Raw genomic sequence first — 144179 nt, forward strand, 5'->3', positions numbered from 1 at the left:
GAAGAAACATGATCTGATATTAGTATTTTCGTAACTGTTAGGATTATGTGTGTCATTGCTAGTAGTGTCTGTATCACTGTTAAGAGGAGACATGATCTGATATTAGTATTTTTGTAACTGTTAGAAATATATGTGTCACTGCTAGTAGTGCCTGTATCACTGTTAAGAGGAGATAACTTATGTTATTATTTTCGTAACTGTTAGGAGTATGTGTGTCACTGCTAGTAGTGTCTGTATCATTGTTAAGAGAAGACATGATCTGATATTAGTATTTTCGTAACTGTTAGGAGTATGTGTGTCACTGCTAGTAGTGTCTGTATTACTGTTAAGAGGAGACATGATCTGATATTAGTATTTTTGTAACTGTTAGAAGTATATGTGTCACTGTTAGTAGTGCCTGTATCACTGTTAAGAGGAGAAAACTTATGTTAGTATTTTCGTAACTGTTAGGAGTATATGTGTCACTGCTAGTAGTGCCTGTATCAGTGTTAAGAGGAGATAACTTATGTTAGTATTTTCGTAACAGTTAGGAGTATGTATGTCAGTGCTAGTAGTATTTGTATCACTGTTAAAGGAAGACATGATCTGATATTTAACAGTGTATTTTATAGTACATTGTGATATTTCACAGGCTACAATATATGAATATAGATATAAACAATCTGTTGCATCAGAACTATGAATCACTATTGGCGTGGAATCACATATCATTTTTGCGCCATAAATGTTCGTTTTTGTTCATTTTATCGAAAACTACGCATCAGAATTTACCCTGAAGAATGTTATTTTGTTAAGATCTATGTGTTCTAGACTGATATATGTCTGGTCTTTGGACAATATTTTAGTTAAATAGAAATGAAAGTTTAATTAATCTTAATTTTGGAGTATATCTCATTAACTATACTACTTATTCTCTGTTATCTGTTAGTGTTATAATAAAGAGCTTCATGAAGGTATACTTGAGAATAAGTCACTACTTGGTAGCATGGTTTTCGTTCAGCGTAATTTTTAGGTTTAGAAAATATTTTTTTTTTTTCAAATTTCTCGATTTCTACGCATGATATTTTACAATGAGACATATTTTATTCTATTCAGTGCGATCTATCGATTGGTATATCTTTGATAATTGGATATTTTTTTCTTTAAACGATAATAATTTTGCAGAATATAAACCAAAGGAAAATTTGAGTAGGGTTTGTAAATATGGAAAAATAATGTAATACAATTACTATTCTTAATTTGGAACTCATTATATCATATGTTACTTACGATAAAGGGGGCTCGCAAGAGGCATTAGCCCTCCTTTCGCTTCTTGTAGCAAATTTCGTGTTTGTTGTGACATCGTTGCTTTGGTGATTTACTAAAAAATAATAAAGAATCAAACGCTGTAATAATAGAGAATAGAATAAAAGAGAATATCAGAATTAAACGCTTTAAGATTATATAATTCTAAATAATAGTGCTATAACCTCCAAAATTTTTATATTATATTCTTTATTATTTTTATTTTGTGTTATTATTACTTTTATTATGTACTTATTTATTGCCAACACAACAGGCTATAACCCAATTACAGTCTTGAAAATTTCATAATTACATATTTGTGACTCTTGATAATGGCATTTCTAAATTCCTTAGGCAACATATCACATATATTCAATTCATTGTTATTGACACATATTATATTATACAAAACTGTTGTTCTCCAGATTGGTGATTTCATCAATATATTAGTTTCTGATTTTTTACTGTAATAGAGACCAGTGTTTTCACGTGTTTTTAATGAAGGAACATGAAAATTCAGTGAAGAAACTAAGTCAGGACAGTCCAAAATATTTTCAGTTACTTTCTGAATAAATAATAAATCAATCATATGACGCCTTTGTTCTAGTGTTGGAAGGGGAAATTTCTCAAGGATGGTTTTAAAGCTATCGTAAGTAGGATAAATGTGGGTCTTTTGTAGGTTAGAAATTTCAAAAATTTTTCCTGTGTTCTTTCTAATTGCTTACGATTTTTTGAGACGGATTGCAAACAGTAGTCGCATACTCTAACTTTATTATTATTATTATTATTATTATTATTATTATTATTATTATTATTATTATTATTATTATTATTATTATTATTATTATTATTATTATTATTATTGTAATGTACCATTACAGTTGAAAGTAATGGCAATTTTTTTTTACGCACCCTGTACCTAGTAATTTTTTTTTTATTCAATTTCGGTTTAGCTACACAATTTATTTACTCCCTTTACTTCGAATTAAATATAATGAATCGAAAGGTTTCATTAATAACCATATTTCCCACTGTATAATATATTTATTTATATTTTGATTAAGTGTAAATCCCATTTTCTGATATATAAGTTGAAAAGTTTCCAGGTTTACCATTCTGACGTCATACCGAAACATAGTTCTGTCATTGGATATAAATTTTCTTAATTTCAGACCAATGTAGAATTTAGTCAGGTACCTAACCTTTTCCCTCACCCCCTCTCAGTAGTCCTTAGTCACTTTCAGATCCGGTTATATCTGGATTTACCAAATTTCCATTCGCTTTGTAATTTCCGCGGCTAAAGTTTTCTTTCTGATTGGAGGAATTCTCCTACCTCTGGCTTTTTCGGCGCAATGTTATCGGAATAATCAAGAACGACTCTACGAGCACAGCCGTGGAAATCAACTACGCTATACTGGCTGGTAAAGACGTGGATTTCGAGTGTAAAACAGGTAAAATTTAGACTAAATGTCATCGTAAACGTCGTGTGATCAATCAGGAGCCAGGAAACCCATATTTTTGTTGAAAGAACTGCAAAACCAGGGGAAAATATCTGATTCAGGATTTCGGTTTGCAGGAAGCCATGTTTGCTGCCCAGCTATAACAGCAAAAGTGAAAGAGTGACTTTACTTTTTTTTCTTGTTATTCCAAATTCAATTAGGGATTAGGGAAATTACGACCTGATTAGTGCATGTTGGTCGTGTATTAAGTAAATGTGAATTATTATTATTTATTTCGTAATTGCATGTATGTAGTAGGTTTAATAGTACTGTAAATAATCATAATGGCAGCTTAAGTTAGTTCAAAAGGGCTCCTATCCCCTTTTCTGAATTGAACCGGTTCTAGCGGGGGAATGGGTTAGTTATTGTTCGTTTTAGGGCCTTTTCCCCTTTCAGGGGAAGGGTCCCTACATAAACCTCCTTAAGGTGCCCCCCGGGCATCAACTTTTGGTAGTCATTATGTAAACAATTGGTCAGGTCAATTGGACCTAGTGTTTACCTTTCTCATTTTGCCCCCTCTAAATTTAATAGAGCCGACGGTATATATCAGAAGGGAGTATTTATTTTGTCAACATGCATGTAACTAAATGGTGCATGTTTGGTTTAGTTAGTTGTTTTATGTATAGTATTAGCAGTGGTGTATGTAGTTAGTAGTTTTGTGTGAGTGTGTGAATTTTCGATTTGGACAGTGTATAAATATGTGTTAATTTAGTACCATTTTCCTAACAGAAATAAACCAGAGTAAATATTAAATTTCTGATTAATGAGTACAAGTATACATTTCAGTACACGGTAAATTATGCCTCCACTACAGCGCCACAGCGTCCGGTTTCGGTACTCAATTGTTTGTTGACAATACGACATCGCATAACTTAGTGATCTAGGTTGTTGGATTTTAGTCATTTATTCAAAAATTACTTTCATTGGACATGGATTTCGGGTCAGATGAGTATACCTTCGTATAAAATAGCATGAGATCTTACTGTACTGAAAATTTCAGCTTGCTAGGGTCAGTAGAAATTGAAATATCCGCCGAAATAAAGAATACCTATTTTCTTAATAGAAGTAAAGCCCATATGCTGTTACTGTTTGGTTCAAAATGTAGTATTAAATTCTTTCTTCCCGTGGCTGTCGAAAATTCCATTGTTGCTTCAGTTTTATCAACAAATCAGAAATAGATTAATCATTGACAATTTAACTTTCCGTAAATACATGTATGATTTTTTTTCTTTTAAACCTGCAAGGTAAATACAATTTGGGTGCTTCGAAATAAAGAGTACGTGGTTCGATGAATGTGATCGTGTGGTGGTTTGAGCGTGATAGATTGTGATAGTTATATATATATATATATATTTATTACTGCGTAATGTAGATATGTGTATGGCCTGCGTGTAAAATGTACGAAATAGGGTGTTTATAAAATATTACTTCGTGCGAAAATTAGTGGATAATGAATGAACGTAATGATATGTTAATAATATGATATATAATATGAACGAGATGACGACCCCTATATTTAAATGGATAGGCCTAGTGAATTTTATATAGTGAAAATATGAATATGTTTACGAAAAAAAAAAAAAAAAATCTCTCGCGTTTTGACTTCCACACCAGTGCATTCATCCAACCGAGTTTGCTACTTGAATGTAAATTATAGTTGGGAATTGTGTGTTACTTTGCATTTATGTACCTCATAATAACAGCCCCAGATCTTAAGCCTTTCAATAGATAGAGTAGTATCATGTGGGAATTACTTCTAAAGGATGACAGAAATGATAATTAAGAAAACCAACTGCTATATCCTGTGATCATCGAAAAGTACAGGTTTCGGTCATTTGTATCTTTAGCATTCATAGCCTCTCCGAGATTTTTTTTTTTGTTTTTGTTGCTTACCTTATTTATTTATTGTGCAGTGTTCATATAACTCAGTTCGGACTATCCGATTAAATTAACTGCTACTAAATGTAGCGTACCCGGACGTCGACCCCTAGTCCCCTTAAGTATTTTCATGTCTTTTCTTAGTTTAATTAGATGAGGGAAATTAACGACGTCCCAGACGGTGGCATGTCTGCGCTGGGTAGCCATCGGTGATGTTTCGGTAATTGAAATCACCGATCCAAAATTCAGTTTATTTAATTTTTTTTTATTTTGGCAAATTCTAATTAGGGATACCTTAGCTATTACTCTAATTTCATCCCTATTCTGGAATCTTCTAGTTTCCAAGAGGTCGGATGATTTTTTTTTTTTTCTTGAAATTCTAAATTAGCGCCTTCTCTAACCTTCCGGACGATTTCCGGGAACCTGCTGGTTTGGGCCGGATACGGGGATCGGATTTCAATCTTACAACCAAATTCTTGTGGGATTGGGATCTGATGGACACAGAACTTGCATCCTTGGCAGCAGGGCGTTCCTTGAGTCTACGTATTTGAGTAGACCACCCTTTTGGCATGTTAAGAATATTTTGGCTATGGATTTGTTGAGATAGAAATTCGACTTTTGTCTTTGTAGCGTTAGTTATTTCTCACTTAAGTCTTTGGCGCCACTATTCTTCGTCTTTCTTTTCTATCTCTCTCTCTGTCTTCATTACTTAGAGATTTTTTTTTTTAAATTTTTCAACCTTGCCCCCCCCCCCCCCGATTTCTGAAACTCATGAAAATGTACAATATTCCATATCACTTATTTCGATCGTATGTACTAACTGAGACATCGAGGGATGCAATTCGTGGAGGTATTGCAGCACATCTCGGGACCATTTTCGCGATATTCAATCCACCACTGGAGAAATTGATGGGAAGGTACACTATGCTTTCGGATTCCTAGAAACATTTGTTATTCATGGATCATACAAATTATATCCATTGACAACTGATTTCTGGTTTTTTATTTCTATTGATTGGTCATATAGTGTGTATGTATTAGTAGTCTGGGCCCACTAGTTTCCAATAACATTGATTTTTTTTTTTTTATATACATCTATATATGTGCTTACATAGTTTTAAAAGTTACGTGCCTGCTCAATTTGTTACATTTCCACCTCTTATGTCACTAAATAACACCAACTATTTTTTATATATATATATGCGGATCTTTAGTAAATTGAAAATGATTATTGATTATCGGGTTTATACATAGAAAGTACAATGTTGCAACCTTATGAGAGAAAAAAGTGAATTTTGATAGTCAGGGTTTTTGTTTTGTCTTTGAGCCAATAAAATATAAACATTTATAAAATATGAATACTTGTCGAATATGAACGGTTATGTAGAATTTAAACGTCGACAAAATACTACGATGGATATTAAAGTGAAATTTATTGTATTGAATAATATGAATATATATATATACGAGTATGTATGTAATGGGCTCGGTATTTACCCTGGTTTTGTTTAGGTTGCCAAAGGTTTTTGACACCCGACCTTTACCAACTATTTGTGACATATAGTGTTACCGCGTATATTGTAATAAATTACATTTTGTTGAGTGGTTACTGATGTCTGTAACTATTAAAGTTGAATATAATGTTAAATACCGCATGTAAGTAAAACGAGTAGCAGGTCGTAAGATAAGTAAAATAACCCTAATCCTCATCCAAATTTATTTGCAAGATCAAAGTGAAATTAATAACCTACGAAACAGTGTGCCCCACCAACGAATCTTCTATCAGTAAACTCTGAAACAAATCCTTCCCCTACGATCAGAAATTTAACTATTCAGTGACTAGAATCTTTTGACTACAAGATCTATACTATAAAGAAAATTACTGGTCTTAAATTTAATGAAGAGAAATTTAGTTGATAACTTAATGTGAATACCGGAATATGGAAATATGTTCTCAATATCTGTGACTGGATTCAAAATTTTTTTAACCTTGATAAACTTTGAAATTTTATATTGAGTGCGTCGAGTGACGAAATGAGAAATATAAATATATATGTGATATGAAGCGACTATTTGTCTATAGCTAAAACAAAAACAATTAAACACTCTCATGGACACAAACCACAGTGCGAAAAGAGAGTTGGAAAAAGGAGCTATTATCGATGTGAGAACAAAGACTCATAAAATCGTCGAAATGTCTCCTCTTGGGACAGAGACCTAATAAAATGTTACTAAAGTGTTTTTTTTTTTTAAGGATGATTAACCAATTATATTTTTTTTTCTTCTTTCTTTTCCGCAACGATATATATATAGATTCATTACACTGAATCCTAAATGTATTGATCTTTGAATTTTTTTTATTTTTTGTCTTTCATTTTTTTTCCTTTTTTTTTTTTTGTCAAATTCTCTTTTATGTAATTCAACCTTTAATATATATATAGGAAGAGAAATGTGTTATTTGGTCTTGATAAAATTAGCGAATTTCTATGCATGTTAATGAAACATTCTTTCCATGTATTAAATTTTTCCCTGTTATGTCCAACTAATTTTTCTTTTATTGAAATGTAATAAATGTATATAGTAATGTAGTTAGGTTAGTTTAATTTAACTAAATACAACCCGAAGTATACATTGTCCTGTATGAATGTGTGTGTGAGTGAAATGTAGGTTTAGTATTAAGTGCATCCATTATTTTGACATATATGTGTGATTTATTATAATTAATGGTAGTTATCAATTAAACTCATTGAATGTTAATACTAACTTAAGTTGGCTCTATGAAGGAAGTAAAAAGGACTGAAGTAGCCTGAACGAATGATCAGCATGGGAGAACTGTGAGAGTCAAAATCTTCTACGAATATGTAATACTCTGATTTTTTTTTTCTTTGTGGTCGATTCTAACATGCCATCAACTTCGTCGTTTATTTTTCAAATATTGGATATTAGTGGAAATATTGAATAAACTGTAGAATTAAACTTTCTCATCTATCTCAGATCTAGATCGGGATAATTTGGTAGTTAGGGTTAAATGGATCTAGATCGGGGATGTATGGGTTAACATGTGTCTACCCTTGATCACCTTAATACCAAATATTAACCCAATAGCTATTGGAATTCGATAATTATTCACTTTTCTTTACCATATTTTTTCAAAATATTCAGTAACAGCTTCCTCTTTATCACCTTCTTACTTTACCTCTTTCCTTTTCTATTTTCCTTTTCCTTTCTTCATCTTCTTCTTCTATTTTTTAATAAAACTGAAAAGGGGGTCGTGACTGGGAATCCTAGATGTAATAAACACGGTCATGTATTTAGTTATTTTATTTCATTCTCTTTAGAAGTCCGATAAAAAGTTTTCTCGTTTCAATCGAATCTAGTATGTTCAAAATTAAGAAACGGTGGTTTCTATGGCAACGACGACTTTCCCTTTTACAGTTTTAAATTGGCGACACGTGACAAGACTGTTGCTATGGTAACCATGTTTACTGTGGTAACGGATCTGAAAATGCTTATTGAATAATACCAGTTATCATGCCAATCAGTTTGAGTTGGTGAACCGCGATAAGAATGGTTGTTATGGCAACGTTTGTTTCCATGGCAACGGATCTCAGTTTAAATGGCGACCGATAGATTTGAAATTTTTGTTAAGAATGTCAAAGAGTGAGGTTGAAGGCATGTTGAATTGATTATAACATTGAAATTAATAAGAGAAATTTTATAGTCAAATGAAATAAGTAGAGTCGTTGGCTACTTTGTCATTTTTGTTTCCTTTTCTAAGGGGGAAAAAGAGAAGGAGTGTCAAAATTTTTTCTAAAATTAGAATTAAACGCTAGAAGGGTTTCAAGGAAGGAAAGAGAATGGGAGTCCTTTAAGTCATGAATAATACTTGTCTGGATAGTGAATAAGTATTTTATAGTATATGTGTATTTTTGATATATATCCTGTCTTTTGTAAAGTGTAAAGTGTCTCAAAGCTATGGCAACAAAAAAGGTTGTGGTGTCACAGGGCGAGTGTGAAGTCACGTGCACTCAATGCACATTAGATGAAAGAGAGAAAAGATCTCGCGCCCCGCGAAGATTAATTAGATGCACCGGTTGTGGACTAAAATGGATCCACTTTGCTTGTTCCAATTTAGATGATACTGCGGAAAATGCAGAAAAGGTGCAAACCGGCGAAATAGAAAAATATTGTGAGGATTGTGAAAAGGACCGAGGCCAAATATCTCCAGCGGAGATATCTGACCTCGACGATGAGGAAAAAAATGAAAATCACAGTGATTCTCGGGATCAGACGGCAAACCCGAAGGAAGGAATGTCATCTGGAGGGTCTGACACGTCTGCATTAATTCGCCAGATGATGGAAATGATGCATGAAAAATTTTCTAACATGGAACAAAATAATACAGAAATGAGGCGTGAGATAAATCAGAAAATAGATCAGAATAGTGAAAACTTAAGGCGTGAGATAAATCAGAAAATAGATCAGAATAGTGAAAACTTAAGGCGTGAGATAAATGAGAAGTTTGATACCTCGAAACGAGAGACCGACGCTCGATTCGAGGTATTAAACAACAAATTTGACCAGATTTGTTTAGACTTTGCTTCTTCGATTAGTAAATTGAAAGAACAAACGTCTACTGAACTGGAGCAGGTTAGATACCAGGCCCAACAGTCTACCGAGCAGCTCAGAGACGAAACAAATGAGAAATTAAACGAAATAGATGTAAGGTTTGAGGGTACAAACAAAAGATTTGGTGACATCGAACGAAAGGTTGAACAGCAGCAGGCTGAAATAAGTAAATTGAATGTTGTAATATCCGACCTATCAATAGAAACTAAACTAGAGTCGGTTGATCAAAGAATTAGTCGAATTCAAACTGAGGTAGACAGTATTAAGGGGAAGATTACTAAACTGGAAATCGTCAAGTCTGACATCTCCTATCCTTTTCCTGATAGCGATTCTATAGGGAAAAATTTCCCCGAAACGAGTAACGTCCTCCCGGGAAAGAGTCAAGTGTTGCCTGATGCACGGGACACAACCATGTATTGTCCCCCGCATCAGCCAACCTCGAAATCATGGTTGAGTAATTTCGATGTACCGATGCAGTCGAGTGTTGTGACTACAACAGTCACTAGCGTAAATGCTCACTCTACCTTTGGAATGGTACAATCTTACAGCGTGCTGCCAGGAGGGGAAAGGAGATGTGCCGGACCGTCAGTTACTGCAGTGGTGGGTCCTAAATTCGAACCTTACATGGTCAATACTAATTATAAAACCTCTCTTGGTCATATGGGAGCGTTCAGTTCAGTGACCACTCCGTCGGTGGCAAATCCGGTGACATCCCCAACTGCTCAGGATAACGCGTTGATTCCACTGGATTCTTTTCCTGCCCCGTATAGTATGAGCTCTAAAGTTTCCCTCCGGGATATTGAACGTTTTCCCACGTTTGATGGGAACATTGCGAACTGGTTGCCTCGTGTTTTCCTGCTACCTAAAAGGTGAACTCGCAATCTTCAAGATCTTAAGCTTTTCAACTGTACTAAGGATAAAAAACGGGAACTTCTATCTCAATACCCCAAGTAGATATAATATACTGTCCTAGTGTCACTGGTAATGTTTGAATGAGATGAATGAGTGTGTTAATTTAACAAGCATCAGTAGTTAGTATTCCCAATTAGCAAAATTTTGTTATTCTAACAAAATTTTGTTAATGGGCCGGGGAAAACTGTAATGTACCATTACAGTTGAAAGTAATGGCAATTTTTTTTTACGCACCCTGTACCTAGTAATTTTTTTTTTATTCAATTTCGGTTTAGCTACACAATTTATTTACTCCCTTTACTTCGAATTAAATATAATGAATCGAAAGGTTTCATTAATAACCATATTTCCCACTGTATAATATATTTATTTATATTTTGATTAAGTGTAAATCCCATTTTCTGATATATAAGTTGAAAAGTTTCCAGGTTTACCATTCTGACGTCATACCGAAACATAGTTCTGTCATTGGATATAAATTTTCTTAATTTCAGACCAATGTAGAATTTAGTCAGGTACCTAACCTTTTCCCTCACCCCCTCTCAGTAGTCCTTAGTCACTTTCAGATCCGGTTATATCTGGATTTACCAAATTTCCATTCGCTTTGTAATTTCCGCGGCTAAAGTTTTCTTTCTGATTGGAGGAATTCTCCTACCTCTGGCTTTTTCGGCGCAATGTTATCGGAATAATCAAGAACGACTCTACGAGCACAGCCGTGGAAATCAACTACGCTATACTGGCTGGTAAAGACGTGGATTTCGAGTGTAAAACAGGTAAAATTTAGACTAAATGTCATCGTAAACGTCGTGTGATCAATCAGGAGCCAGGAAACCCATATTTTTGTTGAAAGAACTGCAAAACCAGGGGAAAATATCTGATTCAGGATTTCGGTTTGCAGGAAGCCATGTTTGCTGCCCAGCTATAACAGCAAAAGTGAAAGAGTGACTTTACTTTTTTTTCTTGTTATTCCAAATTCAATTAGGGATTAGGGAAATTACGACCTGATTAGTGCATGTTGGTCGTGTATTAAGTAAATGTGAATTATTATTATTTATTTCGTAATTGCATGTATGTAGTAGGTTTAATAGTACTGTAAATAATCATAATGGCAGCTTAAGTTAGTTCAAAAGGGCTCCTATCCCCTTTTCTGAATTGAACCGGTTCTAGCGGGGGAATGGGTTAGTTATTGTTAGTTTTAGGGCCTTTTCCCCTTTCAGGGGAAGGGTCCCTACATAAACCTCCTTAAGGTGCCCCCCGGGCATCAACTTTTGGTAGTCATTATGTAAACAATTGGTCAGGTCAATTGGACCTAGTGTTTACCTTTCTCATTTTGCCCCCTCTAAATTTAATAGAGCCGACGGTATATATCAGAAGGGAGTATTTATTTTGTCAACATGCATGTAACTAAATGGTGCATGTTTGGTTTAGTTAGTTGTTTTATGTATAGTATTAGCAGTGGTGTATGTAGTTAGTAGTTTTGTGTGAGTGTGTGAATTTTCGATTTGGACAGTGTATAAATATGTGTTAATTTAGTACCATTTTCCTAACAGAAATAAACCAGAGTAAATATTAAATTTCTGATTAATGAGTACAAGTATACATTTCAGTACACGGTAAATTATGCCTCCACTACAGCGCCACAGCGTCCGGTTTCGGTACTCAATTGTTTGTTGACAATACGACATCGCATAACTTAGTGATCTAGGTTGTTGGATTTTAGTCATTTATTCAAAAATTACTTTCATTGGACATGGATTTCGGGTCAGATGAGTATACCTTCGTATAAAATAGCATGAGATCTTACTGTACTGAAAATTTCAGCTTGCTAGGGTCAGTAGAAATTGAAATATCCGCCGAAATAAAGAATACCTATTTTCTTAATAGAAGTAAAGCCCATATGCTGTTACTGTTTGGTTCAAAATGTAGTATTAAATTCTTTCTTCCCGTGGCTGTCGAAAATTCCATTGTTGCTTCAGTTTTATCAACAAATCAGAAATAGATTAATCATTGACAATTTAACTTTCCGTAAATACATGTATGATTTTTTTTCTTTTAAACCTGCAAGGTAAATACAATTTGGGTGCTTCGAAATAAAGAGTACGTGGTTCGATGAATGTGATCGTGTGGTGGTTTGAGCGTGATAGATTGTGATAGTTATATATATATATATATATATATATTTATTACTGCGTAATGTAGATATGTGTATGGCCTGCGTGTAAAATGTACGAAATAGGGTGTTTATAAAATATTACTTCGTGCGAAAATTAGTAGATAATGAATGAACGTAATGATATGTTAATAATATGATATATAATATGAACGAGATGACGACCCCTATATTTAAATGGATAGGCCTAGTGAATTTTATATAGTGAAAATATGAATATGTTTACGAAAAAAAAAAAATCTCTCGCGTTTTGACTTCCACACCAGTGCATTCATCCAACCGAGTTTGCTACTTGAATGTAAATTATAGTTGGGAATTGTGTGTTACTTTGCATTTATGTACCTCATAATAACAGCCCCAGATCTTAAGCCTTTCAATAGATAGAGTAGTATCATGTGGGAATTACTTCTAAAGGATGACAGAAATGATAATTAAGAAAACCAACTGCTATATCCTGTGATCATCGAAAAGTACAGGTTTCGGTCATTTGTATCTTTAGCATTCATAGCCTCTCCGAGATTTTTTTTTTTTGTTTTTGTTGCTTACCTTATTTATTTATTGTGCAGTGTTCATATAACTCAGTTCGGACTATCCGATTAAATTAACTGCTACTAAATGTAGCGTACCCGGACGTCGACCCCTAGTCCCCTTAAGTATTTTCATGTCTTTTCTTAGTTTAATTAGATGAGGGAAATTAACGACGTCCCAGACGGTGGCATGTCTGCGCTGGGTAGCCATCGGTGATGTTTCGGTAATTGAAATCACCGATCCAAAATTCAGTTTATTTAATTTTTTTTATTTTGGCAAATTCTAATTAGGGATACCTTAGCTATTACTCTAATTTCATCCCTATTCTGGAATCTTCTAGTTTCCAAGAGGTCGGATGATTTTTTTTTTTCTTGAAATTCTAAATTAGCGCCTTCTCTAACCTTCCGGACGATTTCCGGGAACCTGCTGGTTTGGGCCGGATACGGGGATCGGATTTCAATCTTACAACCAAATTCTTGTGGGATTGGGATCTGATGGACACAGAACTTGCATCCTTGGCAGCAGGGCGTTCCTTGAGTCTACGTATTTGAGTAGACCACCCTTTTGGCATGTTAAGAATATTTTGGCTATGGATTTGTTGAGATAGAAATTCGACTTTTGTCTTTGTAGCGTTAGTTATTTCTCACTTAAGTCTTTGGCGCCACTATTCTTCGTCTTTCTTTTCTATCTCTCTCTCTGTCTTCATTACTTAGAGATTTTTTTTTTTAAATTTTTCAACCTTGCCCCCCCCCCCCCCGATTTCTGAAACTCATGAAAATGTACAATATTCCATATCACTTATTTCGATCGTATGTACTAACTGAGACATCGAGGGATGCAATTCGTGGAGGTATTGCAGCACATCTCGGGACCATTTTCGCGATATTCAATCCACCACTGGAGAAATTGATGGGAAGGTACACTATGCTTTCGGATTCCTAGAAACATTTGTTATTCATGGATCATACAAATTATATCCATTGACAACTGATTTCTGGTTTTTTATTTCTATTGATTGGTCATATAGTGTGTATGTATTAGTAGTCTGGGCCCACTAGTTTCCAATAACATTGATTTTTTTTTTTTTATATACATCTATATATGTGCTTACATAGTTTTAAAAGTTACGTGCCTGCTCAATTTGTTACATTTCCACCTCTTATGTCACTAAATAACACCAACTATTTTTTATATATATATATGCGGATCTTTAGTAAATTGAAAATGATTATTGATTATCGGGTTTATACATAGAAAGTACAATGTTGCAACCTTATGAGAGAAAAAAGTGAATTTTGATAGTCAGGGTTTTTGTTTTGTCTTTGAGCCAATAAAATATAAACATTTATAAAATATGAATACTTGTCGAATATGAACGGTTATGTAGAATTTAAACGTCGACAAAATACTACGATGGATATTAAAGTGAAATTTATTGTATTGAATAATATGAATATATATATATACGAGTATGTATGTAATGGGCTCGGTATTTACCCTGGTTTTGTTTAGGTTGCCAAAGGTTTTTGACACCCGACCTTTACCAACTATTTGTGACATATAGTGTTACCGCGTATATTGTAATAAATTACATTTTGTTGAGTGGTTACTGATGTCTGTAACTATTAAAGTTGAATATAATGTTAAATACCGCATGTAAGTAAAACGAGTAGCAGGTCGTAAGATAAGTAAAATAACCCTAATCCTCATCCAAATTTATTTGCAAGATCAAAGTGAAATTAATAACCTACGAAACAGTGTGCCCCACCAACGAATCTTCTATCAGTAAACTCTGAAACAAATCCTTCCCCTACGATCAGAAATTTAACTATTCAGTGACTAGAATCTTTTGACTACAAGATCTATACTATAAAGAAAATTACTGGTCTTAAATTTAATGAAGAGAAATTTAGTTGATAACTTAATGTGAATACCGGAATATGGAAATATGTTCTCAATATCTGTGACTGGATTCAAAATTTTTTTAACCTTGATAAACTTTGAAATTTTATATTGAGTGCGTCGAGTGACGAAATGAGAAATATAAATATATATGTGATATGAAGCGACTATTTGTCTATAGCTAAAACAAAAACAATTAAACACTCTCATGGACACAAACCACAGTGCGAAAAGAGAGTTGGAAAAAGGAGCTATTATCGATGTGAGAACAAAGACTCATAAAATCGTCGAAATGTCTCCTCTTGGGACAGAGACCTAATAAAATGTTACTAAAGTGTTTTTTTTTTTTTTTTAAGGATGATTAACCAATTATATTTTTTTTCTTCTTTCTTTTCCGCAACGATATATATATAGATTCATTACACTGAATCCTAAATGTATTGATCTTTGAATTTTTTTTATTTTTTGTCTTTCATTTTTTTTCCTTTTTTTTTGTCAAATTCTCTTTTATGTAATTCAACCTTTAATATATATATAGGAAGAGAAATGTGTTATTTGGTCTTGATAAAATTAGCGAATTTCTATGCATGTTAATGAAACATTCTTTCCATGTATTAAATTTTTTCCCTGTTATGTCCAACTAATTTTTCTTTTATTGAAATGTAATAAATGTATATAGTAATGTAGTTAGGTTAGTTTAATTTAACTAAATACAACCCGAAGTATACATTGTCCTGTATGAATGTGTGTGTGAGTGAAATGTAGGTTTAGTATTAAGTGCATCCATTATTTTGACATATATGTGTGATTTATTATAATTAATGGTAGTTATCAATTAAACTCATTGAATGTTAATACTAACTTAAGTTGGCTCTATGAAGGAAGTAAAAAGGACTGAAGTAGCCTGAACGAATGATCAGCGTGGGAGAACTGTGAGAGTCAAAATCTTCTACGAATATGTAATACTCTGATTTTTTTTTTCTTTGTGGTCGATTCTAACATGCCATCAACTTCGTCGTTTATTTTTCAAATATTGGATATTAGTGGAAATATTGAATAAACTGTAGAATTAAACTTTCTCATCTATCTCAGATCTAGATCGGGATAATTTGGTAGTTAGGGTTAAATGGATCTAGATCGGGGATGTATGGGTTAACATGTGTCTACCCTTGATCACCTTAATACCAAATATTAACCCAATAGCTATTGGAATTCGATAATTATTCACTTTTCTTTACCATATTTTTTCAAAATATTCAGTAACAGCTTCCTCTTTATCACCTTCTTACTTTACCTCTTTCCTTTTCTATTTTCCTTTTCCTTTCTTCATCTTCTTCTTCTATTTTTTAATAAAACTAAAAAGGGGGTCGTGACTGGGAATCCTAGATGTAATAAACACGGTCATGTATTTAGTTATTTTATTTCATTCTCTTTAGAAGTCCGATAAAAAGTTTTCTCGTTTCAATCGAATCTAGTATGTTCAAAATTAAGAAACGGTGGTTTCTATGGCAACGACGACTCTCCCTTTTACATTATTATTATTGAATGGTGATAATAAGCTGTAAACCTCCGATTTAGGAGCCAACTTTATTTCAGAGAAAATTACAATAGATTCATTTTCTTCTTTTATGTAGAGATGAATCTTCACATTCAATACTTTAACGAAACGATAATGTAATTTGTTTTAGGCACATATTTGTTTATTGGTAATTGTGCAGACAAACAATACAAATAACATTTGGTTTTTATAGTAAGATTCTTTAAAAACTACAAGAGCCAAATTGAAAAGTTCTCTAAGCTATAAAATATATGTATATATGACTGTTATCTGTAATTGTTAAGTAATTGGTATGGGATTGCTTTGTTTCTCATTGTGATTTCAGCTTTCGACGCTATTTATGTTTCATCTCAGGACAAAATCGTTTAAAATAGGTTGATTACCAAAATATTCAGCAATAGGTCTTAAGTACTCAGATTCACAAAGCCACAAAATATAGTTTTTAATTCCATGTCGACAACATATCGTCCCTATATTGCAAATTCACTCCTCCTGATCATAATATATAAAACTGGGTTTTAAATTTTAATTCATTCACTAATGATTACTAATGATTCATTAATGATTTTACCCTTTGTAGTTAACCTGCTGAAAATTACCAGTAAAGATAAAGAATAGTTGCGTTAGGATCTACAAATTCCAAGATAATCATGAATTGCATAATAAAAATTTAATTACAAAATTCCTGTAAATTTGTTCTGTTATGATTTCATTGATTCAACAAAAAACAATAACAGGAATTAACGTTGTGATTAGCAGAACAACTTCAAAGGAAGAATATCCATATATATGAATATTATTTATAAGATAGAAGGGAAAATACATTAGTAAAGGAAAGGGACACTATAAGGTCTTTCGCTAAAGTATTCATCAGGTAGTGAAAGAAAGAAATAGGAGAAAAGAAAAGAAAAATTGAAAAATGGAGAAAGTGGTCAGGCGTCCAAGTGAGCGCTATATTGGAATTTAAGGTCACATGGTTACATGATAATGTTGCCATATTAAAAGAAAGTGGAGTTTGGTGAAGGAAAATAAAATTAATGGGGTGGGTAGGCCGTAAAAGTACAGAAGAACGAAAGAATAATAAATAGGAAAAAACTAATATACTGAAAAGAGTTGGAAAACTAAAAACTAAAGAATAAATTTACAACAATAATAAAACAAGAGTATCTTAGCCTATAACACAAATATTCTGGAATATTATGCAATCATTCGTAAGACATGTGTAATTTTGGTTATAGAAAGACAAACGGCACAACGAGAATAACATCTTTATAATAAACGCAAACGTTTCAATGTGTCACGCTAATTCCTAATAGTTAACGGTCACGCTAATAGATGTCACTACACGCGCTATCACTTGACTGTCTGATACTAGTAGATATCGTTATCTTCAACATAGTTGTACATAACGAAACCTTGAATAATTACATAAAAAGTATGGCATGGAGTTTGGTGTAATTAGAGCTTTTAATTAATCACGATTGTAGCCTATAGTATACAATAGGATGAAGGCTTGGACGCAACTAATAATAATTAAAACTGGCAAAGAAAAGATACATAGGAATTGGAATGGGTGTAATGATCTAGGGTATTAGAAACAATAAGACAGATGTCAAGGTAATGTACGTGTCCTATGATCTATTTTTGAAGGACTGGGAAGACTTTCGGTGAAGTTTCTTGATAATATTTAAGTGGAGGTGCGATGAAATGTCCTGCTCTGACGGATCCTGTGCTTTCATTTAAATTGAAAGAGAAGTTAATTTCAGCGTAGAGAATTGGGTGATGGTTGCATTTTAGAGTGAATTGAGTTGGAGGAATCGCGACTATCGGAATGGTAGAAAGTGTGTTTTTACGATGGGTTGCTCGAAGATCAAATTGATATTGAATATAGTAACTTTTACATACTAATTTCTACCGTTTCGTCATTACATGTAATAGAGATTTGGAATCTTCCAAGGGACTAGTTCTTGTAATGACAGGAGAAAGGTTAGAGAGACCTTCATTGAATAATCTTTAGGACGATTTGGGGAAGCCTTTTCTGTTTCGTAGGCAATATTCCACTTTTCTCTGTCAAGAGTGAAGTCTAGGATAGTTTGAGTAAGGAAGTTTGTATAGGTTGTATTGCAAGTGTTGCTAGTTTTGATGTGAACACCAGGCTCGAAACTTTCTTTTTACAGTTTGAGATCCATCCAAGAAGGTGAGTGAATGGTTGGAGGAGACCTAGGTAAATCTGACTATACATTTATTCCTTAATGATTGTAGAATTTCTTTCAGTTCTTGCTGACCGTAGGCCCATGTTAGAAAGTTGTCGTCTATGAATCAGTCAGAAGAATGACTGAAGTAGGAGTGAAGTATTTATACTTACAGGCTTTCCATGAATAAGTTAGTGTATGAGGGGTCACGTAAGTGCCCATGGTAGAACCCTTTAATTTGAAAATAATGATGACAAGTGGTGTGTGTGTCACTTAGGAGAAATCAAATAACAATAGACACAATTTGTTAGTTAATAAAGTATATCTTTCATATACAACAAGAAGAAAACAAGTATCTATTCTAGCATAGCAAAATCGTTCTAACTGTATAAAATTGGCAACAAACAGCATAGTTTGCAGCGCCCTAAAAATACGAATTTGTATATTTTCTCGAAACCTACGCATAAGAGTTAATCCTTATGTACGCCATTCCCTTCAGCTTAATATCGATTGATATAAATTTCATCTCTGGATAATGTTTTATTTCAACAGAAACTAAAGTTTAAGAGTTAATGATAATTTTGGGCTTTATCTCATTAATCATACTATATACTCCCGTCTTGCTAGTGTCATAATAAAGTGATTGATGAGGGTATATTTAAGGTATCCGTTTCACCTTAATTAGTGGCGCGGTTCTTGTACACCGACAGCTTCTTAGGTTTTAAAAAAATTCATTTTTCTTAATTTTCTCGAAACCGGCGCACAGTGGTCGGAAACTTGAGAAAAGAAAACAAAAATAGTTTATTCGGAAACTATCGTTTTATACGTAATTGTCCTTTCTAAATCGATTGCAACTACTCCGAAAGTGATTCGAAGAATCCCTGGTGCAATACGTGCAGTTATATATACAGGGGTGATCCAAAAGTGTGGAAACCCCTCGCATAAATGTTAAATACTGCAAAATATAACCAAAGGAACAATGTAGGGGGGTAATAAAGGTTAGGAGAAATTGTTGAGAACACAAAACAATAAAAGCCGCCATCTTGAAATCTACCATCGTGAATCATACATACAGTTTATAAATTGAAAACATAACATGTTAACGCCTTATGTGAATTGGATATCGCTATCTAGTACGAAGTTATGACAGGTGTTAATATGCACCCAAGAAGCGGTTACAGGTTCAATGTACTCTCCCTTTAATTGTATGTGCAGCTAATAAAAAGACGGTGTAAAACAAATGTGTGTTTGGCCTTAGGATACAAAATTAAAGTTCGCGGTTGTGCACTCGTACTTCTTCGAAGGAACATTTACTGGAATGTAATTTAGTTCAGGATTACGTTGTTTTAGTAAGATTAAAAGATTCAATATAGGATCTTCGTATATACTACTGTACTGACGTGTAATGTACAGCAGCTCCACGTGACTGATAGCTTATCACTGCAATATGTGAGGTTTCCGCTACAACTTTGAGGGACGAAGAGAATTCCAAATTACGTACAAGACAATATGCCCTTTCCCTTTGTAAAGCTCAGATAGCGGATCTCGATTGTGACCACAACAACATTACTCATCATGCATTTGCAGTTAGATAGGGCTGAGTCCTCCAGATGCACTTGGGTGCAGCTATTTCCTATGCTCAACCTTTGTACTACTCATGGACAACTCAATAAACCCTGTTATACAAATAAGCAAGGATAAGCTACTGATTTTTGGCACTTTTATTTGTCCATGTTTAGAAGCAGGAGATGTTTTTATAAAGCAAATATTAATATCGATTTCATAGGAGGATTTAGAAGCAGGAGATATTCTTATAATCAAATATGGTATCAATACCGATTTCATAGGAGGCGAAGTTGAAAAAATCGATTTTTGACCGCTTTTTCTCAGTTTCCGACCACTGTGCGGCGCATGAGGTTTTATACTGACGTATACCATTTCGTTTAGCTCAGTGATATCTATTGAGTAGTATATACTTTGTTTTTGTTCAATTTTTGCCATTAAACGTTGTAGAATTTTTAAGGTTCTTGAACACTGACAACTTTTAGGTTTTAAAAATCATTTTTTCTTGATTTTCTCGAAACCTACGCATGAAGTTCTATGCCGACATATACTATTTTGTCTAGCTCAGTGATATCTATTGACTGATATATGCCCCGTCTTTTTGTTTTTTTAATACTAGAATTTTAGAATGTAAAACTATTCATGGTTAGAACAAACTCTCCTGTTTGGATTACGAATTTTGTGTTGAGGCAGTGATTAAGTGGGATATTGAGGTTTTATGAGGTTGTGTCAACGAAAGCTAGGGTGAAATTGGGAAGTGGAGGTTCAGTGATGGAGGGACTAATAAATAGAAAATAATTTGTATTTTCGAGTTATGATGGGCAAATCTGGACGTAGGATTAAATGTTGAAACTAGAGCTTTATTAGGTGGGACTTCCAATGCTGGAAACAATTGATCTTCCTGAGTCCTTGGGTTTCTAGATTTTAGGGAAGATACAGAATTAGGAGAATTTAGATATTTTTGGAATAAAGTATAAGAAGTTAGTAACGTGGAAAAATCCATGAGTGAATTATCATTGGCTATTTAAAATTGATTTTAAAGAAGTCATGGTAGGGAACATTCTTCAGAGGATATAATAGATGGGGTTCGAGAGATGATATAAGGCTCCTGTCATAACTTCGGTAATCTGAGTACTTCATAATCTTATCTGCGGAACGGGTAACAATGGTGGGGTGAGAGTGTTGCGCGCTCTGAGATTATGATGTACTTGGAGGGTATTTGCAAAATGGGTATCAGCAATTGTTTTTAAATGAAGGATATATGTTTTATCAGGGGACAAATATTGGGAAGGGAATGGAATGTTTACAAAAAGTATTCAGGAATTTCTGAATACTGATATGAACTTAAGTGAGAGGAACATCGTCAGGTCTCTCTGGTGGGATTGGTCAGTACTACTGCCAGCATAGATTGCATACAAAGAAGAAGTAGTTGTGTGGAGTTCAGGTTGATTAATTGTGCAAGAGGGATAAAAGGTCGGGCCATACAGCAAAACTTTGTCTCTGGTTTGGACAAGAAAACCTGAATAGACGTTAAGAACTAGTTCCAATTGTTTGTGTAGTAAAGAGATAAGATTGTCGCGAGGCTGCAGTGTTTTCCTGTAATTTTCAGTTACGACTTAGTTTTATCGGTTCAGTAATGCTGTAAGCTGAAGATAGCGAAAAGAGGCAGATTTCTACTTGTGAGGAAGAAGTAATAGAATAGCGTTAACGAAGGAAAAAGTTCTGAGTCAAGTTTGGGAAAGAGCGGAGGGGAGTTTTTTTGCTGGATTTTACTAAGACATGCGAAGCTTAGTAAATCTCACAATAAACATATGACCCTGAACTTTGTAAATTCACAATAGAGGGTAATTAAAGGAATAGGTATTATTGTATATAGCAATATTGTTCAATAATGGCTATTATTTGTGTAAATAACAATGAAAGTGACTGTGTTTGTGACTTAATAACTCTTGAACAATCCGGCCGATCTCGATCAAATTTTCAATATAGATGAAGTTCGGGCCTGGAATGGATTTTATCATTTCATTTTGATGGTGCAACTTGGGGAAGGTGGAGGTATATAAAAATTATCGAAAATGATCGCTATTACTGTTGCATCTATAGTTTTTAGGGCCACTGAGATGAAGAGTGATACTTCCGATGCTGTTTAAATACAAATTCAGACCCGCAACTTGGGAGAGGAGGAGGGAGACGAAATATAAAAATGACCGAAAATGACCGATATCAAAGAGCGCTTCATTGATAGTAAAAGGTGACTGACTAACGGAACATATTACTATTTTTTCTTATTTTATCCCATCGAAGCGGGGAATTGACGCTAGTACTTACTAAAGATGCAAAAATAATAAAAGCCTTTTCTCAGTAACCTTTGTATTTTTTTTGGGGGGGGGGGTCAATAGGGGTACTGCAAAATTTGCTAGGCATCCTAAAAAACTTGCGACATTTATTGGTGTAATCATAACATTCATCATTGATACCAGTATTATGAATTCGTCATATTAGTAGTAAAAATTACTTAAAAACTGTATCTGGATTTTGAAAGGAGTAAAACTAAGAAAGGGCTTAAAACATACTTAATTTGCAGAAAATTTACTGACTACCTACAGCTATTTTATAGTCATTACAGTTTTTTACAATAGGATTTTACAGTTATTTTTCTGAACAGAGTATGATCGTAGAACATTCGAGATGCGAAGTGTGAAGCGATGTAATGTTATGCAAGCCAGCTGTTGCTAATGCAGATATTTAGGATGAAGATACACATTCTCAGAGAGTAAAATAAGTGTTCTACTGTACAACACTCCTTTACATGTGTGTATAGCTCCACTGAAGCAAGTTTGTTTAGAGTTTGCAAGATGGAATCAGTGAATCCTCATAAAATTCATTTCCAACAAATGACCAATAGAACATCATCAATAATCACGCACTTTAAAAAATGTAATTGGTATTATAACATTAGATACCGGTACCAATAGATGGAAAACACGGACACTCGTGTAATAGTTGGTAGAAAGTTTTCAAATCCACTGTTATAATATGGTAGCTTTTATGGTAGCTCCATTTTCATTAGGTACCGTTGTGTCTGTTTCTTTGTGTGTAGCTTTTAACGGAATAAGAATGTTTTGTAGTACTTAATGTTTCTTCAAGTAAAGTTAACGCTTATTTAACCATTCTTTTCAAAATAGTTATTTATAGAAACGTAAAACAAGAAAGTTAAATTCGAATACCATACTACTTCAAAATTTAGCAAATACGAGTAAAAGAGTGAGAAATATGTGATCGTGATGTTATAAACTAATTAAGTAACAGGAACTATTAAAAACCCTAATGTAATATAACAAGTTGAAGCCTGGAAATTATTATATCATATCATAGACAGATTTTTCGACTATAACAAAAGATCTTAATCCATTATCTTTGTTCAATTTATATTACAGATAACTTCCTTAATTTTGGATTATACTTAATTGTCTTTGCGTTATACACTAAAAGTCACGGAAGTGAAGCGAAATTTCATGAAGATATAAGATTATTCAGAAACATAGCTTATAAATGTTCATTGTTACTGTTTTTGTAATATTTTAAAAACCAACAATTAACTCGTTGCTAAGAGTGGAAATAAAAGATTAATATATGAAGTCAACTAAAATTCCGTGTGCTATAAAGAGACTTTTAGACTTTCTTCAATACTACAAAAAAAGTCGCCAATCATTTAAAATTTCATGAAGAAATCAAATGTAAATGGAAAAGTAAATAAAATAATGAAAGTGTTACTAAGACTTCATGACGTATTAAGAGAAGTTTAAGCTTACTTCATTTTTAGAGATTCAGTGTATTGTCTTCATACATATAATCATGATAAGTGCGTCGATTTTTTGAAGAACGTACTTCAAAGTGAAGAATATAAGTGAAATATTTTAATTTTCATTTAGAAAATTTAGTTTTCTGTCAATGGTGCATCAAAACGCGAAAGAAAGGAACCATGAAGGCAAAAAGAAAGTGATATACGTAACATCGAACTATATTTAAGATTAAGGTATTTTATTTTTGTTTATAACTTATCCTTAATTACCAACCTAAAAGACATCAAAACCAAATCCTTCCTGGTTATAAGCTTAAGGGAAAATGTCAAAAATTCATCAATGCTGAAATTAAGGACGCGAAAGGGAGGTAATGTAAATATTACCTTAAATACCATATGTTTTACTTTCCATGCAACCTATTGCAAGTTTTTTTTTTTTTTTTTTTCATTAACAATAAAACAAATAGATGAATCATACCATTCGATAGGGGTGGATCACACAACATTTGTATATCTATAACCAGGACTTCAATTTAGGCAGAATGCTATTCTGATTTCTTTTAATTTGATGTTGAATCTTCCCGTTACTTTCTTCTAGCAGGCACGTACGCAGGTATTTATTTCGAGAAAAGATCCAAAGCTTTTCACGGTGTCCAAATTCAATATGAGGATAAACTATAATAAAATTTGTAAAATCATTTCTAAAATTAGACTACATTTACAGAAAAGTCGAAGTTTGGGGAGGGAGGTGTGGATCGCCAGGACCCACTACCTCTGTAAATCAATGACTTGCAGTGAAAATAGTTTTGTTACCGGTATAATCATAACAAAAATTAGATACTCACCTAAGCACCCAAATAATATTCACAGCGCAAATGGGCCATCTTCAGTACGTATCCCTTTAAAAAATTACGTTGATTGAACTACATTGCTTGGTCAGTTTCCTTCAAAATAGGTATAATGTATAAAGTCCTTGAAGTATTGCTGTTAAATTTCCTTGTTAATAATCTATGCTATCTCCTCATTATCTCTATACTAGGATGTATAGAAGAAAGAAAAAAAAAAAAAAAAGCTTTTTCAAATGTTAAGGTGGGTAGTGCGGAAAAATGGCCAGTTGTGACCGAAAAGATGCCTTAATTTTTTTTCAGATTTTTTGGAGGTCGTTTAGCTGGCGCGAATAGACCTTGAAATTATGATGCTGATTTGATTATGCAACACACGACAATTTCACAAAAGAAACTGCTGTACTTTTTTCTGCGTTATGGTGGTTATTATTTTGTTTATGACAAATATGTTAAATTCATGTCTCAGGAGTGGTTTTCAATGGTATTTACTTATGTTTTTGATCGAAAATTATAAATTTTAGGCTAAAAATACTTTTTTTTTCTGTTGATGTTTTCCAATCGGTTTTGAGTTTGAGTTTTATTCGAAAGTTTTCCGATGCAAAAAACAAAGTAGAAGATTTGGCTTTCTAATTTTTAACAGTTCCTCAATTACTGTTCAGCGCTTCGCTTATTTTCATAGCTAATTATGCTTTGAAAATAACCCAGAGCTCACCACGAGAAAGTGGCTGGTCTGGTAGGTCCATCCATCACCTATCCCAAATTAGGATGGCAAACATGATTTTACTAAGGGACAGGCAAAGATTTTCTTCTAGTTTTCTCCTTGGGTTTTATAGTTACTTTTTGCTCGAAATGTCGGCACATGTCCTCTAGATTCCAATTTCGCTTAGATGTAGCCATTATGTGCACTGACGCCGAGAATGGATGAAGCAGCCTCTGTGATTATTTCCACAAGTCGTTTCACTCTTTGGGTGTGACAGGGAAAGTCTTGAATTTCCGTTTTATATATATATATATATATATATATATATATATATATATATATAGTCATCTACATTTTTATTTGTAATAGTATTGGTCAACGAAAGTTCGTGGAGAGAGCATGAAGCCCAGTCATTCATGTCATAGTATTGTTCTGCGTTAAAATTGACGGTTGGTGAAACAAAAGTGCGAAATCTTTTGCTTTTCCTCAATCCTCTTGCTTTCTTAATTCCTCGCCAACCAAGATTTTTTTGTTTCTGAGTTGTGATGGGTTATTAAATCTAGCAAGAGATTTTCAGGATGGGCGAAATATGCGTCTTCTTGAATTACCCTATAATTCAGATCTCTCAGTTGGTGTTGGAGAAATCGAGATAATAGGATCATACTCAAGAAGTGTTGTACTCCATCAGTTATCGATGGTCTCTTCTTGATCCCAAATCACACCGGTGCAACCATCTCCATTATGTAGGCTGCATTAAGCTGCAGCTTTTCAGAGGGGTGGGTGTGCTTTACATACAACCGCAGCAGCCGGCATGCCGTTGTTAACCACTTCGACTGAACAAATTGTCCGGGATTTTTGCTCGCTAGACTGTGCAGAAAATCACCGCTCGAAATAGCTGAAGAGATATCCAAAAGATATTGTTGGTCCGTGCTTAGATCTGTTATAAGAAATCCAGTTTTCAAATTCTATCCTGAGTGATCCTTTACTTTCAAAGTTTATCCTCAAACCTAGTAAGCGAATGTTACAATAGTATTTTAAATACATATATCTACTCATAGTGATTTTCCAATGGATTTCCGTAGCCTCATTGGATTTTCTTTTCTTTCTTATTTCATTTTTAATTATTTTCGGTAGAAAAGTAGTTTTCAGCTCAGTCCGTAACTTATTTATAAATTAGTAAGTAGTAAGGAATTGAAGAATCGCCTTGAAGATTGTTTTATAACACATTTTAGACCGTTTATACTGGGTGTATCAATAGTTAAGGATCATAGGTCAACCCTGTTATGAGTAGAGACACGATTTTTTGGTGACACACGAAAACGCGAAATGTATCAGTTTTGTGCGAAAACGTTGTGTTCCTAAAATATATACTTTTTCATCATTTGTTAGGACATATAACGTTCGAGATTAAACGCGAAATTCTGTCGAATTACCGAAATTTCCAACAAGTCCCGATATTCCACGAAAATTACGCAAAAGTGACAATTGTTCGACGCAATGTGATGAAAATTCTAATTTTTGAGAAAACAAACCACGATGAATTATTTGAAATTTTACATGCGAGCTCCAAACGGTATCTGCCTAGGTATTGATGAAGTGGATAGTGGGTGGAAAGAGTGTTGTGAGGTATGTTAAATGAGCATTCAGAAATCGCTGGAAAGTGTCTCCAACTAATGTACCTATCAGTTTCGAATGTTCATGTGGAGAGGGAGCTCTCTCTTTTTACAATGACATACTTATCGAAAAAAGAACCAGAAAACATTGAAATAATGCTTAAATATTATTTGCATAAGTAAACTGTGAACACTAAAGTTTTTTTTTTTTTTCTATTAATGTTCTCTCTGTGTTTTTTCTTAAAATAATACTTTTATTTAACGAGGATGCTTAGTGTTATTTTTTAAAAACTCAAATATTGTTTAATATAGTCATGCATAAGCTATTATCATGATGATTGATGAGTGGAAATCAAGGTAAAATAAAAGGTAACTAATTACAATTGCCAAGAAAAATAGTGTTCTTACATTGAATTTTTATTCACCGATTTTATTCCGCTTTACGTATATTTTTTATAACGAAATTACGAATTCTTATTTATCACAAAATCGTGTCTCTAGTTATCAGTAAAAACAGGAAAAAAAAGAGAAAGGAAAGTTGTTGGAAATTGTGGTTTTCAATCTAAAATTATATAATTTTTTAAAGTGTACCAGCCATTTGGGCTCCACGCTGATTAGGCGCCCTATCTTAAATAAAAAAGTAACATTTCTGGTTCGTCGGGCTGTTCGAACAGAACGGAGCATAAGACCACGCAAAATTCATAAGGAGAACCTACACATTGTTGTGTGATTGAACCTAGAGTACCTCAAATACATTTCTTAACAATGTTGTATTGTTGGTATGATGAGAGCTCAGGAAAACAACTGCTGAACTGCTTTCTTATTTAACAAAGGACGACTTACCAATGTGCAACCCTAACGACTTGTGCAATTAGAAAAATTCCACATTTTAAATTAAAAACCACGTATTTCCAACAACTTTTCTCCCTCTTTTTTTTTTTTTTTTCGTGTGTTTATTCATAACGGAGTTGGCTTATGGCCCCAGACTGTTGATACACCGGTAGAAACCAAACAAATATCTTTTATTACGTAGAATGAATAAAAATATTGTTTAGAAATAAGCTCTTATTTGTTTTGTATGACTGCTAGTATTGAACAGAAAATATTTGTAACGTTGATTATGTTGATAAAGGTTGGTGTATTGATCTTCAACATGACTACAGTCCATTTGATACAACTTGTACTTTCTGACAGTTGCTTTCCTCTGTGTTTTCCTTTCTGCACGTGGCCATAACAATCAGGTGAGAAGAACTGTTTCTATAGCAACAACATGTTCAGCCAGTTATAGTGGCTCATTTCTCTCGCTCTGCAATGGTAAACATTTTAGCCTTTCCGTACGTTGCCAATTTGAACATAAACAAATGCACATTGTTTTAGTCGAATGTCAACTTGAGTAGTGGACCTGCTGGTTATTGAGAACATTCTTTTTAGTTCTCTTTTGTGTCATTTAATTTTATAAAACTGAGATTTATTTGTAGTGAATAATTTCGTGTTTCAATACGCGACACAAAAGTTGGTAACAAAGCATTGAGCATCACGTGCACACGGCGAGCTGTTAGAAAGGATAAGTAGTATCATTTACAGTATAAATTAGAAATTTACAAAAAATTATTCTTATTCTTATTCTTGTTCTTATTATTGTTGTCTCTTTTTTCATTCTATAGTTTTATCTGGTATAAAATACAAGATGTCCCACATAAAACCGGTACGTCTCACGTACTGATTAATCATCTCTAATTAAATCGCTTGTGGGGTGGCAACGCTGTCTCGACAGTTGGCTACACTGCATGTTATCGGGAAGTTGAGTGCAGCAGTGTGTTCGTACGTCAGTTGTTGTGAGAAGCTTGTGTTGTTGAGTTGAGTTGATGTGTTGAAACAGTGCTTGTGGTGACAAGAAACATTTGTGACAAAAATGGAGCAATTTGTATTAGAACAGCGAATTCATATTGTGGAATTTTACATAAAGATAGGCTCCAACAAAAAATGTAAAGAAATGTTTCAAGCGAAGTATCCTGGTAAGAAACTCCCCACAACCTGCACTATTCAATTAGTATTGCTGATAACGTCATCAAACGAAGTCAGCGATGCCTGGATGCCCATGGCCGCCACTTATAAACAGGTAACTGTATAATGTTACTATTATCTATTTATTTTTAGTTAAATCATTGTTGCTGTTAAAGTGTTATTTGATTCTCGTGCGTGAGACGCACCGGTTTTATGTGGAACAATTGTCAGACAATAAATTATTCAGTTCCACGTATAAATGTTGTCAAGTTTAAGCTTCTAAGGACTTTGTAAGTATGTTACATGTATACAGGATGATAGACTTATGTACCAAAGAGCAATTTTTATTTGCACCTATCGCCTGTAAATATTTTAATGTTGATTTTGTAGCTTAACCAGCTACTGAAATGACTAACGGTGTAATTGTGTATTGAGAAGTGGAGGAAACAACGGCCATTTTAATTTATTTACTTTAAGAAATTTCGAGACACAGAGTACGAGACAATTTTATACAAGAATCAACAAATAATAAAAGTAATGGAAAGGAAAGTGGAAGAAAGTCGGCCAGCGTCCAGGTAAGATACCATTGCATCAATCAGTTGTGGGAAAGAAGTCGTGTTTCCGGACTAATGTGCTAATACATTAGCCACTATACAATTCAATCCCTTCCTAGACATCATCTACATAAATCAGAGAGCAGCCAAATTCAATCATCATAGAGTTCATTAATATGTAGACATTTGCGTTGTCCATGCACAACAGGTATCAGTTATGTTATGATGCGTATGTCCTTTTCCTAAAAATTTTCATCTTAATACTTACACGGTTTAGGAAAAACAATCAGCATAAACTATTCTCATAAATTTTTACCAACTGAAAACTACTAAATTCAACAGAACTCCCATTCATATCCTGAATTCCACATAATTTTTGAGCTTCATACTACGACTGTCAATTGGAATATTTTAACGATATTATATAATAGAAGTTGATGTTATAAGCTTAAACATAAAAAAAAAAATTGGAAAACTAGTTAAGGAAAAAATTAAAGTTTAAAACAAAATTGCCTTGAAGCACAAACACATATCAACATTTATCTAATGATACATGGTGGCTGTGTCGGAATTGTCAGGCCAACAACTTACTTTGAAATAGTAGATAATTTGGAAGTAATTATTGTTGATTTTTAAAATTGTCGTTGATATTGTACATGACTAAGTTTCTTGATCTGTGTTAGGGGATGGATATCTAGTTCTGATATAAAGCAATCGATGTGCATTTGCCTCAATTTATAATTATGTTTATAATATTTATCTTGTTATTTTTATGATTCTATTCGAATACAGTTTTAATAAGTCTGTAATTGTAATGCAGTTACTTTTTGCATTCCTAATTGCTTCTTTGATATTTGCACTCTTGACACACACATGTGACTTCGTATATACTTACTGACATTTTTTTCTCCATGAAATAGAAATACGTACTTTTCTTCTTGTTTTTTAAAATTTTGATAGAGATATTTTTGTGCTAACTCGAAGGATTTAAAGAGCGTTGACACTGTGCTGTCGAAAAATATCTTTAAATTTCTGAGAGACAAATGATAATTAGTAGAATTTCTATCCATTTATAGGACATTTTAAATTGTGATTGTTAGTCTGATTTAATTTATTTCTGTATTTCGTTCAATCACGTTAATGTATTCATAATCATTCTTCTTACCTAAGTTGTTTATTACAACAATTTTTCTTCAATGTCATCCTCTAAAGAGATTGAATGATAAAATATTTCTTACAAATGTTGACGCTAACTTACAAGAATGTGAATTTGCTATGAGTGTACTAGATACTTGCAGGTCACTTTTTGTAGATTACGTTCGCATGTATTATTTTCGCTAAACAAATCAAACAAGGATTACAATCTATTTTTAGTTTTCTTTTCATACTATACAAATTCTATTCTTTGATTATATCATTTAGTTAGTCCAGAAGATATTCTAATTAAGAATTCTGATGTAGATAAAGAGCTCATCATCATCATAGTGAAAATGCCTTGGGTGTATTAGTTCATTCGTAGTGAGGATTATGGTTTGATAGGGCTAATAACTCCACGACCACTCATAGCCACTTTATGCATTATTCAATTACATATTTTATTATATATCGACTAATTATCAATGTAAGGAATCGTACTGAATACTACATTTTGCTGGTAATAGCTACATAAAAAAGAAACTCAATACATTTCGTGAAGTTTTCTGCGCATTTTAGTACTTTCTGTCTGTGTGTTCTGAATTTGACGGATATTTACAGCACTGTTTACTATTATGTGTAGTGAGTATCATAGTGCTGGTACTTCTTCACGATCTGTCTCTACTATACTAAGTGTAAATTGTCTAAGCATTCAACATTTCACGTTATTATATTTTTATTGATACAATCAAAGGGACATTAGTAACATTCCTAATCACATATTAAATAAGTTTACCTTATTGCAATTATGCTCATTCTATTACCTCATTTTATTATTGTGTTTTGAATTTGATGATATTTGTGTTTTACTTAGTACAGCACACTGTATCATGATAGTGCAATCATTTTCAACCATCCATATAGTACAAAAAGAATATTTTCTACTCACTTTTATGAACACTTTCTCTGTTATTTCTGTAAGTGATTGTTGTTTATGTATAAAATATATGTCAAATTTTAAGGTATTGCCTGTATATTTATATAAAAATAATTAAAATTTGATATATATTGAAATAAGTTTATTCACAGAAAATAATTTCAACAAACTGCAACGTGGAGGTTTTTAGAATACAGACAAATTAAGGAAAAATAAGACAGTTTATGCGATTGTTGTACTGCGATCTGAAGAAACCAAAGCGTTTCATAGGAGCCTTGAATGTTGATATACAGACTTTAACCCAGTTTAGGAGCAACATGAAGGTTAGGACCGATTCTCTTAACAACGGCGTTGAATCCGTTCACGTCATCAGCTCCGTATGTGACAATTCGAATGCTTCCATCTGGTTCTAGAAGACTGTATTGTCCTTTCACTACGTGGCCATCTCGAACCTCTAAATGCTTCTTGTTGTCTCCAGTTAAATGATCACTGACTGTGTATCCAAATTGGTATTTGGGGTATGCCTTTAAATACAGAAAATATTTTATGGTTAGAACTTTAGAATATTATAGATAAGAATAACACAAAATGAAATACAAAGATGGATTCACTCACATTTGCTACTCACTTAACTGAGAATAATCGATAGTAAAGTGAATTAAGTCCAGAACTATTTAAAGTATTTTCTTCATGTTTTTAGATCAAAAACGGCTTTTTAGTTAACTACTTTTATGAAAAAATGTTTAAAAAAAACCTCTATAAACCGAATTGATTAACAAATGTTGGTCTAAAAAGGTTTTAGTTTTGAACCCTTTTATAATGATTAAAACATGTTACTAGCTGTGTTCTTCCCGAATGTAATCTTGAGATTATGGTACGTTTAAGATTACAAAGGTATAATTTTTGAGAAGAGGAAATTTTTCTAACGAAAACAAAGATTAATATAAACATAAATAATATTAGATAATACAGTGGCAGCCAGAACATTTTATCCATCTAACTAATATCTGGTATGTCCACTTTTGGCTCGCAGTACAGCAGCAATGAAATATGGGAACAAGAGACTAGTGTAGTAAAGAATAATAAATATTTGTCAAAGTTGAAGCTTTGTCTGATTGGTTCATTCAGGGACGGACCAAGGCAAAATTTTCATCCGGGCAAAGTGACTTTTTGGCGCTCTCTTTAACGTGCGTTAAGTATCAAAATCGGATATCGCAACATCACTAATCGAGGAAGAAAAATTATCCCCCTCCACATAAATATTCCTTCAACAATATTAAAGAGATGCTAAGAATAGTCATACATACCTTTATAAATATATAATTCCAAAATTGCAATTATCTTATTACCCTTTTAATTGGAAACCCAATGAGGTGAAATGAGAAAGCAAAATTCAAAGCAATACTATTTATATAAATCTTTCTCAAAATGCAACAGATAACAAAAGTATAACAGCTTCAAAGATTAGTGATTGAATACATAATTTGAAATTCAGTTTCTAATCTTAAAACAATTTCTTTACTGCTTAGCACCGTAAAAATTAATCGCCTAATAATTGATTACAATTCTTGAGACTAACCAAGCTCTCTTTGACTACATGCTCCAACATGAATTCAGGAGCAACATATATTTATTAAACAACCTCTTAAACAACTTATTTAAAAAATTAATATATGTACTAAAAACTCATCCAATATAACATATCTACCACTTTTAAAAAGTTGCCCTTAATACATTCTCGAAACAACTGTACTATCATATTTCCTTTAAACACGACTTTTACGATACTTTTCATTAACATAATGTTATCAATTTAATTCTGACCACTTTGTTTTCTGCTTCATAACTGAAGTACAGAACGAGAGGCGGAAAATTTCGAACAAATGTAGTTCCATTTTCTGACACTACGGCGTTACAGCCAGATTATTTCCCTGACATCTGTATATGTCTGTCTCTTACTTTTTTTAATTGACAAATCATTAAACTTCCTAATCCCAGCCTATATTTTACATGTTATTACAATGATTTTAGTATTTTAAACACATTTTTCAAAAAGAAAAATTAATACTCAAATACATGATATAGGTATATTTAGTACTTGAAAAGATACATATGGTATCAATTACATTGTGTTTCTTATTATTATCATTTATCTACCGATATGTATAAACAAAAACAATATCGAACAGCATTTTTGAATACTACTAACGATGACATGATTATTGCTATATTGTAAATTGTTTTGTTATATCAATAACATCAATCAGTCTATCATATATCCGACTATGTAACAATCTATTCTAATAACGTGAAATACGAATAAATACATTTCACATACGTTGAACATGTTTTACGCACAGCAATATAAACAACCCTTTTTATGTAGGTTCTAGTAGTTGAAGTCCATAGCATTCATAAAACGTATCTCATGAATTTGTACATAAGCTGATCACTCTTACAAGGCTAAAGCTTAATAACAGGTTTTATCAAGTATCAGAAATTCTCTAACTTTCGTAAGTTTGATAAGTAGGTAAATCATATCAAAGTCAATTTAGGGAGCTTTATGAGAAAGCGTCCATATCTTGCTTTACCATAAAAACAGTACCTTAAAATCTAGAATAATTTTCATAAATTGTTTTCCTAATTGTGCAACCTTTGGCTTCAGGCGTGATAATTAATAGTGTCCCTTCTAACCCCCTCCCATGTTGTTGCAGAGTAGTATATTCGATTTCACAAACACTCGAAATGAATGATTTGGCAAGAACTGCACATAGCGAAACAATATCTCCTAGACACTACTTCCAAGAAAGGCGTGGAGCGGCGGTGTCGTTTCTAAGAAATCATATCGTAAGTGCTGCATATACTGTTTCCCCTCCACTACCACTACCACTACCAAGAGTAACATGTATAAAATCCAATAACATTCATTGCCTGGAAAAAGTTCACAAAGAACATGGCCCGCTATAAACAATACCAACTCTCCCTCCACTATTTCTTCTACATGCCATGTCTCCATTGATCGATACAGCTTTCCTAGTACTATGAAATTCTTTCCTTCCATGATGGAATGGAAAAAATATGTAATTGACGCTACTTTACAAGAATATAAACAAAAAAGTCAGTAGAAAACACATTATAAAATTTACTTTTGAGGCTTTTTTGGCGCCCCCTGATTGTAGCACCCCGGGCAGTCACCCGGGTTGCCCGGCCCTTGGTTCGCCCCTGGGTTCATTCCCATAAAGTTAACATTTTATTGAATTCTGTCAAGACTACCTCTGATTGTAGTTAAGTAGAGCAAAATAATGCAAGATGGCATTGAGACTAGTTCACTGTAAGTTAGACCTATTTAGTTTGTAACTAAGATAACGTTGGACAGTAGTTGCCCAGTGAAAGATCAAAATTTGCACACATACACATTTTCATAGCTATGCAGCAGAAAGATTAAAAATAGCTGCTCTTAATTACTGGTAGATACCTCTTCTACGAAAACACATTCATGACTTACGCTTGCGACCGTTATTCAACAACAAGTGAATCTTATCAAGTGTATGCTTAGGAAGTCTCTGCTATTTTCATTTTCTCTTTATATGCTAATCCAAGTTGATAAATTCTCGTATAGACATAATATGGTAATGATCACGTTATTTAGCAGAATAAGAGAGAATACGAAGGAAGAATAAGAAAGTTACGGAGAGATAGTCTCACATCTTCCTTGATCCACTACAGAATAAACGTCCAACAAATTAAAAATTTAGTTCTTTGAAATATTTTAAATATGACTATATATTGTAAAATAGGCATCAAAATAGCCATATGTAAAATAGGCATCAAAATCTCACTTGAAAAGAAAGAAAGAATACCTTACAATTATGTATATAAAAAAAAACTGTATATAAATTAAGTGTCATGTTGAAAATAAATAGTTAAAAGATGTACTGAGCTCTCGTTCCTACTTTTTATTGTGTTGAAAATGTGAATCCATTGCAAAACGTACTGCAAAACTTTGTATAGAACATCAAAACTTTCATTCAAAATTTAGACTGAAGTCTGGTAAGAAAAATTTTTGTGACAGTTGTAAGCAGTTTGTGGAACGAAGGTAGAACAGTATTAATTATTAAGGCATTTTATGTTCATGCATTTATTGGTATAGGTTAAATTCGTTGAAAATCAGAGGTAATACGAATGAGTTGCATGCTTGCAAATTTTACGTGCAGTACCTGAGTTACTGCTTAAGTATCCAATATTATAATATTAATTCATAAAGATACAAATGTCGGAATGAAAAAGATATCTTATTTTGTTTATTATTATTTCGTTTCCTGCAATAGTGAAGATTAACACGCCGTGGAAATGTTCAACTATAATATAGTACTCGTCCACTTGATTCATGGCTCAAATAGTATTTACTTCTCTTACTTTGAGATAAACTCATTACCTTAAAGTGTCTCCTTTGATGTTTGCAATAGAATGTATGAAGAAAACATTAGATATTAAAATAAGAGTTACTAGTTCAATTGTATGATTGTTCACTATCTAAACTGAATATCTCCTAGTAAGTCTAGGTAAATTTCGATTGGAAAAGAGAGTTTTTGCCTGAAATTAAATATGTTGCTTAAGCTCGTTTCGGTAATTCATCCAATTTCGAAACTTTAAATATTTTCAGGAGAAATGCTCTTGAACTCTGCTCTTCTCAAATTATGAATTATTTTATAAATTATTTTATTAAAAAATATCCAATCATTCAAGATAACCATGAGAGCGATAATTATCTTGATATTTGTGTAACAAGTGTTACAATAATTGAGATTTGTTTATTTCCTAATATTTGTACTTTTTATTTCAATGTATATGCTTGTGTCAACACTGATGTAGATAATTTTTGAGTGGCTTTTTCTTTTGAGAGAGATTCATATAAATTACATACACGTTTTATATTCCACTTTACTAGCGCGTATGCAGTGTGCTGCTGAAAATGCACAAATGAAATGGTCATGAAATAAACAATGGGGTGCGTGAAGTAGTCTTTCATAGTAGTTACCAACTCTTTGTTTAGTTACTCTTGTATACTTTATTTTTATTTATTTTTTTTTCTGTGATTGCCTAATTGTATAACAATGGTAAATAATTTCCATTGATCTATATTCATGAAGCAATATGATTTGAGTGTTTCTACCTAAACTGTCAGAAGTTGGAATCCATTCATTGAAGTCAAGAAAGAAATAAATAATACATATAGTGGCGTATTAAAAGGGCGAGGGCTGGTGGGAGTTGTAAACCACCTATTGAATATTTCATATAGTATTGAAATGGAAGGGGTTTTAGTTTGCTTATATCTTGGAACTGCAACAATCTATGTATGTGTAGGAGGACTATTTTATACTATACGTATGACATTAAATTACTCCCAAATGTTGAGAAGGTGTGAGTGGATACAGTATATACTTATCCTGGGAAGGCAAGAAGACGAAAGAAATTTTTTATTAAAATTAAAGATAATTATGTCATTTCTAGCGATTTGAATGTTCATCTAATCGTGTAAAGCTAACCGAAGCTGAAAGAAAACGTATAAACGTCTATTGTATACATCATAACTGCATTGAACGGTGACGCAGATGCTATCGCCGATTGTAAGCGTACATTAGCAGAGTTTCGCAGATGAAGGTATTGTATCACAAACATTGGGCTACAAAATCTTTTACGTGGTGGTAGTGGTGTAAGGATAGAAGTCTAAATACTTCATTAATGCATGAGCGATACATTAAGACATATTTATATGATGAGCGATAGTGTCGGAGAAAGAAGTGAATGTGTGTTCTGCAAAACATAATGGGAAGAAGATATTATTTTACTTGTGACATATCACCTTCCATTGAGTATTTTTGGCTACGCACATGAATGCACAAATAACATGGGAATATAATATTAGAGTGTCGATGTAAAACTCAATATTTTCTTTGTACTCCGGTATTTTCCTCACCTATATTGAAGAAAATATAATCACACTTCTAATTATATTTCTGTAGTGTAATAACTAGAGCTAGGAATATTAGGTGCTGCACCTTAACTTTTTTTCTATTGAAATGCCCAAAGTAGCTTATTTTTTAAACAAAATATTAAATAAACACTCCTAATTGTGTTTTCGCTGCATCTTGTTGCATTTTTTTTCAATATATGTGCTTTTTTTGCGTCTTTTCTGAATGTCATCACCTTTTTGCACTTTTTAAGTTTTTGGGTTCTTTACCGGATTTTATTCCGACACAAAAAGCTTCCGCTTCAGTGCAGTTCCGTTAAGGTGAAGGAGCTTTTGAATACGAAGTAAATGGAGGTGGCGACGTCAAACTGATCAATCACGACTATTACCACTTGATATTGTCGGGAGCTGGAACAAACTTAAACAGTTTTAATTTTTCAGCTCATAATACGCTTTTATTAGTGTTGTATCTTCCATTATTCTGTGTTGCCAGTATCCAGTACGCCGAAGCAGAAAGTGATCGAGGGGAAAATATGTAGATAATATTGTTACAGTTTAGTGTAGATGGTATGCAGAGTGATAGGTCTGTTCTGAGGTGCGGGGTTCAAAACAACCTTATAAAGAAAATGTATTTGCAGAAATACACTAAGAAGGCTGTTCCAGATGAGGGCACCTTACAAAAATATCTTCAGTCTCTGCATTAAGAAAAGTTGGAGGAGCGATGTTGTGAGAAAGATGGACAATAAGCTGTTCTAATTGTTATGAATGAAGCACTGAAGTTATTGGAAAGCAGTAGCTAGAACAGAGCTTAGCCAAAAACGTTGATGTTGAGGAAGTTATAACAAATAAGGATTTTATTTATCGACTACAAACAAAATATGCAATACTTGTTTCTGTTAACGTTGAACGTTTCTTTTCTACACGCAGATATTTATTTAGTGGCCGGAAAAGTACCATCACTGAAAGAAAAGAAAATCATTGAAATGGTAAATGTTATCTGTTATAATAGTTTTCAAAACTGGTGACTTTCATTGTGTTCTGCAACTTGTTTTTAAGTAGACTCTTAATACATGAGTGAATTTTAAGTCCTTATATGATGGAATTACATTTAAAATTTGCATTTTAAAAAATGCACCTAAAATTCCTAACTCAAGCAGGAGCAAATATATTGCTCTATTGTACTGTACAATACTTTTCTTTTCCCAAAAAAGTTTAGTGCTGCTTTGTTGTTTCTGGTTTAGAACTTAGCAATATTATAAATTTGTTGACGTCCCAATGCGACTTATAAGTGAAGGTAATATGTAGAATCGAAAAAAATAATTAAGGAAAACTAGAAGTACAGCAAAGTGATTGTTCAAATTCGAGTTCTTAATTTTTAATCCAAATTAAAGACGATAATCGTTATTTTGCCTCACGAAAATATTCTCCTCTTTTTTTAGGGTTTTAAAAGACTGAGTTTAAGAAGAAATTCACATTTATTTGTCTTTTCCAAAAAACTGTCATTTTATTAGGTCTTTCTATATTAACCATTACTGTGCAATGTGCAATATATAAATATGTAGACTTAATAATGCTTTTAATGTTCCTTCAAACGTTTATATTCACTAGATTACTCAAACAAGTGAGAGAAGAAATGTATGTAATGTTTACTAACTATATCGTAAAAACATGCTTTTCTCTTTACATGATGTTGCATTTGGTATTTTATTTATTTATTTATTTATTTATTTTTACTTGTGAGCTCGGTGATAAGTTGCTTCGGGAAGTTTCGTTTACAAATTCTCAACTATAATTTCGTGAGAAATCTTGGACAGTACTGTATAACAATGATCCTAACTTAATCACATGTCAAAGATAATTCTTCTCTAACTTTTCGAGAATTTGCTGGATTTGGTAGCTGGCAAAGTATGTGTAAAGTTTCTCTTGAGTTTTATTCATTTTTATTCTTTTTAATCGTTCTTTTGTTCCTGTAGCTATTTTAAATAATGATGCCAACAGCTTAAGTTGGCGAGACTTTTAAGGTAACTTTACATCTTACGTAAATAGGGAAGGAAAATGCAGATAATGTATTATCAGTTTTAATAATATTCCAACATGGTGCTTGCCTGAGTGCTTCTTAACTTTCTATCATTTCTCTAATTTTTCTTTCTTCGTCTTCCTTTATTTATTTGATGAAGCATTTCGACGAAAGAGCTCCTGATTTTATTTTTCACTATTTTTGTTTCCACTATTTTTTTGATAAGTAATTCGTTATAGGCTACATTCTAATTTAATTAATGCGATCCTCGCAGTGCTTGTATACAACACTCAGTCAGAATTGTAGTGTATTTTTCAGCCCTTACCGAGCGAAGTAGCTCAAGTGGTAGAGCGTTGGCTTCGCATTCGGGAGGTCGTGGGTTCGAATCCTGCTGCCGACCGTCCTGACTGAGGTTTTCCAGGGTTTCCCTCAGTCCTACCAGGCAAATGCCGGGATGGTACCTATTAAACAGGCCCTGGCCGATACCTTCCCAAATCCTTTCCATTGTTATTGTTGTTGTTGGAGATCCAGTGTAAAATGGCCTCTGAGCTGTATCTGGTGGTTGTTAAATAAATAAATAAATAAAAATAACAACTTAAGAAATAAACTCTGCTAAAGACAGTAAACAGGATCACTCAATTTCATATAAAGGATATGGATAGCCATTTTTCTATATCCTTTTATTATAGGTGAGCAAAATTTCTTTGCTGCTGTGCAGGTTACACAGAAGATAGGAACTGTTATAGATGTCAAACAAAATGTGGATAACCAACGTTAGAATCACCGTTACCCATGAAGGTGTAAACGGATTGATTCCATTAAGGAACTCGGCCGAAATAATCGCTCTAGCTATTTATTTATCAAAAATTCGCTTTCGTTCAAGATTATCGTGTGGAGTAACGGACGGATGGACGTACTAACACTAAAATGTTTTAAGTCCCATTGCATGATCCTAATAAATTGGTTCTACCTAGCGTGCAGGCAAAAACTGTAATGATCATAAGTCAATACATTATTGAGTACGCGATGATCAAACCGGCATTGTAATTCATTTGATTCCATTTAATAAATCAGGAATACTACATGAGAAAAGCAGATTGTTAGAAATGGAGAGAATGGTGTGTTAAATGTTAGCAAGCATACAAGAAATCGTTCCAACCAGTAGTTACTGATAGGAGGACAATAGTCTTCTATGAATCAGACAAATGTTGATTATATACTTTTCACCTTCGGGTAAGTGACGGTGGGGTCATAAGTACGAAGATGCCCAGCGTCGTGAAGTCTGAGGTCAACCCCAGAGAGGTGCTCTGAGCTTGCACATCATCTGAAAATCATACTTGTACACTTACTTGAATGCAGATGGTTAGATGCTCGAGAGATGCTCGAATGCTGATAGGAATGCATCTATAAAAGATAATGTTGAGAATATGAGGGATTTAAATTATAATTATCTTTCTAGGAGATTGTAAAGCCAGAATTGCGACATGTAGCTGACAATATCTGAGTTCTATGAGACAGATATTCTTGGCTGAATTTTATATTCGTAAATCGAAAGTACATTATTCCATGCTGATGGTTGTTATTCAGAGTGCTGGTTAAACTGCCTTTACCCGTTGCTGATAGGCCTTTTCACAATGAAAGATATGTAACTAGGGTCTATAGTTACAATGCATTTATGTGTGGAATTCTTAAACTTTTTTTTTTTTTTTTTTAAAGAATCATTTGCTCTGCTCTAGTTCTCTTTTGCTCTGGTACCATTATCCTACATTACGGTTGGTTTCAAGTTTGTGCACAAATATACGGAATTTTGACGTCATGTTCAAATGTGGCAACTTCTAACGTTAAAAAAACTGAAATTAATATTTGTACTTGTAAGTGTAATACATTTATATACATATTACGGAATTACGTTGAGTTCTTTTAAAGCTAACACATACTTTTGCTTTAAAACCAGTCCTCTATATCACTGGAAAGTTTTACAACTGATAGTGACATCGTGTGTAAATATCACAGATCTCTCAGTATGTGAAAAACAAGATTAGTGTGTTTTAACGATATGTAATTATAATGCGTTTATATATCAAATTCATTAACAGAGTAGTTCATTATTCATCGATAACCTTTAATAATCCAATTGCATCTCTTGTACCCTTACTTCTATTGAGCCTGAACTGTTTCTCCTTAATACTTTCATTTGTTCTTCCTACGAATACAACCTCATCTTCGGTATTCTAAGCAATTTTTTTCTGCATGAAATATAAGACAAATAGTTCTATAATCCTCATATCTCTCTGGGTTTGATTTATTAGCCATCAGCATCATGATCGTCTTTAGGAAGATTTTTGGCCACTTTCCTGTTTCATATATTTCATTGCAAAGTCGGAATAATTCTTTCTTGATTTTGTCTGCCATATTCTTTGCTGCTGATTTTGAGTTTAGCGTTCCTTTTAGCAGCGAGGCTATATAAGACGTGGACCTACTGATTAACGTGGAATTTGAACCACATGAGCTCTCGCCGGGAATCAAACCCGAGTCTCCAACGCCAAACGGGCGTACGCTAACCGCTTAGCCACGCCCCATATTCTTAATGAATTCAACTGGGTATTACCTATCCCGGTTGCCTCGTTTTTCTAGCTCGTTTTACGTTATACGTTTTTATTTTCTCTGTAAAATGATATCTTCTTTTTTTTTAAAATAAATAAAACAAATGATTGTCCGGGACACGTTTAAAATGTTTTTATTAATTTGTCTGGAAAAAAATAATTAGAACTGATTTTTCACACACTGTTAACAACGCAATCCAACGATGTAACTTAGGCTAGTGTTCAGAGCGAAAATGTGACAAGTTGCTGTCTTATCTTGTATCTATGTGTACAACGACCTATCAAAAAGATAGTCGTAAACCTGGTTCGTTTGCTGAGGTAAAAATCTGAAGTGGTAGTATTTCTTTGGCATGAAAATATTAGCTTCGATATTTAAATACCATTAATCTCACCTTTTTAACAAGAATGACAAAATCTATGAACGGTGTTAAACTGATTTATTATTTGATATAACTTATAATATCCTTTTCTTAAAACTGTTAAGTACACAAACTCACTGACTAGGTAACCATAAAACATGTCCATATCAACAACTATCCCATAATAATAACTTACATATATTAAAAACATTCTTCTTTTGTTAATATGAAATTAACATTCTACTAAGTATAGTGCATATGTATGAGTACTTTCTGCCCAAGGTATAGGTAAATATTACTCAAACCAAAGTATTTTGTTATATAAAAATGTCGCTCGACAAAGGGACTGAATATAAAAGTCATGAGTAGGCTTGGCTTTTATCTTCAAGAACCACTGGTCCGTTTACATTAATGTTCATACATTACATATGTCCATCATATTTTGATCGCACCTTGTATATCTATTCATTACATTTCACATATACATATATATAAATACATTCATAACAAATCTTTCATTTCATCAATATTTATCTTTAATTACATTAATTATATTTATTTCATTATTATCCACTATATTATTAATATATTTTCTTATTAAAATATCGTCGCTCGTTTAATTAATCGTCGCAGGGTGCGGTTTCAAAAAATGTAAAGGACAAACGTGGGTTACAAATAGCCAGAGCGCATAATATGATAAATAAGTTAGATGTTGCATTTAAAGGTATACATAGTAGCACTAAGATGTTATAATAAAGAAGAATCTCGTTCAAGGTAGTCGTTGAATAATTAGTTTTATAGAATAGAGCTTCTTTTTAACATAATCTTTGACAATTAAGTTTTCAACACAAATCAATCTAATATAAATAATCTTTGCTTTTAATCAATTATAAATCGAATTATGATTCTTCACATTAACGAGAAAGAATAAAAATCATTTGAAAATTAATTTTCCAGTCTACCTAAAACTCTATTTAAGCACTTCAAGTATTTATAAGAATCGTTTTCATTATTGATATTAACACATAAACTTAAAAATGAAAATTTACAAGAATCTATAACTAACATGAATTTAACCTAATTTCATTAACGGTAATCAGGTTACATTCGAACTTGCATACGGTTCTAATAAAGTACACTGTACTGCGCTATCACAATTAGGTTCTACATTATGTTGTACATGTCTTTCATCGTGATTCTGATTTTGGTATGAAGTCCCATCTCTTGATCTCCAATTACGTCTATCCACGTAGTTCGCTGCATTTCTGGAATTTCGCTCAGTACTTCGATTATTTTTATGTCTACTGCTGTTGAGTGATCTGACATCATAATTACCATGATTAGTTAGGTTAGGCGGATTCCCTACATAACATTGTTTATTTTGCTCATTTGGATTGCTAGAGTATACTCGGCTTAGGTTAGGTTTCGTATTATTCACACTTCGGATATTTAAATTCCGAACAGGCACCAAATGATCTGAATTATTCTTATTTTTACCTATTTCTGATTGTGGATTCATGGCATGGTATTGAGTTTCGTAGCATTGGACAAGCATCAATAAATGGCTGAAACTCATACACTGTGTGGAAAATAAGATCTGTTGCAGTTTAAATGGAAGCAAATTTCGAATCGATGCTATTATTCTCGATTCCGATTGCAAAGGATTAACGACCTTTAATTCGTTGTAGACATTTACAACAAACTCTACAACAGATTTGTGCAATCGAGGATTGAAGTGTTGATTTCTAAGGGTGGCATCTCTATTTGCCAGCAAAAAGTCATTTTCATAATTTGCGATCAATGCCGCTTTGAATTCCTCATATGTACCAATGTGATCACGTATTGCTTTAAACCATAAGGAACAAGGTGGGAGTAATACATGGGGTATTAATTTCATATATTGTGATCGATCGATACACATTATATTGCATTCGTCTTGGAATTTCTCTAAGAATGAAGTAGCATTCTCATTACACTTACCACTGAATTTGCTCATAGCTCGAATTTCACTCATCTTAACACTTAATTTTACCTTCCTTTTCTCATTCCTTGTTCTTGTTGAATGATAGTTCCTATCCATGACGTGCGGTGTCGTCGCACCATCTACGTTTCGCTCATCAGTACTCTTCGGACAACTTTCTTCTAGTATAATATCCTCATCAGACCCCGGCGAAGGCGAGTTCATCTCTGGTGAGTGGGGAAACTCAAAGCGATCACTACCCAAGTTATTACGGTAAATGTTGTCTTTAGCCTGTAACGTTCTAATCTCTTCCTGAATAGTAGCTAACAACTGTGTATTTACACGTATGTTATTAGAGTTGTTGCTGACCTGGATCTTTTGCTGTTTAATGGAAGATTCTATTACTTCTAAATCTTTTTTTACAGCACTAATTTCTTGGTTTTGGTGATTGTGCTTTTCTTGACAATCATCGGATATCCTTTTTAACTTTTCCTCGAACTGCGAGGATATGTCATTCACCACCTGGACAATTGTCTGTTTCGTTTCATCTGATTTCTGTTCTATCCGTTCTATCCGTCTACTTAATTCTTCATATTGCTTGTTAGCTTCGTCAAACCTCAGTTCTATCTTCTGTTCCATGGTCTGGTTAGCTTCGTCAAACTTCTGTTCCATTCGTCTACTTAATTCTTCATTTTGCTTGTTAGCTTCGTCAAACTTCAGTTCTATCTTCTGTTCCATGGTCTGCTTTAATTCTTCATTTTGCTTCTTTATCTCGGTAGACATCTGCATTAATTGTCGCTGTAAAGCTAACAAGAGTCGATCCTCTGATGACAAACCTGGTGTTACACTAGTTTCACCTTTGTCACTAGTATTTGATTCCTGCTGCATTGTTTCGTTGTCCATTTTTCTTATGATTACTTTACCACTTCGCAATATGGTTAAGTTCGTATTCATTAACTGTAGTATAAAAGTAAATTCAACCTTACTCTTCTTCGGGAATTGAATTTACAAGTTCCCGGGTTCCGGCACCAAAATTTTTACAACGACCTATCAAAAAGATAGTCGTAAACCTGGTTCGTTTGCTGAGGTAAAAATCTGAAGTGGTAGTATTTCTTTGGCATGAAAATATTAGCTTCGATATTTAAATACCATTAATCTCACCTTTTTAACAAGAATGACAAAATCTATGAACGGTGTTAAACTGATTTATTATTTGATATAACTTATAATATCCTTTTCTTAAAACTGTTAAGTACACAAACTCACTGACTAGGTAACCATAAAACATGTCCATATCAACAACTATCCCATAATAATAACTTACATATATTAAAAACATTCTTCTTTTGTTAATATGAAATTAACATTCTACTAAGTATAGTGCATATGTATGAGTACTTTCTGCCCAAGGTATAGGTAAATATTACTCAAACCAAAGTATTTTGTTATATGTGCCATACCACCCCAAACTTCTGTTCAACAATAGTTTGGTATTAGCATCGTAACCTTCGTTCGTCAATACCATCTCATATTGAAGTTTCAATCGGTCGTCATATGCTGATTTTAGGAATAGAAGCTACTGTGAATTAATAGAAGTAGAACCCAAACTGGTTGTGAATTTATTCTGCAAAGGATTATTTGAAAGAGTAAAAATGGATGTAGGACTCTTAACAGATGCGAAATCTTCATTAAAATAATATTTAAAAGCAACAAAAGATTTGTGTAATACACTTAATTCGTTAGATTGGAATTTAGCATCAATTTCAGTACCGAGGCTATACTAAACGAATACCTACAGCTTAACATGGGATCCGAACTCCATGAGCTCCTATCGCAAATTGTTAATATTCTTTTGTGTTTTATGTGTTACAACATTTTTTAAAAAATATTTTATACTATGTGAAACTATATATGTGTGTGTTCTATGTAAATTCTGAATATTGCATATCTTACTTTTTCCACTTAAAAATCGTAAACTTTTTCTTTTTTTTAAATCTAAAAACTGGTAACCCTAGGTATTATTGTTCTCTTGAGTGTTTCTTCAAAATAAGACAATTATTTGTTTATCTTTATCTGTGATGAAGAAACTTCTTCAGGGTTCCTTGATAAAAATTCGAATGTTAATAATAATATATCGCGCAATAAACAAAGCACAATAAATTCAGGTCCCTGATCCTTTTAATAGCTAAAATACGTTTATAAAAAGTAAAATATCGTAGACACATTTGCGTTTTTGTCCAATTTTATATTGCTTTTCCGTTCTTATTCTTTTTTTTTCTTGTTTACTGATGTAATATTCCAATAGTAATACTACTATAGTAGAAAGAAATATATTAATTAAATTCTTACTGTTTTACGCAATGTTTATACATTCAAATGCTTATACAATGTGTATACATGCTTAAATCCCAACGATTTTATAATAATTCTTGATAAAATGGGAATTTATTTTGCATTTATGCATTCATTGCAAGGAAACTTTACCAAACTAAATCTATAAAATAGAAGTTTCCTTATGGTGTGTATGACATCATATTACTATTGTTAGCGTTTATGCCTTCAAGTAATTTTACTGTCATTCATGGTGTCATAGTGTCATTAAAACTGAAACTGAAACTCATAGTGTTATTAAAAACTAGAAGAATAAACTTGACTGGATCAATTTAATACTGAAATATTTTTTCCATATATTTAGTTTTGCATTAGTGGACTTCATACATGTAGAACATGAAGTAATATCCGTTTGAATTGGAAATGTAAAACTAAATATATGAAACTGTGTACTAAAATGACACATGATAATTAATAATTTTGAAAATTAATTTTTAAATTTATATTTTTATTTTATAGGCTGTTCACAAATCTAAAAATATACTCGTGTAACCAACAGCAGTATAAATTAATGTACAAGGCTGCTACACAATATTTTACAGACCTCTTTGTATTACATTTTATATTTAATTTATAAAGAGCATTCCAGCTAACACTGAAATAAACTTCTACCAGCAAAATTTCCCATAGAGGAAGAAATTATCCTAATTAAAAACAAAAATCAAACATGACTGAACGATGTCACTACCGTTAACACTAGACACAAACACCTAACCTGGAGATACAGGTCTAGTTCTATTGCATGCTTTGTATTCCCGATGAATTTTAAGAAGTCTGATATTAGCAATTTTTGTGGTGTTATGGAATGATCATGGCAATTAAATGTATTAAACTTGCTATAGTTAGTTCCTCCTACTATCTTTATGAGAGTATTTGGAAAGATAGAAGGTGCTTGGGCTACATATAGGTAAAAATAAATAAAAAAATGTTCAAGTTATTTATTCTAGTTGCAACATGTGGGAACTCAATGAAATTGAACAAATACAAAGTACAAAACAGGTTTGACACAGTATTTAAATGGCTTATGTATTTTCTGACAGTACACAACTCGAACATTTATGTATTCATTTATTTGTTTTAACCTATGTTTAATCGTAAAATATATTTATCCTTTTTCTTCCCTGCCGAAAATATCAGAAGCAAATTTAAAACTTGAACATTTGAGGTTTCCGTTCATATACAATTATCAGTTTTTCCTTACTTTATTTTACTAAAAATGTGCTAAATTTAGTGAAACATTGGGAAACATGGCAGTAGTCTTAAAGTGCACAAATTCTAAACTATATTGAACCTCATATGCACTAGTCCTAAAGAACAGTACTACAATCGTTAGGTACACTACTCATAACTGCATAAACCCTACATTGCTTCCATACCAAGAGTATTGTAGATTGCAGAGATTTCTAAAATTGAGAGAAAGCACAGATTTATATCCCAGTCCCCACTGAAGTACTCCATCTAAAAAAGTGTTCTGAAATTGTGTACTGTTAATATTTTCTGTGACACAAGCTAGGTACAGGATGAGAATATTATTTTACTGGTAAAGAGATCCATACCTCTGATAGCACAATCCATTGACAAATAAAATCGACTTATGAACATCTATCCTCTCTTGGGGTTTTTACGAAGTCAGTAAAGATACTGACGGAATTTATATTGTACAATAACCTGCACGTTAAAAAAATGTCTTAATTCTTTCTTACTATGGAGTAATTATCTATTATATATACTTCGATTAAAGAATGTATCCTAAGGAGGATAAAGAGAGTTCAAAATTTCAGCCAAGAACACAGATTCTCAGAGACCGTCAAATTTGGAATGTGAAATTATGTATATAAACTCCTTATTTAAAAAAATAAAGGGGCATGTCCATTTCCATTTTTGAAATTTTTTGTTTTACGAGTGAGAAGGAGGGCATTTTGTGTAATTACTTTCTACACATTCTAATTGATGTTGCTTGAAGTTTGTGATCTCGTCACGGGAAAATGATTCAACAGTTTGAAATCAATTTTTGAACATAGTATTTACCTCAAGCTGGGACTTTATCACGTAACTTTGATTAAAGGGCATACCTTAATGGAGATAAGGGACTCAAAATTCATACCAAAATAGGATAACTTATGTTATATTTATTTATACTTATGTTATACTTATTAGGATGGTCCTTAATTTTCGATTTCCGAATTTCTTTGCTCCCAACCCCTAAATTGGTGCCATGTCGGACCAAATTAATCTGTGAAAAAAATGGGCTCAATCGAAGAATATTTAACCGACCCCCAAGCGACCTAAACATCTGAATGCATTTACAATGTATAGTATACGGCAAAAGTTTGTAATAAGCTCTTGTAACTTAAAAATGGCTGAGGGAAAGGAATCATATATTAGATAGAAGTTGTAGAAGTAGATCCATACCTGATACTGAGTAGTGAGCGAGATGAGGCATATCTTTACGTCCATCATCTTGGATTCGGGCACGAAATTTTAAATAGAAATGGCCTCGTATGATATATCATTTTGAGGTTGCTTTTGACGACAAACAGACGTCTGCCTTTATTTTCCACTTATCTCTGAGCATACAATAATTATCAACTATGGAAAATAAAAGCCCCGAAGTAATAAAACTTAATATTCTGTGAGTTTATATCTCTGTACGGGCTGCAGATTTATAAGATTGTTGAATAGTTTCCCTTATTTGAATTAAACCATAAAGTAAAGAAAGAAATGCACAGGCCCATCTACTTGGAAAGAAGATGTGAACTTTCAAGTGGGTTGAATATATTGAAAAACATTGTGGTGGTGAATGATGTTGCAGAGAGAGGTGTGAAACTGATAGAAGAATACGGGAACATTTTAACAAAGGACGAAAAAGAGAAACAATACATATTGCAGATAGTCAGTGAACACAGAAAAAAGTATTCAGATGCTACAAAAATTGGCTTAATGATGCAGTAGAATTTGGCTAATTATCCACAACCTTCAGCTTTCTTTTATTATCATTTTAAACATTCATTATAATTTCATTTCATATAAATAATTTCAATATAGGCTGGTGTGTATTTCGACGGGATGTAATTATATAACAACATATATAATTATTTCCTTGTTACATGTATGTAATAGTTTATTAATATTTCAGTAACCTATAAAGAAAAAAACAATATTGAAAGATAATAAATTATTATTTCAAAGCTAAAAAGAATTAAATGGCCAGAGATAAGTTGAAAATATAGGAAGATATGTTTTTATAATGAAAGGTTACCCAAAAACGATGTCACAAAACATCATTTTCATTTAAAATTTTGGGTCCGAATACAAAATTGCGGACTTTAAAATAGCCGCCATCATGCTATTTCTCAGGGTCAGATGTGGATTACTTCCAATCCCTGTATCCAAGATTTGGTCCCTTACCCTTCAGCCGCTTTAAAGTAAGAAGGGTTTATTCCAGACTTTTCCTATATATTAACATATTGGATATGCATTCAAACTTTAGGTCGCTTGGGGGTCGGTTAAATATTCTTCGATTTAGCCCATTTTTTTTTCATGGATAAATTGGGTCGGACATGGAACCAATGTATGGGTTAGGAGCAGGGAAATTCGGAAAAAAAATTTCGCCATGTAATTAAGGACCACCCTAATACTTATGTTATATATTTATTTACTTTCATTGATATCCGTATCCAAACAGGGAGAGGAGACTCGAATATTTTCTATAAATCTATTCTCCACGTGCGAAAAACGGGCATTTCAGCTACTCTTACATATATAATTACTGGAGAATAGATAATATTAATAATAATGAGTGAGTTTCTTTTACAGCGTGAAACTACTGTAGACTTCCAAACTATATGAATTCAATACTCAAACTTCAAGCAGTACATCCATAACTACTGGTTGCAATAGGGGAATACGATCAAAGATAGATTCTGTTCCTCGGACGCTGAATCCATATTAAAAAAGCCATTACTTACTATCTCACTGTTTGTGCTCTATGGGGATTAACATCAATATGGAAGTGGTAATTAATGTCTATCACTTCTAGTTGCGGTAGAAAGAATAAAATCAGAGATGAAACATATTCTTGGTATTAAATATATACAAAAAATCTGCTTGTTGCCAATAATTTGTTTTAGCCATTACGCGATCCGTGTTGTATTCGAATAAACGCAGATTTTTACCACTTCCGGTTTCCATAGGCAGACAAAAGTCGAGACGAAACTCATTTTCGGTAGCTGAATCTATGTTAGAAATCGTTTTCTAATATTCCTTAATGTTTTTACTCTATTGAAATAAGTAATGAAACCGGAAGTGCTAGTAAATCCCAACCAGTTCCGGTTGTGGTAGAGTATTGAAAATTATAATGTTGCGTTCTCTTGAGACGATAAATCGATTGCCGACATCCGCTTGCTGCTATCTAATACCGTTTTTCTTATATAGCGTTCAATGTTAAAGCAGATGATTTCAACCACTTCTAAATTCAATCGAGTATTAACGGAGGAGATCGAACATATTCTTGGTGCGATGAATCGATTGCAAAAAATTGCATCTTGATATCTCTTACCGTTTTTGCTCTATAAAATCAATATTGAGACTAGAAGTACTAGTAAATTTTAACCAATTCCGGTTTTGGTACACTATTGCAAGTGGTGATGGTATATTTTATTGAAACGCTGAATCGATTGCAAGAAAACGCTTGTCACTATCTGTAACCGTTTCTGTTCTATAACAATGAACATTGTTCTATTGCGATAAACATTGAAACCGGGATAGTTCGTTTATACCACTTCCGGTTTGAATTAAGAGATGGCCTAAAATATGAAAACTATTTTTGGAGCACTGAATTGATTGCAAAAAAGACGCTTCTTAATATCTTGAACCGTTTTAGAAAATCAGTATTGAAACCAGAATTAAACTTTAACCACTTCTGGTTTGGTCGGAGTATTGCGGATAGCGACGATATGTTCCTTTGAAACGCTGAATTGATTGCAAAAAACAGCTTATTACTAGATATTACAGATTTTCATTTTACAGCCACTTTCTATTTAAGTAACATGTTAACATCGGCTATAGAACCTACTGTATTTTTGGGATGCTGATGTCTCTTGCCGTTTTCATCCCTGATACGTTTCCACAAACAGATGGACGGACATAGCCGTTCTATAAGACTATTGACATTTATGCATAATTTAGTTTGGAAGTCTAATAATAATCATAATAATAAAAATAATAGTGTTAGGATAACTAATATCTCTGGTAACGTTGGCATTAATTGCATTCATAACAGCATTGTAATAGTTACTGCCCTGTTGCAATTCGGTAGTGGCGAATTTCAAGACTAAATCAAGTGAATGAAACGTGCACAAATCTTGAACTGCAAAAGTCCTAAACTGCAGAAAACCTAAAATTTAGGATTTGTGCTCATATTTTGGGACTTACGCACTTTAGAACTTATGAATGTTACCCTAAGTTATACTTAATTGTATTAATTGAATATGTCTTTTGTAACTGTACTGTATAGACATGAGATAATCCTGAATCTTTCGAAGTTGTTTCTACTTTGTACAAATAGATAATTTCTCCGAGCATTATAAGAAATTGTTTAATAAACACTACAAATTTACCACTAATTATAATTAACAATGTAAATTACACAAACATACTTACGTAATAATCTACGTATCCAACTGGCGCAACAGGGATAGCATTAAGTGACCCAAACACCAACAAACACACCAAAATCTGTAAATAATTCAATGAAATGTAAATAAATTTTCCGTGAATAGCAAATGATTGTCTGCAGCTTTCTACATTAAAATTACTGTGGAGTCTACAAAGCTTAACACATTTGTCTTAATGGCACAGGAACATCTGATCGCTGGACTGATGGAGCATCAAATTCTTGTAACCTTGTACTTCCGTTGCCGGGCACGAACGGTAAAGAGGGGAGGAGGATCGTCTTTAACACTGTGTTACCAGAATATTTGTCACTTTCTCGTATATTGGTTACTTATTTGTCAACCCTCAACTAGTTAACTAATTATAGAAGTTTTGCCAGTTCTTTGGTAGAGAAGGTGCATAAACTTTAAATACTCACTGGCGGTGGAAGCTGCAAACAAAGCTTTTGAGTTGAGTTGATTTTGAGGTTAACGTCCCGTTCAGCAGCGAGGCTATAGGAGTCGTGGACCTACTGATTAACGTGGAATCCGAACCACATGAGCTCCCGCTAAGAATCGAACCCGGGTCTCCCACGCCAAAGGCGCATAAACAGAGCTTTTCATCGTTACTATTAATTTGAAATAAATTAAGAGGAAAAGACTGAACGAAATATTAAATGGATCTTAAAGTTTGACGCCCAAGAAAGAACACAAGTTTGCAAGTTTTGAGAGAAAGGAAATTTAGAAGAAGACTATTTGATTAGAAAAATAAAATATTAAAAAATAAATTGAGAGAAACGTATTGAAAAAGTTACACAGTATGGAATCTAACAATAGCTACAGGTTACCGAAGTTATACCGATAAAATCTAGACATCTAACGTAAGTTAAGTAGCATATGTTATTTGCGTGGAGAATATACACAGATACAGGCTCTACATTATCCTGATGAGTAAATGGACATCTACATTGCATTATAATTTCGTAGAAGCACCAAGCGGATGCAGCAAAATGGGATTCAATGTCATCCGTGATCTATATAACAATCCCCGGATATAAATCCTGTAGAAATATTTTCCTACTCTAAACTGTATAGACAGCCACACAAACCTACACACAAACAACAAGTTCCATCCTATCTTCTATTGTTAATGTAAAATTACCTTCCTGTTGCATCTAGATCACTACAAATAAATAAATAAATAAACGTAGAAATTCAGATATTACCAAAATAGTTTTCATTTAAATAAATAAATAAATAAATATACATACAAAGTCAGACATTACCAAAATAATTTTATTTGTAAAACCCAGTATGTAATGTGATAAATTTTGTATCCTGTTATTTGTTAATTTATCAAATTAAAATCAAATTGAGAGCAATGATTTTAAATAAACTACTACTTTTGAGATATTACTTGTGATTGTGTGATTAGTATCTATTTAAATTTTAAATTTGGAGCGGATCGTCTCCCGGACGATGAATCTAGAATCGATATACGAATATATATTTTGCATCAGAAAAGAACAAAGTATTAATATATATTACTCATTTATTATATTATTAATAAATGAAAGTATAAAGAACATATATTTTCAGTAAATAATATAACAAATGAAGTATATGGTTGGCAGCTTTTGTATATTAAACTGTAGGTCTTGTTCTGTACAGCACTGCTGCTGACAAAGAACATAAATACAGTATAACCGATCACCCCAAAAAGTCCCAGGTGCAATGAGATTTTCGGTAAGAAGCGCTAAAGATTCTAGTGTTTTATTATTATTATTATTATTATTATTATTATTATTATTATTATTATTATTATTATTATTATTATTATTATTATTATTTAAACAAAAGAATTGCGTATTTTACCGTATGTTTTGGACCCGCCTTTTTTTGTGACATAAGGATAAAATATAAATGTTTAGTCAAATAATTGTGTCATCCTTCGTCCTGTAGCTGTTTGCGCAAAGAATGAATCATACACTGGCTTCTTTGAGGTTTTCGGGACTTGTCTAAAAAACTACGGCCAGAAATATACAATTCAAATTATATACCAATTAAGCACCAGAAATTTTGGTTAGATTATGTTTGGTTAGAGTATGTATCACACAGACTAGATCGACGAGAGAGAAAAACACATAACCTTTGGGGAGTGCAACTACCTCCTCCGTTCTCCGGTGGACCCGCAACTGTTAGAGCCTGTTGAACTAGTGATGTTTCTAAAGACTTTCAGGGATAAAGATTTCTTCTTGTGTGAAGTAGGGTATATACACTCAGCAGCTCGTTGTAAACATAAGCATTGTGAGTTGAGATACAGACATCATATTTACAGAAGGAATTATGTCTTCTGCAAACCCCTACTTCTCATGTAGTCATAGGCTTCGTGTTTGCAAGTTTAAGTGTTTGTGAGGCATATCTATAGGCATATAAATAAATTGATAAAAGAATTCCAATAAGATGATTTATAATTTCATATTTTCAAATTGGTTGTTCTTCAAATGTATTTAAGAATAAAATGATCCTCAAATATAAACTATCGGTATTTTTCTAATTATGATCTTTTGTTATACCCATTAATAAAAAAGTACCTGTAAAGGTACAACGTTTGTCTTATGAATTCACTCTAATAAATTAAAAAGTAAGAACCCTTGAAGGTTAGAAAATATTATTATGTTCTTCGTAAAGTCAAAGAAAGATAGCCATTTGACCATCCTATACACATACAAAATTAGAAAAATAATTCTTACTTGGCTTTAGAACCACTTGATTTTAATTGCGCCGAAGTGAGTTCCTGTCGAAACAAAGGTCGAATGTTTGTAATGTCAAAAGTTCCCTTCACACATAAATTAATTCGTGAAGTGACAGTAAAGAGGTAAATAATGTATTTTATAGCTTGTAAAATTAATTGTAAGCTTTCCTACATACGGAAAAAGTATGAATGTAATAGTTATTATATGGATCACTCTCTACAGTCATGTATTTAATATAGATTTTTCTTTTTTTATTTTTATTTTATTTATTTATTTATTGTAGATATGTCATACTAGATATCCATAGTTTATAAAATAAACATGCTTTTCAGTCTTAAATCATCCATGGAAACGTGTTTTTTCATGATAATGCACACCTAGAAAATTTTGGGGCTAGGAGGGGAAATTGTGAATTACTAGCTTTTGACTAAAGTTTACAAAGAAAAATGTAGCGCTCTTCACGATATAGTAGTAAAGCCATTGCCAGTTATGATAAACAGTCGCTTACTTGGTCATTAACCATGCGTTGTTTTTCATTGGATTATATCATAATCGACAATTGCTTTTGTTGCAAAAGTAAGCTCAAGAAATATTACTATCGTATTCCAGGTGATAACGGAATTTCACACAAGGATGTGATTATTGCCTCCTACAATAACATTTGTAACCATAAATACTTACTTTAAATTACAGAATTAGTACTATCTATGTATATCATCCTCATTTTTAGTTTTTAAAAAAGTGTATTTGCTTGATTCACAATGCAGAATGGTTTTACTTGGGTATCTCTTATGTGAATCTTTCCTGTCACGAATATCGAGTGTGTGTGTTTTTCCACTTATATTCATACAACACTCATATTTACATTCATTAATAAACTTTTTTCTGTTATTGTGGAGTGAGTATCTACGTGTCCTATATTTTAAAAATTGTTTTCTCGGAATTCTACCGTTTCCTGTCTTTTTCTTCGTTCGACCATTTAATTCATTACCATCTTTACTGTCTTCCTTATCCTTGGTGCATAATTGTGAAACGTTATTTTTTTTATTTTTTTTAAATGAAAATTATATTTGCTTTTCCGTTCAACGTCTAAAAAATTTTCCAACTCTACAACTGTCAAAACAAAGCGATTAAAAAACGGTATATCACGTACAATATCAGGTTAACTTACAGAAAATTACAACACCGTTTCGTTTTTTTTTTTTTTTTTAAATAATGATTAGATATTTTCTTAAAAATGGTGAGAATCCATACGATATACTTTTGACCAACTTGGTAAAAGAAGACCTACTTTCTGCGCATCATAAGGACTAATCTTATCACACCGGTATAAATGTTAAGATGAATTGTATCCTTGGATGCGAGAGTAAAAATACAAAAGAAACCATAGGTATTAATGTTAGTGAAAAATCTTCTGCTTCAAAGATAAGTCTTTCTTTTCGGTAACAACTTTGTAGAACGCAAATTCTATTTTGTGCCTGAAGAACACTGAAGGTCCAGTTGAAATTTTGTCAAACAAATTGTCTAGAAACCTTGCTACCAATGTGAGTCGTTGATCAAATGTTTACCATGTTACCAAGAGAGACATAATAGTGTGGTAAATTTAAAGCTCTCATTTAGTTTAAAGGATGGTAAATCACTCCGCTTAAAATTTTAAAATAGTTATAAGAGTGTATGATGTATTATTTGTAAGATCTTATGATTATCTTTCCAAACTCCCTATTTATCCTAATTTAATCTAATATATCTCGGAAAAAGACCCCAATTACTTTTGAAAATTATCTGTTACGAATAGTAGCCATCTAATTTATTTTAGTCATTTATATCTATGGAAAATGTCGATAGTCACTTTTTTATATACCTAAATAAAGATGCTTTAACGCTAACTAAGTTTAACTATCCAAACTCCATATAAACATAACATATAAAATTTAAAGCGAAAATAGAGATTACGTGATGTTTGGAGGGTACTGACCTTCCCGAAAACATTCATTAGTCAATATTACAATATGCTTATGCAGGAAAGTCGAAATACATTGTAATCGGATAAAATTAATGTTTTGAGCTCGATTTCTTGAGATGTGCTTAATTCAATTCAGAAAAATGAGTAGTTTCAAAAAATGAATTAAAAGAATTTTTAAACAATATCTCACATGACTTATATTATTATTAATGAAAAATATTAAATGGTATGATGCAATTTAGGTGAAGTAAGTTTAATGTGTATTGCCCAGCAGAGGAATTGAACAGTTCTAAAATTACAATAACTCATTTTTACATCTAAGAAATTGTATTAGGACAGAAATAAAGGTCATTGTATGCTATTTGTATTTCCCTTATTAGTTTTTCAAATGATTCCTATCTGTTCCTATCCGTAGTCTCAATCGAAGGAATTGTTTGTCAGTTTGTTTAATAAGCATGGAGCCGTGGAATGTGCAACATTGAGTATTTGTTGTGAAAGTATTCTTTAAAACGTGATTTGTATTGAAAACGCATCGTCTTTTTCGTCGCAATTTTCATGTGCCCGCCATGGACGTATACCTATTGTATTGTATTGTATTTATTTTCATCCTTTTTCATACAAATTGTTCACAACGTGAACGTATGAGTTGGACACGTCACACGAACACTGAATATGTACATATGTATACATTTAAATCTACATGCAATATTAAAATAGTGTCAATTTAAGTAAAAAAAAAAAAAAAAAAAGTACAATTTTTCATTATTCTAATTTACATACAACGATATAAAACAACATAACAGTTAATAAAATCTTACATTATAGATATACAAAATATTTATACTTTAAACCTTATTTACTACAGGCGAGATATTCTTCTACAGAATAGAAGCAGTGCTCGAGTAGGTAGTACTTGATTGCTTTATTGAAACCGGATGTTTTGTTTTTTAAAGTGGAAGGAAGCTTGTTATAAATATTCACTGCCATAGGAAATGTACTATTCTTATGCACTTTTAAACGTGAGGACTCTACATGAAGATCCGACGCTTGTCTTGTATTATGCGTATGAATATCTGAGTTCAACCGAAAGCTGCTTGTACCTAGCTGTATATCTTTTCTTACAAATTTTAGAAGTTCATATATATATATATATATATATATATATATATATATATATATATATATATATATATATATATATATATATATATATATAACATGGAAGAGGTAAGATTTCAAGATATTTAAATAGAGGTTTACAAGAAGTTCGAGGTTTACTTCTGGTCATAAACCTTAAAGCTCTCTTTTATAAAACAAATTCTCAGGTGTGTGCTTCAAATTCACAGCATTCGCTGTTAATAATTGTCCATTTGGCAGTGTTTGAGTCCTGAGGGCACCAGAGAACACTGAACGAGCAAGGAAAGATGCTTTTAGGAGTCCAAGTCATTTTGCTAGCCAGCATACTATAGAATTGGGTTCTTTCTCTCTGTTCGACGAACCTTACATCTTGATCTCAAATCTCATCCGTACAAGATTATGATTGCGCAGGAGCTGCATGATGATGATGATTGTATGCAGTAAGAGGTTTCCCTAAAGAATGCTGGATATGTCGGATTATTCTGATGAGTGACGAGGCACATTTCCATTTGAACGGATGTGGTAACAATCTAAACTTTCGATATTGGCAAACCAGCAGGAGCGTCATGAACAGTCGCTTCACAATTCACGAGTGTGATAGTTCATTGCCCCTATGTGAATTTGGTGTCATTTGTTCGTACTTTTTTCCGAAAGTGAACATAAGAAAAGTGTTAGGTTAAACTCAATGTATATACAGCAAACTCCCGATTATCCGGCTTAATATAAGGAAGGGCAGGCTTAATAACAAAAAAGTCAGATAGGCCGGAGTTCTATAATTATTTACTTGCTGCCCAAACTATACCATTAAAAACACACTTTCTGCACCAAACCTGTTGTTAATCATATATTATGACCTCTCAGTACAGACCAGTACTTTATAAATGCTTGTTATGTATCGTACTCCGTATGTTTTAAGAATTTATCACAAGAAAATGAATTGCGAGAGTAAAAATATTCCACAAATTTCAAAATAAACCTTAAATTTTGTGTAACTTATAATTGAAAGAAACATAAAATGGCATGCACCGTACAGCATGAATAAATATGATTTTAAAATAAAGAATGCATTAACGTAAAGCCTAGGCTTAACCACTAAAAAAAAAAAAAAAAAAAAAAAAAAAAAAAAAAAAAAAAAAAACCTTTACTATTCATTGATGAACGATTACACAAATGTGAGAAGGCAGAACTTAAATATAAGAGTCAAAACTTTACGGGCTTATGCAGAATCATCTTTAGCGTTGTATTAAGCGATTGACTAACGCGTGATGTTAGTTTCTGTCTTTAGAAATACTTTCGTGAAGTTAACGACGATTTATATCAAAGAAGACTAGCTACGACTTCTGCGCAAGGTTATCCAAACACAATTGGAGAAATCAGTATAAGAGAGAACACGTCTGTCATACCTAGATTTTTTTCAATATGTTTGGACAACCCTACGGAGAAGTCGTGGCTGGTCTTCCTCGGTGTAAATTGTCGTTAACTTCACGAAAGTGTTTCTAAATACCGCAAGAATCCCTACCTTTCAGTGCACATTATTTCATTGAGCACATGATACATTTATAAAACATGTGCTGTTGTTTATAGCCATCAATACAAGCAGATAATACATGAAGTAAACAGGAAGACATGAAGCCTTCACACGACAGAACCCGAGGAGAGACGAGAGCTCCTCCGTGGCTAAGCGGTTAGCGTACGCGCCTTTGGCGTGGGAGACCCGGGTTCGATTCCTGGCGGGAGTTCATGTGGTTTGGATTCCACGTTAATCAGTAGGTCCCGTCCCATATAGCCTCACTGCTGAAAGGGACGTTAAACTCAAAATCAACTCAACCGAGGAGGGACGAACCACCTAGGAATCACCTATAAAAAGGACCAGGAGACGTCCAAATTATCAATTGACCACTGATTGTATAACCCACAACACCTACTCATGAGGTCGCCCTGAAAGAAGGAGTATTACCTTACCTAAATCCCTGGAGGCTGCCATGAGCAAAGAAGGTTATTAATATACCACAACCTATAGTCGCTACAGACGCCATGAGCTAAGGGGTTCCCGTTCAAAAGTATTTCCTTCCTTCACCTTTACTTGTGATAAAGAAAAACACTAAATTATTCTCTTTCTACTTACAAAGAAGTTTTATAATATTTTTATAAATAAATTTGGTGAAGGATTATTGGGCTGTTATTGACTATTATTACCCAGGGCTGTTATTGACTATTATTACCCAGGGCTGTTATTGACTCTACCAATATACATTACAATACAGAAGTTAGCATCTCGCATTAGTCAAGCTCTTAATATAACGCCAAGAACAACTGTGCATAAGGCCCATAGTTTTAAGTTTTTAAACAAGTTCTCCTAAGCAAAGTTGTGTTTTTATGAAGAAGTTAAAAGTCAGGTAAATCATTCAAAAATATATTCCTTACTTTATTACGAAGAGTTCATGTTTATAACCAGGTCGAATAGTATGAAGGCCAGATATTAGGGACCCGAATAGTCAATAGTCTACTGTATATATTAGTTGAAGTGAAACATACAATGAGGCCGAATATAAATTGTTAATTTTCGCAAGCTTGGTTTGCTTTCTTTTAAACTCATGCGAAAAATTAATATATTTAATTTTTCTAATGACAATTTTCTTTTTGTCGTTTCTAGGGTTATCAATGTTATTATCTAATTTCCTACTTTACTGTGAATTTTCCTGCCATGATTGTCTCGAATTCGAATTGTCTCCAGTAATTTTGATGTTTCGTGGTGTCAATAATTACAGTAGAATATATCTTAATTTATTTAAGAAGAATCACAAAGAAGATAATTTACTGTTGAAAGTGCGTTTTCATCCCTATATTTTCTTGGATTTTGTTCCCATGTTTCATAAGTAGATGATAAGTAATGGCATGCTTCAGCTCCATTAATATATATATAGGAAGTGAGTTTAATGTAGGTGACCATTTAAATTCAATATGTACACTCACAGTTGAGCAAAAGATTCAGATCCCTTTATTTTAAATGGTCTAATGATAATTTCTTTTAAAAGAGATAGTTTTTTTTAAATGACGTATTTTTGATATATAGTTCGGTCTTTCTTACGTGTTTTAATTATTTTAATCTATTATTTTCTTACATTTATTGATACTTATTTAATCTAAATCTACTAACATAGACAATATATTAACTGGTATATTAACAATAGACCCTATAGGGGGGAAAAGAGGAGAAATAAATATTCGCAATTTGCGATTAAATACAATATTCGAATGGGAGAATGGCTAGAATATTTCTAAGAAATTAATGATTACATTAACTAAACAAAAATCACGGGGACAAGAAGTAAAAATTGGAGAGATACTCCCTTGAACATTGAAAGATGGTTAAATATATGACAGAATAAATAAGAAAATAGATATGGTATAAAAATGGCAATCGCAAGAACTGTCTGTCTCATGTCCGAATTCTCTTGAGGGCATCGACGTTATATTGTCCATTCGTCATATTATTATTAATATGATCAAACTCAAATAAAATTCAAACAAAATCGAAGAAATTGTAAAAGAATTAGCTGAAAAAGTTTTACGAATAGTGGTAGAAAAGAGTCCGACTTTGATTTCCTGCTCATGTGGTTTCGACCCCACTTTAAACTGTAGTCGCACATCTCATATAGCCTCCCTGCTGAAAGGGATACTAAACGCTGGTCTCACCGCTCCCAATCAACCAATTATAAATAGAAAAAAAACTCATCAGGATATTGTCTTTAGAAGAAATTGTATGGCGTAGACATGATAAAAGAAATAGTGGAAGGAAAACCAGGAGAAGAAAGATAACAAAATTGATAGGCGACATTAAAAGTAATAACTCTATATTTAATCGAAAACGTTAGTGCTGGACGGTAGTAGTGTGTGGAATCCTTTAAATTTATTGCAAATGACCTGGTCGAATATTACTTGTTTTATAATTATTTTCGTTTCTAAGAATTTACCAAAGCAAGTACAGTCAATGAATCCAACTACGTTATACTCTATTATGCCATCCGCATCCACAGATAATGAAATAACATATGTAAAACTTGTTTCTTCTTTGACAATTACGATTTCAAAAATAGTTTCAACTATAACAATTGTAAATTCTTGCTTTACAGTTTCATGAATCCTATGGTGCAATATCAATAAAATTGAAGCTAGACATTCAATACTGTTTTTTCTATCGTAAGTTAACTATCCTAATAAAATATAATAAAATTCATGTATAAAGGAACACGAAATTAATAGAAACGTACGAATTACTTGAAACTCCTCAAATGAAAATTTGAAATGAAATGAAATTTTTAAGTTTTACGTCCTACGGTTATGCCGGCTAGGCTAAAGGTGACGGTGATGATTAGAAATGAATGAATTGGTGGAATGAAGAAAGTGGGAGGAAGCAGCAGAATCCCGAGAAACCAGCGCACATGATGTTCGTTCATCACAAAGTTCATTTGACGCGAGCGGGATTGTACCAAGGACCCCATGCACCAGAGGAGAACGCTCTACCACTGAGGCACGGCGGCCCCAGATGCAGATTTATGACAAGAAAATTGTCAAGCTATTGTACTGCCAAAACGTCTTGAGCTGTGGCAAAAATGCGAACTAAACTCACACCCTTACACACCCTTGCGTTGAGCCAATAAGGGTTCAGCTGTTGCTAAGCGAGAGAAAGTGAGTGGAATTCCTTCAGACGATAGCAGCGCTTGCAACAGAAGACTAGGGATCAAGTCAATGTGGTATAATAATAGCAATCCATATATGAGTAAATTAATTTTAGAGCAAATCCTGTTTTCTTTTTTCCTATCTCATAAGATATAAGTACCTTTGTTCAGAACGCAATGGTAAAATAGAGGTAAAAAGACCTTCCAGAAAGGGAGAGGGAGAGTAAAAAGCCACCTCACACACACTGCCATAAAATCAGATTAGCACTTCATATTTATTATAGAATTTAAAATGAGAGAAAGAAAAAATAATTAATGAAAGCCAACTTTGTGTTGGCAGTTTATTTGCCCGAAAAAAAGGTAATGACACTTTATTACGAGGTTTAAATAATTAATAGTGTTTACAAAAAAAAAAAAAAAAAAAAAAAAATCACTGGAATTTTTGTTTTTTCAGGAATATCTGCCTTTTTATCTGCCCTCCGCACAGAAACTAAAACATATAACTAAAAAGTTATAATAATGTGGATATGCCATGGATATCTGCATCTGCAAAGATGTTTTAAGGAGAACTTTAAGTTCATAATAGGATCAGCTTCGAATCACTGATTCTAATTATTATTTTATTCTATTTTATTATTTTTTGGTAAAACTTGTATTCGTTTATATAAAATAGCGGTATATGAATATCTTCGTTCTCGGGTCGTACTCTAAACACTGTATTTATTATTACACATACGTATATACAGGGCGTTTCAAAACAACACCGACAAAGTTTGGGAGGTGATTCCTGACACCAAGATAAGACAAAAAGTATAGACCAACCTGGGTGCACAAATGTTTCCTTTCGGAGTTATAGGCTGCCGAAAACGTGAAAAAATGAACTTTAAAAGTCCATAGCTCTAAAACTATGGGGCCTATCCTAGTCGGGTCAAAACTTTACTAAGGAACTAATATGTGCTCTATCCAAAAATACATACTTCAGAATCCTGCAGTACTTCCGCAACAATTTTTATAGAGGTAGTTAGTGAGTACTTCAGATTATATGCCCGTAACCAAACTGCCTGTACAAAAATTGTTTCGTTAGTACCTTAGGATTCTGAAACATGTATTTTTGGATAGAGCACATATTAGTTCCTAAGTAAAGTCTTGACCCGACTATGGTAGGTCTCATAGTTTCGTAGCTATAGACTTTTAAAAATTTTTTTCTTGTTTTTGGCAGCCTATAAATCCGAAAGGAAGCATTTGTGCACCCCATGTTGGTCTATACTTTTCGTCTTATTTTGGTGTCAGGAATCACCTCCCAAGCGTTTTGAAACACCCTGTATTTACGAATTGCCAATAGATCTGTCAATTCAAGTTTATAAAAGTAACCAGATAAAAACAGTAAGTAGCAAGTCTGCATGTACAGAAAGAGATATTGAATAAGGTGAGTCGAGTATTGACTTGTGATATATACCTAGATATATGATGATATTAACTACAAGTGAAGAATAGGACATAATGTTTCAGAGTTAGAGTGCTCACCCTCTGGTGTGGAGGGGGTCCTTGGTTTGATCCCAGGCCATGTGAATTTGTGGTGGACATTATCATGTCCGTGGGGTTTTCTTGGGTTTCTTCCATTTTCCTCTACATTCTCCATCAATTCCTTTCACAATCATTCACCTTCAGTAATCATGCGTCTACTTTAGCCTATAGGGCATAATCTTGGGATGCGAAACTGACCCTATTGTTTAGCTTATAAAAATATTTGTTATTATTTTAAAACTTGTTTCTTATATTATTTTTATTAATGAACAAGTTCAATTTGAACTCACTAATTCTTCCCTCAAGCATTCGGCTTGCTGTATGCTATAGGAGGTTAAAATAGCGATTAATTAAAATTTCTAATTGTTTACATTTCACTCTTTTTTCTTTCTTTTTTAATTTGGCCAACTAACTTACAATTAAGGTACATAAATATTAGTGCTTAAATGCAAATATTAATGCTTAGATGCAAATATTAATACTTAAATGCAAATATTAATGCTTAAATGCGAATATTAATGGTTAAATGCAAATATGGTTACAGTCTGTTAGTGGTAGTACGCTTAAATATTGTACTGTCCGATAGGTAAACGGCAATAACTGTCTGTAGTCTATATATTGTGCTCATGTTCTTCAGTTAAATTATATTGTGGTTGACATGACATAAATGAGTGGATTTTATATAAGTAATTACAACCTTATTTACATTTTAATGCGGCCCTTACCTTAATAATAAACAGCAGGCGCGCACCCAAGGGCGCCGATCCTGTGGGGCCCGAGGCCCCCAAAGCTCATGTGGACCCCCTATTGTATTTATCAATATACAATATTTGGCATAATTTGAATGCAGTTTGTCTTAAAATCCTCATATATATATATATATATATATATATATATATATATATATATATATATATATATATATATATATATATATATATATATATATATATATATATATATACCTTCTGCATTTGAAAGCCCCCCCCCAAATTTATGGAGAAATCAGCGCCCTTACGAGCACCCAGAAATTTTTGTTGGGAGGGATCCAAGATTTGGAGGGGAGGGGAGGGGAGGGGTCCAATACTAAAAGCCTATGTCTATGTAGTGTTGAATGGGCATTATTCTGCACCCGACAAGACGATAAGAAATTGTAAAATATTTCCACCTATATTTTCAAGGAAAAAAATAATAGATTCTTTTTTATAAGAGAAGGACTACAGATCAAGTGTAAAATCAAATGTTCATGCTATTTATACATCAATCATTTCCTTGTTAAACAAGAATAGTTTTATTGAGAAAGTGCACAAATGTATGTTGAGTTAGGAAGTTTTGGGAGAGTCCGGATCCGGTGCCCCCCCACTCGTAGGTGTGCCCCTGATAAACAGCAAACCACTAGGGATGCGCACGAGACGAGTCGAGACAGGATTTTCCTGACAAAATTCGAGTCGAGATACGGCTCTTCCAATAGAGAAATATACATTTTTTCGAGTCGAGACATCACTTTTACAGCATATTTTCAAGACGAGACAGACACGAATCTTGTCTCGTGCGCATCCCATCCCTACAAACCACGTTCTTGTATAGCATCATCACTATCTATTTTCAAATAAAGGCAAGCAAGTAGGTAGGCAGCGAACGTAATGGAGCGGCGATTGTTAACTATTAGGAATTGGAGTTACTCAGAAACCGAGATGATCTTGTATTATAAGTAGATCGTTAATAGACCACGAGCAACGTGGTTTTGCGAACGTTTCTTAAACCAATTAACCGTCTTATGCAGTATATACCAGTATGGATAAAATATTAATATCATTTTAGTATTTACCGTGTACAAATACATCATCGTTCCACTTATGCACTTTTTCCTGCAAATATTATTAAGATGAAATCCAAACACACAAAAATCACTACACACTGGTGAATGCTTTGATCCTGAATGAGGAAACAATTGGATGCTGCCCTCGTATATGGGATATATAAATATGATCCAGTTTCCCACGTTTGAAGGCAGAATCCATTATGTTAATGAAGTGTACTCTTTTGTTCGAGGTAAACTTACGGGGTAAATAGACTAATAACCGAGGACACAATATGATATATTTCAATACACACAGATTTAGCCTTCACTTTGCGCTGACCTTATGGGAAAAATATAGAAAGGAAGTTGATAGAGTTTTTTAATATAAACAAATATTGTGTATAAAGAAAGGGAAATTGCATTATATTTTCCCACACTAATTCCCACTATTCTTATACAAAACATGAATGATCTGTGTTAATTTTTGTTTATATTTTTCTTCGTAAGAATATTGTGACATCCTGTAGGGAGAAAGAAAAAGTAAACCATCTCGGTGCAAGATAATGTTTCAGAAATCCTTGTTATATATTTACTGATTTTTTATTCTTCAAAAAATATATTATATATTTGATAATCTTTTGTTTTATTACATGTATGGAGAACGTAAATATCAGGGAAATATATGTACGTAACCTTCACAAAAACTGAAATTTATAAGGTAAACTCAAATAAAGGGATGCACATGAAATAAATTAATATTACTTTTTCTTAATACTGTCTTATTTACTGTATTGAGTGCAAGGCTAAAACAATATAATTGTATTTGGATGAGTGAAGTAACTTTGTCATTTCCGGTGACAACGAAAGTACAAATCATTCCAAAGAGTATGGCTGCTGAACGATGGTCGTTACAAAAGTTCTAAGCCTATCTATGAACGGAGTAGTAGAGAGTTTATGGATGGTGTTACTTTTCAGCGTAGTCCCCTGACAAGTACAACATATTTTGCTATTTTGCCCGTCGATGTCCAAGTGTCTTAATGCAACTGTTAAAGAAAAAAAGTCGAAGGCGTGTAAAATTTCAACTTTTTTTTTTAGCCTTTGGAAAGAGATGAAAATCAGAGGGTGCCAGATCAGGCGAATCAAATGGGTAGGAGACCAATCCGCAGTCACAATCATGAATTGCTGCCATTGCAATAACTGACTTGTGGCTAGGGGCATTGTTTTCATGGAGAAGAACACCTGTTGTCAGTTTCCCACGACGCTTCCGCCGAATATCATCACGCAGCTGTCGTAGAACACATGCATAGTACCCCCCCCCCCCCGTCACTGTTCGCCCCTTTGGAACATAATCCAGCATCACTATCCCTTTCGAATCTCGGAAAATTGTAGCCATTACTTTTCCAGTTGAGAGCACTGACTTTGACTTGTTCGGAGGGGGGATGAGGAGTGTTTTCACTGCTTAGAACTTCGTTTGGACTTTGGTTGGTAGTGATGGACCCAAGTCTCATCTACTGTCAGGGCCGTGGCATCGCCGGGACAACAAATCAACAAAATTTAAGGAATTCAGATTATGTTAGTAAATTATTATTTTTTTAAATAAAGTTATTTGAGATATTTTAATAATGATCAGGCTACGGGGAAGTAAAATTTACTTACTTATTTCGTAAGGACAACACAACAGGCTTAATGCCCAGTTACAGTGTCGTGTACATAATTATCTAACATACACTATTATACATACATTATTATATAGACACAAATATACGTCGTTTAACTATGCAGAAGTTATTGCCTGACAATTGTTTTGAACTTATTTCCAGACATACTAAATACATCTACTACATGAAATTTAACCATTTCGTTGTATAAAGCATACATTCTCCACATAAGAGTCTTATGTAATATGTTAGTTCTTGCTTTTCTACAATAGAATGTCCCAGTGTGTGCTGTTCTTGTCTTGCCTGTTGGGATACGTAATAATACTTCTGAAACTAATTCTGGACAGTCAAATTTACCGTTTAGTAATTTATGTAAGAACCAAAAAAAAAAAAAGTAAAAAAGAAAGTAAAAGAAAACTTTTCTCTAATGTTTGAAAACTAAAATTCGGTACTAAATCTTCATAGGGAACATACTTTGGGTAGAAACCGGTTTTCTAATATGCAAGCATTTAAAAAAAAAATTAAACTGTATATTTTCTATTGCATCAGAATATTTAGTGACTTTTGGTGTCCAAACAGTACAACAGTATTCTAATTTTGACCTTATATACGAAAAATATAATCTTATAAATGTTGATTCTTTGTAGAAATCCTGCCCTATACAATAAATTAAACCTAGGTTTCTATATGCACTACTCGTCATTGCGTCAACGTGTTGAGCAAAGGTTAATTTGCTTTAAAAAATCTTATATCTTGATCGTGTTTGGAAGAAAGTGCCACTCATTTTATAGTTAATTGGATTTCCTTTCCTCGTGAAAGACAGACATTTGGCCACATTCAGGACTAATTTATTTTTATCACACCATATTTGAACTCTGTGCATCCTGTTGAAGTTCCACGCAGTCATCAATTGAACTCATTTTGGAGTATAATCAGAGATAATCGGTAAAAGAGAACAACTTAAGAAGTTTTAATACACAGAGAAATATCATTAATAACAAGAAGAAACAACAGGGGATCTAGATGATATCTTATAGTGATATCGATAGAGTATTGAACTTGAAAATTACCAGTAATGTAAAACATCATCTAGGGTTATTGAACTAGAACTCTCTCCAGCTCTCTGTGAGAAGAGTTTTTTTTTTTTTAATCTTTAAATATTTAAGACTATTCATGGCTTTGGATTAATTGTTTTAACAAAAGAGACACTGACCAAAGCTTAAAACTTTACTTTAATAATTTAAAATAAAGTAAAGTTTTAAGCTTTGGTCAGTGTCTCTTTTGTTTAAATATTTGTATCGTTATTTATACATTCTATGCTATTACAATATTGATGTATAAAGTTCAAAATAAACAAGAATAGCACTCGATTTCAATAATTCAAAACGATGTTTTCGTTCGTTGTTTTATGTTTTAACAGCAAAAGCCATTCACCTTGAAAAATAAAAGACATAATAGCCCTACTAACTTATCTTGTCTTACATTATGATCTTACATTTCATATTTAAATCTAGAAGTACAAAATAAACTCTGGTTGCTTTTCGTAATACACTGAGGGGGGGGGGATTCTCGCCCCGAGCGCTTACAGCGCACGTGACGGCCCTGTCTACTGTTATAATTCGGGTGCAAAAGGCATCTGGATTTGTTCGGAAGAGAAGAAAATTGTCCCTTAAAATATTGCGTCTGGTGAGCTTTTGGTCAGGTGTCAAAAGTTTTGGCACCCAACTCGCGGAAACCTTGCTCATTCCCAGATGCTGGGTGATAATTCGGTCAATGCTTGCAGTAGATAAGTCCAGTGTCTTATCAATCTGCCTAAAGATCATTCGCCGATCATCCATAAGATTGCTTGCCCTTTGTCATTGTTCTCCTGAGTTAGTGCTTTCACGGGCATTGCTGATCGAGTGTCATCTTCAATGGAACTTCTCCTCTTAAATTCGGCTGTCCATTTTTTTTCACTGTGGTGGCATATGAAGGGTCACCTAAAGTAACTACCATGTCGGCATGGATCTTCTGTGACTTTAAACCTTTACACGTCATACATAGGCCGTCCGCTGTAAATTCCATAGTAGCACATTTCTTTGGAACCTACCGGAAGCAAATTATGCCGCAAGTGCGTGTTGCTTACCCTATCCATAGTAAATTGATGACTCAACTAGTTTCGTCATTTCCGCTGTCAACTTAAATGCAAGGTTCCAAAATAGACCTATTCGGTTCCAAACAAAATGTCTGTTAGGTAAAAAAAAGCATAAGGCGGTGTAGTGTATTTCATTTCATTTCTTCTTAAATACGTTCACTCCTCTCTTTTATTGGAGTGAAGCTCCTCTTTACTTGATTAGGCGTTCATTTCTTTAGATATTCCTCCGAGATGCCTGAACCGTTCTTAACCAAATTTGATATGGTGATTCGAGAGCGCCTCTGAGTGTCATAAGGGGTCGGATATCTAGATCGGACACATCATTGAGGAATAATCACCGAAAAACTGGATCTCTGAGATGCCTGAACCATTCTTCACTAAATTTGTCATGGTGACTGGAGAGCGCGCGCTCAGGGTCGTTACGGGTCGCATGTCCTGATTGAACATACCATTGAGGAATAATCACCGAAAAACTGGATCTCCGAAATTCCTGTTTTGTTTTTCACCAAATTTGGCATGGTGATTCAAGAGTGCACGCTGAGTGAAAAACGGGAATAACCAATAAAGGTCGATCGCTTCACTTCAAATTGCAGTTATTGTATGTAGTTATGATATTAATCGGTCAACAGAAAGCGTAACCATTGTAAGTTCCATATGTGGCACATTGCTTTGAAAGCCACCGGAAAAAAAAAATGATGTCGAATAACTGGTGGAGTGAAAAAGTTACTTGACTCAACCATTCCATATGTAGCACACTTCTTTGGAATCTATCAAAACCAAATTTTGATGGAAATACGCCATGCTTAGCCCATTTGTTGTCAATTCCATGTATAGCACATTACTTTGTAAACCTCCGGAAACAAATTATGTCGGAAGTACTGGTGGAAGTACGTCCTGCATAGCCCATTTGTTGTAAATTCCATATGTAGCACATTTCTTTGGAACCCACCGGAAACAATTTGTGGCGAAAGAATGTCATGCTTAGCCCATCCATTGCAAATGCTATTGTAGCATTTTTCTTTGAAACCCACTGGAAATACTAGCGGGAGTACGTCATGCATAGCCTGTCTGTTGCAAATTCCACATGTTGCACCTTTTTTGGAACCCACCGGAAGCAAATGATGCTGGAAGCACTGGTGGAAGTGCGTCATGCTTTGCTATTGTAAATTCTATATGTTGCACACTTCTTTGGAACCCTAAGGATTAAATGATGCTGAAAGGATGTCATGTGAGACACATTCCTTCTTTTATAAACGTCTTTGTAGCACTTGATCATACTATCTTTCAGTTGATTTGTGACATATATTTATTACTCGGGAAAGATACAGCAATGCAGCGTATATATATATATATATATATATATAATTTGGCAAAATTTACTTTTAATTTACATTTTTGCAGTGTTAACCGTCATGTGACAGAACACAAGCACACTCAAAGTTCACCAGAAGCCATGTTGGTCTTTCTATACTTGAAGAGTAATCTCAGAGTTTTTAACAAAAAGCTAAATTAATTTCAAAAGACCAAAATAGAAGAGTGGATTCTAATGAAATTCCTTTGAATTAAATGTTAATGTTTCACTGCGACATCTGCGTTTCACTGTTACGGAGATGAACAAAGATCTCTCCGAGTTATATTCATGCAAGTTAGTTTTACCTTATAAAAAAAAAATAATAATAATAAAAAACTTTATGTTCACTTGGCATCATTTTTGTCTGCTATGACTATTCGAAAAGTTAGAGAGTGGAAATGTTATCCCTCCCAGGTAAGGGCGCTGATCCGGGGGGACCGCCCCCCCTAAGATCATGTGGGCCCCCTTACTATATTTGTAAATTTACAATATTTGGCATAATTAGAATGCAATTTGTTTTAAAACCCTCATTATGCTTTCTGCATCTGAATACATACATACATACAAAAGCAATTTCATTCCCATTCGTAGATGGGCGGGCCACAGAAGGTTACGCCTTCTCTCTGGCCAGAGGTCTGAGTGATTGTAGAGTGAAGAAAAGAGAGATGGAAATCAGGTCAAGTACGAGTTTGGAGGAGAAGATTCAGCCTTAATGGGCTGTATGATTGTTAGTTATTCTGGCATAGCAAAAGACGTCAAAATGCAGTGGACAAGTGAGCTGCCAAAAGAATGAGGTTTAAGTAGGATGTGCGGATGGTCTATATATATGCGTTGAGTTGGATTATAGTCCGCCGTTTGAGCCTCTCTTTCATAGATCGCCAGCAGATGATCGACCGGTGGGTAGATGCGACTAGGAAAGGTTGGTGTCTGATCTAAAAGGTCTGCAATGATCGGATGAGCATTTGTAATGTGGTGGATGATATATCGGGTTCGGAGACGATAAATGTGAGTAAGGAGAAACGGCATTGTCGTTTGTTTATAGACTAGGGCGGTTGGTGTTCGGGGTGGCAGTGAAAAGGCTATTCGGATGGCTCGGCGTTCTAAGATCTGGAGGTGGTCATAGTAATATTGATTGGCAGAGAGCCAGGCGAGATGGCCGTACGTGATTGCGGGACGAACAAATACTTTATATGTATAAAGTAGAAGGGTGGAATTTAAGCCCCATGTGGTACCCTTTAAACGGCTCAGCAAGTACAGTCGCTTACGGATGTTTTGCTCCGCGCGCTCCCCCAAATTTACAGAGAATCTCTCGTATATCTCAACAATTCGCTTAAAAGAAAAATATAGAGCATGACTTCAATGATCCGTTGTGGCAACAAACTACATTAATGTTGATAGTGCAATTTTCCAACAATTTTATAATAGACTTTTGTATTTGAAGCACGAATAAAAATGTCGTTTAATACACCATGTGTTTTTGTCTTTTCTCCGTCCATCTAGAGAAGCGTGCGATAGCATCGCTAATAAAACTATTGAAAGCTATATTAAACTAATATACAGATGGTGATCAGAAAAATGGAAACACCTGGATGAAATTGCAACTTACCAGATTAATATGGTGTCGGGCCACCTTTCGCCTTCAGAACAGCCTTGATGCGACGTGGAATGGAGGCATAGAGGTCGTGAATGGTAGCAAGTGGAATTTTACACCATTCCTCGTGCAGTGCATCGGCCAGTTCTGTGAGAGAGGATGGAGGTGGAAATCGTCGCCGGAGTCGTGTTTCCAAGACGGACCATAGATGTTCAATTATGTTGAGATCTGGGGATTGGGTGGGCCAGGGAAGGTGTTGAACTTCATCCCGATGTTCCTCAAACCAGGCTGAAACAACGCCAGCTGTGTGAATGGGTGCATTATCATCCTGGAATATGGCGTTATTGTCCGGGAACAACATCCGGACCATAGGATGCAAGTGATCTCCTAAAATTGCGACATAATCGTTGGCAGTGATTCGTCCGCTAAGTGTGACCACAGGACCCAATGAAAACCATGATATGGCGGCCCACAGCATCACCGAGCCGCCGCCATGTTTCACAGTTGGGCGGAGACACCGCAGATCATAAGCTTCTTTGGGCGTTCTCCACACATAAACACGATCTGTGGTTGGGAATAGGGTGAAGGATGACTCATCCGACCATCTCACACGTTTCCAGTTCTCAACGGTCCAAGTTGCATGGTCGCGGCACCTTTAGCGGCGCGGGAAAGCGTTATGGTCCCTGATGAGCGGTTTGGCCCGTGCAACACGACCCCATAACTTCATGTCATGCAATTCGCAGCGGACTGTGATTGTCGAAACATGGTGGGGGAGGTGCTAATTGAGTTCCTCCGTCACTTGCTCCGCAGTGGCACGACCGTTCTGCGTGACAATGCGCTTTAATACCCGGCGTGACCTGTCACTCATGATTTTCTTCCGCCCACTGTTCCGCTTCCCCGATGTGGTTTTCCCGTGTGTTGTGTAGGCCGTCATCACCTTCGACACTGTCCCACGCGACACACCTAACACAGTAGCCACTACCGTCACACTCACTCCACATAACTGCGCACCAACAATTTGCCCTCTTTGAAAATCTGAGAGGTCTCCCATTTTACACTACCACCGTCTGCTGCAGCCACTTGACACTGCTGTTCCACTGCGTCTGACGTAGTATGGAGACCGACCTAATACACCACCACCAGCGGTCCGGCGCTGCGGGCGCCAGGACACCACTGCCAACCCATACATCTGTCGTGTTGCCAACTACAGGTGTTTCCATTTTTCTGATCACCATCTGTACATACAATAGGAATATTTGTGAAGGCTACAAGCATATTATTTGAAGTGCGGAGATTCAAGAGGTTCCAGCCCTCCCTTGGACCGCCGGGTAAAGGGGTTTCTGAAATTTGTACTTAATGGCCATTGGCCTATTACATCATATAAGCCCACTTTTGTCAAGTCGTCAAGTCTAGGAGACTTGGTACCTTTACAGCAGGTCAAACGATTGTATCTAATTCTCTCCCTGTATTCTGTTGAGCGTAAGGAATGTAATCTCTCTCTAGACTTGAGATAGTATATTTAGGGTGCAGAGTCTGTCACGCAAGTAATTAGAAATAGACAAATAATTGACAAACGGGAAAGTGGGTTATGCTATAATTTATTTTAGAAGTTATTGGAAATAAAGCATTAATTCAATCATATATGTACTACATATTAATATAAAGATGAAAACGACGTCATTTTAAATTAATGTGAAATTAATTCCTCTCCCCTCCTCCCAGAAAACACCAATGTCACATTTATATTCAAAATATTAGGTTAACAAAAAAATCAAAATGCTATACTCTCCACATAGGAATAAAATTTTATAATAAACTTCTAATTTCTGTTAAAAATGACAAATTCCCAATTTAAAAATGCCGACAAAATTATTGATACATAAGCAACTGTTCTCTAGCATAGTGGAATATACCAAGAATACTAACATTTGTAAAGTGTTATTACTATCAACATTGTGTATTGTCTGACGAAACCATGAACTCAGAGTTCTCAAGGTTGAAATAAATAAATAATAATTTTCTAGTTTTACATCTCATGATTATGCCCTTTAGACTAAAGGGAACGACTGAATGAAGAAAGTGAATGATTATGAAGAGTTACTGGGAACGGAGTGTGGGAGCGCTCCAAGTAAACCCAAGAAACACGGTGTTGTCCGCCACAAATTCGCATGCCTGGGATCGAACCAGGGTCATTGCGCATCAGAGATGAGCGCTCTACCACAGAGCTACCTTATCTCCTCCCTCAGAAACCAATACGAATCATCGTGGATATGCTATTGATAATAAAACAAGCAAGCAAATGAAAATATTTTTAAGGAAAGAAGGAAATGAATCGTTCTGACGGGAATTGGCAGACCTACTTGTAGAGACCTGCACGGGCCGGGCCTGACCCGAGGCCCGAAGCCCGGCCCGGCCCGCGGGCCGGGCTTGGGCGGGCCGACTCTGTTATTTCTTTGGGCCGGGCCGGGCTTGGGCGGGCCGACACTGTTATTTCTTTGGGCCGGGCCGGGCTTGGGCTGGCCGACACTGATTTTTCTTCAGGTCGGGCTGGGTTGGGGCCGATCAATTGCAATTCTTTAATAATCATTGACTTTCGTTAAACGATAATTGGAATAAAGCCAAACGTTGAAGAAGTGTGTCCGTGAAAAATGTTACAAAGAATGCAATAGCTATTTACAGTTTGTGTTGCTTAGCAGCTCCACTTTCACTATAGAGGATTGCAGGCATTATGCGCTAAATTGAGCTCTGACCTTGACCTTCACTGAACTCAAAATATAACAAGAAGGGGTGGGAATGGTTTGCCTGTCCAAAAATCAATTAAGTTAGATTTTTGTTACAGGGAATGGAGTTTTTGTTCTCTCGATGACAGCCAAAGTTCTAGGAGGCAATGGTACCATTCGGGAGGCAAGCGTTAGGTTGTAAACCAGAGTTTAGAAAATGTTTCTAAGGTTAGGTCAAATTTAGTACTAAATTTTGAGAAAGAGTGGGGCTTGAGCTAATTTTTTTAAAAAAATTATCGGGCCGGGGTCGGGCCAAAAACTTTTAAAATTTATTGGGCCCGGGCCGGGCTTGGGCCAAGAAATTTAAAAAACTTATCGGGCCGGGCCGGGCTCGGGCCGAAAATCCCCAAAACTTTTCGGGCCCGGGCTGGGCCGGGCCTAGGTACGTTCGGGCTGGATTGGGCTCGGGCCGAAAAATTCGGCCCGTGCAGGTCTCTACCTACTTGTCCCGCCAAAACAGGGAATAGATAGTCACTTGTTTCTTCTTCTTCTTCTTCTTTTTTTTTTTTTTTGCCTTGGCCCCATATGCTTTCATTTATTTATATTTCTGTTTGAATTATTCAAACGGAAGTGGTGGAAGGAAATATAGTTTAGTTTCTTTTAATGAAAGGTGGGAATGGTCGGGTTTGGCAAGGTCAATGGTCTTTGGGGATGCATGACCACCGACCGCTCCTTCTTTTGTAGAGAGGAGGAGGGCAAGTGACTCCAATGGAAGGTGTACAGATTTCAAAAATGACCAGGAAGAGGAAATTGTGAAAACACATCCACTCAGAAACCAAAAACAAAAATAAACTCGATTTAAGAATTCCTTGAAGCAAAATACATGCTTCAAGCTAAGGTAACCAGAAAATCCATATATTTCAGAGAGCTCCTTCGTGGCTAAGCAGTTAGCGTACGCGCCTTTAACATGGGAGACCCAGGTTCGATTCCCGGCGGGAGCTCATGTAGTTCGGATTCCACGTTAATCCGTAAGTCCACGTCTCATATAGCCTGGCTGCTGAACGTAACGTTAAACTCAAAATCAACTCAACTCAACCTATATTTCAGACGCTTTACCAGAATCTTCCCACAATCCCTCACCACGTCAAGAATCCTTACACCGCGGTATTCCTCAACATGGCAACACTAAATATTGTCCATCGTTTTGTGCACACATGACCATATGATACCGCACATCTTGTTATATGAAACGATTTTTTTTAGTTACATAATGTCATTATTATCAATGATACAAATGATAATATTAAAACATGTATAAACATATCTGAACACACAAAAAAATACAATTTGTTTATTGATTGACTGTCGACCTCGGTCGTCTAAAAGTCTTCAAGAGGCAAGGACATCATTCACGAGGTTATGGTTTGAGTTCCGGACGAGCAAGTATTCGGGCTCGAACCAAAAATTGTTAAAAGTCATAGGTCGCGGGCTAAATATGTTCAAAACTGCTCGCCCGGGTTTAGGGTTGTCAACGGCTCTACTCACAGCTCATTCACTATCGAGCCGAACAGAGAAGTGAGCTGAGTCAACAGCTCACTCATCCGACCCGACTCGAGCCCTCAAAAGTTGATTTCAAAAGTTCTATCAAAAGCTTTTAATGTGCTTTCATATATTAACGTACGAGACAATGTTTCACACCCATACAGCACTACAGGCAAAATAATTGTTTATAATTCTAGTCGTTAAGTTCTCAGAGAGTGCCTTGATTTGTTAATAATTTTAGCATAGATAAGGTATTCCAATGACAATTAACCCACATTTTCTTTATAAGCAGTTAGCATACGCGCTTTTGGCGTGGGAGAACTGGGTTCGATGTCGGCGGAGGCTGTTGTGGTTCGGATTCCACATTAATCAGTAGATCCACGACCCATAGTCTCGATGCTGAACGGGACATTAAAATCAACTCAACTCAACTCACATTTTCTTTATTGTTATTGGATTTTGCTGTTGGAGATATCAATAAAAGTGTTTAATCAGTTTCAATTTGGGCACCAGAGATATGCTGACGTTCTTTCAGCCTTCAAAGTGTAAGCGCGAAGATTTATAAATTATCAGAAATGAATTTTATTAAAAGGAAGGTCAATCTTTTGACTAGAAATAGGATAAGTTTGAATAATATGGGCACATTAAAAGCAAAATGATCAAATATTTTATTGATATCAAAAGATAATTTGACAGAAACATGAAATGTTTTGTCTAGAGAGAGTTCAATATTGGTTAAGTTACTTTTAAATTGCAACGTATTACCTAGCATCAAGTTTGTTGTTTCGGTTCCAACAAACGGTAGGAGCAAATTTATTATTTTTAAAAGTTAATTTTCTGTGTGCGCAGAAAGAGACCATTTAGAGCACCAGAGTTATACCCAAAGGAGGGGCTAGGGACCCATGGTCCCACCCACCTAAACCAATGGAAACTACTAAATACAGCTTCAATCCATTAATTCATCAAGATAGATATAGAGGAAATTTATCAAGTTGGAAATTTACACCTGACTGTACAAAAACTTAGATTCGTAATAGTCTTCTTCACAGCCGAACCAAGGATTTCTTTAAACTAGACCCCAGATACAAGAAGACCCATTGAGCCAGATATACAGTCACTTCCATAAAAGCCACATCTGACCTCTAGCGAACCAACTCGAACATTTGATCATGTCAAATGGCCTGAGCCTACTCTACCTACACTAATGGTGCAATTGGTTTAAATGGGTCTACTCACGGCTTGTTCACCACAGAGCCGAACTCAGAAAGACCGCTCACATGTCACGTCTACCGAGCTGGCCGGATCGAACCGTGGCTCACTTGAGCCGAACCGAACCGAGCAAATGACACCCCAACAGAGTCGGCTCGAGCCATCGGCTGCTGAGTTGAGCCGGGTCGAACCGAGCCGATTGACTCGCTTCTACCGAGCCAGTGCTAATCCTAACCGAACCGGCTCGAGTTGTTCACTCACTTGAACCGAGCCGAGCCGGTTGACATCACTATCCGGGTTCTTCTAATTGGGCTAAAAAAATTCAACCAGAGCTCCTTCGTGGCTAAGCGGTTAGCGTACGCGCTTTTAGCGTGGGAGACTCGGGTTCGATTCTCGGCGGGAACTCATGTGGTCTGGATTCCACGTTAATCAGTAGGTCCCGTCTCATATAGCCTCCTTGCTGAAAGGGACGTTAAACTCAAAATCAACTCAACTCAACTCAAAAATTCGACCGTGCAGGCCTCAACCTAGATGGTAAGAACTACAGTAATTATATATTTATATTGGTGTTCACGACATTTGAGACTGTCTCGTCGTAAACATATGTTGTCTTCTCGTTATCGAGACGAGACGAGATGCTAGTATTGTCCCCTGTCGTGAGCAACACTAAAATTATTCCACATTACTGCTTACGTTTCTCATGGCTTTCGCTTTCCAGTCTAATCAGACCATGATTTCAAAACGAGCTAAAACGAGTTGAACGAGCGAGCCATATATCAAACTCGACTCGACTCGAAACTCGACCTCAAAAACAGTGACTTGACTCGGAACTCGACTCGAGAAAATTACCTTTGATTCTACTCCTGCCCATCCCTACCTGTTTCCTCCTACTTCATCATTCCACTAATTCTTCCATAACCATCACTTGCTTTAATAATCATCCCCTTTAGCCTAACGGGCATAATGATGGGACTTTAAACTGAAAGATTTCACTTCATTTTTTTCTAAATCCAGTGTTTTAAGAAAAGATGTAGCCTTCATACTGTACACAAATATTTTTTTAGATCAAATAAGCGTGACAGGAGTGGTAAAAAAAATACAAACTAATTCCAGGAGAAACGTATTGGGCAGTGTTTGAAAATTTTTAAAAATTATATGAAATATATAGTAACTAAGATAAGCATATTATGATAGTTTCAAGTAAAGTACTAAAGTAGTTTTTATGCACTGTACTTTCAAAAAATACAGGAATCTGAGACCGGTGAGTAAAACTAATTTCGTGAGAATGTCCTAACGTAGTCTTTGTATAATAGCGCATGGCTTAAAACGATGTGAGAGTTTGGGCGCTTCAAGAAATTCTGTGTGAGCAGCTGCCCTATTGTGTACCTTTTAAGTACAATTAACGACCTCAGAATTGTAAAACCTTGTAAAATTGAAATAAATAATTTCTGATATCTAACACTGAAAAAAAGTATGTACGCCTAAACAAAATCCAAGAATAAGTTTCGTGGAGAAGGATGAATTATCTTAAATTTCGTTATTTTTATAATCAAAGAATGTATGAGTTAAAAATCTAGGTTTCTGTAGATACAAATAAGCTTCTTACCTGTATGTTCCCTCGAAAAAGTTCTGTTTCTGTTTCTTGGTGAGAGTCGATTTATACTCTTCCAATAAACTGCATAGGAGTCTAGCACTTAGACCATATAAGCTTTGAAGATGACGTTTACAAACCCTAAAGTGTAGAAGTCTTAAAAATTTAAGCACAATTTCCAAGTGATATTTTCTGCAGTCGATTTCAGTTTAGATATTCTGTTTGTTGCTCAGAATTGATGTCTTGTGTTTTATGATCGGTGATGGTGAATAAATTTTAGAGCTTAGCATCATGTAGATCACTTTTAAGGCTTCTACACTTTAGGACTTCTGGAGTGATCCCAGTTTTGATGCTGAAACGGAAAGATGCATTATGATTAATCAACCATTAAAAGTCAAAACATACTGGATCTCTAATTATATCAACTTCGCATGTAGAATAGAGACCGTATTACAGAAGAATCACAATAAAAAAATGTTACACCTGAAGTTTCAAATCATATTCAGACATTCATATCAAAATTATGCTCGTTCCATTTTCCTGATTAGTTCGAAGTTAATGATTACTGATCATTACTATTTCAAGTTCAAACATGAATTGTTAGAAAGTTAAATTACAGTCTTTTCATCTCTATATAAAAGAAGCCTTGAGTGGGTGGAAGTGCATAGTGCATAAGATTGTGACGTAAAGTACCACTAAGGAAGAATTTTTGGAAATTCTACGAGGAAGAGGGAAGTAGCGGTGGCAATTATTATATTAAAATGTCCATATCTCCGAATTTCTAAAGGTTAGAGACTTGAAATTTTGTAAATGTACATCTAATTTAAAGTTATATGTTTTAGCGTTTTTGATATTGGACTTAGAATGGAAGGGAATGAGTGGGAAGAAAAAGGGATGGGGGTTACAATTGTTATAATAAGATTCTATATATCGGAATCTCTTAAGGGTAGAGACATGGAATTTGGTATTTGAATTTCTCATTTATAATAATTAGAGATGCATTTAAGATGTTTCTAATATTTGATCTAAAAGGGAAGAAAAGGAATGAAAAAATAAAGGAAATGGAGATTACCATAAGATACACTCATAAACAAAATTATTATCGCATGTCTATAAATATGTTGTTGTAGGAATATAATTTGATAACGAATTCGCCCTGTATTTCTTATAATGTTAGTATGTGTATAATCGGCAAAAACGTGTATGTGATAAATTTCATGTCAAAAGAACAGTAAATAAGAACAATAAAACGAAAATAAAACTTTCTTGTCCATTTAGCAACATTTTGTTTTACTCATCCTAATTTTCGTATTTATAATTGTTTTCCTATGAAATTTACCACAAATATACATTTCCCGATTATACACATAGTGTCAATATTAAAAATACCCCGTAAAATCAATATCAAATTGTATTCTTGCAAGAAGACAGTTATAGATATGCGACAATCATTTTGGACGTGAGTGTATATATATATATATATATATATATATATATATATATATATATATATATATATATATATATATATATTGAACGTGTTTTTCAGTTATTTTTGATGTTAGACCTAGAATGGAAGAAAAAGGGGTGGAGATACTTCCTTAAGATCCCCACGAAATGTTCGAATATTTTGGGAGACCTCGAGTTCAGATGATTACTATAAGGAAGGTGCAGAAGGAAGAACGCAAAATATTGCCCACAATAATATGTGGGAGCATTTGCTAGTCTCTGTACATAAATAGAAGTCCTAACTGACTGACGGATAAACACCCAGGTCAAACCGCTTAAGCTACAAACTTCAAATTACTACAGTACATATAATTTGTGAAGGTACCACTAAGAAAGGATTTTTGGAAAGTAGACGAAGAGATGGTGGATAGGGATAAGGGTGGCAATTATTATATTGAAATGTCCATATGTCGGTATCTCTGAAGCTTAGAAACGTGAAATTTCACATGTTTCACCTAAGAGGGAAGAAAATGTTGTCAGAAGGAAAATAGAGTAGAAACTACAATTATTATTCAAGGATTGATTCAGTTATATTGAACCGAATTTGAACATGTCTCTTACCTAGTAAATGCCGTGTTTCCACCACCAGGTTGTGTTCGAGCTGCAGGTCACTCTACTGACTATTACCCGGCATCGAACTTTCCATTGCAGGAGACTGCGTTGCAGCTAGACCATGGGTATCGCATCCCACTCATCTTTACAGGCTTTCCACAGACAGCATACGGCGCGGACTCGACGATAGAACCGGCTCCGCTTGACAAGTCCGAAGTCACAGTAGTCCATTCAGCTGGTATCTGGACTCTTGACAAGGATATATATGAGAGGAAGTAATTGCTGCAATTCCAGTTTCTCATTCCATACGCCGATACAATTCCAGCGAGTTTTCGCAGTGTGGCTGAGTGTCTTGTTTTGGTGCAGTTCAATCTGGTTGACATCTTATCCGTACAATCCTGGGATTTTTGCTCGTATATTTCAGTTAGGACATGAGTCTGGTATAGATATACCACATTGACGTGACACCTAGTCTTCCGTTCCAAGCGCTGCCGTCGGCTGAAGGAATTCCACTCCCACGGCTGCAAGGCTGTCTAGCTTAACATCAACTAAATCCTTATTGGCTCAACGCGTGGGTGTGTCGAGGTTGTGAGTCTAGTTTGCATTTTTGCCACGGATCAAGACAATTTGGCAGCATTATAGTACTCTCACTGTATGTAAGGCATGAACTTTACAACAGTCTGTGAGATAAAACCAGGCCTCATGAAGGGTAACAACAAGCTTCCACCGACCACCCACAAGATGACATTCATATAGCCTCCTTCAGTTTTTTTTTTCTTTCGCTAAGCCACATGAAATGGTTTCAGGGTATGCAAACTGTTCTTGCGAACGACCGTGAGGCGTAAATTCCTGTGAATGGCGCGGTTGATTGTCGCCTGCGATGTGCGGCATTTGCTGGCCATTGCACACGGGATTCTCGAAGATCGCCATACGCAGAACTACACGCAGTAGCGGAGAGGTCCTCTTCACGGGAGGCCAGTTTCTAGCTGCTTGGATCGGTGTAGTGAGCCCATGATTCTGTACCTCATATTTCCGTGTAGTACGATTCACTGTGGCACAACCTACACAAAACATGCGCATTTTACAAATTTCTACAATATGCGACGCCATGAACTTAGCGTCGAAAAGGGTCACGATGGACCTCTCCCAGAATATGTTCAGCTTCGGCGGCATCAGACTATGCTCGACCACTGTTTGTTTCGTTGCAATCTCACGGAGATGGGTTGCGCATACGCAGTACAGTTGCGCATTGAATTCGGTTCAATATTACTGAATCAACCTCTATAGTAAGATGCCCCTATCTCAGAGAATGTTTTAGGATTATAGACGTGGAATTTGCTATTTGGACTTCTCATTTAAAATAATAAAACATAGGTTGTAGCGTCTTTTTGAAATTTGACCTAAAAGGAAACAAAATGGGAGTGAGCAGGAAAAAGAGAGTGTATTAGATGTACGTATAATAAGATGATTTTATTTTCAAATCCCTTAACATTAGAGATATAAAAATGGATATTTTTTACCTTTTATTTAAAATGATTAAGGGAGAAGAAATGCGGGGAGAAGGATGAAAGCGGCTTGCAATTGTTATAATAAGTTTTCCATATCACAGAATCCCTTAAGATTAGAGACATTAATTTTGATGTTTAGACCTTTCATTTGAAATAAAAACGTGTTTAATTGTTATTATATATATATATATACTTCAAGAGAACATAATAGATGAGTAATAAAAGATGCCCATTAGAATGGAATAAAAAAGGGTGGCGGTGCTCGCCTTACAATGTCCATGAGACGTTCAAATTTTGTGTTAGACTTCGAGTTCAGATGAATTTGAAATGAAAGGAGCAGAAGGAATAATCGAAAATATTGTTCATATAAATACTTGAGGCATTTGCTAGTTTATATAGGGTCATTTAGGGAGATATCGACACTTTGAAGGTCTGGCAAAGCTAGTGATCATACATGCACATGAGAAGAAACTTTCAGTGCGTGGAAGGCTAGTGTCAGTTCTCAGTAACAAGTTGCACATGCAGAGAAGTTAATTTTGCCTGTTGCAAAGGAAGCAGAAGCCTCTAAAATAGGGACATAAAGTTTTATTGATGAAAAAATATCCATATTATAACTTTCAGTAAGTCAAAAATAAGGTAGAGCGGCAGAGGCGAATCCAGGACGAACTTCTGGGGAGGGTGGTTGTAATACTGCTACTTAGAGCTACTTTTAAGAGCTCCAAACTCTGGGTGGGTTTTATTTATATATAAAATAAAAAAAAGAATTTCCTCATTTTTTCGAGGGGAAGGGGCGATCGCGGATCAGTAGATCCAACCCGATCGCCTCCCATGGATCCGCCACTGTATAGCGGCAATATATGTTGATGAAAGAAGGCAAAGGATTGGTATTATGATGGAGTATACCCTCTGTATGCATGTGAGTCAGGATGACACACATTGCTTCTTATAGTGACAACTTGTACCAGCTTTTGTAGATCAATGCATTTAGGGGATAAATCGATAGTGATTGTAGGAAGATTTTGACATGTAGTTCCTTTGTTATGAGGAAAGTCATCAGACACAATGACTACCGTCTGGTTCATCTTAGTGTATGCATTATAGGTTTAGGTTACTAAGAAACACGCTTTCTCAGCTTCTGGGTCATTTACTCCGGTATAAGCCTAATGGTCAAGTACCTTTGGTTTTAGATTAGCACAGTACATGTGTCTAAGATCCTGATTTGTTAAAGAAAGCCTCTAATGCTCCCACTACACAATACTCGAAATTGTCAATCCTTATTATATCTTTCTTCTGCAGTTTGAAAAACAATTTCAACTTGTCTTACGGCAATTTTGCTCGTAGAAACACTGGCAAAATGTTGTGAAAGAAGACTATGAGAAGGTCGGTTTCAGTTGGAAGAAATCAGCCCCTGTTGGATTCTTCGCGTATGAATTTCAAAAATGATTGTGTTAAATTGTGATTTGCGATTATTGATTATTATGCGAAGTGAAATATAGAAATACAATATGTTGCAAAATAAGTTGAAAACAGTTTGTTATTAACGAGCTTACATCATTTCAGTGTTATTGTATTGCAGCTTAGTTTTAATGAATTACAGCGAAGTTTGCAAATAAGTCATATCTAGATAGTAGAAACCTTACATCTAGTATTTCATTGCGTTTTATGTTTGTTGTAAAGGACACTGTTTTCAAAGATGTGAAAAATTTCATTGTTTATATACTGTCGACATCTCCCATAATAAGTGTCGAGTTCTCCCGCAAGACTTCCAAAATCTACTGATCCGCACCACTCCGTTTATGTGTACTTGCATTTGCAAGTACTGCATTCACGGGCAAGATTTTGTGTTTTATAGCGAGGACAAGGATTATTGTCAAATATTATCGCTTTTGCAGAATAAAATTATCGTAACTTTCAGAATAACGTCGAGTTGTTTCTTAACGTGTCGAAATGTCCCTAAATGACACTATATATATTTGTCAAAACAACACCGACAACGTTTGGGAGGTGATTCCTGACACCAAAATAAGACAAAAAGTATAGACCAACCTGGGTGCACAAATCCTTCCTTTCGGAGTTATAGGCTGGCGAAAACATGAAAAAACGAACTTTAAAGGTCCATACTCCAAAACTATGGGACCTACCGTAGTTAGGTTACGACTTTACTTAAGAACTAGTATGTGTCCTATCCAAGAATCAACCTTTTAGATTCCTAAGGTCCTCACAAAACAATTTTTATAGACGGAGTTTTGCTACGGGCATATTATTTAAATTACTCACCAACTCCCTCTATAAAAATTGTTGGGGAAGTACCTCAGAGTTCTCAAACATGAATATTTGGATAGGGCACTTACTAGTTCTAAGTGAAGTCTTAACCCGATTACGGTAGGTCCTATAGTGTTGGAGCTATGAGCCTTTAAAGTTCATTTTTTCATGTTTTCGGCAGCCTATAACTCCGAAAGGAAGCATTTGTGTACTCAGGTTGGTCTATACCTTTTGTCTTATCTTGGTGTCAGGAATTACCTCCTGAAATGAAATGAAATGAAACGAAATGAAAATGAAAATGAAAATGAAAATTTCAGTTTAACGTCGCACGATTATGCCCTTTAGGCTAAGAGGGACGATGATTACTGTAAGTTAACAATGGTGGAGGAATTGATGGAATGAGAAAGGTGGAGCAAATGGGAGTAACCCAAGAAATCCCACGGACATGATGTTCTCCACCACAAACTTACTTGGCCGGGGATCGAAGAAGGGAACCCACGTACCACTCTACCACTGAGCCACTGTGCCGCCCAAGAGTTCGAAAAGAATCACAAAAATATACTGGTTTCATTTTTTATTTCACGCCATATATATTTGTACTATGGATTACAAATGGGAATCGAACACACGAACATCGTGCTACAAGCAAATTCGCTAAACAATCTGCTATTCCGCAAGTCATAAATCAATTTTAAAAAATTATCGTTTATTCCTCACAATTGTAGTTGATTTATGTTTAATATCGTACATTTTGTTTTCTTCTATTTAGTTTTAGGATAGTGAAAATAAAAAAAATTGTCCATTTAGGGAAAATGTTGAAGCTTCTTTTCATATCAAACAATATTCAGAAAGGACAAAAAAACAGACAAATAAAACATTATATGTTCTGTAAACTATCGTAAAAGCTTACGTGACTACAAATTTTGCATATGCACGAGATATACGGAAGAACGGTAGTTTTTTTTAAAAAAAAGTATATTTTATGGAGCAAAATAATATACAGTGATGTAATTTGTTAACAACTGCTAGAATCCATACCATGTTGTCATAGAGCTTTATTTTGAGCCTAATTTTAAGGAAAGATGTGTTTTTATAAGAGAAAAAATGTTCTACGGGTGGTGCTTAAACGTTTTGCACGCGATTTTGTGAAGACAATTGAGAGAATTCAAACCTTCCGCATAGTTGCCCGTGACTTTGAATATATGTAGTAAAACAATATACATACTTCAATGATTGACTCAAAATGCATTAAGATTGCACACTTGCATACTCATATGCACAACTTTATTTGTTTATTAATATTTCTTTTCTTTTTTTTTTTTTTTAGCAAATTCGTAAAAAATGAAATACATTGTCTTAGTTTGAGTATAAATAGCCTATGCGAGTGAGAGGAGGCAGACACAACATCAAACCTTCAGTTTCAGTAAAGATGACTTCCAAAATGTACGGATCATGTATATTGGTAAGTGTTCATTATTTAGGGAGGTGAATTGGGCACATAATAAGATTTATACTAGATGTATGTAAGAATAAGTTGAAATATTATCAATTTCCTTTACAATCACGATTGCTTAAGAGAGACACGATGGCTCGTCGGCAGAATGCTCTCTTCTTATGCGACGGATGCTGGTTCGATCTCAGGCGATGTGAGTCTGTGATAGACAGCATCGAGTCCGTGGATTTTCTCGAGGGTTATCCCGTTTCCTCACACATTCTCATTTCACGAATTCTTTCATTATCATTCACCTTCATTAATTATTCGTTTCCTTTAGCCTAAAAGGCATAATAATGAAATGTAAAACTAGAAATTTCGTTTCATTTAAAACTCAGTGGTCCAGCAGTAGACTGCTAACATCTGATATGATTCCCAGGTATATTTAAACCTGTGTTGGACAACATTTTGTCTTTCGATTTTCTTGGATTCTTATCTTTTCCTTCCAGTTTATTCATACTGGCAACTCATTCATTACCGCTACAGGACACTTGGTATAACTTAAGTAGACAAATGGTTGGGCTTTTGGAAATTGTAGATATAAAGTTTAAAATATGTTGATCCAACGCAGTTTAAAGTGTATGTTGGCCAACCAACAATTGGCCTTCATTTACCCGACAGTTTCAACCTCGAATTCCGAATTGCAGATTTAATTTTTTCATAGGGTTGCGCTGGCAATGTTCGGCAATGTAGCCAATTACAACGTAGCAGCTGCCGCTAGCAGTTGGATAACCTTACCATTTCCCACTGCTGAGTCTATAATCTGTACGGTGCTAGGGCAGTTATTTGCGTTTATAAACCTGTTTCCTTTAGCTTAAAAGGTATAACTGGAGATGTAAACCTAAAGTTTTACATTTCATGTCATTATCGATTTCTAACGTAAACTCAATCTTTTGCCTACATTTCTATATATTTTACTGGGTTTTGTTTTATGAAATATTCACTTAACTTTTTCAGTTTTCAATTTGTAAACTGAGTTGCGGGAGTGCGCCTACTTTAATTTTTTGGAGGTGCAGGTGGCAGAACAGAAATATTTTGGAGAACTCTTTTTCCTTCTATATCGAAAGGAATAATTTTATAATACATGACCAACATTACAGTAACTTGTCTGAAGGGTAGCATAGCCACCGGGAAGGTTCCGCTCGTTCTGGTTTTTCCGCTCTGACATCGTCAATGATTTGCGCTCACTTCTTTCAATTAATCGCACGCTCACTTGTTTCATTGGGGCTTAAGCTCACTACCTTTAGCTGGGCTCAAGTACACTCGGACTCACTGTGAATTATTGGGCTTGAGCTCGGTTGAGATCAAGGGATATCTTTGGTCTAATGGTAGACCTACCACCTAACTCAGCCAATTCCAACTGTTCTATACATGGCGTAGGAGCACTATTTTGCGATCAGAGGAAGGATTGTGAGAAACAGGTGGAGCAAAAGAGAGGGCTCGAGATAGGAAATTGGAATAAAACAAAAGTTGGCAGTGTACAAATAGTTATGAATCCTCGAGTAGTAAATCTGAAGACTCATTGACTACACCATCGGTGATCTCGTTAACCTATCACCATTAGGTGTCTTGTCTGCTCTTTGTTCTCTCTATGTGGTTTGCTGAGAAGGAGAACTACATACGGTGACGTCAGAGCACCCAGTTCGAAATGACTGATCTAGCTTTTCACAAAAAAAGCATAGAATACATATTAAATGAAACAAAGAAGCACTTGTGTAGTCTTGATAAATTTAACGACTTTTATCTTCAAAGTAGTGTACTAGTATTAAGAGTAAAATGTTTATATACTGAGAAAAAAAATAATACATTTCCAATATAGATACGTACATTTAAATTCTTTGATTACAGGTTGCTGTTACTGTTTGTGTGTTCGGGGTCATTGATGCCGGCGTTGTGTCACCCGTGAGTTACTATTATTCTCGTCACAACGCATATCCTCCAACAAAACAAATCGTTCGTGTGAAGCAAGTGGACTACATTCCCGTAAGTAAAAGAATATACATTTTCCTGTTGTTTACACAACATGCAATTTTGAAATAATGTTTTTATTTTCGTCAGATTTATATGAATAAAGTAATGTAATCAGTATGAAATATCAAACGGTTGTACTTGTATTACTCAAGATTACTTGCAAAATATTTAAATTGTAAATACATTTAACGAAAAGGGGCATTTATGTTGAGAAATTTATGCTGATTAAGATCTTAAAATTTAGTCAAAACAAATGTTAGAAATACCTATAAGATACTAGCAAAAATGTTCGTTCGTCAGCGTTGTACTCAATATCTTTGGTCTCACTGCGCCTTTACCTTTGTCTCAATCCTAATACGTTAGTGATTGAAATTCGAGATCAGTGCACTTGTTTCTCAATCGTGAGACTTTGGGTTTGAATCCAGTGGGAAGCAGGGGCGGATCCAGGGGGCGGTCGGAGCAATCACCCCTCTCCCCGGAAGAGGGAACTTTGTTATTTTATATATAAATAAAACCCATCACAGAGTTTGGAACTCTTAAATGTAGCTCTAACAATAAGTAGCAGTATTACAACCAACCGCCCCCCCCGGAAGTCCGTCCTGGATCCGCCCCTGGTGGGAAGCAATTCTGACTAGTTTTTCCAGGCTTTACCTCAATTCCATTAGGTGAATATTGGGATGATACCGTTAAATATAAACCAAGTTTGTTAGCTATTGCTCTTGTTACACACAAGCGCAGTGTAATACGCAAGTCAATTACCGATTCATTTTCTCTAAACATAAAACTTCCAATACTCAAATTTTATGCAATTCCTAAAGAAACTTGTAATAATAATGACAAACCTTGTAATCCCTTTTTATACATATTCTATAATATTCTAGATTTTTAATTACAATTAACATGTAAAAAATCGTGTATTACTACTAAATATTCAGTAAGATTCTCAACTTGTGACGACTCAAACATTTGACCTATTCTAAGGGAATTTTATGCCTCGAAATTTGACATTGGGTCCCACGCAAATAATAATAATAACATAAATGTTTACAATGTTGAACTGTAACAACTCTTATGCTTTCATAACGTTATATGTGTATATGAGATATTTAGTTATGGGCACATTTTACAATATGAATCTAAATACGACATGTTTGTGTACTCACGTGAAGTAAAATGATGGATAAGTCTCAGAAGAATTTGATATTGTTACTTTGTTGGCTGAACCTGAACATTTTTCTCTTCTTTAAAATGACATGTCCATTTTAAGACTACTCTTTTCTATTTCTGAGTAGTATAGACTAGAGTAGTATAGATTGACTACTCTATTCAGTTTCTCTGAACTTCTGTACACGTGATAAAAATATATCTTTATTATTGAAAAACTTTTGGTTCTTCAAGTTTGTTTGGAGCGTAAAAGAGTACTACTTTTTAAAATATTTTTTTACGCTCGTTATGTTTAAGCTTGTTTTTTACGCTTGTTATTAAAGAAAGAAAAATTTAGTTTAATTCTCTTTTGTTCTATAAATAAATAAAATAAATATACAGATTCCAGGGATGGCCCTAGGCAATTTACCACCCAGTGCAATGACATCATTTGCAGCCACGCTTTTTCCAAAAAGAAAAAAATCTTAAAAGCCACGATTTTAAGTATGCTCACCCCATCATGAACAACGAAAAGGAAGGAAAAACACTCGTACTCAGAAAGGCCTAAACACTACAAATACAATCTCCTTGTGTCTGTATTTTTTTGTAAAAAATAATCTATTATGTTAGTGCAAGATAAGGTAAACACACTTGCAAAGGAAAGATAGTAATCTTTTATATAGAGTTCAATATCGAGCTTCAGTCTCAATATATCAGTTTGTAACTCCAGTGCAACTAACTCTTTTATCTTCATTTCTTTTACATTTGTTAAAAACTAAAAAAAGAGAAAAACTTGTTTTCATCTTCAATGATAAGGAACTTGTTTGTGACAAAGACAAGACTAATTTTCATATCAAAACTGTGATAACTAACTAAATGGAATAATTGTTAGTTACAGTTGGATAATTGAGTTCTTGTATTTGACAAAATCAAGCAATTCAGTGCTGGGATTTGTTTAACCATTTGCTTTAGCAATGTCCATGGACCTTAAACTAATGCGACCTAAAGATGATTTATGAATGTAGTATTGAAATAGAAGGTCAGCTTAGTAAATTTATCTAACATCATCATGAAGTATGTTTGCAACAAGAAATATTTATTTGGAACAATATAGTTACCGGTATGACAGATTTTGCCGTCCCTGGAAATTAGCCACTCCGTGAAAATGTACGTATTGCACATATGGTACAGCCGGTCCTGATAGGCCCAGAAAAATATTTAGAATTATACCATTAATAAATAGTTTTTATAATGAATGAGTTATATGTCTACATTTCACAATTCCTTTTCTTTGTTTCCTACTGCTAGGCACAACCAACTCACGATTATGGCTACGTTGTAAAAGATGTTCACGCTCACCATCACCCCGTTGACAACAAGCATATCCAGGAACATCTTGATCATCATCTGTCTCATCTTCATCACCATCACGATGCATATGTAGGTAACCACTATGCTGTGATAGAATCTAAGCCTGCTGTGAAGATAGTTGATTACGTTTCAGAGCCTGTACACACTGCGTACACTACTGTTATTAAGAAGAAAGTTCCAGTTCTAACAAAACAAGTCATTTCTAGAGTCAATCCTTGGGCTTTGTAATTCCACATTTAGTCACGTGCAGTGTATTATAATTTGATTTATTTTTTTAAAAAGGGTACTGAACGTTTTTTTTTTAATTTTGTACTGAATTTGCAAATAAATACTTCTATTTATCAATAAAATCGTTATACTTTATTTTCTTACTTAGAAATTCTTACTTCATTAGTCAGAAATAATAATGATAAATAACATTCGGGATGAAAAGAGAACCGTGCCTATTATTATTAGTATGCGAAGCTATCTATGTTCAACTGTCTGTCCAGTTTGATCAATAAGGGCTATATATGTCTTCAACCTGCTAATGCTATTGTATAGGATAGTTTTTCGGCTACTATTCCTCAAAGAATTGATCAAATATAACTATCTTGTGCCGCGGTAGCTCACTGGCAGAGCGTTCATTGCTGGTTCATGGGATCCTGGTTCGATTTCAGATCGCGCCAAGTGAACTTTGTGGTGAACAAACAACGTATGTGTGGGCTTTCTCGGGGTTCTCCCGTTTCCTCCCACTTTCTTCATTCCACCATTTCATTCATTTCTCATCACCACCTTCTCCTTTAGCCTACACGGCACAACCGTGGGGCGTAAAACTGAAAGATTTCATTTCATTTTTATAATCATCTTGAATGAAACTGATACCGTAGTTATTGCAAAGTTTGCTCTTTCTACTTCAAATACCCAAACACTCTTGAAGAAATCTTGAAGAAATGTTTCTTTTCTCAATTTATGGATTGTATATGTAAAAATAGACTTTTAACAACGTTGTTTGTGTTCTAATGATGATATTCAAAATCCTAGCAACGACACAGATTCTGCTAACCAGAGGTAAAAGTGTATCTGGAAGAGGAACACATAGCGTCCCACCGTTCCCCTTGCCTATCTTTAACCATTGTAATTTTTTAGGAAGTATGAGGACACCATAGATATTCTATGGAAGTGGGGGGACGACGTCCTCCCGCGTTCCCCCTCACGTTTACCACTGCTGCTAATAGTAACACATTTTCTACTTGTAATTCCACAAAATTATACTCGCTTGTGAATATATGGATAATTACATTATTGTTACATGTTTAATGTTAGCCCACATTAGATGCATAAAATAATTTCGAAATTAATTCTAACACAAAAATCCAAAGGATTCTGAACAGATATTAAAAATCTCCAATGGGCACTTGAGCCTAGAGGAGCATCCGAGTGTCCGGATCCCCCAAAACTCCCTAACTGAACATACGTTTGTGGACTTTCTCAATAAAACTATACGTGTTTAGGAGGGAAATGATTGATGTAGCATAAAAATTTGATCTTACACTTCATCTGTGCTTTTTCTCTTATAAAAACAATCGACTCCTATCATTTTTTTCTGAAAATATAGATGGAAGTGTTTTACAATTACTTATCGAGTACAGAATAATACCCGTTTAATACTATATAGCAGTGGCGTATTTAAGATTTTGTTTCGGGGAGGGCTATGAACAACACGCGATTAAGCACTTACGTATTTCCTTTTGGATGCCGATAAATTGTAATAAAGTTGTGCATATTACAAAGTTATTTCGGGGGGGGGGGTGTTCTTGAGCTCGGTAGCCACCCCTAAATACGCCACTCCTATATAAACATTGTGGCTTGGACCCCCTCAACAAAAATTTCTTGGTGCTCATCTGGTAAGTACCCATGCATTACTCCTTTTCTAAACTAAGTAAATAATCGATTTTTATTAAAATCACATCAAAGCATTGAAACACTAATTCAAAGTCGTTTCATAATATATAGGTGAGAAAAAACAATGACAAATAAGAATCAAAGTGTAAGAGTTTATATCAAGTCATTCTATCGTGCTAGATCAATTTTCTTCCTGTTTACTTTCAAACTTCCGAACTTAAAACAAATAGTAGCAAAATAAAAGAAAACCGGAATTTAATCTCTAGCACACGAATGTGGGTTTTAGTGTAACACGTTTAGAGTACAATAATAATTTAGATTTAGTGGATATATATAATAAACTTACGTCACTCAGGTTTCAAAATAGTCATACTTATATGATAATGAATACAGTAAGGAACATGTTTCTCTTCATAATTATTAAAATGTAATGGAATTGCTAAATGCAAGACTTCAGTACTTGAAAGGTGTATCGTTGGTTTTCTAAATATCTTTTCTACGCCACGACTACTTCCGAAAAATCCATGTCATTCATGGGGTACTATTTCTTGAATGCCCACATAAGTATTGTTTTAATTCTTCCAGGTTTAAGAAATCACATAATATTATATACATACATTATTGAGACAATTACTGAAAAATTTAAATTAAACTTAATATTTTTCACAGCTTGTTTGGCACTTATTCTCACGAAAACTTCATTGTTGAAAGTGAAATAGGTGAACATTTACAAGGGTGATTTGTACTCAATGAGTTCTGAACTTCCTGGTTTTATTCTTTTAGTTTTTTTGAACAAAGGAACAACCATTTTACATGTGGCGCCATGTGGAGAAAGAATAACAATATATCACTTGCGAGATTGCCCGTGAGAAACGTGTGCTTAACAATTGGGCAAGCAAAATAAGCTGGATTGAATGTAGACCCGTAATAATTGAATAACTTAAATATGTAAGGAATTACGTACTCCCTTTAAGCTAAGAGAAAAAATATCACACGAAGAAATTACTCTAAGTTCAATTAACTAACATTCCCTCTTTGTTGAGAAAGTTTCTATTTTGCTACTATACTTTCCCTCATTTTTTATTGTACATTTTAATGAAGAAATATTTTATTGAATAATTTACCCTGGTGGTTAATGGGAAGGCCAATCGCCACGACCAGGTCAATGGTCAACACAGACAGTTAAGAAAAATAAACCTTAAAATTAAAAAAAAAAGCATCAAAAATAAGATTAATAAAAAAAGTGTAAATTCAGTATCACAGGGTGTCCGAGAAGTCCTTCCCTGATTACAGAAATTGATAACTCAGGCTAGAAATAAGATAGAAATATGAAACTGGTGTTGAATTGTTTACAAACTATAAAAGTTTTTGTCTGTGTTAGGTTTGTTCTGTTTTACCAAGTCTCAATTTTGTTTGTTTTAGGTTTGTAGTACGTAAGTAAGAAGCCCAAGAAGCCATGCCAACCAACCAGGAGAAGGCAAAGTGTGTCCTGTGGTATCATGAGACACGATCACCAACCACGGTGCAGAGACAGTTCCAGACAACATTTGGGAGGACTCCACCTGATGTCAAGAGCATTAAAGCCTGGTATGAGAAGTTCAAGAACACAGGGTCGGTTGCTGACCTTCCGAGGTCTGGTCGACCAAGAACCTCAGCAGACACGGTGGAGGCTGTGCGGCAGTCTTTTCTGAGAAGTCCTAAGAAATCGGTGCGCAGGGCCTCACGTGAATTACAGATGCCAAAAAGCTCTATCCATGACATTTTACACAAACGTTTATTGTTTCGTGCTTACAAAGTGCAACTCGTTCAGGCCTTGTTGCCCGACGACGGTACACGTCGATATGACTTTGCGGTCGAAATGCTATCACGTATTGCGGACGATAATGGTTATCTCAGACGAATTGCCTTTTCCGACGAAGCGACATTCTTTGTCAGTGGAGTAGTGAATCGCCATAATGTACGCATTTGGGGTTCAGAACCCCCCAGGGAGGTCAGGGAGTTCACCAGAGGGAGTCCAAAGGTGAATGTTTGGTGCGCGTTATTGCACGATCGAATTATCGGGCCATTCTTCTTCGCTGAGGATACCATCACATCTGCAGTGTACCTGGATATGTTGCAGCTGTATGCTGTTTCTCAGCTGCTTCAGTATCGCCCCGATGTCGTTTTTCAGCAAGACGGTGCACCACCTAATTGGGGTTTGGACGTCCGTGCCTATCTCGATAGGACATTTCCTGGGCGATGGATTGGTCGTGATGGACCAACAGCTTGGCCTCCACGCTCTCCTGACATAACCCCATTAAACTTCTTTTTATGGGGTTATGTCAAGGATGAGGTCTACCGAACACGTGTACCAGATCTTGAAACCCTGCAGCAACGAATAACCACAGTCGTTGCATCGATCCCTCCAGTGATGTTGGCTAATGTGTGGATGGAAATTGAATATCGCCTAGATGTGCTACATGCTACCAAGGGTGCTCATGTGGAAGTGTACTGATGTGACCAAAACTTTTCTAGTTTGTAAACAATTCAACACCAGTTTCATATTTCTGGGGCCGCGGTGGCTCAGTGGTAGAGCGTTCACCTCTGGTGCTTGGGGTCCCGGGTTCGATCCCAGCCCCCGCCAAGTGAACTTTGTGGTGGACAAACACCGTGTGCGTGGGTTTTCTCAGGGTTCTCCCGTTTCCCCCCACTTTCTTCATTCCACCATTTCATTCATTACTCATCATCACCGTCTCCTTTAGCCTAACCGGCATAACCGTGGGACGTAAAACTCACAGATTTCATTTCATTTTTTTCATATTTCTATCTTATTTCTAGCCTGAGTTATCAATTTCTGTAATCAGGGAAGGACTTCTCGGACACCCTGTACTTCGATGAAATAACATACTGAAACAAAACAAAACAAGAACTATTAAACTTAGAAAATAAAAAATAAGTGTCTGAAAAAGATAAAAAAATACCAAAATAAAACATAAAGCAAGAAAATATGAAACTAAAAGAATATTACTAATAATAATAGAACAAAAACAGAGAACGTTAATTATTCCAGTCTCATGAATAACAACACAACAGTGCGTTCAACAAAAGCAAGCTTACCTCCCCCTAATTAAAATAACTAAATGCCTGGCTCAACAGCCCGTAGGGGTAGGGAATGCAGCCAGGTTGTGGCACACTCGCCTTTGAGATGATATGTGGTCAGAACAGGCGCATCCCCAGAAATTTTTGTTAGGGGAAGGGTCCAATACTATAAGCCACTATGTCTATGTAGTATTGAACGGGTGTTATTTGGCACCCGAAAAGATGATAAGTAATTATAAAATACTTCCACCTATTTTCAGAAAAAAAATAATAGAACTAAATTGTTTTTATAAGAGAAATAATACAGATGAAGTGTAAGATCACATTTTCATGCTACATCAATCATTTCCCTATTAAACAAGTATATTTTATTGAGAAAGTGTAGACATATACATTGAGTTAGGAAGTTTCGGGGAGGGTCCGGATCTGGTAGACCTCCAATCCATGAGTGCGTCCCTGGGTCAGAACATCGGCTCCTCTCACCTTTATGCTAGGTTTGTACAGCGGAGTTCACTATTTCTTCCTTCAAGTAACTCTCCAATTGTCCTCGAGACATTGAGTGGACGCTTCAATGCTAACAATATCTGGAGAGTACGAACGGCTACCCATCTTCCCTCTGACCAGACACAACGCTGCTTCACTTCACTGATCTTATGAAAACACAGTATTCCAGATCGGCTAGGACGTTGACGTTATCTCCCAAAGTCTGACTAATATAGTTAGATAATCTTGCGTTATCTCTGAAGTCTAAGTATTCCGGATATCTGCAAGAATGTAATGAATACACAGTGACACTAGCGTGCGCAGGACATTGGGAATGTGGGTGCCAGATCTAAAGTACCACCATATGGAATGTCGTCCTCTTCCCCCCCCCCTTTCCCCTAAGAAAAGATAGCATCATTGCATCCGACGCTGCGTCGGTGACGCACAGCACACAGGCAGACGGGAAATAATTAACACGTAATCCCTTCTCAGTTTGTAATAATTCTACATAAAATAAGTTTGTCTAATGGGGGTGCCAAGGCACCCATGGCACCCACGTTGCGCACGCCTGTGCACAGTGATGCGGCATTGTCTTCACAATGAGGATGAGGATCTTATGGTACAGATTGTACCATACGGGTGGTTCATGGTACATTGCGTTATAACTCTTCTATTTGAGCTTTTTCGTCCGGATTTTTTTTCAAGTCCAGAGGCATTGTAGAAGACCTTACGTATGATTTCACACCTTCCTGCGTCGAGACATAGGAGGTGATGACGTCATAATTCTTAAATATATATTTTCTTTTATTAAGCCTGAATTTGGCACACACATTCAGTATATCAAGTACTATTCATCAGATTTTTCTGAGATCTCTACGTTCACACAGGGCCGTTCCAGAGGGGCCCAAAGTGTGAAAAAAATTCTCCCCAAAATTTTCCCTTTGACATCATTTTCCCCTCTCCTGGTAAATGGTATGAGCATGCAAGTGGTACCATTTGAAAGCCAGCTCCATTCTGAAGAGAATGAGGTATGAACCATGATCCTAGAATAAATAGTGACGATGCAGTAGCTGCTTGACTGAAAGTCTAAAAAATACCCCCAAAACCCTGGATCCCGTAAGGGTTAATGACATGCACTAAATACGAATGTACTGTATGAGATGCGAGCGTCCAATAACCAAGCGCACCAGCATCCCTTTATCTAGTACAAGGCGACATCTGTTAATGGATGAGTTCAGAAATTTTGTCACTGTCTTGTCTTCCTAAGTAGAAGTTTCAAAAGAAACGGTTTCAGTTTCTAACAATATGTCTGCTAGCTTTAAAAAAAAAGTATTGAAAAAAGCACTTCATTTTCATGTAAATGTGTTTTTTAAATCTTTCGTCTATTTGGTATTTAAAGTTCTTTGTCTTGAAAATTAAACTTAAATTTCTTTCTTTTTTTTTCGTTATAAAGTTAATGTGATATTTAACCATTGTAAGTTCTATATGTACCTCACATCTTTGGAACCGACCGGAAACAAATTATGCCGGAAGTACTGGAGGAAATAAAGTCATACTTGATTCATCCATTGCCTAAAATGAATAGGTTAAGGATGAAGTATTTCCACCAGTATTTGTTGCTCATTTGTTTCCGCTGGGTGGGGATCTAAGGTAAATAAGCTGTATCGGGAACTTACAATAGTTATGTTTTACATTGACTTATAAATATTATAATTAAAGAGCGAATCCAATTTTTAATTTTCTAAAACAGAAAATTTTAAAAATCAATAGATTAAAGATAACTAAGGAAGAAAAACTTATTTACACGTTTTATTTATCTACCGGACGCATTGTTTGGAACCGAAAATATGTTTTAGATCATTGCACTAGTTTTAGAGCGGAAGTAACTTCATCACTTAACTTATCCATAGCTTTAACAGAACGGAACTTAATTTCATTGAACTGGTTCCAATTCGCTTGTCAGTGAGAGGGCATTCATTGAATGAAATAGCTTCAGTGATCGAAACACAGGAGACAGGGCTCCAGTGCAACGTTTGTCAATGTGGCGTGCTTAGCTGTTGTGTCGGCACGCTCGTTTCAACCATGTTTTGTTGAATGTATTTCGAAGGCAATAGAACCTCTAGGTACCTGCGTTTGCAGATTCGATTCAGGATACGTCGATCTTATAGTATATCGAACACCATATTTCTCTGGCACTTAGTCGATAGTCTACGGTTTGGATTTCTTTTTGTTCTATCTCATCTCACAAGGTATATTCGCGAAGTGTCCCCTTGGGGTTCGTGTATAATTGATTCAAATGCAAAGTTCCCCGCGGCCCAATGTGTATTGTGCTAATTTTAGTGGCCCATACCGGTAATTTGAATATTTATGGGCCTTAATATATCCGGAATTTAATCATACTACTATAACGATCGAACACAAAATTGCTTTTAGTTTCTTTAGATGTAACTGCACATGAATGTGGGCATATGCAAAACAAATTATATCAAGTACTTCTTCTCTGACACATGTTACTCTTCTCAGCCGCCATCTTGCATCTGCCAGAATGGATTCAACTTTCGATATTTCAAACGGAAATGGGTGCAAGTGATACATCAGATTCATGTGCAATTTTCTCGGAAATTCACTGGTGTAGTGAACTTTACCGTAGCTTGTATCGTTTGAAAGATATTGCATGTTTAATCCCTCCAGGCACTTCACGAATGGACATTGCAGCGTAATATCAGTTACACTTCCGTTTTTGATGTTGACACATCAAAATAATCTCTAACTAGAAAAATACTGTAGGTATAAACAAACTATTGACAACAAACCTGTTACAACAATGGTGTCATAATCTCATTGCATTTCCGTGAGTGATTGCTATTTCTTCCATATTATACTATAACAAGGAAGTATTGTATTACGGTCAAATGCCTAATGTAAATCCAGATACGACCAGTTTTGCACTAAGACCTACCATTTCCGTATTGACGTCTTTGTGTCTGTATGTATGTACGTTCAGAGAATATTTCGTCAATGATAAATCACGTAAAAGATTACACGGGGTCCTGCATAACTTTCTATTTGGTTCAATATTCATCAAGTGCCTGACGTTTAACATGCAATACCTTGCAAACAGTACAAGATACGGTAAAATCACTATACCAACGGATTTTCGAGAAAATTGTACATGAATTTGATGTATCATTTGCACTTATACCCATTTGAAAAACCGAAAGTTCAATCTAATGTGATGGATCCAAGATGGCGGCCGGGAATGGTAATATGTGTCACAGAATAAGCACTTGTTCTAATTTGTTTTGCATATGCCCACATTCAGTCCAGTTACATTTAAAGAAACTGAAAGCAATTTTGTGTCCGAGCGTTATAGTAGTGTGATTGAATTCCGGTGTGAGACCCATAAATATGAAAATTACTGATATGGACCGCTGAAATTAGTACAATACACATTGGGACGCGGAGAACTTTGCATTTGAATCAATTATACACGAACCCCAAAGCAACAGTATGGGAACTTTTGAATTTACACTTAATGACCTTCGCAACATTTTTTTTTTCAGTCCTTGTAATATTTAAGTACAATATTATCAATACGATGCATTTAAATTATGTTACTGAGTATAAGTACTTTGTGACCTTTCTATATAATGACAAGTATGCCTAACAACTCTCCACGCACAAAGCTTTTAGCACACCTACCGAGAACTCATATTGCTTTAGATTCTAGGTCATTCATATATAAGAGAACTTTATAATTTATTCCGGTTTCATATTCCTTGAACCGAGATTGGATCATCTTTTGATTTATTAGAGAAGATTAGACATGAAACTGGTTAGTTGTTTATCGCATATCAAAATGTCTTTCCCTTTTATAGGAGCGAAGAATTCATCTTTGACCTTAATATTAAAGGTATTTGTATTCTGAGGGGGCGCGGTGGCTCAGTGGTAGAGCGTTCACCTCTGGTGCTTGGGGTCCCGGGTTCGATCCCAGCCCCCGCCAAGTGAACTTTGTGGTGGACAAACACCGTGCTCGTGGGTTTTCTCGGGGTTCTCCCGTTTCCTCCCACTTTCTTCATTCCACCATTTCACTCATCTCTCATCATCACCGTCTCCTTTAGCCTGACCGGCATAACCGTGGGACGTAAAACTTAAAGATTTCATTTCATTTTCATTTGTATTCTGATGATTTGTTGGTATAATTGAGCAAAAATTAAGTAAAATAATTAAAATAGTCAGTATGAGAGATCGAAGCAGTTACCTCTTGTGTACGATACCACTTGTGTAATTCAGATTGAGAGAGTTAGTTGGGAAAATTGCTTTGTTTGGCGTTGAATGTCCCTTTTCAGCACAGAAGTGATGTGAGACATGAACCTATAGTTTAAAGTGGAAATCCAATGCATATCAACTTCCGAGAAAATCGAATCCGACTCTCTCACCCGAAAGACACATAAGAATATCCATATCGTATAGGCATGAGGAATTAGGGAATTAGGAATTAGATTTCAGGGCTGTCGGCATCGATGGCAGTCACGTACATGAGGGATGGCGTCCCTCGGTGAGCACACAATCTCGATGAAAGGGAAGGAAGGTAGCGACTTGGGACCAGTGTGTTACGTAGCATCTCGGATTTGCCTGATGTGAACCCAGGAAAAACTCACTCAAGATGGCTGGCATAAAAAAGAAATCTGTTACTAGTTTTCGACCGAGTGCCCCCACAGGGAATCGAACCCGGGACCGCTCACACCAAACACCAAAAGCGAGAGCGTTAGGACTAAACCATGCGGGGCCACCGTATAGCCACTAGGGTAGTTGCTTATATTATTAACTTTACCGTTTTCATTTTACAATAGGAAAATCCCGCGACCATTGCTAGGATGATTGACGTTCTCCTAGGTGTTTCGCTTAGTTCTTCGAGGTAATCAATAATATCAGAAGTCGCCATGAGAAGAGAATACCTCACCCCATACTTCTCTTGTTAATAACTTTCGGAGGGAAGAGGCTGAATTGAGTACGACCTTCACTGCTCTACGGTTCATTTGTTGAAGCTTTGGGTCTCTTTCTAGCACTGAGACTACATCAGATGAACCTACAATTTATGTTGGGATCCAAAACATCCTAATTCGTTTAATACTCTCCCATAGGAATCGAATCAGGGACCTCAGGCATCAAAGACACAAACGCTATCCACTATGTGAAAAGGGAAGGTGCACTGCAGTACAGTATTTTACACACTCTCTACGCCAAAGAAAATTCTACTTGCATCTCTTTTAAGAACTCAATATTATTATTATTAAGTATTCTGCCTTTTGACAAGTCCTGGGACTAGTGAGTTTTCTCCCTAAGATTTTGGACCTGGAAATGTTCTTTCACGTTTCTCGATTTTCAGCTTCCTCTTTCAACTCCTAATATTTCCTCCTGTTTCTCAAGTCATCGATCAGTTGCGTTCTACCTTTTTCCTACTCCTCGCTTTCATTTCATTTTTCCTCCTTCTATGGCAGTATGAAGAAAATATTTCTTAGCAAGATATTTCCAATCCAATTGGCCTACCTACGAAGGTTCCTGACTAAAAACGTCCTTTTTTTCTTTTATCTGTTTTAAAACGTCGTTTGTTACTCTCTCTGTATTTTATATTTTCAATCTTACTCCTACGCCATAAGATTTCTAATATTTCTTCTCTAACTTCCGTAATGTCCAAATCTCCGAACCATACATTCCAATGCGCCATATACATATAGTACTTTATCTACTTTTTTTACTTAGTCCAATATTAAGCCTGCTACTTAAGAGTGATCTTTTCTTGTTGAATGCTTCTTTGCCTGTGACAATTCTTGACCTGATCTCTTTAGTGCAGTAAGAGTCCCAGATACTTAATATTGTCGACTTTTTCAAGTTCATTTTGTTGAACTCTGACCCTAAAGGCACGTTTCCTCGGAATATTCTCATCCCTTTCGATTTTTCGACGTTGATTTCCATTCCATATAGTTTCTCAGCGTCAACTATTTTGTCACTAACCGTATTATCTGCATACAAGATCTTGTTAATGATCTGCCCTCCAATCTTGAAATCTCCATTTCCATTAATGCTTCCTTCATTAAACATTTACTGTAAATGTTGACTAGTTGCGTGACATACTACATACGAGTATTTGTCTGACTAATTTCCCAGTCTCCACATTATTGGTTTCTCCTTCATTCAAGCGCAACTACATACTCATCATCTATGTACAGGTTGCGAATAACTCGTCAGTCTCTCCAATTGATCCCGATTTTTTAAAAGTATTTTCAAAAGCTGGTCCATTTGATCCGGCCGAAAGTTTTTTTTTTTTTTTTTTTTTTTTTGCCAGTCGACGAAGCACAAACTCAACTCTTTCTTCACGTCAATAACTCGTTCTCATATAACTATCATCAACCCAATAGTATCTTTGGTACCTTCTTCTTTCGGAATCCACTTGGTCCAAATCCAATGTAGACTGTATGTTAAGAATGAATTTCTGTTTCCGAGTTAAACAGGTAGTGCAGATTTAATGGTATGTAATTCGAATTAGGCTCAGGGTTTTGGTGAAATTTACATTTTTCACTTCACTTCTATTTTAGTTTCTGTCTGCACTGCATTGCTATAAATCTCAAATAGATGTTATGTTGTGATTTTGTTATGTTGAAAAAGAAATAGTGAAACCACTGCGAATTCTTACCTTATTTCTAGAAACATGGATGATGTGTTTGTGTTTTCAATTTCCATTCTATTATTTATTACTTTTACTTCGGAAAGAAACTGTTAATCTGTGCTAGTGATATTAAAAGGAGTGAACTATGTAACTAGAGACCACAATTGAATACATGTTGCTTCAGTACACAACGTTATGAAGGTTATAATACCTGATACCTGAATAGAAAAAAGTGTACTAACACGTATCTTTTGTCTGAATCAGATCCCGTTTATTTTCAATACTATTAGCACAGAGTATGTACTACTAAACGTAAAATCAAGCTCCTTCGTGGCTAAGCGGTTTAGCGTACGCGCCTTTGGCGTAAGAGACCCAGGTTTGATTCCCGGCGGGAGCTCACGTGGTTCGGATTCCACGTTAATCAGTAGGTCCACGTTTCATATAATCTCGGTGCTGAGCGGGACGTTAAACTGAAAATCACGTCACCTAAACGTAAAATCCGCTCCAACACTCCTCAAAGTACTAAGTATTTTCCTAATTAATTCCGAAACATTTAATACTTCAAACCGGATATTATCTACATTCTGCGAAAAAGTCTAGTCTGTTGGTACAGAGTGTCGGTCGTACTCTCCAGGAGGTCACAAGTATTTAGGTATTTCTTACCAACAGCTAGACCTCTATGGATCGTTATTCTATTTCACATATTACCAAATTTTTAAAAAGGCATTATATCTAATTCAAGATTTGATGATGGAACAAACTATTAACATGTTTATACGATTATAATTTAATTTCGACCAAGCAAAACTCATAAAACGTCAAGAAGGCAATAATTTACGGGTTCCCTCGGGAACACCTCGGAAACTCTCTTCCATGCTATTTTCATGACTTAGCATCGTATAGTTTATCTTCAGAAATCCGCTATCCTCAGGAATGTGTTCGACATTAAGGAACGTCAACTTAAAGCATCTTTTCACAACTTTTGGGATACATTTCCACCAGAAGATACTGCAATATCATAACTAAAGTTTCACTTTGTCAGGAATATCCACTCTTCCATGATTCACATTCGTCTCCTCTAATTTCACCTATTGCCATGTCTATTCCAAAAAGCAATACTAATTCTGAAGTTACTCAAGTTTCTGATCTACAATACTCGCCCCTTTAACTAAACAGAATAAAAAATAACTAACTTCTTTCACTTTCTCTCTAAAATTTCAGTGGCGTACTTAGCGTCATGACTCCTGTTTGGGGTCACCCTATGCTTTTATTGCAACCATGCTTAAATCTTTTCCACTGCAGAGTTACTCTTAAACCACATTGTACTACGCCGCATTCATAAAAAAAAGTCTCCATTGACTTCTGTCTTATCCAATTGGATTCAGTTTCTAATTTGTATTCCTATTTCTACGAAATCTAAATATTACCCTCCAATCTGCACCTACGTTTTGCCAATTGGATTTTCACTGAAGCGTCAACATTTTGAAAGCATTCTATTTTCTTCCATTCTAGTAGCTACATGAATTGAGAAGTCTGATGTAATAAGGGCGTAAGTCTGAAACATGCATTTTGAGAAAAGCTATGTTGAAAATTTAAGTAGTGTTTTTCTTACATAAAACAATATAATATGCAGAATTTTATTTCCGTTGTTGGTAAATCACATGTTAATGAAGATAAATACACATTTTTAACGTCGTACTTAGCTTCCTATTTAGATGTATTTGTGTAAAAAGCAACTGGTGTTACGCCCCTTTGTTGCATCAAACTATTAGCATCAAAACTTTTCTCTAAAATTAAATGTTAATTAATGAGATATTTACTAAATTATTGCTCTTTAGTAACTATTAGAAACAAAAAAGTAAGATGTTATGAGGATATATAACAAGAAAGCTACTTGAAACCCTTGTCACTGCTCTGCTTTTTTGGTCGCTCTTACTGTCGTGTGGAACGTCATCACTTTCCGAAGTTTCTTCCTCGTTTTTCGGAACACTCTGGAACAAAACATGCCCACACCATGCGTTATCAGGGTCTGGCACAAAGCGACAGTGACTTCTAAGAACAAATAACTTGGAGGCTCTTACCATAAGCGCCGACTTGAAGAAATATTGGGGGGGGGGGGAGTGCAAACAATGAATAAATATATCATCATATTCAGCTGTTTTCTATCAACTGCTTGATGAAGGCTCCCTTCCAACTCCCATATCTCGGCACTGCTCCATTGCATCCGGTCTGTTGCGAAATTCACGACCTAAGTCAAATTCACTTAAAGGCATTAAAACAAATTCAAGTTCAAAATTTGGGAACTTTACTGCAACCTTGCGCGTCACACTGATCTTTACTTTTCATATCAGTGCTGCCAGAGTGTTGGTTGAAGCTTCAGTGCTCTATTAAAAACATTTTGAAAACGGCATTTTCTATCGAATAAGAAGGCTGTTCCTAATATTGAAAAAAAGGCACGACGAAGTTTACGACAGAAATTATTGCTCCTCTTGCTTAATTCTTTCTCAACTGGATTATATTGGGGGGGGGGGGCAAGAGTGTCCTGCCTCCCCTCCAAAGTCGGCGCCAATGGCTCTTACCCTTGGTTTCGTTACTGGTGTCAACAATAGCACTATATTTTTAGAAAACTGTTTCTTGATATATTAGAATGGCGTATACACAAAAGCTAGTTGATACTAGAACCATACCGCTGGTAGGCAACTGCAACCTTAGATATGATTAAAGTTTGAACAGAATTTTGCTCTAAAGTTTTGGGTAGAAATAGTCCATAAAATGATTCTTCCAGTCTCTTAAAACTGCACTGCCATCAATAATACAATAGATTTCATATTTTTTACCACTATTTCTTCTCTTCTTTCTTTTCTGCCTTTCATCTCCAGATTCACTGCTTTAGTCATTCAGATTCTGAATTAGTACGGTACACGACTGCATTGTGGTGTTTGGAGGGAAATGAACAGCTTTTGGCGGGATAAAAACAGTGTTATCAGCTGATAAACAATGTTTCCACGCTACTCTGGCTGATATTGCTCTTCATTCAAAGAGCTGCACTGACCTCTAGAATCTAGATATTGACTTGAAATTTTGACAGGAGGCTAAACAAGCATGGTAAAAGCCACTTATGCGTTGGATGCAAAAAGGGCGTAACTTCGCTTACGCCCTTAGTACATCAAACTCCTCAATTGTCACCGAACACCTAGTCTGACAATAATAAATGGTATAAGTTGAGTAATTTTTCGTTATGAGGTTTCTGCTATTCCCGTCTCTCCTGGGTCTGAATATTCGTCTCAGAACTTTATTTTCAAGTACTTTCACCCTACGTCCTTCCATGAAATGAAATAATAGTAATAGTTCGCAACATTACTAGCTACACAACAAATATAATTATCGTTTTATATATTTTAAAGTTCTAAATTCTTCAACAAAATTTGCGAAGTGAAACACGTTTGGACTGAATAACAATACGAATTTCCTGCTTTCAGTCAACATTTACTTTTTTTTCTTTCTTTTGAATGTGTTTTCGATGTGTTAATGATGATCTTACCTACATAGATATTTGAAAACATCCACTTTGTCAAAAGTGTTAACGTAATAATAATAATAACAACAAAAATATTTTTATACAGTTACTACCTTCTGTTGGTGGAAAACGACTGTTCAATTAGTGGAGAATTACGCTCTAGTCTTCCAAGTTTTCAATCGATCATGGCAAAATTATATTATGTATCAGTATTTAGAATGTCTATCACAAAAAAAAAAAAAAAAAGTCGTATTCTTATTCACTCTCTAGATGCATAGCCTGAAATTTTATCATTATTTTGATCCATATTCAAGGGTAAAAGTGAGGGGGAACGAGGGGAAACGCCGTCCCACCGCTTCCAGAAAATGCCCATAGCGTCCCCCCACCTTCTAACGAAAATGCAATGAGCAAAGATAGGCACGGGTTACGGCATGACATCATGCCTCCCCCTACCTTTTCAGATCTACTTTTACCCCTGCCCATATTTACATAGATACCTATTATTGGATGGTTAGAAGTCAAAAGAATAATTTAAAAAGAAATTATATGAAGTCATAAACATTGCAATAAGAATTACGAAAATAAATTATAAAACAGAATCTAGCTTGGAATGTCGAAAGCAATTATAAGTTTTTGTGTTTTATTATTTTTTTTTTAACATATGAACCAAAGTCTAACACGTAAGTGCAACAGTCATTTAGAGTCTACTATTTTTTCTTCCAACATCATCAAGTGCCACTCATTCATTTCCTTGATAATATTTCATAAGAATGAAAGAAATATTTATAGCGTGTCTTGAATATTAAAGCAATAAAAATATGTACAAAGCTTGGGAAAAACTCTTAAAAGAAGAACTTGCCCCTCGTGACAGGATGTAATCAACATAAGAGCAATAAATGTTACACATACGTTGCATGTCGTGTGAACTTGGAATAACTTTGAATATATCATAAGAGAAAAGCCATAAATAGTATTGCACCTCTTTGGGACAAGGATATGTTTCCTAACTTTACTTTATTGATGTTTTGAAATAAGATTGTCTTCAATTCTTCTACGGATTTCTCAAACAGGACATTTTTGTTGGGATTTGCCATCAGTATAAGATGATACTTCTGGCTTAATTTAAACAACACATATGAATGTCGAACTAACCACTTTGGGTTGCTGGTCGATAGGTTTCATTGCCTTTGAAATTTCAATCGCTCTCTGTAGTGTCAGTTCCTTAGTGGTCAGAAACTAATGTCTGGTACCTTCATTTGCTATCTCGACAACTAGATCCTTGAAGTTGACCTCCAAACAGCATGAAAATCCACAATAAGAATCCTGTCCCCACAAGTCCAGGATAAAACTTTTAACTGATTGATGTTTTTGTTTCAAAATATGGAATTGATCTCGCTGGCTGTCATAACTTATAGTGGCACACCAAACGATAATTCTCAATAAACTGATTAAAATAATATGACTGAGGGTAAAGGCTCATGTGAACTATCTCGTGGCTAAGCAATTTGTGCACGAGAGATCCGGGTTCGATTTCTAGAGGGAGCTCCTATAGTTCGGATTCCAGGTTCAGTCTCACATAGTCCCTCTGCTGAAAATGACGCTAAATTTAAAACCACATCAAAAGGTCATGTGAGAAGCACGGAGCTTAGTGATTAGCCCTCGTCGCTGGTCTAGTGGTTAGCGCGCGTGCCTTTGGGGTACGTGCTCCCGCTTCGATTCCCAGTGATAGAGCCTTTACAATTTTAAAAGCCTTCGATGTTTCTGTGTTCATGTTCCTGTTCTTAAAAACAGAGAAAGTTAAAGGAAAATGGTAAAAATAGTAATTATGAAAAATCAAGTTATTGAGGAACGTTCGGTAAATCAGTTAACTTTTTTTTTTTAAAAAAAAGTGGTAGAGCACTTACCTCTGGTGTATGGGGTCCCTGGTTCGATCCCCGGTCAGTAAGTTTGTGGTGATAACACCGTGTCCGTGGGATTTTCAGAGGTATTTCCATTTCCTCCCACCTTCTCATTCCACCAATTATTTCATCATCATTCACTTGCCTTCATTACCGTCTCCATCAGCGTAAAGGGCATAATTGTGGGACTTTAAACTGAAATATTTCATTTTCCAAAGCTCATGCTTAGTTTTGGAAAACGGCCACGAAAAATGAATGTTTCTAAACCTGAGAATTGATGGTGGTACTAGAACCACGCCATCTATTAAGGTACAACTCATACCGAAGTGTATTCTCATTAACCTCTTCCTTATGACACTAACAGGATGATAATACATAATATGTAGTTAATGAAATATAGTTCAAATTTTTTAATTAACTCTTGACGTTTAATTTCTTTTTAACTAATGCCCAAAATTGATACATATGAGACCAAACTGTTCTAAATGATTTTCTTGAAGTTAAATTCCTATGCATAGTTTCCGAGATTTTTTTTTTTAAATACGAATTTTTATGGTGCTAAAAATTGTGTCGCTCCCTGCGAATTATGGGATTAGAAAATAGTTCATTAATAAATATACAGTTAATAATTAAATAAATTAGCAGATTGTGTAACGTACATACATGAGCTTATGTAAATATATTAAAATCATGATATGTATATAATTATTTTTCCTAAAATTTACATATTTACATATATTTTACGTATATTAATTTGCATTTAAGATAGAATAAGTAAAGGATTAGTTGTGGAAGTAATTGTGTATAGTTTATTTCATTTTTGTGTATTATTATTATTATTATTATTATTATTATTATTATTATTATTATTATTATTATTATTATTATTATTATTATTATTATTATTATTATTATTATGTGTTTTATATAAATGTCAAGGGTAAGGATTAAATCAAGATAGAAGTTGAATTAAACACCTCGATTGAGAATAATATGTGCAGAAAGCAATGCTTTGGAAATCTTAGGAAGTTGGACAGTACATCGCATGAACACAGCACAGAGAGAGAAAAAAAGAAAAGTTGGGAGATTCTTTGTCTCAAGGAAAAGAACACCCAAGATTAAAGTGCAGCTGGTCAAGGGTTGCTAACTAGAATTTTCAGAAAGAAGAGAATATGGATGAATTTTCAGGGTGCATAAACCTGCGATAGATACATATGGGAAAATTACTATGGTCAGAGACGATGTGACATGTAGTCTCCAAGTCGGATGCAGCTATTGTTTAAGTTTGCTTGCTGGAGTTCGTAAGTACATGCGAAACTTCGACCACAAAGAGGTGTGATAATTTTAGAAGTTAACCAGAAGTAACACTTCCAACGCAAATTCGGCCAGCTAGAATCCAACCTCGAATTTCGCAGCTCCCCTCACCTCACCAGAGAAAACCGAGGAACGGAGCATTCCATGTAGAATTCTTCACCCCTGTAGATAATTTTACTTCCACAAGTAATTCTTTCAATATTGTAAAGATTTTCTTGGTATTTCGTTAGTGTAGAATATAACTTAGGTTAGTCGCTGTATTCTGTTATTTTTGTGTCGTATCAAAAAAGGCTTATTTCAGTACAGGACGGCAAGTCCGGCAGTACTTCATGGAAGGAATGCATGATAGATGTAAGAGCATAAACATCGTGTATCTTAGCAGGCGACGTCCTGAGGGGGAAAACTGCACCAACATGTGAGAAAATGTAAAATTTGTATGTTTTAAGATATGACAGCATGTCACACTTGCAAATAAGCTGTCTGATTGTATATAGTTGTTAATTCTCGTGTGTGGTATGTTGACAAACACTTTAATTCAACAAACACAATGAATATATGACAACTTCACATAGCAACCCCTCACACAGGTGAGTGGTCGCGGAGAAATCCCGCTCGCGAAAAAATATTCAAATTTATTTAAATTTTAATTTAATCTGCATAATAATTAATTCTTTTTTCACTCTACGGGCCCTCCCCCTTTACAATTGTATCTATTATTTTTTTCGTTCAACGGTGACACACATACACTCCTAACAGTGACATAGATGTCCTAACAATTATAAATGCACTACTTGTAAACATTACAAAAAAGAAGTTTGAACATAAAACTCATTGGTTCATATGTAGTTACGTCCTCTGTCGGCAACGAGGCTATATACGACAAAACCTGTACTTTAAGTGGGGTCTAAAGAAACTACTGTAGTACGTTCGGTGTTGTCCATCTGTTGGTAGACATGTCCACAAGGCGAAACGAGATAGTGTTTTTCGTAACAAAATACGAGACAAGAAAGTTCTTCCAATAGAAACAAATTAAATTTCTGCTCAGATGGGACATCTTTTTCACGATACCCTTTCGAACCGTGACAGTCTAAACTCTTCTCTTGTAGGAAACCCTATCCAACGGGGAAGTCAATTTGGGACATCGTACACCAAATGCAACAACGCTAACCACTAACCATAGAGACTACAGACTGAACTTCAGAGATGAGTTAGTTTAAAGACATTTCTAATTTTACGCCCTACTGATATGCTCTTTAGATGATGGATAATTATTTAAGTAGGGATGCTCACGAGTCGAGAAATCTCTCGAATCTCTACTCGACTCGACTCAAATTCGAGTTGAGATTCGAGTCGAGACACACTTTGCAAAATTAGAAACGAGTCGAGACAAACGTATTTCTCGACTCGAATTTTCGAGTCGAGACACGAGTCGAATCGAGACTGCTCGTAAAAATATCGACTCGACTCGAATGTCTCGAAAAACTTTAATATTATTTTGAAGAAAGTGTTCACTCAGGAACAGCCTTGAAACCTATTCCAGCATTTTTACTTTAGAAAGGTAAAGAACGCATAAACTTAATAGTTAATACTTCGGGATCAATTTTCAGTTCAATTCAGTTAATTAGTGAAGTGCTGGCCGTGTGCAGAATGCAGAAGGCGCGCGATCTATCTGAGTTTGACCGAGGGCAGGTTGTGCTGGTTCGGAGACTTGACATGAGAATTTCGGAAACTGCAGGACTTGTCGGGGGTTCGAGAAGTGCTGTGGTGAAAGTCTTCAACAAGTGGCGAAACCAAGGGGAAACGACGTCCAAACGTCGAGGGGTTGGGCACCCCACCTCATTATAGATGTCGGACGCCATAGGCTGGACAGACCGGTAAAATAGGACAGGCGGCGAACAGTGGTGGAACTAACATCAGACTTTAATGCTAGGCAGAATACAAGTGTGTCTGAACATATAGTGCACCGAACACTTCTAATGACGGGCCTCCGCAGCCGACGACCCAATCATGTGCCAATGTTAACATAACGACATCGGCAACTACGACTGTAATGAACACGTGATCATCGCCACTGGACCTTGTGCAGTGGCAGAGCGTTGCATTGCCTGATGAATCCCGATACTTTCTTCATCATGACGATGGGAGGGTGCGAATCCGTCGTGTTCCAAGGGAACAGCTCCTTGACAGCTATACTGCGAAACGGAGACAAGCTGGCGGCGGCTTAATTATGCTCTTTTTAACATTCACGTGAGCATCCATGTGTCTAGTGAAGCTCGAGCAAGACACCATGACCGCCGAGGCGTATCGCACACTGCTTTGAGACTACGTACACCCTTTCATGGCGACCATGTTTCCCAACGGTAGTTGCATTTTTCGACAAGATAATGTACCATCTCATAAGGCTAGGAGTGTGATGGAGTGGTTCGAGGAGCGCAGGAGCGAGTTCCAAGTGATGTGCTGGCCCACCAACTCGCCGGATCTCAAACCAGTCAAACACATCTGGGATGTGATTGAACGTGATGTCAGAGCACATCGCCCCCCTCCCCGGAATTTACGGGAATTAGGTGACCTGTGTGTGCACATGTGGTGCCAACTCTCTCCAGCGACCTACCAAGGATCATTGTGTCGATGCCAAGACGCGTCGCCGTTGTTATCCGTGCCAAAGGTGGACATACTGACAATTAGGTAGGTAGTCATAATGTTCTGCCTGATGTGTGCGTATATTCTAACTCGTATTTTTTGTCTCGACTCGAATTTCGATACGTCTCGTCTCGAATTCGAGTCGAGTCGAGACAGAAACTCACGAGTCGAGACAACATTTTCTCAAGAAGAGTCGAGACAGGCTTAAATCTCGACTCGACTCGACTCGTGTGCATCCCTATATTTAATTACAGTAAAATATCTTGAAATGATTGGTGCTCAATAAGAATGTGGGAGAAAATGGGAGAACTCCGAGAAATTACACAGACAAGATGTTGTGCACCACAAATTCACATGACCTGGGATATAAGCATGGATCTCTTGTACCAGTGCTCAGCGCTCTATTGCTGGGTTATCATGTCCTGTGAATTTAAGAGATGTACCCTAATTTCTTAAAGCATTTACTTCTGTCTTCAATATTACTTTTTTTTCCTTCTAAAATGTATAAGTAGGATAAGTTTTAAGTCTGAAACAATGAGAGAATTGAAGAGTAACATGTCTCTTTAACGATAGAGATGCAAAGGTTTGAAAAACAAAACTTTGAAAGAAAAATTAGATCTGCACATCGCTTTTTTCGCATGGAAAATCTTGGACATCTATTTGAAAGATTTCAATTTTAATGAAGATATAAAAGTGCATTTTCCTTTCTTTTTTCATTATAACAAAAAAAAAAACAAAAAAAAACTGGTTACTGAATTCTAAACAGAAAACAACATGAAAAATTCAGGAATCAAAGAAAATCAGACATGCGATAGAAAAAAAATACAATTGTGTGGACGCTAACAACTTCTTTGTAGAGATACTAGAGTAATGTTGAACGGTAAAGATATTTTACTAAAACCTTTAACAGTGTTAAGTAGCAATTGTTCTGAAAATGTTACTAAGATTTCATGTAACTAAGTTATCATTTGTAATTTATGCATTGTTTGTAATATATACATAATATACATATTATTAACTAAAATTTCAGTTAATAATAAGTTTTAGAAGGTAAAGACACGTTTTATGTAGCAGAATAGGTGGAACAAGTATAACTTCTCTCTTTCAGCCATATTGACATGATATATAATAGTAAAGACAGGAAAAATTATTTGAATACCGCTTTAAAGTATCATCATGACCGTTTATAATTTTAATTCAATATGACCGTTTATAGTTTTAATTTTATAACTGAACTATATTAGATTCTAATAAAATATCACAAACTCAAAATAAAATGTTTTCGCAACGGAGAACGAGATATAAGCCAAATTTTGTGGGGCAGAATTTGTAAACAAATAAGTTTTTGACATCAGTTTCTTGCTTTATGGTACTTTCATCTTGCCTGCCAGTTTGAATTTAGGCAACCTGTAATACATATATTACAAGATTATATCTTTCAGGCACTTGGTAAGGGGTTAGGCTACCAAACGGCCAATTGTGATTTGTTGTGTTGCATAACTTGCACTTACTGGAGACCAATACGATGCCAGTATGAAAGTCAATCAAGGTAAGGGAAGGCCTTGGGGTAACCATATAACTCACAAGTATTGAATATTGTAAAGACACTTTTTAAATTGTAGAATCTACTACCAATTTTTTATTAAAAGAAAAAAAGTATAATTGAAATAAGAATATCATAAAAGATAAAAAAGACGAGGGTCTCAGTTTTTTCCTTAAGAAAGAGAGAGCGGATTTTTATGTGAAAAAACTTCATTCCAAAAAAGGCATTTTTCCTTTCTAATTAACGAGTAAATTTTGTTTCACATCGAGAAACTACCACGGACTTCCAAACTATACGTACCTGATATTGAAATAGGGAATTGTAAATCTATCACTTCGGTTTCAATACAGGAAAAATACAGACAGAACCTACCCTTGGAACACTCAATCCACGCCCCCCCTCCCAAAAAAAAAAGTTTTCTTGTACTTCTTAACGTTTTTGCTGCTATATCTTTCGATAGAGTTGTTCTGTGAGACTTTTTTTTTTTTTTCATATTAATGCATAGCATAGTTTGAAAGTACGGAGAAGAAAAACCGCATGTCTTCCATCATTCATAATGTATTTCTTGAAACATTCCACGATGTTTCCTTGACTTTTCTTCAACATGTGTGAATCTGGATTAGCTATAGCAAAGGTTTTTCTGCTAAGATTATATCCATCTCGAATGTCACAACTTTATACCTCAGATTTCAAAATTTCTATAACGTAAGCCAAAAATAAGTTATGTAGCTCTTCTTCTCAAAAAAAGTTACGTAATTTGATGTGTTAAAATTAACCATCGTATTTTCCAGAAAAAACATAAACCAAGATACAATTATAACAGAAGGTCAAATACATCCTGTAACAGTCTATATGTTGCTTAAACGAATTCAACTTAAGAAATAGGGAATCCATTACTACTGCGAGTGTTAAATAATTTAACAACATGGAACTACATAAAATTTTATGACTAATAATCAACATTCAAGCTACGAACTCCGGAACTACAGTATGAAAAGATCACGTACCTGATGATGAGCCAGAACCAGACACTATTTTCTGTGCCATTAGTGAAAAAACAAATCGTGATGCTGTAGACATAATTATTCTAAAACATTCCACTTTTTACTGTAAAACATCTCTGGAAACTGTAATTATAGAATCATTACATAAAAATTCAAATTTACGTACTATTGAGCCCTTGAAAATGATGAATTTCAACTATATTTCCCTGGTATTGATGAATGTAAACATAATAATTTCTTAGTTAGTGCAATAAAACGAGTAAACAATGGCATCTATAATGCGGAACAATTGTTGGTATTTGGCATTACGATAATTGTAATTTTCTAGACTAAATTTGGGATTTTTTCTTCTTTCTAAGCTGGAACTTAAGATGTGTAGCTGGAACCAAAATTAAAGCGCCTTGTTTCACTGTGCGTGCCTATTTAATACACATTGGAGCGATAAACATTTCATTTGATAGATTTTTGGGATATCTTGAGGATTGCTAAAATGTATTTATTTAAAGGAATTACTTAGATTTTCAGGATGGTTTTCTGAAAAGATGCCTTAATTCTTAGAAGTACTGTAAGCACTTTAAAATCTAATTTGCAATCAGTGATAGCTCTTTAAGGAAGTCAATTCTGTAAAAATGCAATTTTATCGCCAAAAATCAAGGAAAGAAATCTTACTTACTTGTGCATCTTTTGTGTGCAGAAGAATGATCAGAATTTACCATTCTTATGTTCCTAAATTCCGATACGGGACTCCATCTACGGTAGCCATTAAAGATCGGAGGAGAAATGTACTTTCCAACATAAAATATAGTAAACTTACGATTATCCGCGTTCTTTTTCATCATCTTCTTCATTTTTGCTTCTTGCTTCTTCATTTTTGACAAAATGTTTGAGAAATGGAAAACAAACTTCAACCGCAAATAAAGAAGACGTGCTTTAATACCAGGAAAAAAAAACATGTACAGTTGACCGATTTCTTTTTATGAAAAAGTAAACCAGCAAATTTGTAAATTTAGAAAACTAGTGTTTATTAAGTTATAATTGTGTGTGTAGATTACCTACTGTAAATAATAATTGTTTGAAACAATTTTCTTGGTAATTTGTGTCACTTTTCGGCCATTTTGCGGAGCGGTTACCATCCAACCCAATTTCGCGGATAATTTACTGTAATTCTAAGGAAATATCGGGTGGAAACGTAGAAATTACGGAGTAGAAGACACAATTTTAGAACACGGAGACGATGTACAATTAGGCAACATTGTATAGTTTCTATTTTATAGGAGAACAAACAATAATTATGGTAACAACACGTTAAGTTGTGACGATCCTAAGGTTATAAGCTTTCATATCTACGCATTATAAAAAGGCTGATATTGTGTAAATATATAGATTATCAACGTTTTTTAAAAGCCGTATTACATCAAAATTGAATAGAGAAATGCGATGCCTTTTTGATTACGATTTATTACAAAACTGAGCTGTTTTTATGACTATATATACAGCACATATATATATATATACGGTATATATGTGTACATGAGGAAGAGAAAGACAAAACATATCTTTTTCGATCTCGTATATGGTTAAAGTAAAGTGATAAATGCTAACTCGGAAATATAACGTTTTCATTTTGGTCTTCAATAGAACAGAATTCAATGCATTACGAACCTCATACCATATTACTGGACATTGGCCTTGGAATTGACAATAAAGAGACCACTTTGACATTTTGTGGCCAGTGGCGGAACTAGATCAGGACTAAGGGCCACGGTCCCCAATTTTTTGTGACAAAAATAATTTAAGGTATTATTTATATGCTTATGAAAGTTTATAGTAAACTCATGATATACCTGTTACTGTCTGGTTGCCCCCAATGTTTACCTTCTAAAAACGCCACTGGCATAACGAAATACAATCCCTTCTTAATATGCTTTCGCAACTCACAAGAGCGCAGCTTACATTTAGAAACTAGATCACTAGGAAACTAAACCATGCATAGAAATGCAGCATTGTGACACAGGTAGACCACAGAGTTAGAGTAATTGATTGTAATTATCATACAGTGGTTTTGATATCCGAAAACCGATGCACAAACATTAGCATCCTTATCATAAATTATGATTGTTGTCGTATTAGCCGTAAAGAGACGTCACACAAATTTTACTTCTAGACTTATCCAAATTATGCTACGTATCAGTATAATATCCGTCTGCCCGTCGATAGGTATCAGAACAAACACGATAAGAGTTCGAGAGAAAAAGTTTTCTGATATGTACTCAGCGTTCCAAAAATAGGTTACATCTCGACCCTTATCTCTCTCTGTTCTAATCGGAAGTGGTAGAAATCTACCATTTCCGGGTATCAATGTTAAAACAAATAAACCAAAATTGTTGATTACTCTGGGTGAAACAAGAGGTGGTTAAAATATATTCCAACTTCTGGTTTCAACAGAATCCTCAAAGGGCAAAAGTCGTAATAAATAGCAAAAGTTTTCTGATAAAAAAAATGTAGTCTCCCCAAAATAGCTTCAAGTTCGATTCTAATCCTCTATTGTAACCGAAAGTTGTTCTACACTTGATCTTCATAGAGAAGGAAAGATAAAGGACATAAGTAACAGACTTTCACATTGAGTTAGCCTTTCAAGAACATCTATCATCTTATCTCTCTGTTGAAACTGGAAGAGGTAGAAAGTTATTTAACTTTTGGTTTTAATATTGGTCGTTACACAATATTGTTTTTAAAATATAGTTTTAGCGATATAATAATAGGTTTCATCTCAGCTATAATCTTCCTGTTGAAACTGGAGATAGTAAATATTTACTATTACGATAATTGACAGCGATTTTTTTTGTATAAATTTATTGCCCCTAGTTAGGTTCAACTTTGGCTTTAAATCTCTATTAAAACAAGAATTGATAAATATAACATTTGTAGTTAGCATATTGGTTTCCTATCTCTCTATTAAAACCGGAATTGATAATGATAACACCTGTAGTAGACATATTGGTTCTCTATGTCTATATTAAAATCAGAATTGATAAATATAACATTTGTAGTTAGCATATTGGTTTCCTATCTCTCTATTAAAACCGGAATTGATAATTATAACACCTGTAGTAGACATATTGGTTCTCTATGCCTATATTAAAATCAGAATTGATAAATATAACACTTGTAGTTAGCATATTGGTTTAAAACCGGAATTGATTAATATAATACTTGTAGTTATCATATTGGTTCCCAATCCCTATATTAAGACCAGAATTAATAAATATAACATTTGTAGTTAGTATATTGGTTTCTTACGCCTATATTAAAGCCGGAATTGACGAATATAACACTTGTAGTTAACATATTGGTTCTCTATATCTATATTAAAATCGGAATTAATGAATATAACATTCGTATATGTTATATTCGTATAAATACGTATAACATATAGCATAATCAATATAACGTATTGATTCCCTATCTCTTTATTAAAACAGGAAATATATAAATATAACACCTGTAGTTGACATATTCTTTCCGTACCAATACATTAAGACCGGAATTAATAAATATAACACTTGTAGTTAGCATATTGGTTCCCCATCCCTATATTAAGACTGGAATTAGTAAATATAACACTTGTAGTTAGTATATTAGTTCTCAATAGTTTGAAAGTCTTCCGTAGTTTTACAATGTCAAATGAATTTCATTTGTTAAAAAAATAAAACGCTAAAGTACTACAAAATTAAAGGACCAAAAAACAGAAAAAGAGAGAGAATAAATTTGTTGAAGAAAATGAAAGAAATAATGGTTTCCTGATAACCTGAATGAGTCAAGGACGTAAACTGACATTTACTTCATAAACGTTAACGTAATCCTTGAGTGAAAAAAATGAAAGAAGACCCCCTGAAGGTCTGAAACACTTCCGGAAAAGAAAAAGAATCACCCTCTTTAGTCTGAAGACTCTCACAATAAACCTTCTTTGTTTCCCGACACTATTAAAAGTATATAATAGCTTAATGATTTATAATTAAGAGAAGAAATTGGAAAATTAATTAAAAGTATAGTGTGGTCGAAAATGTCAAGCAATTAGGTCTAAATATCCATTAGTGCAATGCACGTGATATATGAGATAAAGAGTATACTGTCTTAAATATTTCGTTCAGCGTAAAATGCTTTTTCATTACAATTAACGAAATCAAAAACAGTAAAAGGAACAAGCAATATTTGTTTGTTTGTTTGATCTTAAATGTTATTTTCAAAGCTAGCCTAACGATTTAAAGCAAATCAATATAGAGATAATTATCAAAATAATGGTAACGCTCATCTACTGAAATATGTAATCTTTCTGAGTTAGTAGTAATGATCATTCTTGTACTGTAGCTGTCTTGGTTGGGTATTCAGTAGTGGTGTGTTGGGTGATAGTGGCTAGTAAACGCTATAATACTAATTCATGTGAGCAATAGGAAATATGTTGCTAGTACAAGATGGAAAATCTCTCCAATTAAAAAAAAAAAAAATGTGGGTTCACGGTTAGTTGGAGCATGAATTCCCAATATTGCCATTTAGGTGTAACGAAAGGAACAATGACCAAAATTGTAACGGTATAAATAACTCCTGGCAGAGAAAAGGGATAGTGAACACTGAACAGAAATTAAGACTATGTAAGAATGATCATAGAACATTGGAGTCAACTGTCACAAAGTATCTGGAACCACTTGTTTTTATACTGACAGTCCAACGAAAGCTGCATATCCTCAGTGTTTGAGGTTGGATTCCGACTTCCGGACCTCTGATCACCGATCACACGATATCGTGCGAAAGACCTGCTTGTTTTCAACAGTAAGCCAGATTTATGTATGGCGACACCTAAAGAGACGAATGGCCCTTAATTTTAGGGTGTTTCGTTGGTGTTAATATTGCTCTAAAATATTGCTTCCTAATCGTATTTACCTGCGGGCCCATTCCTGAACTCTGTATACTTCACACACATCTTCATGAACCCTCCATACTCTCGGCTCTTTGGTTTGACCAATTTTGAGATTCGAGATAAAGGATTCAATTGTCACATCTTCCATAATAATAATAATAATAATAATAATAATAATAATAATAATAATAATAATAATAATAATAATAATAATAATAATAATAATAACACTGTAATCACCAGCTTTGTTTTTAATTGAACCACAGTTCTTAATCAATAATTATTTTGTGTTAGTATGGCATTTAATTTAAAGCATCTTTGTTAAAACATTCGTAATATTCGTAATTACGAATGTGGTTTATTTCTTTCATTAGTTGGGCCCACTAAGTTGAGAACCACTGCTCTAAATGACGACATACTGCCATTAATTATGTGGGAATTCTAAGTGATCAGCTGCATCTTGTGCACGATACAGGTGTTGTTTCATAAAACACTAGCAGCGTTCACCCCGCTTCGCTGCGGTCACCGCGGAACGCAATAAACTTTGTTACTTAGATAATTTTTACTTTTTCGCTTTCAAGTGATATGATAAAAACCATAGAAGATTGCAGTAAATGTTAACATTATATCGCCTGTCATTTATGTTAACCCGCCCCGCTTCGCTGCGGTCACCCCGGAACGCAATAAACTTTGTTACTTAGATAATTTTTACTTTTTCGCTTTCAAGTGATATGATAAAAACCATAGTAGATTGCAGTAAATGTTAACATTATATCGCCTGTCATTTATGTTAACCCGCCGAGTGACACGGTCATGCGGGTTGCATATAAATACGTTTATTTTTACCTATGATGAACTAACAAAGGATTTGTACGTTATGGACACTTGAATGGTCAATTATCTCAAGACACTGGTAATTAAAAATTAAAGTGATATGATAAAAACCATCTAGGATCCAAATCCTAATAACCCCCCAAAAATAAAAGAAATTGGTTCAGCCGTATTAGCGTGATGAGGGAACAAAGGATTTGTGCGTTCTCTTTTATATATATAGAAGATACTGAATTAAGATAACAATGCGCCAATACACACAACCAGAGACGATATCAGTTTGAAAGATACCAGAATGAACACTCTCCTGAACCACTCAACTAACCGATTTGAACATTAGCATTTCTAGAGCATCAAGCAAATCATCCTTGAATTTACATGGAGCTTCAGTCTACGTGTAGAATGCAAGATTCTGCACGCAGTTAACATATTGGTAATACAACTTCTACAGATATATAGATTATCCTTAAATATAGACATAGAGTTTGTGACATATATATTACATGAGCATGATACTCTTTATTATTGGACGTTTTTACAGCTGATCTTCGAGAAATGAGGTCGCCAAAGCTGTATGATAATGACCTCTTATACGTGTTCAGTTAAGATTTGTTATAGCGTTCTTTCTCTGTGGTGTGGAAGTCTCTGTATACTAATATGACAAAATTGAACTCATCTTTTTGGATCTGGTTTACCAGTTGATGTTTCTATATAGGTGAATCTAACAGTGTGTGATCAGAGACGATGTGGAATAGTGGTTTAAGCATATACACAGCTTTAATAGCCTTTTTTATCATATTTCATGTGCGTGTGCCTCAGTGATAATTTATTGTACAGTGAATCTTAAAATAAAAGTTTGAGGATCTACTGCATGATATCGTGCATAAAAAGTTACGTCTCAGAGCGTACAAGCTACAGCTTGTTCAAAATTTCAATTTAACAGCAAGCTTTAGCAGATATGACTTTGCTGTTGAAATATTACCGCACATTGATGAGAATAATGATTTCCTTAAAATTGTAGGTTTTTTTTCGACGAAGCCACCTTCCATTAGAACTCCTTCGTGGCTATGCGGTTAGGTACGCGCCTTTTTGCGTAGGAGACACGGGTTCGATTCCCGGAGGAGCTCATGTGATTCGGATTAGATTTTAATCAGTAGGTCCACGTCTCATATAATCTCTGCTGAACGGGACGTTAAACTCAAAATCAACTCAACCCAACCACCTTCCATAATTCAGGCAAGATGCATAGGCATAACTGCAGGATATGAGAGGAGGAAAATCTACATCAGTTTGAAACATGGACGCAGTAGTCCAAAATTAAACGTGTGGTGTGCGTTGACTGAAAATTATGTCATAGGCCCATTTTTCTTTAACGAAGCCACAATTACAGGAGCAACGTACCTAGCAATATTGCAAAATTATGCTTACCTCGCATACCACAGGGATACATATTCCAACAAGACAGGGCTCCTCCTCATTATGCCCATGGGTTAGATAATTTCTGGATAAGTGTAACTATTTCCAGAAGGGGAGCTCCTATTCAATGGCCTCGAGATCTCCCGACTTGACACTCCGCGACTTTTTTCTTTGAAGGTGGGAGGAATTTTGTGTACCACACTCAAATTCAAGATTTGAATGATCTAAGACAAAAAAATATTGATCCTTATGGATCCGTGACGCAACACCTAGAGGGAGGTTGAGTACCGCCTTGATGTTTGCTGAGCAACAAATGTGACACACGCGGAGATATGCTGAGGTGAGGTGAGTGATTTTTTTCGTGCTGAAGATAAAATTCCATTCTTTTCTCTTTTTGAAAAACAAAACCAGACTATTCTATCGTTATTGGTTCTCGAGTTATTCATATTTTTATTGGTATATTTTCATCCGGACATACTGTATGTTAATAGTTTGTCATGTGAGTTTACCTTCATGTAAGTGATTTTCTTAGTCAATAGTCTTCTGCTACTTTTTAGCCTCGATATCAAACATTAACCCTAAAGCTGATTCAAACTTATAAAATGATTAACATGGTCGCAATTGTCACAACTCATACTTTTTGAAATACCCCTCATAAGAAAGTGTTCGCAATTGTTTCGGACTGTCACATAATCGCAATTGTCAGATATTCAGAAAAGACGGATTTACTTCCCCCGATGCAGAAAGACAAGGTCGTCCTATTTAATAAGCTAATTTGTTCAAGATAAATACGTAGCAATTCTTTGAAATTAATTGATTAGTATCATTACAATAGCTATTAAGAAGAAATCTTCCTAAAATTATACAAGATATATAGTCAGGCTAAGATCCTCTTGCATATAATAGTGGTCAGAGGTGTATGGAATAGTGCTTATGAGCTGTTGTTGTAGATAAATGTGAAAAGAAAACTATTTGGATTTGGAAGTATTGATATGCTGATTCCTATTTCAATTATTTTTAAAGCGGAGTATTACTGCCTATATTGCTTTATGTCTTATTTATATCTGGATAGGATGGCTTACAAGGCACTTTTAGAAGGGAATGAAAGTACTTTATCCTCTTTGAATTTACAATACCTTGGAAGAACTGCTTGTTTGGTAGTTAGATGCTGTATTTCTTGTTCAGATGGGAGATGACGCTCTGAATTGTAGTTGGTTTTGTCTTCTGGTATAGTTTCTGAATATGGCATGGGCTTTCGTAGAATAAAACTTCTTAATAGCTTTTGGAAATAGCTTTGGATCCTCCATACTTCAATGGTTCAATGTCACTATAATAAAATTGGTCTGATAAATGTTTTGTAGAAAATATAATATGTCTATGTTCATATAATAAACTTGTTCCGATTGGCAAATTCAATTACAATCTGAACCTACTTATTTACTTTTTGACGAAGGGGGGGGGGGCGTCTACCCTTCGTCTACCCGGGTTGTGCCCTTTCTTCGGGGAAGTGTAGGCATAAACCACAACAAGGGGTATACATAAATTAACAAAATAATAATAAAGATATTATATGCGTGTGCATGGAGGCAGTTAGAAATATGAAACGAGAACAACAAAAGTGAATGTGCTAGTGCATGAAGTCTAAGTGGTTGAGAATAACAATAAGAAACATTAACAGGAATAATAATTCAAAGCAAAACTTATTGAAATTTTCAGGAAATGAAATGAGGATGAATTGTACTGGACGCCACAACACGAGATTCTGTTAGTAGACAGATGCAGTTATCTTCTGTGCCTGTGGCTATTCAGGAACTGATGTAGACAGGAGAGGCCCATGTTAATGGGTAATTACTATGCATATGATGGATATATGGAAGATGACAGATGGCGTGCATGATATATGGCACATGCTTCTGGGTCTCGATTGGCAGGATCCATTTGCAAGTGGTACAGTGTGAGGTAGTGTTGAAAAGGAGTGTCGACGTATCGTGGCGGTGTATCATTGTCTCGGTCACAGCGTAGTATATACTGAAGCATGAGGTGTCGTAAATCAAAACGTTTTGTAATGTAACGAATGCGAAGCTGTTCTAGATGGGTGAGCAATGGTGGAAAGTCGAGGAGATCGTAGAGAAGTCTGGTTGGGCTTGGTAAGTGAATTCGATAGGCCAATCTAAAAGCATGCCGCTCCATTATAGACAATTGTTTATAAAATTTGTCGGGAGCTGCGGCCCAAGCCTCATTTGCTAGATGTTAAAGTGGGTTCTGTCAGAAGCAAAGCAGAGTAAATAGAAATTAGTTTACATGAATAATGAATTAGCAGCTATTTTGGGGAATATGTGGGAATTGTTTCAAAAAACTTGATAAGTTAATCGTTTGTTTCAACCATTACATTCTCGATTAGAAGATGAGCTCATTACTTGAACAACTTCCATTTACTTTGAAGCAAAGTGCTTTGTGCTGACATCTAGCAGTCAGTTTGTGTACTTCGTGCTTCTTTTTCCTCGTCCATCTTCATTGTTAATTCCACCTCCAGCTACTTGTCTTCAACTAGAAGAATATCCAAGGCAAACATTAGACCTACTCTGACTCCCTAAGAAGTTTCCAACATCACTGGAATTCCCATTTATAAGTTGAAAATAATGGAAAAGGAAGAAATATAATTCCTCGGTAAGAAGAAGAAGAAGAAATATTTTGCTACAAGAGTTTAGTCCTTTACAATGATTTTTGAGTATCTCAAGGTCATTTTGAATAACAAAAGAATTGTCAAGGCGAAGTGACAAAATGAAAAAATCAGGTCGAGGAAGAGCAAAATTTTAAATCTTCGTTCTATAAAAGAATACAACGTACTCTGTCATGTCACTTCCGTTACAAAGTGCAGACACAAGAAAAAGAAAGACGGTATGAACAGACCGTTAAAACTGGGCAATATTTATCAAATGAACATAACCTAGTCCATATAATGTTCCGTCGCGCGTTCGCTCAAGGCAATCAGCTTGTGGAACGCGCTATCCTAATATTTATACATCTTTTTGCAGAGTATTAAAAATGTTATAACAATTTTCACTGACAGTAATTTAAACTTTTAATAGTTCCAATATTGCTAACGCAAGTACCATAAACTTTTACAATCACACAATAATCAAATATGACCTTCAACTTAAGTATTTCTTGTAATTGCTTTCGAAAGAAAAAGAAAATGGAAATATTTTAATTGCTTAATTCTGTAAATAATGTAATATCTCCTGAGTAAATACTGTACATGATTTTTTAAATAGTATGTTTAATCTCAGTAAAATACTGAGGCAATTCTTTGCAAACGAATTATTAAAAAAATGCATAAATATATTTTTTACAATCATATTGTAACTCAGATACGTTCCTTTTAACACACATACGTCTTTTTCGAACCAAAAATAAGTATGGATGGGCTTTTAGGAAAATGGGGAAATATATTCTTTCTTTAGGGTGCAAATAACAGGGACAACTTCAAAATCCGTAAAATAAATTTAAAAAATTAAAAATGAATCATTTAAATGTAAATTTAAGATAAAATTTAGTCTAATTTTTAAGATTATTATTATTATTATTATTATTATTATTATTATTATTATTATTATTATTATTATTATTAAAATACCAATATTTACATGAGAGGTAAAGGAATCTTACGTTTGAAATTATACAATAGATGTTGATCTCCAATACTATATTAACATTCCGTAATTTTATAAATTATATTTTCTCGCTATGCCATTAATTTTTGTGAAATCTAAAAATGCAGTCCTTTTAAAAGTCTCTTACGTCGTAAGTATGTACTTCGATAAACATCGAATTCTTTATTAACTATATTTTTGCTATTTCAAGACTTTTTCTATGTATCACTATATGTATAGTTGAACGGGTGGATATAGTTAGGGTTCGATATTGAATGTTGATAGTAGTAAACATTGTTGGTGAGGCAGAGAAAATTTACACCGCGATTTAATTACGAAAGAATACTTTAAATATTAATATTAAGTTACTTCTAAAGCTTTTAAAAAATTGAAAGAAAACTAATATTTGGAGAAATAAAAGAAAGAAAGGTTATAATTCTCTTTGGAGAAACATCACAAAGCCAGAATGGATGAAAATAGGAAAACTTCCAAAGTTTCAACTGAAAATAGAGTTGGAAAACGACCATTAGAAAAACCTAGGTGCAAATGGGAGGACAATATTAAGATGGATCTCGCAGAAATAGGAATATGAAGTAGAAACTGGATCCAGTTGGCAAAGGACAGAAATCACTGGAGAGCTTTTGTGAACGTGGCATTGAACCTCCGGGTTCTATACGCCAAAGAGGAAGAGAGAGTTATTTCGATATCTGTGTAGACTCTGACGGTTTTTATCCAACGCTGAAGAAGTCTTTCGTAGTGAAGAGAACCAATTTTGTGCAGTTGTAGAGAATGTATTTGTGAGTGTAAATTTAGGGATTTACCAGCCATTTATATTCTCATAACTGCAACTTCTCTCCACCAAATAACAATGACGTAACTTCTGGTGTGTAAGGGAGACAACTATACTCCCATTTTTGGTGCCCTCCGTTAGTAGGGGCTCACTTCAAGATAAAACTTTCTTACTATATATGATACGATACGAACATGAATGAATAAATGGAGATGAAATAAGTTCACTAAATAAAAGAAATACTCTTTAATGAAACGAAATTGTGATCTGGGCCTATCCACTATTAGGCCCCCAGAAACAACATCTAAGATGCATCAAATATTGTCCCGTTTCTATTGTGGGCTTATATAACAAATTTCAGCTTCCTGTTAGTTTAGTAGTCTACATATATATATATATATATATATATATATATATATATATATATATATATACAGTCATCACCATTACCATCATAGATATTCTGCCATTTTTGGCACGTCACTTGCCGCAACTGAGAAGCTTCCGTGCTCTACGGTCTTCCGCTAAGATCTTCGTCTTCAAGTATGATTTTCCGTTTTGATATGGTCAATTAATTGTACTCTCCTTCGCCCCCTCCCTCCCTTTACTGAGACCATACCTTCTAGCATGTCCCTCATGATACAATTACTTCTTAGCCACTATCAAAACAAGTTTGTCTTCCTCTTCTTAATAATATCTAAAACTATTTTACTTCGCCTAACATTTCTAACATCTCGCCCCTTCTCATTCGTTTTCCGCTCGACCCAGCTAATTCTCTCCATTCTTCTCCACACTCACATTTCGAAAGCTTCCAGTCGCTTTTTATCATGTTTGCGTGATGCCCATGTTTCTGACCCACAGAGTACAATACTCCACACGAAGCGTTTTACGAGTCTTGTTCTCAACTCTTTATTCAATGTACCGCAAAATCGTCTTTTCTTCCTCCTAAACCGTTCACATTTCACACCATCCCTAATAATACTATCCAGGCATCGAAAACTAGTCGCCTGTTCTACTTTCTCCTCTTCTATATTTGACACCGACCGCTTTGTTACAATTACCATGGCTTTTGTCTTTCTAACATTTATTTTCATTCCATATTCTTCAGAGCCCTCCCTCAAATTTTCTAACATCCTGTTGATTTTCTCTTCAGATTCCGCAACAAGCTCAATATCATAACATACGTATAAGGTAGAAGAAAAATGCAAGCATGGGAAATACATTACAAATAAATCTTTAAACGGTCTATTTTAAGATGAATACAACTTTTATTGATATTGTAGGGTGGAGTCCTTTCAATATAACCTAGGTTATCCGTTTGCATTAAGTTACCACGAGATCTGTTCGGATTAAGATTAACTAGTGAGACATGGAAAGGGCACAATATAGATCTACAAATTCCGAAAGAACTGAAAATAATTTAAGATGCTGCTGGTACGCCATTATCTGGACGAAATACTGTATATTTCCCTAAGAAAACACATAGATGTATCTGGGCTCTACTAGAATAAAACATTAACTAGGGCCCGTAGGAGTAATCTTAATTAAGGTTTTAAATTCTAAGAGACCCAAATTTCATATTTCATATTTTCCTAGGAAGGTCCAACCAGTGGTGTAACTAACGAGTCTATGACTCCAGCAATACTAGGCGTCCACTGCAAAAGGGGCCCTACATTTAAGATTCGGAGAACATACGATGATAAAATCAATGAAAAGTGTTCAGGTTTCATATTACACACATTTTTTCCTCAATTCCTTCACATTTTTTCCTCAATATGTCTCCTAATATTTTCGGATTAATGCCTGAAAAGACACTTGATTTAGGAGCGAAGAATCTATATAGACTGAAATTATAAACAAAAGGATTTATTAATCTTATAAATAAAAATGAATGTTTGTTTGTCCGGTATACAAATCCACACAGCTTGGTATACTTCAAAATAACTTCATCGCAGAGGCCATTATCTGGAAGGGTATATATAATTTTTTGGTTTGTATTGTAAGGATGAAGCTGGGGGAGAGGAAGAGGTGGTTTAAAATTTACGTTAAAAAAAGAAGTTTTTCGGAGTCCAAGTCCAGCCCCCTTCAGGGTAAGAGGTGTGTGAAGAGATGAAGAGTGTAATGTCCGAAATGAACGATATTAATGTAGCATTAAAGTCCCTAGCTGATTGGTAACATTTCTGACGATATTTAAAGCTAAGTTTAGTCAACAACATGCATGTTAACAGGCATGAGAACTTACAGGCGCAGAGCCAAAGGCGTTACTCAACGTTATTAATTCTACTCAGTTCGTTATTTATGGCAGGGGCAACGTTGAAGGCGTTGCTCATCGTTATTAATTTTATTCAGATCGTTATTTCTGACAGGCAACGTTGAAGGAGTTGCTCGTCGTTATTAATTCTATTCAGTTCGTTTTTTTTTTTTCGACAGGGGCAACTTTGACGTTGTTCGTCATTTATTTTACTAAGTGCTTCATTTTCAAATGTTGTGCATAAATATTAATTTTTTCCGTGAGAAGTCGAGCACTTCAGCTAACCTTATATATGCGATGAAAGAGAGAAAAGTTTGGAAGAGACAATAGGTTACTTAGAAATTTTAGGTAGGTATCCTAAGGGGGGATGAGGGGGGTTCAATGGGAAAGCTGTATTTTAAAATTGGTTCCAAAATAGAGTATCCTCACATTAGGAGTATAAAATTGAATATACGTACATATGTAAACACAGTCTTGAAAAAAGTGGACATACACTTACAATCCGAAAAAAATACTGTGAGGGTGAGACACTCCAAGTACCCTTAGGAGATGGAAAGAGTGACATGTAAAAATAATCGGAAATGACCGATATTGGTTCCGAATTCATAATTTTCGAGTCAATGAGATCAATAGTAGCGCTGCTGATGCCCCGATTAAATCTAAGCTCAACCCCAAACGGCATAGGGGTGAAAAGAGGTGGAAAAAATATCCAAAATTATCAAGATAAGTGTCTAATCAATAGTTTTTGGAGTCGCTAAGCTGACTGGTTATGGTATGTAAGTCCAGTTTTAAACAAGAACATTCATGTCGGCTGGCCTGGGGATTGTTAGGGACAACTCCTGCTGATTGTTATTTATCTTCCTCAGTTTTTTTTTTTTTTTAATCATTTTTAAATATTGTACATAATAGTAATGAAATTGGTTATAGGTCTTCGGATGACTTAGGTCACGACTTTTGTCCGGATCATCCGGATGTGAGTCTCGTTTCTCTGACCCGGTGACTCGAACAGACTCGATGACCCGGAGATCCCGACAGACCCGGTGACCCAGAAGTAGCGGAAATACCATCTCTGCAGCATTATTGCAGAATTTTATAGCTGATTAATGATGTTCATTGCTGGAGATCGAATACTCATTGTTTGAATTTCGGACGTGTTATTTCTTAAAGAAGATACCATGTTTTGAATATTTCATATTTTCACAAATTAATTTCATGTTTATTCGTTTACCAATATGTGGTTTCAGAACATAGCCTATACAAAAATAATTAACATAACACTGTTTGGGCTCAACGATATTTTCTATATTCTAAACGACAAGTTCTACAAGTCGATTAAACTTTGTCGGTTATCTTTCCTTTGATTCTGACACGTTTGTACTCTAATAAACCTTGTAGTTATCTTTTAGTGCAATGTTTGACACATACACACACACACAGAGAGAGAGAGAAAGAGAGAGAGAAAAGTAAACAACAAGTGAGAAAGAAAATTATATATTGAAAAAGCAATAAGTGAGAAGGGATTTATGTTTGTCGGAATTGCATTCGTAGACTTACACATAATCCTCATGTGTATTATGACGTTTCGTCTTTGGGTCGTACCGGATCACCCCAGGTCATAGGTTTGTCCGGGTCACTCAGGATCACTTAGATCTGACTTTTTCTTGGTCTTCCAGGTCATGAGTCACGAAGTTCGTGATCTCTTTCATCATTTGTGCATAACATGATTCTTCCCATGCGAAGCCGGGCTCTCCTGCTATAATATTCAATAATTTTTAACTTGGAGCGAGATAAATTTTATTTTCTTGCTTGGTAACAATTGGGACAAAATCAAGCTGAGAATAATAATAATAATGTGAAATTTTCTATAATAAGGTGAAGTAATGATTGACTAGATGGATGACCCAAAGTCAAAAGTATGTTTGGTATTGCTGTATTTATTTTACATATCTTCGTGAATTTGGGAAAGGGGGGGAGGGTTTCGACAATTTTGAGGGAAGGCCTATTCATCTTTAGTTAACTTCATATTTTTGTAGAGAAGGGGCAAATTATTAACCCTCCGTTGGTAACATGTATTATACACCTGTGGATGGTAACATGGGGTTACTGATAACCCCAACACTATAATTGCATGTTCTGTTAACATGAAGTATTTGTACAATAACACGAACAGCTGTTCTTGTCTTTCTTGGTGAACCAAGTGTTTCAGGCTCTACCTTTTTACGACATTGCCTGAATGATTGTTTACTTTAGCGTCTGAATCCGATACCTGTATTTCCGCACTGACTCAAATTATACTTCAATATTGTCCAGTTCATTCCTAGAAACCCCCATCAGTAGTGCACTCAGAATTGTATTCCAGCTCAGAAGAAATAAGTTTTTCAAAGTTAAGATCGGATATAGTCAGAACTGCAATTATACGTAAGAGTGTTCAATGATTTTATTAAAGAAGTTTACGAACGCGAATGGTAACAGGGGTGGGTAACTGTGGGTAACTGTAACAGGGGTGGGGAACTATGAACACGAATGGTTGGGGTAACTGTACCTTAACACTCTCATAATTCACTAAAGAAAGGTGATGTGACCGAAGAACACATACACACTAATAAACACTGTTGTTTCCGAAGTTTACATGAAGGCGCACATATCTGAGAATAGTATTTCTAATAAAAGAGAACAGAATAATCCGAGATGGGGTTACGCGTCACCCCTGTTACCAACGGAGGGTTAATGCTTGCTTCCAACGAAAAGTCCGAATTTACGGCGCTGTCAAATAATGTTTATTATAGAGGTAGTATTAAAGAAGGAAAACAAATACGTAAAAATCCTAATCGTAAATACGCGATGGAGTACTTGGTACAGACAATAGAAACAATTGTTTAATACCAGGTGGTAGTAGTGTGTTATGAAATGATTTTTTTTTTTAGTTTTACGTCCCACTATTATGCCGGCTAGGCTAAAGGAGACGGTGATGAAGAGGAATGAAATGGTGGAATGAAGAAAGTGGGAGGAAACGGGAGAACCCTGAGGAAACCCACGCACCCGATGTTTGTCCATCACAAAGTTCACTTCGTGGGAACAGGGTTTGAACCCAGGTGGGAGCATGCACCAGAATTGAACGCCCTACCACTGAGCCACCGCGACCCTAGTGGTGTGTTATTTAGTGAGCTCCGCTGTAAGTAGTATTTTAAAACAATGTGACATCTTTAATCGTGTGTTGATTTTTTCTGACTTTACTATATAAAGAAGAACTCTAGGAAGATCGCTATTACCAATCCTGATTGGGATTGAAGGATTTGCAAAGAATACGGCTCAGTGTTGGGCTGTGGCGAATAACCTTGCAGTATCCTATCAAGTTAGTTAGTACTAGATGTTAGTAGTTTAGCGAAAAACAAACCCAAAAAGTAATGCATATACCAAATCATATATTTTATTGAACTAAACTGTGCGTATGAATCCTCATGCGTAGTTATCGAGAAAATAAAGAAAAACTACTATTTTTTGAAAACCTATAGGATGATTATGTGCAATAACCAGAGCACCTATTGAGATAAAAGTGGAACTGTAGTATATTCTTATCAAGGTTTCATACATATTCCCAACAATGACACATACATACTTCTAACAATGATACGCACACACACACATTCGTAACAGTGACATACTCATATTTCTAACAATGACGCATACACTCCTAAAAGTGGCATATGCATATACGTATTTCTAACAATGAGACATACACTCCTAATATTGACATACATGCATACTTCTACCAATGACGTACACACTCCTAACTGTGACGTACATAGTTCTAATAATGGCATACATACTTCTAACAATGACGCACACACTCCTGTCGTTTCCACAGCAACTCAACCTTGGAATTTCTAAATAAAACGTATGTCAATCGTTTGTACCGAAATTTACCTCAAAATTTTCGTTAGTACTACTTCCGGTATTAAAGATATAAGAGTTTTAAAGTGGGGCCCCCTAATCTTAGAGTTTCGAAACATATGTCAATCGTTTGTACTATGTTTGTACCGGAATATAGCGCAAAAGTTTTCGTCTTTACCATTTCCGGTACAAAGCTATAAGAGTTTAGAGTGGAGGGCTATAGAAACGACAGCCCCGTCTTGGGATTTCGAAATAAAACCTATATGAATCGTTTGTACTACGTTTGTAACAGAATGTACCGCAAAAAATTTCGTTTGTACCACTTCCGGTACAAAGAGATAAGAGTTTTAAACTGGGGGCTGCCGTTTCCACAGCACTCCCACATTGGAATTTCGAAATAAAACGCATGTCAATCAATTGTACTACGCTTGTACCGAAATGTACCCCAAAGAGTTACGTTTGAGCCACTTCCGGTACAAAGGTATATGAGTTTAAAACTAGGGGTCTTTGGAACAGCAGTCCCCCTTTGAATTTCGAAACAAAGCGTATGTCAATCGTTTATACTACGTCTGTAAAGGAATGTAGCGCAAAAAGTTTCGTTTGTACTACTTCCGGTACAAAGATATAAGAATTTTCAAGTGGAGGTCTGTGATAACGGCAGGCTCCCACCTTGAAATTTCGAAATAAAACGTATGTCAATCTCTTGTTCTACGTTTGTACTGGAATGTATCGCAAAAAGTATCGTTGGTACCACTTCCGGTAGAAAGATATATGTTTTAAAATGGGGGCTGTGGAATCGCTTTAAAATGAAATTCCAAGGTGAGAGGCTGCCGTTTCCACAGGCTACCACATGAAAACTCTTATATTTTTGTACCAGAAATGGTAGAAACGAAACTTTTTGAGGTAAATTCCGGTACAAACATAGTACAAACGATTGACATACGTTTTATTTCGAAATTCCAAGGTAGGGGCTATGGAAACGGCAGATCCCTAATTTAAAACTGTTATAGTTTTGTATCGGAAGGGTACAAACGAATTTTTTTTGCGGTACATTTCGGTACAAACGTAGTACAAACGATTGACATACGTTGTATTTCGAAATTCCAAGGTGAGGAGGCTGGCGATACGTACCTCCAGAGGATGGGGCATGGAAGTCAATTCCCTCCCCTGGAGGGGTGTTCAGTTCCTCGAAAAACATATTAAATTTACTTGTAAAACTACAGTGTTTAATAAATTTATATTAAATAATGAAACACTATAGTATATTTACTGTAATTAATAAAACGTACTAAGTAATTGTTGATTTGCATAGAATATTATGTGTATATGTGCATCAAAATGTATGTATATTCGGGATTATATAGGCTTGCATATCGATGCTTCTTCCCTTCCCCTTTGGAAAAAATGCTGAGAGCGTCCCTGACCGCAGCCTACGTGGAAAGTCGACGGTTGATCAAAATGGTATTCTGTATTGTATATATCTTATAGTAGGCTACAAGCAGGTTGAATTACGGACGAATTGACTTACGACCTTGAAGTCATGACCGAAGTCGGTCGTAACTTGAGAGCTAACTGGGGCTACGGTGGCTCTGTGGTAGACCGTTCACCTCTGGTGCATGGGGTTTCGGGTTCAAACCCTGCTCCCCCCCCCAAGTGAACTTTGTTGTGGACAAGCACCGTGTGCGTGGGTTTCTTCGGGGTTCTTCTTCTGTTTCCTATCACGTTTTTCAATCCACCGTTTCTCATAACAACCGTCTCCTTTAGTCTAGCCGGCATAACCGTAGGACATAAAACTCAAAGATTTCACTTCATTTTTGACAACTAACTGTATATATTTTTTTTTTTGTTCATTATTTTAAAATTGTAGTATGATAGCACCTTACACTAGCACTGGGATGTTAATTTCTTAATGCTCTTTCTTTATCGTAAATAGTAAATGAGAAATATATATATATACAAGTAGCTATCTGGTGAAAAGTAATTTTTAAACTGATGTTTAGGCTAGTCTTATCCTAAGGTGTGAGTTCCTTTTATAACAGATCACATAGGCTATAAATTTTTGCTGACGGAGATCATACAGTTATTTACGTAGCTCACGTAATACTTAATATGATTATGTCACAAAAAAAAATAAATGGTAACGTATTTTGTACGCATAATTTTATCGTTTCTTATTTGATTTCTTCCATCACGAAGTGGCACAAACAATGGACCCATGTGTAAAATAATGGCAGTGTCCAAACGATTTTTTCTTTCCTTAGATCTGTAGACGTGAAGTTTGTGAACCGTGTTAAGTTATTACGAAACAAAAATACATTCAAACAATAGCGAAAATTCCCCACATAACAGTAATGATTGCTTTTAACACTTTTTTCCTGTTGATTACGCTTCCCGATTTTGTTTCTATACAGTGAGATTCATATATTTCGTGTGAAAACAATGTAATATATTCATTGAAGAACAAATCTTATAGAGTGTTTTAGAAGTCACTCACTGAAGACTAGACAGAAGTTCACATTATATTTACGTATGATCTTAACATACGGACAGCGAACTAGGTGAAAAATGAAACATCAAATGAAATAATTATTTCTTAACTACTTAACCTGGAAGCGAGACCTTGTGTGATATTTATTTATTTTATTTATTTTATTTTATTTTATTTTATTTTATTTTATTTATTTATTTTTTTTTTTTGATTATTTAATGCGAGCTTATTAAGACTTCAGCTCCTAGTCTTATATAGCAGCTCCCAGTTTGCTGTTAATCCAGTACATTTTCCAAACATGTGTATCAAGTAGTAGGAAAAAGAGAGGCATGCGAAATAGATGGCAAATAAATCTTTATAAATTTGCGTTTTAAAATGGATACAGCATTTATTTGATAATGCTAGATAGAATAGACGTAATATTAGGCCTACAAAGCTAGTTAGAGTCAGGGTTTGTTCGTTTGCATGATTTGTTACCAATGTCGTCTTAACAGCACTATGAGCCCGTGGGTTAACCAGAATGCTAAATTTTGCACGTAATACATGTAATTCTTCTTGTGGAGGTCCTGGAGACCATGCGTTCAGACGACCTTGAAGTTACCCCAAGTTCGAGTACTCGAGCTTAATATTGAAGGTGTTAATTTTTTTGCGATTAAAAAAAAGTTCTTTCTTTTATTCTCAAAAATTTCATTTATGGACGCTATCACTATTATTATTTTATCGTGAGAGTGTTGAAATGCTTGTTTATTTCGATCACATATCATCTACATGTGAAAGGTTGCGCACATAGAAATTCTTGAGTTGAGTTGATTTTCAGTTTAACGTCCCTTTTAACAGCGAGGCTATGTGAAACGGGACCTACTGATTAACGTGGTATCCGAACCACATGAGCTCCCGCCGGGAATCGCACCCGCGTCTCCCACGCCGAAGGCGCGTACGCTAACCGCTTAGCCACGAAGGAGTTCCCCAGAAATTCTTGTTGGAGAAGGTACAAAGTTGGGGGGTATCCAGTACTACATTGTGACCATACTATTCTACACCTAAGAAAACGATAACCAATTTTACAATACTTCCACTTATATTCTGAGGAAAAAATGGTAGAATTAAATTGTGTACATATGTAGTGTAAAATCAAATGTTGAGGCCACTTCAATCATTTGTATCCTAAAGTGAGTATAGTTAGTCTCCTAAAGTGAGTAAAAAGTACAAAAATTTATTGAGGTGTTACGATAGAACGTGAACCCCTCTGAGACGCCCCTGGTGCAGACAAACCCAAATATTAAGATTTGCGAAGTTTTGTTAGGGTCTGGACCCGGTGGACCCTTCCGTGTGTGTGTGCCTTTGGTACTGGTACGACGGTCACTCTGAAAGTTTTGAGATTGAAAATTTTTAAAAAATTGAGATACGAGAATGTCAAACTCTCACATCTTCTCGAAGCATTCTTCACCACATTGTATGTCAAGTTCTGTCCTCTAAAAACATTTTTGAAATGTCGAATGCCATATTTCCATAGGAATGGTTGTCAGGTGTTCCATGCAGTTTCCAGTTACTCAAATCGATGGCAACGATTTTTTCTTTCGCTTTCTTTCCCTCGTATGCATTGCAATTATGTAACATTTTCTATGTAGTTTACACTTCTATTATTTTTTATATAATTTATTTATTTATTGCTACTATTGTTTCCATACACATTTCCACCTTTTAGACTTCTTTTTTCTAAAAGCGTCCTCTCAGTTTTCGTGAACCTTATTTTTATATAGGGAAAGGAGAATAGAGAAATGATTTCTTATGTAGAGAATGTATTTCTGGAAAATCACTAGTCTTCTCCAGCCTCTCAGAGGATTACACCTTCTCATTCGCATAACGTTTCTTCCCTAGCCACGCACCAAATATAGAAATATACAGAAACTATGAGTGAGAATTTGCTTTGAAGCACATGTCATTCTGTTGAGCTCAACGAGATGTATCGATTGATATGTCATATCTATCAACAATACTTTTGTTAAACAAATAAGTAAATAAAATAAAAATAAAATTTAAGCGCTAATGATAATTTTAGGCTACATATCATTAACCATAATATGTAAACCTGTTTTCATCTTGCTAATACCATAATGAAGAACTTTATGATGGCATATTTCAATATCAGTTTATCCTCTATAAGTTCCATGGTTCTTGAACGGTATCAATTTTTAGGTTTATACCGAAATTTGTTTCTCTCCATTTTCTGAAAACTAGGCCGGACGTTTTACAGTTGTGGACATCATTTAACAAGCTCTATTGATTGGTATGTGTCTCATCTTTGGTCAGAATTTTTCCCGTCAGACGCTAATATTATTGTGGAATTTTTATCGATATAGCGCAGCATTTTTCTCTAATTTTTACTTCTTTTTATACTATTTACCGGTTTTGAGTTAGGGTCACTTTCCGTAATTGTTTTCGTCAACGCAACGCAAAATCTGCGTTTTAGTTTACAGTAATAGGCATAGAAGTTATCATTTATTTTTACATATTTTGAATAGAGTTATACTTCGCCAATTTTGGGAAGGTAGCAGGGGCGCACTCCCGCGGGGTCCACTTGGTCCGGGCAGCAGTCCAAAATTTTGTAACTAGAGTAACGTTTGTCCACTTTCTTGGCTAACTTTGACTTATAATCCATATTGTAACTTTCTCTTTTCTGAATTTTACTTTTACTTATCCTGTTTTGTCGATATTTCCGACTTTCATGTATATTTTTGCTCTTTTAATTCTTTAGGGTTTTTAAATGTTTTTCTACATTGGCAATGTTACAGAACAGTCGTTTAAATGTCTATCCTTGTGTACAATGTAATCACACTTTTGCCGTGACTAAATAAAATTATTTTATATCTAGTTCTGCGCAGTGGACGGGAAAGGAGGAAATAGGGTGAAGCTTCTAAGCTGAGTGCTGATTATGCAGTTCCACACAAGTAAAATGAGCGGAATTTGTTACTAATCGCGGGGAAAAGATTGACTCGTATTATTTCAAGGGCGAGGAAACTCGCAATATATTTTTGAAGTATCAAGCGTGGTCAGTCATGCTCATATACAAATTATTATGAAGAAAAAATGAAATACTTTCTTGTGCACTTCATAATTTTGGAACTTAATAACACTTAATTTATACTTACAAAACTTTTCTGAAAGCATTAAGGGGAAAGGATTTAGCATATTAATATTTTTGAACTACATTTTGAATTGATTTGCCTCTGATGTGTTTGAAAGCATTTAGCATATTAATATTTTTGAACTACATTTTAAATTGACTTGCCTCAGATAGGCCTATGTTATTGTGAAAGTAAGTATGCGAAACTTCATACAAATGTGTAAATGTCACATTTTTAATTCAAATAAATAGATATAAAATACCAGTATGTAGAGGCTACTCAATTGTCAAGTCATGTAGTGCAAACTTAAGATGGGTTTCAGTATATTTGGTCCTCGCTTGATCTGCAGAACTTCATGCATATTTTTGAGTTTCCTTATAGATACATTGTTTAAAAAATGCGTATTCGGCAAGAGATAACAATAGGTTTACATTTTGATGTTTAAATGAATTGTCGAACGAATAACTCATTTGCTTCAAGGTTGATTTGGATTTTAGCATCTCTCTCAACACTGAGCAGCAATGTATAGCTAAAATTTTTGGTGGTATTCGCTCGACCCCTTTCAGAAACATAGCGTATGCTCACCCTTATACTCTCCATTACATCCCTGATTTATAAGGAGTATACCCTGAACTATAAAAATATAAGGTTGATATACACATCGTACAACCTTCTCTACATTCCTGGCACCAAGAAATGAAATGAAATCTTTAAGTTTAACGTCCCACGATTATGCCGGTTAGGCTAAAGAAGACGGTGATAATGAGAAATGAATGATATGGTGGAATGAAGAAAGTGGGAGGAAACGGGAGAACACCGAGAAAACCCACGAGCACAGTGTTTGTCCACCACAAAGTCCACACGGGATCGAACCAGGGACCCCAAGTACCGGCGGTGAACGCTCTACCACTGAGCCACCGCGCCCCCTACCTGGCACCAAGAATATGTGAGACGTAGTTGCATAGACCCTATAGCTTAACGTCGAATTCAAAGCAAATGAGCTCCCTGCAGGAATAGAACCCGAGTCTCTTACGCCGAAGGACTGTGAGCTTATTATTTACTCTGAAAATAAGCATTTTTCGATTCATGTTTGTTAGAACTTTTATCTTTCATTTCATATAAAGAATTAATCTGAAGATTTTCAGTGGAGTTACCTTCCACTCTCGATAGCCACGAGTGATTGCTTTAGAAGTGATCGTAATCGAATACATACTTGGATATACATCGTGTCTTTATATTAGAAGTTATTAAATAATTAAGCATACGAGAAAAGAAATGAGATAACTTTCCGCAACCACTTAGTTCTTGGTATCCATTTCAAATCACATTGTTAATAAGTATGAACGTTAATGGATATGTAACCAAATTATTTATAAAGAATCGATTGAGAAATCAATATTAAAAAATATAAGTTGAGTAGTGTTACGAAAATAAGCTATTTTCCGGGACGCGCTGGCTCACTGGTAGACCCCACGCCAGCTCTTTTGCGTGGGGTCCCTGGTTTGTTTCCCGCTCATACCAAATAAACTTTGTGGGAGACAAACACCGTGTGCGTGGGTTTTCTCGGGGCTCTCCTGCTTCCTTTCATTTTCTTCATTGCACCATTTCATTCATTATAGTCTCCTTCAACATAGCCGGCATAACCTTGGGATGTAAACTTAAAGATTTTATTTCATTTATTATAAGTTATTTTCCACTTCTTGAATAGTTTGAATTCTTTTCTTTTCTTTTTCTTTTTTTTTTTTTTAAAAAAAAAGAGCAGTTTCATTCCCATCCTAAGATGGACGGGCTGAAGAAGATAACGCCTTCTCTTGAACTAGTGGCATCGAAGTAACAGTAAGGAATTTGAGATGGGTCCAGGATTTATTTTATTTATTTATTTATTCATGCTTGTTATTCAGACATAACGTTATGACAGAGCATATGATGTAGATGTTGAGGTGAAGTCCAATGAACAAAACACAAGGAGATATTTTATACTTAAAGCGGGTGTAAACACTTGAAGCCGTACTGGTGAAAACAAAAGAGTGCAGTAATGAGATCATAAGCTCTCGTAGATGTAGGGCCTATAGAGGACGACTATAAATGAAACAATGAGGGTTATGAAAATCTGTGGCTTGTTCACGTTCATGAATTGAAAGAAAATGGTCAGCTGGCGAATACAGTAAGTTAACGTGGTAAGGCTATAGTCTACACTACCCGCCTGTGAGAGTAATGCTCCCCGAAGTACGTTTTTTCCCGCGCTACTCTAGCCAGCTATTTTACGCGCTATCCTAGCCAGTTGTTTTAAGTTGGTCACAAAATTTATATCATGGAATACAAGGGGAACAAAACGAGCCCTGCGGGGCTTCTAACCCGTTACTACTACTACTACTACTTATCTGCACAAAAGTAAGTAAATCACTTTTTGAGTATTATTTTCATATTATTTTAATTTAAAAAGTATTATAAATATGTAAAAAATGTCAAAACTCGGGCCGGGTTTGAACTCACGCTAAAAGAGATTTTTGTTACTAGCATATAGCGCTAGCTCACTCGGCCCCGAAGACCGCCAACACCAATTGTTTGATTTCTGCTATTTGAATGCAACGTGGCAAGAAATCGATAACGCCAACCAATCAGAACTGTGCTTTTCGTTCCTACTTCCGGGAGCATTACTCTCCTGAGCTAATCCTATAGCCTACTCGAGAAGTTCATAGAGAATTGGATCAGAGTCTCTGATACGGTGGTGAATAAAATGAGAGCGAAGGCGGTAGAGATGTGGGAGAAGTGTCGGTGCGGCTGAGTAAAGAAATCTTTGTGCTGAGTAAAGCCCGATGGCAGAACTTTCTTTGACTTTCTGCGATGAGCTTTGGTGTCAAAAATTTTCTGCAGAAGAAACACTTGTGATTGTTAAAATACGCTTTACCCAAAGTAAAAAAAAAAAAAAATCAAATTATATTTATGCGAGTCGTCCGTGCATTTAAGACATCTATACATATCAGGCATGCCTTTATACTTTTCTGTTGGCTATTTATTTTTTCCTCTGGCAATTTTTCTGCACAGGCGTGACAAATTTTCTACGATCACATCGCAGATCGCGGCATGTTCTGCTATGGGGGGAGTAAAGAACTTAAAAATAAGATAAATAATTTCACACGTAAGACATATATTTGATATATGAATATGCAATGGCAAATTCGTCACCATTTTTTCTGTAACATTTTTGCCTCACATCATAATTTAAATAATGCCTTCAAAGTCAAAAATCACTGGAACACCCAAAGGTGAAGGGAGAAAGACGGTTTTTCCGCCACTGGCGAATGTGACTTCCCACTTGTACAACTCTGGAGCTCCCATTGCTTTAACCCTGCGTGAGATTTCAGTAAATTAGTTACCGGTAAACTACAAGCTGAACTCCTTTATCTCCTAGAGCTCTTTCCCATTAGAATATGCATCAAAGTTTACCAGTGGATGTTCAAGAATTGTTATAATATTGCTGAGCTCGGAGATGATGATCCTCCAAGTAGTTTTACAGATTTTGTCTCTCCTGGACACAAGTACAGAAAGAATAAATACAATTGAACCTCGATAAGTCGAACTAAGATAACTCGCATTCCTTGATAACTCGAATTTTTTCACATCCTCTTTGATCGAACATTTAAAAATTTAAATCTTGATAAGTCGAATTTTAAGGATTTGGTAATCATATTTGAATACCTTGATAAATCGAACTTTCATATCTGCGAACCTCTACGAGTCGAAGTTTACCTCTATAAGTCGATTTTTTCTTGATGTGAGTTCGAGTTTCACAACTTCGAGTTGTAAAGGTTGAATGAATAAAACTTTGAATTATAGAAGTTATATAGTTACTTTTCAAGAGGAATGCGGAACCACGGTCTTTCGAATTTCTGTTGTAGCCGTTTTGATAACTCAAACCTCAATTACTCAAAAAATTCGATGACTCGAATTTTTATCTATTCCCTTCAACTTTGAGTTATCGAGATCTCACTGTATACAAAGAAGTCTGTGGGAAACCGAACTCCTTAAAAATGAAGTGAGTAAGGATTCCATAGCCATGAAGATATAATTTGTTTTGATTAAAATCTCTCAAAGAATGTACTCATATGAATTATTGTTCACATGAAGAGACTGAGAGAGATCAGATAGAATATTGAAAGGGTAAATCTGAACTTGATTTGGATTTTAGGTATTTAAAAGAGAGAGAGAGAAAAAGTAAACGTGGCTTAAACATAGTTTTGTATACACAATATAGTACTTACCGCAGGCAAAAATGATGATTTTGTCAACTTATTTTTCGCAGCTATTACAACAACTGCATTTCTTTGTCCACTGTTGATATTTCAAGGTCTTAAACAAGAAAAGCTATATCTTGAAGCAAACATTCGTTGGAAAATTATTTTTGTAACATCATTTTCATAGAAAGGTGTTTTTCCGCTTGTCTTGCACCTGAAAACACAAGAAATGGTTTTAAAAGATGAACTTTTAGTTGTTTTTTTTTTTTTTTTTTTTTGTACGGAATGTAAAAAATTGGGGAAGGAAATGACTTCTAAGCCCATTCCCTTTATATATCCCATCAGCACCGTAACTTATTTTTTTTTCTGGGGGGCAAGCATTAATACGAGTATTTGGACCCCCTAGAAAATGTTTTCTAATTCTTGGGCTCCTCTT

General features: G+C 35.0%; 2 protein-coding genes across 2 annotated transcripts; one reads left to right on the forward strand and one right to left on the reverse strand.

The window, feature by feature from the left end:
* Window positions 1–28760: 28760 nt before the first annotated feature.
* LOC145686444 (uncharacterized) lies at window positions 28761–92457 on the forward strand. The gene is made up of 4 exons (XM_081759753.1): window positions 28761–29194; window positions 87471–87605; window positions 89484–89618; window positions 92058–92457. Exons 2-4 carry the CDS (start codon window positions 87522–87524, stop codon window positions 92346–92348), a joined length of 510 nt encoding a protein of 169 aa, XP_081615879.1. The 5' UTR covers window positions 28761–29194; window positions 87471–87521; the 3' UTR covers window positions 92349–92457.
* LOC145686446 (cuticle protein 19-like) lies at window positions 31825–66650 on the reverse strand. Its single transcript, XM_081759756.1, has 3 exons — window positions 66544–66650; window positions 52667–52741; window positions 31825–32228 (listed from the first exon to the last, which is right to left on the reverse strand). The coding sequence occupies exons 1-3, from the start codon at window positions 66559–66561 to the stop codon at window positions 32001–32003; spliced, it is 321 nt and encodes a 106-aa protein (XP_081615882.1). The 5' UTR covers window positions 66562–66650; the 3' UTR covers window positions 31825–32000.
* Window positions 92458–144179: the final 51722 nt, after the last annotated feature.

This window comes from Thermobia domestica, chromosome 5 (assembly GCF_964235325.1).
Source record: "Thermobia domestica chromosome 5, izTheDome1.hap1.1, whole genome shotgun sequence".
Lineage (NCBI taxonomy): Eukaryota > Metazoa > Arthropoda > Insecta > Zygentoma > Lepismatidae > Thermobia > Thermobia domestica.

Bases quoted from the DNA above. Each gene is read 5' to 3' on its own strand.
- LOC145686446 (XM_081759756.1), bottom strand. The intron at 32,229-52,666 runs GTAAGTATGTTT...CTGTATTTAAAG, and splicing joins TTGGATACGTAGATTATTAC to GCATACCCCAAATACCAATT.
- LOC145686444 (XM_081759753.1), top strand. From the start codon at position 87,522: ATGCGAGTGAGAGGAGGCAGACACAACATCAAACCTTCAGTTTCAGTA. The intron at 87,606-89,483 runs GTAAGTGTTCAT...CTTTGATTACAG, and splicing joins TGTACGGATCATGTATATTG to GTTGCTGTTACTGTTTGTGT. The intron at 89,619-92,057 runs GTAAGTAAAAGA...TCCTACTGCTAG, and splicing joins AGCAAGTGGACTACATTCCC to GCACAACCAACTCACGATTA.